Source organism: Heptranchias perlo, chromosome 36 (assembly GCF_035084215.1).
Source record: "Heptranchias perlo isolate sHepPer1 chromosome 36, sHepPer1.hap1, whole genome shotgun sequence".
Lineage (NCBI taxonomy): Eukaryota > Metazoa > Chordata > Chondrichthyes > Hexanchiformes > Hexanchidae > Heptranchias > Heptranchias perlo.
The window spans coordinates 24,063,495-24,207,673 of record NC_090360.1 but is presented as its reverse complement, the minus strand read 5'-3'; the positions used below and the strand labels follow the sequence as shown (position 1 = coordinate 24,207,673).

At 48.0% G+C, this 144,179-nt stretch overlaps 2 protein-coding genes across 5 annotated transcripts; both read right to left on the bottom strand.

Annotated features, from left to right (window-relative positions):
* Positions 1 to 31,679: 31,679 nt before the first annotated feature.
* On the bottom strand, positions 31,680 to 115,099 carry tbrg1 (transforming growth factor beta regulator 1). Of its 3 annotated transcripts, XM_067972768.1 has the most exons (17): positions 114,898 to 115,099; positions 112,056 to 112,222; positions 106,513 to 106,570; positions 101,408 to 101,490; positions 98,457 to 98,493; positions 90,284 to 90,346; positions 86,112 to 86,351; positions 82,533 to 82,603; positions 81,274 to 81,515; positions 62,207 to 62,346; positions 59,937 to 60,083; positions 56,588 to 56,685; positions 56,163 to 56,273; positions 49,372 to 49,514; positions 48,349 to 48,477; positions 35,053 to 35,163; positions 31,680 to 31,969 (listed from the first exon to the last, which is right to left on the bottom strand). In XM_067972768.1, the coding sequence occupies exons 1-17, from the start codon at positions 115,006 to 115,008 to the stop codon at positions 31,830 to 31,832; spliced, it is 2,091 nt and encodes a 696-aa protein (XP_067828869.1). In that variant the 5' UTR covers positions 115,009 to 115,099; the 3' UTR covers positions 31,680 to 31,829. The 3 variants fall into 3 exon arrangements, with proteins under 3 accessions (XP_067828869.1, XP_067828870.1, XP_067828871.1); XM_067972769.1 differs by lacking the exon at positions 112,056 to 112,222 and having other exon boundaries at positions 114,898 to 114,987; XM_067972770.1 differs by lacking the exons at positions 101,408 to 101,490; positions 112,056 to 112,222; positions 114,898 to 115,099 and having other exon boundaries at positions 106,513 to 106,554.
* A 14,594-nt stretch (positions 115,100 to 129,693) lies between these two features.
* LOC137303994 (leucine-rich repeat-containing protein 20-like) lies at positions 129,694 to 140,497 on the bottom strand. Of its 2 annotated transcripts, XM_067972384.1 has the most exons (4): positions 140,352 to 140,497; positions 138,294 to 138,461; positions 131,705 to 131,757; positions 129,694 to 131,484 (listed from the first exon to the last, which is right to left on the bottom strand). In XM_067972384.1, exons 1-4 carry the CDS (start codon positions 140,449 to 140,451, stop codon positions 131,437 to 131,439), a joined length of 369 nt encoding a protein of 122 aa, XP_067828485.1. In that variant the 5' UTR covers positions 140,452 to 140,497; the 3' UTR covers positions 129,694 to 131,436. The 2 variants fall into 2 exon arrangements, with proteins under 2 accessions (XP_067828485.1, XP_067828484.1); XM_067972383.1 differs by lacking the exon at positions 131,705 to 131,757.
* Positions 140,498 to 144,179: the final 3,682 nt, after the last annotated feature.

Sequence of the window (144,179 nt, the reverse complement as noted above, 5' to 3'; positions counted from 1 at the left end):
CTAAAGGCATTGTGTCTTAATGCGTGGAGCATTCTCAATAAGGTAGATGAATTAACAGCGCAGATAGATATTAACGGTTATGATATAGTTGCGATTACGGAGACATGGTTGCAGGGTGACCAAGGATGGGAACTGAACATCCAGGGGTATTCAATATTTAGGAAGGACAGGCAAAAAGGGAAAGGAGGTGGGGCAGCGTTGTTAGTAAAGGAGGAAATCAATGCAATAGTGAAGAAGGATATTGGCTCGGGAAATCACAATGTGGAATCTGTATGGGTGGAGCTAAGAGACACCAAGGGGCAGAAAACGTTGGTGAGGTTTATCTATAGGTGCCCAAACAGTAGTGGAGATGTAGGGGAGGGCATTAAACAGAAAATTAGAGACGCATGCAAGAAGGGTACAACTATAATCATGGGTGACTTTAATCTACATATAGATTGGTCAAACCTAATGAGCAATAATACTGTGGGGAGGAATTCCTGGAGTGTGCACGTGATGGATTTCTAGACCAATACATTGAGGAACCAACTAGAGAACAGGCGATCCTAAACTGGGTATTGTGCAATGAGAAAGGATTAATTAACAATCTTGTTGTGCGGGATCCCTTAGGGAAGAGCGACCATAACATGATAGAATTCCTCATTAAGATGGAGAGTGAAGTAGTTGAATCTGAAACTAGGATCCTGAATCTAAATAAAGGAAATTACGAAAGCATGAGGTGCGAGTTGGCTATGATAGATTGGGGAACTTTACTAAAAGGGATGAACTTTACTAATAGGCAATGGCTAATATTTAAAGAATGTTTGCAGGAATTATAACAATTATTCATTCCTGTCTGGCATAAAAATAAAACAGGAAAGGTGGCTCAACCGTGGCTTACAAAAGAAATTAGGGACAGTATTAGATCCAAAGAGGAGACATATAAAATTGCCAGAAAAAGCTGTAAGCCTGAGGATTGGGAAGAGTTCAGAATTCAGCAAAGGAGGACAAAGAGATTGATTAAGAGGGGAAAAATAGAGTATGAGAGTAAACTAGCAGGGAACACAAAAACTGACTGTAAAAGCTTCTATAAATATGTCAAGAGAAAAAGATTAGTGAAGACAAATGTAGGTCCCTTACAGTCAGAAATGGGGGAAATTATAATGGGGAACAAAGAAATGGCAGAACAATTAAACACATACTTTGGTTCTGTCTTCACAAAGGAGGACACAAATAACCTCCCAGAAATGTTAGGGAACCAAGGGTCTAGTGAGAGGGAGGAACTGAAGGAAACCAATATTAGTAAAAAAAAATAGTGCTAGGGAAATTAATGGGACTAAAGGCTGACAAATCCCCAGGGCCTGATAATCTACATCCCAGAGTACTAAAGGAAGTGGCTCTGGAAATAGTGGATGCATTGGTGATCATCTTCCAAAATTCTATAGACTCTGGAACAGTTCCTACAGATTGGAGGGTGGCAAATGTATCCCCACTATTTAAAAAAGGAGGGAGAGAAAAAATAGGGACTTACAGACCAGTTAGCCTAACATCAGTAGTGGGGAAAATGCTAGAGTCTATTATAAAGGATGTGATAACAGAACACTTGGAGGGCATTAACGGGATTGGACAAAGTCAGCATGGGTTTATGAAAGGGAAATCATGCTTAACAAATCTACTGGAGTTTTTTGAGGATGTAACTAGTAGAATAGATCAGGGAGAACCAGTGGATGTGGTGTACTTGGATTTTCAGAATGCTTTTGGTAAGGTCCCACACAAGAGGTTAATGTGCCAAATTAAAGCACATGGGATTGGTGGTAATATACTGGCATGGACTGAGAATTGGTTGACAGACAGGAAACAGAGAGTAGGAATAAACGGGTCTTTTTCCAGGTGGCAGGCGGTGACTAGTGGGGTACCACAGGGATCAGTGCTTGGGCCCCAGCTATTCACAATATATATCAATGATTTGGATGAGGGAACTAAATGTAACATTTCCAAGTTTGCAGACAACACAAAGCTGGGGTGGAATGTGAGCTGTGAGGAGGATGCAAAGAGGCTCCAATGTGATTTAGACAAGTTGGGTGAGTGGGCAAGAACATGGTAGATGCAGTATAACGTGGATAAATGTGAGGTTATCCACTTTGGTTGTAAAAACAGAAAGGCAGATTATTATCTGAATGGTGATAGATTGGGAAAAGGGGAGGTGCAACGAGACCTGGGTGTCCTTGTACACCAGTTGCTGAAAGCGAGCATTCAGGTGCAGCAAGCAGTTTGGAAGGCGAATGGTATGTTGGCCTTCATTGCAAGAGGATTTGAGTACAGGAGCAGGGATGTCTTACTGCAGTTGTACAGGGCCTTGATGAGACCACATCTGGAGTATTGTGTGCAGTTTTGGTCTCCTTATCTGAGGAAGGATGTCAAAAGATATGGGGAAAAAGCGGGAATGGGGTACTGAGTTAGACGATCAGCCATGATCATTTTGAATGGCGAAGCAGGCCTGAAGAGCCGAATGGCCTACTCTTGCTCCTATTTTCTATGTTTCTATGTTTCACACTTGTCCAAATGACTTTAATTTTGTCCCGAATTATCATTTCTAAAAGTTTCCCCACCACTGAGGTTAAACTGACTGGCCTGTAGTTACTGGGTTTATCCTTACACCCTTTTTTGAATAAGGATGTAACATTTGCAATTCTCCAGTCCTCTGGCACCACCCCTATATCTAAGGATGTTTGGAAGATTATGGCCAGGGCCTCCACAATTTCCACCCTTACTTCCCTCAGCAACCTAGGATGCATCCCATCTGGACCGGGTGACTTATTTACTTTCGGTACAGCTAGCCTTTCTCTTTATCAATTTTTATCCAGTATTTCAACTAACTCCTCTTTTACTGAGACTCTGGCAGCATCTTCTTCCTTGGTAAAGACAGATGCAAATTACTCATTTAGTACCTCAGCCGTCCCCTCTGCCTCCATGTGTGGATCTCCTTTTTGGTCCCTAATCGGTCCCACCACTCCTCTTACTACCCGTTTACTATTTATATTCCTATAGAAGACTTTTGGATTCCCTTTTATTTTAGCCGCAAGTCTATTCTCATACTCTCTCTTTGCCCCTCTTATTTTCTTTTTTCACTTCTCCTCTGTACTTTCTATATTCAGCCTGGTTCTCACTGGGTATTATCGACCTGACATCTGTCATACGTCCCCTTTTTTCTGTTTCATCTTACTCTCTATCTCTTTCGTCATCCAGGGAGCTCTGGCTTTAGTTGCCCTACCTCTCCCCCTCGTGGGAATGTACCCAGACTGTACCCGAACCATCTCCTCCCTATTGTGCGATTACAGTTTTGTCTGCCAATCTTTGATTCCAATTTACCCGAGCCAGATCCGTTCTCAACCCACTGAAATTGGCCCTCTCCAATTTTTACTCTCTATTGCTCCTTGTCCTTTTCCATAACTAATCGAAACCTTATGATATTATGATCACTGTTCCCTAAATGTTCCTCCACTGACACTTGCTCCACTTGACCCACCTCATTCCTAGGAACTCATTGGGCTGGAAACATACTGATCAAGAAAGTTCTCCTGAACACACTTCAGAAATTCCTCCCCCTCTTTGCCCTTTACACTATTACTATCCCAGTTTATCTTAGGATAGTTGAAGTCCCCCATTATCACTACTCATAGAATCATAGAATCATAGAAAGTTATGACACAGAAGGAGGCCATTCGGCCCATTGTGTCCGTCCCAGTCAAAAAAGAGCCATCCAGCTTAATCCCACTTTCCAGCACTTGGTCCGTAGCCCTGTAGGTTACGGCACTTCAAGTGCACATCCAAATACTTTTTAAATGAGTTGAGGGTTTCTGCCTCTACCACCCTTTCAGGCAGTGAGTTCCAGACCCCACCACCCTCTGGGTGAAAAAAATTCTCCTCAGCTCCCCTCTAATCCTTCTACCAATTACTTTAAATCTATGCCCCCTGGTCACTGACCCCACTGTTAAGGGAAATAGGTCCTTCCTATCCACTCTATCTGGGCCCCTCATAATTTTATACACCTCAATTAAATCTCCCATCAGCCTCCTTTGTTCCAAAGAAAACAACCCCAGCCTATCCAATCTTTCCTCATAGCTAAAATTCTCCAGCCCTGGCAACATCTTCGTAAATCTCCTCTGTACCCTCTCTAGTGCAATCACATCTTTCCTGTAATGTGGTGACCAGAACTGTACGCAGTACTCAAGCTGTGGCCTAACTAGTGTTTTATACAGTTCCAGCATAACCTCCCTGCTCTTATATTCTATGCCTCAGCTAATAAAGGAAAGTATCCCATATGCCTTTTTAACCACCTTATCTACCTGTCCTGCTACCTTCAAGGATCTGTGGACATGCACTCCAAGGTCCCTCTGTTCCTCTACACCTCTCAGTATCCTCCCATTTATTGTGTATTCTCTTGCCTTGTTTGCCCTCCCCAAATGCATTACCTCACACTTCTCTGGATTGAATTCCATTTGCCACTTTTCTGCTCACCTGACCAGTCCATTGAAATCTTCCTGCAGTCTACAGCTTTCCTCCTCACTCTCAACCACACTGCTAATTTTTTGTATCATCTACAAACTTCTTGATCAAGTCCCCCACATTCAAGTCCAAATCATTAATATATACCACAAAAAGCAAGGGACCCAGTACTGAGCCCTGCGGAACCCCACTGGAAACAGCCTTCCAGTCACAAAAACACCCGTCGCCCATTACCCTTTGCTTCCTGCCACTGAACCAATTTTAGATCCAACTTGCCACTCTTCCTTGGATCACATGGGCTTTTACTTTTTTGACCAGTCTGCATGTGGGACCTCGTCAAAAGCCTTGCTAAAATCCATCAAATGCGTTACCCTCATCGACCCTCCTTGTTACCTCCTTGAAAAATTCAATCAAGTTAGTCAGACACGACCTTCCCTTAATAAATCCATTCTGACCACCCTTGTTTAACCCATGCCTTTCTAAATGACGATTTATCTCGTCCCTCAGAATTGATTCCAATAATTTGCCCACCACCGAGGTTAGACTGACTGGCCTCTAATTACTCGGTGAATCTCTTTCTTCCTTTCTAAACAACAGTACAATTTTAGCAGTCCTCCAATCCTCCAGCACCACGCCTGTAGCCAGGGAGGATTGGAAAATGATGGTCAGAGCCTCCGCTATTTCCTCCCTTGCTTCTCTTAACAGCCTGGGATACATTTCATCCGGGCCTGGCGATTTATCTACTTTCAAAGATGCTAAACCCCTTAATACTTCCTCTCTCACTATGTTTATTCCAACCAATATTTCACACTCCTCCTCCTTAACTACAATCTCTGCATCGTCCCCCTCTTTTGTGAAGACAGACACAAAGTATTCATTAAGAACCATCCCCACATCTTCCGCCTCCACACACAGGTTACCTTTTTGGTTTCTAATAGGCCCTACTCTTTCCTTAGTTATCCTCTTGCTCTTAATGTATTTATAAAACATCTTTGGGTTTTCCTTGATTTTACTTGCCAATATTTTTTCATGCCCCCTCTTTGCTTTCCGAATTTCCTTTTTAATTTCACCCCTGCACTTTCTATACCCCTCTCGGCTTTCTGCAGTATTGAGCTCTCGTATCTGACATAAGCTTCTCTTTTTTGCCTTATCTTTCTCTTTATGCTCCTTGACATCCAGGGGGCTCTAGATTTGGCAGCCCCACCCTTTTTCTTTGTGGGAACATGTTTACTCTGAACCCCTTGAATCTCCCCCTTGAATGCCTCCCACTGCTCTGACACTGATTTACCTTCAAGTCGCTGTTTCCAGTCCACTTTTGCTAAATCACTTCTTAGCTTAGTAAAATTGGCCTTTCCCCAATTGAGAACTTTAACTCCTGTTGTATCTTTGTCCTTTTCCATAACTATGCTAAATCTAACTGAATTATGATCACTACCACCAAAATGCTCTCTCACTGATACTCCTTCCACCTGCCCAGCTTCATTCCCTAAAACTAAATCCAGAACCACCTCTCCTCTTGTTGGGCTTGCTATGTACTGGCTAAAAAAGTTCTCCTGAGTGCAATTTAAGAATTCTGTGCCTTCTATAGTTTTTGCATTGATTGTATCCCAGTTAATATTCGGGAAGTTGAAATCCCCGACTATTACTGGTCTACTGTTTTTGCACTTCTCAGAAATTTGCCTACATATTTGCTCTTCTATCTCCCTCTGACTGGGGATCTATAGTACACTCCCAGCAGTGTGATTGCCTGCCTTATCTTCCTATTTCTGTATTCACTAGTGTGTGGCACTACGGGTAATTCAGACACACAAGCAAAAAATTTCTATTGTGGGTTCTGTGTTTGGCTGCATTGGAGTGAGAGTTTTCAGTGACAGGACTGGGGTGATGACACTAAAATTTGGCAGCCCTGCCGTAGAGATCCTGGGGTTTACAATCACTGGGGAGATGGTCCTGGGGTTTACAGTCACTGGGGAGATGGTCCTGGGGTTTACAATCACTGGGGAGATGGTCCTGGGGTTTACAGTCACTGGGGAGATGGTCCTGGGGTTTACAGTCACTGGGGAGATGGTCCTGGGGTTTACGATCACTGGGGAGATGGTCCTGGGGTTTACAGTCACTGGGGAGATGGTCCTGGGGTTTACAATCACTGGGGAGATGGCCCTGGGGTTTACAATCACTGGGGAGATGGTCCTGGGGTTTACAGTCACTGGGGAGATGGTCCTGGGGTTTACAATCACTGGTGAGATGGTCCTGGGGTTTACAGTCACTGGGGAGATGGTCCTGGGGTTTACAATCTCTGGGGAGATGGTCCTGGGGTTTACAGTCACTGGGGAGATGGTCCTGGGGTTTACAGTCACTGGGGAGATGGTCCTGGGGTTTACAATCACTGGGGAGATGGTCCTGGGGTTTACAGTCACTGGGGAGATGGTCCTGGGGTTTACAGTCACTGGGGAGATGGTCCTGGGGTTTACAGTCACTGGGGAGATGGTCCTGGGGTTTACAGTCACTGGGGAGATGGTCCTGGGGTTTACAATCACTGGGGAGATGGTCCTGGGGTTTACAGTCACTGGGGAGATGGTCCTGGGCTTTACAGTCACTGGGGAGATGGTCCTGGGCTTTACAGTCACTGGGGAGATGGTCCTGGGGTTTACAATCACTGGGGAGATGGTCCTGGGGTTTATAATCACTGGGGAGATTCTAAAACGTATTCTTTGTTGGTTATCCTGAGTGTTGTATGAAATTTGCCCTAGCTATCAGGGCAATTGAAAGCATTATCAAAAGGAAGACAGAACTTACATTCATATACCACGTTTCACAACCTCAGAACATCCAAGCACGGCACAGTATATGAGTAATGTGAGACATGACATATGGTAAGTGTAACATGCTTGGGGGGAACAGGTGACTATGGTCCACAAAGCTCTCCACCACTTGGGGTTTTCCTCACCTCATGACCTGTTGTTGACTGATTAATAAAGATTGATTGCTATGATCAGTCAACAACTGCTTTATCGTTGTATCATACGATGATAGAAGGTGAGCTAGATGGACCTTGATCTTTTGTCGTCTAGCAATTCCTATGTTTCCATGTTCCAAAAGTGCTTCACAGTAAGTTACCTTTGAGCTGAAGTCAATGTTGTTTTTGTGCAAATCAAGGTCCCATAAACAAAAACTGAGAAAAATGACCAAGTAATTTGTTTTTGGTTGTGTTGACATGAGGAGTGAGGACATGAGAAGAATGCCCAGCTCTTCTTCTACTGGTGCCATGCAGATGGACCTTGGTTTAACATCTCATCTGAAAGACGTAGGAAGTGAAGGCTCAGAGAGTGATCGACAAAATGGAAGCCAAAAATATCTAGAAACTTCCATTCAATGAATGTATAGGTGATGTCTGAAGTAAGTCAGTACCCATTATCCAGGAAGAAGCAATGATGCCTTCATTAGGCGACAGTCAACGGTGCCTGCATTATTTGAAGGCTCACATAGAGTGGGCAGATGGCTATCTGGAGACCAGGGCCATCCTCCTTAACCATGGGTAATGATTCCACTGGGAAACCTCTGAATGTGGCACACCTTCATGACCAAACTAGACATAAAGCTGAGGAAGCCTGGGAATAAGATCAAGGCTTCCATTGAGGGAGAACGGGTGGTGAGAGGTATGGAGACAGATCCTCAGCACTAACACCTCCAGGAAGATGCACGGAGATCAAACATCACCCGCACTGTAGACTCCACCCCCTCCTCACCAGGCAACCGTGGGAGGGACTGTGGCCAGAAGGGTCCCCTCTACACATCTTCCAATTAGGCTCCCACAATCAGTCATTCTTGACAGGTATCTGGGAGACCACCAGAATCAGTAGGTTAGTTATTGCGCCGGTGAGTTATGGGTTATTAGGTTAGTTATTGTGTTGGCAGTGAGATGTGATGGTTGTAATACAATAAACTCTTTAAATCTCCCTTTGACCGGGAAACCTTTGGGTAAACAGCTGTTTGTTTGGCAGAGGCAGCAGGGGCTGGATTCCTCTCTCTCGTTGTCAGGTCTGCAATGGGGCGAAGGGTAGGGGGTTTGGGAGAGCCTCACGATTGGGGGAGGGGTTAAAGCCCGGGGCAGCGGTGGCCTGGACTTTCCTTTTTAACTCCTGCCCTCCACCCTATCACAGACCTCTCTCCATTTTGTTCTTCACCCCACCCCCACCACCCCTCCCCTTTTCCCTGTACTTGCTTAAAAGTTGTTCATCTTTATCAAGACCTGGACAACATCCAGGCTTGGGCTGATAAGTGGCAAGTAACATTCGCACCAGACAAGTGCCAGGCAATGACCATCTCCAACAAGAGAGAGTCTAACCACCTCCCCTTGACATTCAATGGCATTATCATCGCTGAATCCCCCACCATCAACATCCAGGGGGTCACCATTGACCAGAAACTTAACTGGACCAGCCATATAAATATTGTGGCAACAAGAGCAGGTCAGAGGCTGGGTATTCTGCGGCGAGTGACTCACCTCCTGACTCCCCAAAGCATTTCCACCATCTACAAGGCACAAGTCAGGAGTGTGATGGAATACTCTCCACTTGCCTGGATGAGTGCAGCTCCAACAACACTCAAGAAGCTCAACACCATCCAGGACAAAGCAGCCCGCTTGATTGGCACCCCATCCACCACCCTAAACATTCACTCCCTTCACCACCGGCGCACCGTGGCTGCAGTGTGTACCATCCACAGGATGCACTGCAGCAACTCGCCAAGGCTTCTTCGACAGCACCTCCCAAACCCGCGACCTCTACCACCTAGAAGGACAAGACCAGCAGACACATGGGAACAACACCACCTGCACGTTCCCCTCCAAGTCACACACCATCCCGACTTGGAAATATATCGCCGTTCCTTCATCGTCACTGGTTCAAAATCCTGGAACTCCCTACCTAACAGCACTGTGGGAGAACCGTCACCACACGGACTGCAGCGGTTCAAGAAGGCGGCTCACCACCACCTTCTCAAGGGCAATTAGGGATGGGCAATAAATGCCGGCCTCGCCAGCGATGCCCACATCCCATGAACGAATAACAAAAAACATCTGCCAGTTCTGACGGCCTGAAACGTTAACTCTGTTTCTCTCTCCACAGATGTTGCCTGACCAGCTGAGAGTTTCCAGCAATTTTTGTCTTCATTTCCGATTTCCAGCCTCCGCAGTATTTTGTGTTTTGTACTAGATTTGGTGGGAGATTCGGAATAAAAGTCTTGAATTTAAACATCCAGTGCCAAGGATATTTGGTAAAGATGGATCTGTCCTTCTTTACCAAATGAGTTCAATCATTTCTTCATTTTTTTATTTCTTGAGGCTCACTCTGAAAATTGACGGGACAGACCACCTATTTGTATTTAAGATGAGGAATTGGTTTTGAAAGAAATAATAATTTGTGTTATCTTTACACATTGGAGAGGGTGCAGAGAAGATTTACTAGAATGGTACCAGGGATGAGGGACTTCAGTTATGTGGAGAGACTGGAGAAGCTGGGATTGTTCTCCTTAGAACAGAGAAGGTTAAGGGGAGATTTAATAGAGGTGTTCAAAATCATGAAGGGTTTTGATAGAGTAGATAGGGAGAAACTGTTTCCAATAGCAGAAGGGGCGGTTGCCAGAGGACACAGATTTAAGATAATTGGTAAAAAAGCCCGAGGGAGATAAGGAGGTCTTTTTAACGCAGTGAGTTGGAACGATCTGGAGTGCGCTGCCTGAAAGGGAGGTGGAAACGGTTTCAATAATAACTTTCAAAAGGGAAAATTTGCAGGGCTAGGGGGAACGAGCAGGGGAGTGGGACGAATTGGAGAGCTCTTTCAGGCACGATGGGCTGAATCGCCTCCTTCACTGCCCTTTGATTCTAATATTCTATAACACATTGCACTAGATTTTCCCCAGTGATGGATTTACCGCTGAAATAGCAATGCAATTAGTCTTCGACCGGTCGTTGTAACTCCACTAAGAATCGGCCCGATTTCATTCAGTGCTCCATCGTTACAGGAGTCCCGGGGCAATGAGTGCCCTCAAGAGACAGTCCGCCTCTGGGGCTGGGGAGGGAAATCCAGCTCCTGCTGCAGCAGCTGAAAGGGCCGAGGCAGCCACTTTATGTCGGTAAGCACGTGGTTCACTGCAGAGTCTGAGGCCAGTGCTTCTTCAGGGCTCCCAGTGCACAGATTTAAAAAGCCGGCAGTTAAGCTGCTACTGTTTGTGATCCAGCGAAGGAGGCCCTTTGGGGGAAGGGGATGGCTTTCGTGGTGAGAGCCAACTCCAGTAAACCTCACACAGCTATTCAATGCCAGGAGAATTCACTGATCTCTCCAGTACAGGAGGCAGTCACACCCTGTCACTGTGACTGGGAGAGCCAGGAACCCCAGCTCCAGCATAACACTGTCCCTCAGTTCCACTCTGTGTAACACTGTCCCTCAGTTCCACTCTGTGTAACACTGCCCCTCAATTCCACTCTGTGTAACACTGCCCCTCAGTTCCACTCTGTGTAACACTGCCCCTCAGTTCCACTCTGTGTAACACTGCCCCTCAGTTCCACTCTGTGTAACACTGCCCCTCAGTTACACTCTGTGTAACACTGCCCCTCAGTTACACTCTGTGTAACACTGCCCCTCAGTTCCACTCTGTGTAACACTGGGATAGTCAACATGGCTTTGTCAAGGGAAGATCATGTTTGACTAATTTGATTGAATTTTTTGAGGGGGTGACTAGGCGTGTGGATGAGGGTAACGCAGTGGATGTGGTATACATGGATTTCAGTAAGGCCTTCGATAAAGTCCCGCACAGGAGACTGGTCAAGAAGGTACGAGCCCATGGAATCCAGGGTGCCTTGGCACTTTGGATACAAAACTGGCTTAGTGGCAGAAGGCAGAGGGTGATGGTCGAAGGTTGTTTTTGTGACTGGAAGCCTGTGGCCAGTGGGGTACCACAGGGATCGGTGCTGGGTCCCTTGCTGTTTGTGGTCTACATTAATGACTTGGATATGAATGTAAAAGGTATGATCAGTAAGTTCGCTGATGATACAAAAATTGGTAGGGTGGTAAATAGCGAGGAGGATAGCCTCAGTCTGCAGGACGATATAGATGGGTTGGTCAGATGGGCGGAACAGTGGTAAATGGAATTTAACCCGGAAAAGTGTGAGGTGATGCACTTTGGAGGGACTAACAAGGCAAGGGAATACACAATGAATGGGAGGACCCTAGGCAAGACAGAGGGTCAGAGGGATCTTGGTGTGCAAGTTCACAGATCCCTGAAGGCGGCGGAACAGGTAGATAAGGTGGTAAAGAAGGCATATGGGATATTTGCCTTTATTAGCCGAGGCATAGAATATAAGAGCAAGGAGGTTATGATGGAGCTGTATAAAACACTGGTTAGGCCACAGCTGGAGTACTGTGTGCAGTTCTGGTCGCCGCACTACAGGAAGGATGTGATCGCTTTGGAGAGGGTGCAGAGGAGATTCACCAGGATGTTACCAGGGCTGGAGCGCTTCAGCTATGAAGAGAGACTGGGAAGATTGGGTTTGTTTTCCTTGGAGCAGAGGAGGCTGAGGGGGGACATGATTGAGGTGTACAAAATTATGAGGGGCACAGATAGGATGGATACTAAGGAGCTTTTTCCCTTCGTTGAGGGTTCTATAACAAGGGGACATAGATTCAAGGTAAAAGGCGGGAGGTTTAGAGGGGATTTGAGAAAGAACTTTTTCACCCAGAGGGTGGTTGGAGTCTGGAACTCACTGCCTGAAAGGGTTGTGGAGGCAGGAACCCTCACAACATTCAAGAAGCATTTGGATGAGCACTTGAAATGCCATAGCATACAAGGCTACGGACCAAATGCTGGAATATGGGATTAGAGTAGACAGGGCTTGATGGCCGGCGCGGACACGATGGGCCGAAGGGCCTCTATCCGTGCTGTATAACTCTATGACTCTATGACTGTCCCTCAGTTCCACTCTGTGTAACACTGTCCCTCAGTTCCACTCTGTGTAACACTGTCCCTCAGTTCCATTCTGTGTAACACTGTCCCTCAGTTCCACTCTGTGTAACACTGCCCCTCAGTTCCACTCTGTGTAACACTTCCCCTCAGTTCCACTCGGTGTAACACTGTCCCTCAGTTCCATTCTGTGCAACACTGCCCCTCAGTTCCACTCGGTGTAACACTGCCCCTCAGTTCCACTCTGTGTAACACTGCCCCTCAGTTCCATTCTGTGTAACACTGACCCTCAGTTCCATTCTGTGTAACACTGTCCCTCAGTTCCATTCTGTGTAACACTGCCCCTCAGTTCCATTCTGTGTAACACTGACCCTCAGTTCCATTCTGTGTAACACTGTCCCTCAGTTCCATTCTGTGTAACACTGACCCTCAGTTCCATTCTGTGTAACACTGTCCCTCAGTTCCATTCTGTGTAACACTGTCCCTCAGTTCCATTCTGTGTAACACTGCCCCTCAGTTCCACTCTGTGTAACACTGTCCCTCAGTTCCATTCTGTGTAACACTGTCCCTCAGTTCCATTCTGTGTAACACTGTCCCTCAGTTCCACTCTGCGTAACAATGCCCCTCAGTTCCACTCTGTGTAACACTGTCCCTCAGTTCCACTCTGCGTAACAATGCCCCTCAGTTCCATTCTGTGTAACACTGCCCCTCAGTTCCATTCTGTGTAACACTGCCCCTCAGTTCCATTCTGTGTAACACTGCCCCTCAGTTCCACTCGGTGTAACACTGTCCCTCAGTTCCACTCGGTGTAACACTGACCCTCAGTTCCATTCTGTGTAACACTGCCCCTCAGTTCCACTCTGTGTAACACTGTCCCTCAGTTCCATTCTGTGTAACACTGTCCCTCAGTTCCACTCTGTGTAACACTGCCCCTCAGTTCCATTCTGTGTAACACTGCCCCTCAGTTCCATTCTGTGTAACACTGTCCCTCAGTTCCATTCTGTGTAACACTGTCCCTCAGTTCCATTCTGTGTAACACTGCCCCTCAGTTCCATTCTGTGTAACACTGTCCCTCAGTTCCATTCTGTGTAACACTGCCCCTCAGTTCCATTCTGTGTAACACTGCCCCTCAGTTCCATTCTGTGTAACACTGCCCCTCAGTTCCATTCTGTGTAACACTGCCCCTCAGTTCCATTCTGTGTAACACTGCCCCTCAGTTCCATTCTGTGTAACACTGTCCCTCAGTTCCATTCTGTGTAACACTGCCCCTCAGTTCCACTCGGTGTAACACTGTCCCTCAGTTCCATTCTGTGTAACACTGACCCTCAGTTCCATTCTGTGTAACACTGCCCCTCAGTTCCACTCGGTGTAACACTGCCCCTCAGTTCCATTCTGTGTAACACTGTCCCTCAGTTCCACTCTGTGTAACACTGTCCCTCAGTTCCATTCTGTGTAACACTGCCCCTCAGTTCCATTCTGTGTAACACTGCCCCTCAGTTCCATTCTGTGTAACACTGACCCTCAGTTCCATTCTGTGTAACACTGTCCCTCAGTTCCACTCTGTATAACACTGTCCCTCAGTTCCACTCTGTGTAACACTGTCCCTCAGTTCCATTCTGTGTAACACTGTCCCTCAGTTCCACTCTGTGTAACACTGTCCCTCAGTTCCACTCTGTGTAACACTGTCCCTCAGTTCCACTCTGTGTAACACTGTCCCTCAGTTCCATTCTGTGTAACACTGCCCCTCAGTTCCATTCTGTGTAACACTGTCCCTCAGTTACACTCGGTGTAACACTGCCCCTCAGTTCCATTCTGTGTAACACTGACCCTCAGTTCCACTCTGTGTAACACTGTCCCTCAGTTCCACTCTGTGTAACACTGTCCCTCAGTTCCATTCTGTGTAACACTGTCCCTCAGTTCCACTCTGTGTAACACTGTCCCTCAGTTCCATTCTGTGTAACACTGCCCCTCAGTTCCACTCTGTGTAACACTGTCCCTCAGTTCCATTCTGTGTAACACTGCCCCTCAGTTCCATTCTGTGTAACACTGACCCTCAGTTCCACTCTGTGTAACACTGCCCCTCAGTTCCATTCTGTGTAACACTGACCCTCAGTTCCACTCTGTGTAACACTGTCCCTCAGTTCCACTCTGTGTAACACTGTCCCTCAGTTCCACTCTGTGTAACACTGTCCCTCAGTTCCATTCTGTGTAACACTGTCCCTCAGTTCCACTCTGTGTAACACTGTCCCTCAGTTCCACTCTGTGTAACACTGACCCTCAGCTCCACTCTCTGAAGGACACCCACTGTCACATTTTGCATTTCCCACTCCAACCGTCTGTTCGCCTCTCTGATTGAGCTGACCAATTAGTGGTGAATCAGGGCCAGTTTTGTGTTGTGGAACTGACCCTAGACTGCCAAACTCACTTTGCTTTGCACCCTTCTGACTGGCACACAGTCTGGGCTGGATTGGAACCAAGGACTAGAGTTGAAAGGCTCACCCATCACTCTCACCCTCGCTGACTTACATTGGCTCCCAGTCCTTCAATGCTTCAAAATTTAAAATTCTCATCCTTGTGTTTAAAATCCCTCCATGACCTTGTCCCTTGCTGTCTCAGTGACCTCCTCCAGCCCGACATCCCACCTCCCAATTCTCTGTCCCTCTAACCCCTTGTGCATTCCCCCCTTGCTTTGCACTACCATTGGCTGCCTTCAGCGGTCTGGGCCGCACACTCCCACCCTCACCCCTTGGACCTCTCCTCCTTTAAGATCCTCCTTAAAATCTAACTCTTTGACCAAGCTTTTGGTCAGCCATCTTAATCTCTCCCTAGGGTGAAAAATTCTCCTGAACTCACTGCCTTTCACCCAGTCCCCAACTGACCAATTCTACAATAAACCATTTCGAACCGTGCTTTGAATTGTACAAACCAGTTTATTAATGATGTTACTTGTTCTTCTCAGTTGTTGTTTACTCACCTCACTCACAGATTAAATGACCCCCCTCACAAAAATGGAGAAAATGACTCAGTGCTGATTTTCTTATCTGTGTTTCTGTGAACTCTTCCTTTACGCAACTTCATTTTTATCACCAAACAATATCTTTCTCACAGAAAAGTTATCTTTCACCTAATCAATGAAGGGAACAATAGATACCCTCAGAGATAAACAGAAAACTGCAGGGACTGCAAATGTGAAAAAAATACAGAGAAAGATGCCGAGCAGATCATTAATGCCGAGCTCTGTAACCGCAGTTTCCACTTCAAGTCTTATCCATCCAACTCATGCTAAGTTGTCGAGGCTGATATTGCAACATAGTGCCAATCGGAATTGGCTAATGTGACCAGACTCCAGCTCGGAGGTCCGTGTGCCCTCAATGGGCACAGACAGCCTGCACGGGAGGCGTGTGCTGACCTCATTAAGGGCACGGAAATGACTGGATGGCCCAAAATGTGGTCGCAGCAGCTAAACAGCATGCGGCCCACACAGAATGGGCACTGCAAGATAGGCTGTACTCACCCATGTTGGGTCTTGTTTTTGTAAAGGGGAGTAAGTTTCATAATCATGGCGAGTGTGTTAACCAAATGGTTTGATGGCTCGTTTGATGAATTATATTTTTTGCTTTCAATACTTTGCTTTCAGGCCTTCTTAGAGATCCCATTCCTCACCTGTGGGTGTTGCCAAGGCAACGTGATTGTTCAGGTCCTGCCAGGATCTGTGGCCATCCTGTGGGCCATTCTTCTCTAGGTTCTGGAGGAGGAAGAGGAGCATCAATGGCAGCATGGAAGATGGGTGTGATTGTACCTCTACCCATGTATCAAGAGCATCAAACCTGGACACATGCAGGGAGATCTGAATGCAGACACTCTGATTCCCCAAGGAGCCCATGACTGAGCCTAGCTATCTGCTGCAGCCAGTGCCAAGATAGGGGCTGCTCTGTCACTGACTGTCAAGTAACCACAGCCTTGAACCTTTTACGCCATTGTGTCCTTCCCAATAACAACAGGAGATTATCTGTCAAATCTCCTAATGCCATGGAGCCCTGGATCACGAATCCTTTGAGACGCCCATGGACACGACCTGAGGAAAGATACAATGAGACACATGCAGCTACCAGGGTTTCTGACACATCACAGCATGTAACCAACTCTGGAAATACTATTGGTTTGATATCCTATTTAGATCCCATTCACTCTTTGTGTGAAGATGGGCTTCCTGTGAGCTTGGACTTGCCTTTTACCAGTATGTACCTGCGTCTCCTTGTCCTGCAGTTGTAGCAGATCTTGAAATAGTGACTCAGGATTAACCTTTTCAATTCCACTCATTATCTTGTATGACTCTGTAACATTCCGTCTCATTCGCCTCCTTTCACAGCTGAACAGCCTGAGTTTTTCTAACTTTCCCTTATGGCAATCAGCCTTGGGTCCAGCTCTTGGATATTTCCCGAGCCACGGTGACCAGAACTTGAACTCAGTATTCAAGGTGCAGCCTGACCAGAGCGTAGGCAACTTTATTTAACATTGAACAGGTAAAGGAACAGTACTCGCTGCAGACAGGATATTTACAGCAATTACAAACTTTACTAAATCTCCTCAAAATGACAAAACAACAAAGACCTCAACATAAAGCTGATCCTTGAGGCACAGAAACTCACTCCTGATGTGGTGAGACACTGATCTGCTGACTTCAGACTGGTTGCCAACTTGGAAAAAGTCTGCCAGGGATAAACCATTCAAAATCTATTCAAAGCAACATAGCAAAGGAAAATAATGTGAATTTCTCCCAAGTGCATGTTATGGAGGATATCAATTACAAGTTTGAAGTGTATACTCTAGTGTATAAGTTTGACTTATAGGGAGAGGTTAGATAGACTGGGACTTTTTTCCCTGGAGAGTAGGAGGTTTAGGGGTGATCTTATACAAGTCTATAAAATAATGAGGGGCATAGATAAGGTAGATAGTCAAAATCTTTTCCCAAAGGTAGGGGAGTCTATAACGAGGGGACATAGATTTAAGGTGAGAGGGGAGAGATACAAAAGGGTCCAGAGGGGCAATTTTTTCACTCAAAGGGTGGTGAGTGTCTGGAACGAGCTGCCAGAGGCAGTAGTAGAGGCGGGTACAATTTTGTCTTTTAAAAAGCATTTGGACAGTTACATGGGTAAGATGGGTATAGAGGGATATGGGCCAAGTGCAGGCAATTGGGACTAGCTTAGTGGTATAAACTGGGCGACATGGACATGTTGGGCCGAAGGGCCTGTTTCCATGTTGTAAACTTCTATGATTCTATATCATGTGGTGAATATCCCTTAGTGTTTATCTCATAAAATATACTCAATAGTGTATATCTAGTAATGTATACCCTGTAGTGTACACCCTGCAGCATATATCCTGTGGTGCATATATCATGTAATGTATACTATGTAGTGTATACCCAGTAGTCTACATATCCTGTAGTGTATATCTTATAGTATATAATCTGTAGTGCATATCCTGTATTGTATACCCTTTAACATATATCCTGTACTGTATACTCTGTGGTATATACCCAGTAGTGTCTATCCTAGTGTGCATCCTGCAGTGTATACCATGTGGTGTATACCCTAAAATGTATACTCTATCCTCTAGTTTATACCCTGTAGTGTATAGCTCCCACCAAGTAGAGGCAGTGTATACCCTGTAGTATATAGCCCACCCCCTCCATCCCCAATGGAGGCAGTGTATACCCTGTGGTGTAAGCCCACCTCCAATGGAGGCAGTGTATACCCTGTGGTGTATATCGTGTAGTGTATGCCGTGTAGTGTATACTGTGTAATGTATACCCTGTAGTGTGTACCCCCAGTGGAGGCAGTGTATACCCTGTAGTGTATACCCTGTAGTGTAGTGCATACCGTGTAGTCTATACCCACCCCCAGTGGAGGCAGTGTCACTCTGCTTTGCTTGGGTTGGACCATGGTCCTGGATTTACGCTGCAATTACTTCACGTCAGAGCAAAGCAGACCTGCCTCAGATCGACAGCCTGAGAGGCTAATATGAAACTACGGAGGGTGAAGAAGGTCCACGAGTCTTTTTCTCCACAACAAACACATCCCCACCCTCACCACGAACTCCTAGTGCAAGGGGCTTCTGCCAATCTTCAGCTTTAAGATTGAGATCATTCACACAGCTGCCTCGTTCCCCTCCCCCCACCTCCCACCTTGTACCTGACCAACTCTGTGACCTCCTCTAGCCTCACATCCCTCCCTTCCCCACATCCCCACAGAGGCAGAGTCTTCACAAGCCTTGGCCCTACTCCCCACAACTCCTTGTCCGACTCCCTCCCCTTTCTACCTCCCCCCTGACCTTTACAGGCCTCCTTCAATCACCTCCCAATCCCTTCCACTGAGACTCAAAGTCTGTTCTTTTCTTCCTCCTTGAACCACCTTGGGACGTGTCTCTCCAGGTTAAAGGGGTTCCACCTGAAATATTAACTTGCTTTCATACCTTTTGATGATGGATTGGCTGTGTACTTGTGGTGTCCTCTGCTTTCGATGTGGTCGTGTTTCTGATCTGCCGGCGGAGGTAGCAGTCTGTGAAGAGTGAGTGTTGATGCTCCGGACAAGGGTGACATCCGATGGTGAGATACCTCTTACCTTCAGGGGATGAGCTCTCCAGAACAACCCATTGCCCCTGGCGTAAAATATCTGCCACGATTGCACTTCTTTGTCAATTTGGCACTTGGAGTTCGTTATTTCATCGATGAGGATGTGGGAATCACAAACAATGAAACCCAGCAAAAAAAATCCTGCTCCTGGTCCAGTCACCCCTGTGGGAAGGGCATCTGTCCAGATGTTATAAGGATTAGGCCCCACTGTGATGGTCAAAGACTCTGCTGTCCCTCACTGTCCAAGTGGAAACATTCGTTTATTCGGATGAAGTTGCAGATGGATGCCCTTGGCGATATCATTCACAGGCACAGGGCTAGCTCCACATAGTATCACAGCAGATACACCACAGGAGGAGGCCAATCGGCCCATCCTGCCTGTGCCGGCTCTTTGAAAGATTAGTCCCACTCCCCTGCTCTTTCCCCATTGCCCTGTAAATTTTTTCCCTTCAAGTATTTATCCAATTCCTTTCTGAAAGTTACTATTGAATCTGCTTCCACCGCCCTTTCAGGCAGCGCATTCCAGATCAGAACAACTCGCTGCGTAAAAAAATATTTCCTCATGTCACCTTTTGCCAATCACCTTAAATCTGTGTCCTCTGGTTACCGACCCTTCTGCCAATGGGAACAATTTCTCCTTATTTACTCTATCAAAACCGTTCATGATTTTGAACACCTCTATCAAATCTCCCCTTAACCTTCTCTGCTCTAAGGAGAACAACCCCAGCTTCTCCAGTCTCCACATAACTGAAGTCCCTCATCCCTGGCACCATTCTAGTAAATCTCCTCTGCACCCTCTCTAAGGCCTTGACGTCCTTCCTAAAGTGTGGTGCCCAGAATTGAACACAATACTCCAGCTGAGGCCTAACCAGTGTTTTATAAAAGTTTAGCATAACTTCCTTGTTTTTGTACTCTATGCCTCTATTTATAAAGCCCAGGATCCCATATGCTTTTTTAACAGCCTTCTCAACTTGTCCTGCCACCTTCAAAGATCTGTGTCTGTGCACCCCCAGGTCTCTCTGTTCCTGAACCCCCTTTAAAATTGTACCATTTTGTTTATATTGCCTCTCATTCAAAAAGAGCAGTGGTCCTAATACTGACCCCTGGGGAACACCACTGTATACTTCCCTCCAGTCTGAAAAACAACCATTCACCACTACTCTCTGCTTTCTGTCCCTTAGCAAATTTTGTATCCATGCTGTCACTGTCCCTTTAATCCCATCGGCTTTAATTTTGCTAACAGGTCTATTATGTGGCACTTTATCAAATGCCTTTTGAAAGTCCATACACAACATCAACCACACTACCCTCATCAACCCTCTCCGTTACCTCATCAAAGAACTCAATCAAGTTCGTCAAACACAATTTTCCTTTAACAAATCCGTGTTGACTTTCATTTATTAGCCCATACTTTTCCAAGTATGCTGGTGACACTAAACTCTTGCCTCTTTGCCACTTCCCTCAACCCCACCTCCTCCAGCCCTGCAATCCTTATACATTGTCACTTCTAGAATCAACATTTTCAATGTCCTCCTCCTTTCATAAACTACAACTTGTCCAAAATGTTGTGATGTATCGAGTGCCGCACTGAGTCTTATACAACCATTGCCCCCTCCTCACTGACCCCCTCCAGTTCCCCATCCCTTAACATATCCTACTCGAAAACCCCGACATGGCCTTGCCCCCTCCCTCCCACAAACCCCCAACCGTTGCAAGTTCTTACAGCCCCTTAAGCCCTCCCGAATGCTCCATCCCACCGATTCTGGTCCTCTATTCTCCGACCCCACCCCGACCGCCCTTCATCCCACCATCACTGGATAGAACCTCTGGCTGCATCGGTACTGATTTCTGGAACTCTCTCCCCAGACTTCTTTGTCTTTCCACCTCACTCTACCATCAAACATCTTTTCAAAACTCATCGTTTCACCAAGTTTTTGGCCTTATGTCCTAATCTCTCTCTTTCCGGTTCAGCATCCATTCCTGAAGCCCATCTACCAAGCACCTTGTGACATTGTACAAATTCCTGTTGCTGGTCAGCTCAGCACCTCCTCCCACAAATTGAAACTTTTTTTTAAACCTCAAAGAGGAGTGTGCCTGTCTAGTGCCTTTATTTTCTTTTAGACTCATTGGAAAAGACGATTTTGGAACGTACAGCCATGTGCAGATGACTCAGTGCCCTCTTTCCAAAGTGTCCTCCAACAGACCAGAGGCGGCGAACAGTCGAAACCAGAGAGAGCAGCACACGGAGACAGGGCTCTCCCAAAACCCAAGAAAACTAAAAAAACTCCTTCAACCTGTTTCAGGCTATTCAGCAACACACTCAGGAGCACAGCTCTAAGCGGAGGGGTGTTACGTGTGGTCCATGTTGTTAGGAGGTATCACAGGGCCGAGTGACAGTGATTAATGTCACTGCATTGGTAATTTGATGTGTGAGATAAAGGCTGATTGGAAATGTTTTCAGCAATTTGGGGAAGGTAGAAGTTAGGACGAAACATGGTTCATCGATACACTCATCTCAAGAGCTTCAGATTTCTCCACCCATCCATAATTTAGGGAGAGATCTCAACCGGAGGACAGGTGAGTGACACCTTGTGTAAGATAGACACTGAATCCCATACAATATGCAAATCATATTGTACCCAAAATTCCAACATGTAGTCCATATCCATCAGAGCGTAAGATAAATCCTCACCCTGCCCTCTTGTTCTAACGCATTAAAGGTTGGATTGGGAAAGTGCAGGAAAAGTGCTAGTTCTTTCAGAGATTGAGCAGGTGTGGCCTCCTCCTGAGCTGGTAACAGTTCCTGGCCTTGAAGCCCCTGGAGGTCTGCACTGGTGGACTGTAACTCCTGCCTGCCCTAGCCCTAGGACAAAGATCTTGACTCAGATCCCAGGGGCAGGGTCTTTTGTACGGCCTGGATTTGTGACCCCAGGTCCACTGCTGCAAAACCCCCCCACCTCGAGGCCCAACTGGAGCAAAGGAAAATAGAAACTTAGAGTCTGCAGATCCATTGGAGCCTCCAGACTCTGGGATCGATTACCACAGTCTAAGTAAGGCCAGAGGAAATAGTTTCTCTCTTTCTACCCTATAGAATCCTTTATCATTTTAAACACCTCGGTTAGATCTCCCCTCAATCTTCTAAACTCAAGGGAATACAAGCCTAGTCTATGTAACCTGTCCTCATAATTTAACCCTTTTAGCCCCAGTATCATTCTGGTGAATCAGCACTGCACCCCCTCCAAGGCCAATATATCCTTCCTGAGGTGCTGTGCCCAGAACTGAATGCACTACGCCTGATGGGGCCATAAGAACATAAGAAATAGGAGCAGGAGTAGGCCATACGGCCCCTCGAGCCTGCTCCACCATACAATCAGATCATGGCTGATCTTCAACCTCAACTCCACTTTCCCGCCCGATCCCCATATCCCTTGATTCCCCTAGAGTCCAAAAATCTATCGATCTCAGTCTTGAATATACTCAACGACTGGGCATCCACAGCCCTCTGGGGGAGAGAATTCCAAAGATTTACCACCCTCTGAGTGAAGAAATTCCTCCTCATCTCAGTCCTAAATGGCCGACCCCTTATCCTGAGACTATGCCCCCTAGTTCTAAACTCTCCAGCCAGGGGAAACAGCCTCACATTCTTCTAAACTCCAGAGAATATAATATAGGCCCATTCTTCTTAATCTCTCCTCAACCTTCTTATCCCAGGAATCAATCTAGTGAACCTTCGTTGCACCGCCTCTAAGGCAAGTATATGCTTCCTTAGGTAAATAGACCAAAACTGTACACAGTACTCCAGGTGTGGCCTCATCAATGCCCTGTACAATTGTAGTAAGACTTCCCTACTCTTGTACTCCAACCCCCTTGCAACAAAGGCCAACATACCATTTGCCTTCCTAATTACTTGCTATACCTACATGTTAACTTTCTGTGCTTTGTGTACAAGGACACCCAAATCTCTCTGAACACCAACATTTAATAGTTTCTCACCATTTAAAAAATATTCTGTTTTTCTATTCTTCCTACCAAAGTGAATAACCTCTCATTTCCTCACATTATACTCCAACTGCCACCTTCTTGCCCACTCACTTAATCAGTCTATATCCCTTTGCAGACTCTTTGTGTCCTCCTCACAGCTTACTTTCCCACCTAGCTTTGTATCGGCAGCAAACTTGGATACATTACTGACCATGGCTCTATACAACTACAGCATAACTTCTTCCTCTTTGTATTCCAGCCTCCTTAAGATAAAGGCCAACATTCCATTAGCCTTTTCGATTCATTTTTACATCACCTTTTAGTGATTTGTGTACATGAGCACCTAATCCCTTTGTCCTCCACAGCTCCTGGTCTCTCACCATGAAGAAAATATTCCAATTTGTCTTTCTTTGATCAAAGGTGGATGACCTCACACTTCCTCACATTGTATTCCATCTGCCACAGTTTTGCTCACTCACTTAATCGCTCAATGTCCCTTTGCAACTTTCTGCTCCCATCCACACTATTTATTGTTCCTCCTCGATACAGAGAAACTATTTCCTCTGATGGGGGAATCCAGAACAAGGTAAAAGGCGGGAGGTTTAGAGGGGATTTGAGAAAGAACTTTTTCACCCAGAGGGTGGTTGGAGTCTGGAACTCACTGCCTGAAAGGGTTGTGGAGGCAGGAACCCTCACAACATTCAAGAAGCATTTGGATGAGCACTTGAAATGCCATAGCATACAAGGCTACGGACCAAATGCTGGAATATGGGATTAGATTAGACAGGGCTTGATGGCCGGCGCGGACACGATGGGCCGAAGGGCCTCTATCTGTGCTGTATAACTCTATGACTCTATGATCTTAAAATTAGAGCCAGGCCATTGAGGAGTGAAATCAGGAAGTACTTTTTCACACAACAGGTAGTGGAAATCTGGAACTCTCTCCCCCAGAGGCTGTGGATGCTGGGGGTCAATTGGAGCTTTCAAGACTGAGATCGATAGATTTTTGTTAGGTGAGGGTATCAAAGGATATGGAGCAAAGGCAGGAAAATGGAATTGAGGTACAGATCAGCCATGAAATAATAGAATGGCAGAACAGGCTAGAGGGGCCAAGTGGCCTCCTCCTGTTCCTATATGGGCTGTACTGGATGTGAAGGAAAATTCTTAAGGATGCGGGTTCACAGAGCCAGTGAACTGAGGCACCTCAGCTCATGTTAAACACCTCTGTGTATTTGGAACCTCTGTTAACATCCCTATCTTCCTCTCCCCAGAGTCCTGTTGCTGATTGGTGTGACTGACTGCACTGACCGAGGATGGTGGGATTGCTCAGGCTTACTGCGTTTGGCTATCATTCTCTGAATAATACAGAAAACACGGTGCAGCCATTCCCACAGGTGCCTTTTGCAAACCTACCAGAAATTTGCAGATCTCAGCATCATGTTTATGCAACAACGAGGATTTGCTGTTGTGAATGGACCATTGCACTTCACACAATATTTTTGGGAGAGTTTGTTGAATTCAAACAAATCCTATTGGGGAGATAGTTTGGTTAATGTAGATATTAATGTATTTATAGCATTTTGGGACTTTTACCCGTTTGGCCTGTAAGGGATTTGGTTTATTTATATTACGATATTGCTATAAAGTTAGATTTAGGGCTAACTCCCAGGGTACAACATTTTTTGACTTAATATTTGAAGCCAGCAGACATGGGACGGGGAATGGATATGTTAATAGCCTTCCCGAAGTGAGAAGGAACAACCACTAGACACTTTTGCATGTTACCGCAGAGTAAACCATAGAGGTCGATTAGCTCAAATCGTTATATCAGGGAGAAAGCATCAACGTAGACAGGCTCCTTTATCTCCAGTCACTGCTTGTGGAAGACCCACTGTGGGTTCATTAATACAGAAAAGGTTTTGGATCGCACGTAGACCCTGGCAAGAGGGAGATCTCTTTCTCTAGGCAGATGGAAACACGGTTGAAGCCAGCATATGAGCAGGTACAGCCACGACCACAGGAGGACATGATCAGTTAGATTAGGAGTGCCAGGCAATGACCGTCTCCAACAAGAGAGAGTCTAACCACCTCCCCTTGACATTCAACGGCATTACCATCACCGAATCCCCCATCATGAACATCCTGGGGGTCACCATTGACCAGAAACTTAACTGGACCAGCCATATAAATACTGTGGCTACAAGAGCAGGTCAGAGGCTGGGTATTCTGCGGCGAGTGACTCACCTCCTGACTCCCCAAAGCATTTCCACCATCTACAAGGCACAAGTCAGGAGTGTGATGGAATACTCTCCACTTGCCTGGATGAGTGCAGCTCCAACAACACTCAAGAAGCTCAATACCATCCAGGACAAAGCAGCCCGTTTGACTGGCACCCCATCCACCACCCTAAACATTCACTCCCTTCACCACCGGCGCACCGTGGCTGCAGTGTGTACCATCCACAGGATGCACTGCAGCAACTCGCCAAGGCTTCTTCGACAGCACCTCCCAAACCCGCGACCTCTACCACCTAGAAGGACAAGGGCAGCAGGCACATGGGAACAACACCAACTGCACGTTCCCCTCCAAGTCTCACACCATCCCGACTTGGAAATATATCGCCGTTCCTTCATCGTCGGTGGGTCAAAATCCTGGAACTCCCTTCCTAACAGCACTGTGGGAGAACCTTCACCACACGGACTGCAGCGGTTCAAGAAGGCGGCTCACCACCACCTTCTCAAGGGCAATTAGGGATGGGCAATAAATGCCGGCCTCGCCAGCGACGCCCACATCCCATGAACGAATAAAAAAAAAGGAACAGCTAGCTTGAAAGTGCCAAACTCACATATCATTAATTTTAAGATACGAAGTGTCAGGAAATAGATGACTCCTGCTGCGAAAACTGTTCTCTATTCAAGTATTTCATGCAAAATTAACCAGCTGGTTGGTTTACAATTGTGGCTTGTCTCACTAAGAGTACTTTTCAGTCTGCCTTTTGTAAAGAGAGGAAAATTCAAGTACACATAACAAGGGGTGCGTGTTACTCACCCCCCCGTCCACTATTAAATACTGGGCAATAAAATGTGAAATCTGCTTATAGAAGCGGCCAGTGATACTGAACCAGAGAGAATATCCAGAGCAGGACCCCTGAGATTTAGAACATTATTACAAGGGGCAGTGCTAGAAACAAACTATAAAAACACGGCTAAGCTGTGTGAAATTTCACCTTGTACACTAACACTACTTGATCTCTGGGATGGGGTAGAGGTTTTGTGGGATAATTAAACTGGACAACTTCCATTTCTTTCATATGCTTGTCCTGAATAGGGCAGCCAAGTGTGATCACGTCTGACAGCAGTCAATGTCCTGGACCTGAACCCATGGATATATTAACAAAATGTTAGAAAGACTTCCATTTATATAGCGCCTTTCACGACCTAAGGACATCCCAAAGTACTTTTTGAAGTGTAGTCACTGTTGTAATGTAGGAAACACGGCAGCTGATTTGAGCACAGCAAGATCCCACAAACAACGATGAGTTAATGACCAGATAATCTGCTTATGATGTTGATTGAGGGATAAATATCGGCTAGGACACTGGGGAAAACTCCACTGCTCTTCTTCGAATAGTGCCGTGGGATCTTTTACATCCTCCTGAGAGGGCAGACACGGCCTCGGCTTAAAGTCTCATCCGAAAGTCGGCACCTCCAACAGTGCAGCGCTCCCCCAGTACTGCATCGGAGTGTCAGCCTAGGTTTGTGCTCAAGTCTCTGGAGTGGGACTTGAACCTACAACCTCCTGATTCAGAGGTGAGAGTGCTACCAGTGAACTGACAATCGACTGCTGAATCTAATCCATTCCAGTAAAGGGGATGGAGACTCTGCCTTAAACAAGAGGTCCAACACGATGAGCAAAGGATCTTTAACTATGAAAAAATAACTGGTGCAACGGCCAATATAAATGCCATGTAATAAAAACACATTTTTGACTTTTTCAGTCACCATGGATCAGTGGCCCTAATTATAAATGGGCACAATTGTGGAATCCATTCCCAAACACCACAGAATCATAGAATGGTTACAGCACAGAAGGAGGCCATTTGGTCCATCGAGCCCGTGTCAGCTCTTTGTAAGAACAATCCAGTTAGTCCCACTCCCCTGCTCTTTCCCTGTAGTCCTGCAAATTTTTTTCCTACAAGTATTTATCCAATTCCTTTTTGAAAGTCATGATTGAATCTGCCTCCACCACCCTTTCAGACAGTCCACTCGCTGCGTAAAATAGTTTTTCCTCACATCGCCTTTGGTTCTTTTGCCAATCACCTTAAATCTGTGTCCTCTGGTTCTCAACCCTTCCGCCAATGGGAACAATTTCTCTTTCTTTACTTTATCTAAACCCTTCATGATTTTGAACACCTCTATTAAATCTCCTCTTAACCGTCTCTGCTCGAAGAACAACCCCAGTTTCTCCAGTCTATCCACGTGACTGAAGTTCCTCATCCCTGGAACTATTCTAGTAAATCTTTTCTGCACCCTCTCTAAGGCCTTCACATCCTTCCTAAAGTGCGGTGCCCAAAATTGGACACAATACTCCAGTTGTGGCCGACCCAGTGTTTTATAAAGGTTCAACATAACTTCCTTGCTCTTGTACTCTACGCCTCTATTTATAAAGCCCAGGATCCCGTGTGCATTTTTAAACGCTGTCTCAACCTGCCCTGCCACCGTTAAAGATTTGTGCACATATATCCCCAGAGCTCTCTGTTCCCGCACCCACTTTAGAATTGTACCATTTAGTTTATATTGCCTCTCCTCATTCTTCCTGTCAAAATGTATCACTTCGCACTTCACTGTGTTAAATTTCATCTGCCATGTGTCTGCCCATTCCACCAGCCTGTCGATGTCCTCTTGAAGTCAATCACTATCCTCCTCACTGTTCAATACACTTCTATGTTTTGTGTCATCTGCAAATTTTGAAATTGTGCCATGTACACCCAAGTCCAAGTCATTAATATCTATCAAGAAAAGCAGTGATCCCAGCACCGACCCCTGGGGAACACCACTGTACACCTCCCTCCAGTCTGAAAAACAACCGTTCACTGCTACTCTCTGTTTCCTGTCACTTAGCCAATTCTGCCCCCTTTTATTCCATGGGCCTCAACTTTGCTGACAAGCCTATTATGTGGCACTTTATCAAACACCTACTGAAAGTCCATATATACATCAACTACACTGCCCTCATCAACCCTCTCTGTTACCCCATCAAAAAACTCTATAAATTTAGTTAAACACGATGTGCCTTCAGCAAATCCGTGCTGGCTTTCCTTTATTAATCCACACTTTTCCAAGTGACTATTAATTTTGTCCCAGATTATCGTTTCTAAAAGTTTCCCCACCACTGAGGTTAAAATGACTGGCCAGTAGTTGCTGGGTTTGTCCTTACACCCTTTTTTGAACAAGGGTGTGACATGTGCAATTCTCCAGTCCTCTGGCACCACCCCCGTATCTACGGATGTTTGGAAGATTATGGCCAGCACCTCCGCAATTTCCACCCTTACTTCCCTCAGCAACCTAGGATGCATCCCATCTGGACCGGGTGATTTATCTACTTTAAGTACAGCCAGCCTTTCTAGTACCTCCTCTTTATCAATTTTTAGCCCATCCAGTTTCTCAACTACTTCCTCTTTTACTGTGACTTTGGCAGCATCTTCTTCCTTAGTAAAGACAGAGGCAAATTACTCATTTAGTACCTCAGCCATCCCCTCTGCCTCCATGTGTAGATCTCCTTTGTGGTCCCTAATCCGCCTCACCCCTCCTCTTATCAAACCTCCTCTTACTATAGAAGACTTTTGGATTCCCTTTTATGTTAGTCGTCAGTCTATTCTCATACTCTCTCTTTGCCCCTCTTATTTCCTTTTTCACTTCTCCTCTGTACTTTCTATATTCAGCCTGGTTCTCACTGGGTATTATCAACCTGACATCTGTCATACGCCGCCTTTTTCTGCTTCATCTTACTCTCTATCTCTTTCGTCATCCGGGGAGCTCTGGCTTTAGTTGCCCTACCTCTCCCCCTCGTGTGAATGTACCCAGACTGTACCCGAACCATTTCTTCTTTAGAGGCTGTCCATTGTTCGATTACAGTTTTATCTGCCAATCTTTGATTCCAATTTACCCGGGCCAGATCCGTTCTTAATGCACTGAAATTGGCCCTCCTCCAATTAAATATTTTTACTCTAGATTGCTCCTTGTCCTTTCCATAACTAATCTAGACCTTATGATACTATGATCACTGTTTCCTAAATGTTCCCCCACTGACACTTGCTCTCGTTAATCCCTCCCTGTAATTGAAATGAATTTATTTTATTGAGTTACCAAAGGTCACCTGTGCGTGTCAGCAGCAGTTTGATGCAGTTGGTGTTGGACTGCTGGTCGGTGAAGTGTTCGTCGCACCCTCATGCTCTTGCAATATCATTTTAGTGCATGCGCTTCAGCTAACAACATTTTCAGTCAGCTCTAATGCATATAGAGCGGAGGTTGTGGTGTGTGCTGAGTAAGCAATCATTGCCCAGGCAACGGTTCGAGTCCAGAAACTGGCCCTTGGATTGAGGGAAGAGTGAGGTAAACACAAGAGACTTAACAAAAATGGAAGCACATGGAATTGGAGGTAACCTATTGACATGGGAAGAAAATGGTTAGGAGATAGGAGACAGAGAGTAGGGATAATGGGAATGTACTCAAATTGGCAGGATGTGACTAGTAGAGTCCCCCAGGGATCTGTACTGGAGCCTCAGCTTTTCACTATATTTATAAATGACTAGAATGAAGGAATAGAGAGCTGTGTATCTAAGTTTGCTGATGACACTAAGTTAGGAGGCACAGTAAATAGTGTAGATGGGAGCAGAAAGTTGCAAAGGGACATTGAAAGATTCAGTGAGTGGGTAAAACTGGGGCAGATGGAGTTCAATGTGGGGAAGTGTGAGGTCATCCACTTTGGACCTAAGAAAGATCAGAGTATTTTCTAAATGGTGAGAAGCTCGGAACTGTGGAGGAGGAGAGAGATTTAGGGGTCCAAGTACAGAAATCACTAAAAGCTAGTGGACAGGTACAAAAAATAATTTAAAAAGGCTAATGGAATGTTGGCCTTTATCGCAAGTGGGCTGAAATACAAAGGGGTGGAAGTTATGTTACAGTTATATAAAGCTCTGGTCAGACCACATCTGGAGACTGTGTTCAGTTCTGGGCACCGCACCTCAGGAAGGATATATTGGCCTTGGAGGGGGTGCAGTGCAGATTCACCAGAATGATACCAGGGCTAAAAGGGTTAAATTACGAGGACAGGTTGAATAGACTAGGCTTGTTTTCCCTCGAGTATAGAAGATTAAGGGGTGATCTAATTGAGGTGTTTAAGATGATTAAAGGATTTGATAGGGTAGATAGAGAGAAACTATTTCCTCTGGTGGGGGGAGTCCAGAACAAGGGGGCATAACCTTAAAATTAGAGCTCGGCCGTTCAGGGGCGATGTCAGGAAGCACTTCTTCACACAAAGGGGAGTGGAAATCTGGAACTCTCTCCCCCAAAAAGCTGCTGAGGCTGGGGGTCAATTGAAAAATTCAAGGCTAAGATTGATATTAAGGGTTACGGAACCAAGGCGGGGAGAAGGAGTTAAGATACAGATCGACCATGATCTAACTGAACGGTGGAACAGGCTCGAGGGGCTGAATGGCCTACTCTTGTTCCTATGTAAAGAATCGGCTATCCAGCGACTCCTGCTGGCAGGTGCACATATGTGGTCGTTGGGTGAGAAGAGGATCATGCTGTGATGCCCTCCAAAGTCAAAGAGCCTCATTCAACATTCACTGCCTAAGCTCACAGATGGAGACTGGGTACTTGAGTGAGATACTGTCACCTTTAACCTGCCTCCCAGCAAGAGTTAGCATGTTGGGGGGGGGGGGGGCGGGGGGCAGAGGAGGAAATTAGCAGAAAAAAACCTGAAGCTTCACTGGGGGCAACACCCTCCCCCACCGACTGAACCTTCCAACCCCAGGGCACAAGTCTGCAATCCACACAGAGCGTCCAGACAAACTCCCAAACCTTAGTCCTGATGGGATTTAACCAGATATAGAAACATGGGAGGGGAGGAAGCGACCCGAGGCGGGTACGCGAGCGACGGAACCGGTCCAGGTACCTCCCCCCCCCTCCCCTCCCCCCCCTCCCCCTCCCCCCCCCCTCCCTCCCCTCCCTCCCCCTCCCCCTCCCCTCCCTCCCCCCCCCCTCCCTCCCCCCCCCTCCCTCCCCCCCCCTCCCTCCCCCCCCTCCCCTCCCCTCCCCTCCCTCCCCTCCCCCCCTCCCCCTCCCCCTCCCCTCCCTCCCCCTCCCCCCCCTCCCCCTCCCCTCCCCTCCCCCTCCCCCCCTCCCCCTCCCCGACCACCTCCCCAACCCCCGCCCCCCCCAGCACACTGAATCCCATCTCCTGGAAGAATTGGAAACACTGATATGCCGAATCGCACACACTGTGTGGTGGGAGATCGGTGCAGGTCCTGCAGTGCTGGAGACCTCGAGCGGAGGCAGAGTGATGAACAAATTAGAAGCAGCTCATCAGGTGTTGATAAATAAAATTATTAGCACTGAGGGTTTGATAATCTGTAAAACTTTATCAATTCAAATCTGTCCGTGTGTGGAACATCAATGTCACATCTCAGTGGAGGCAGCTCCACATTCACAATGAAGACCAGCTCCCTCCCTTCACCCGGCGGGGTCCGAGACCCTCAGACCCAAGCGTCTCATTCAGGCAGTTTGGGGGAGCTAAACGATGCAGGCGGGGTCACATGCTGTTGTGGTGAGGTAATCCGTTGCTGTGGGGATGATATCTGTGGTAACACAGGCTGCTGGGATGAGAGGCTCTTATTTAACTCCAGTGAAGCTGCAACAAGATTACAGGATCGTCAAGGGAGGAATCACAGAAAGTTCCAGCACAGAAAAACGCCATTCCATCAAACAAGGTTCTTGCCAGTGCATTTCTCCATGACCATCTCGTCTAATCCCAGCCTCCTGTTCACTCTCCGTACCCTTTAACATCCCTTGTTTTCAACAACTATCTTGCTCCACTTCATCAACTACCTCCCCGCCCCGCTCCGTCACCCGCCCCTCCCCGCCCCGCTCCGTCGCCCGCCCCTCCCCGCCCCGCTCCGTCGCCCGCCCCTCCCCGCCCCGCTCCGTCGCCCGCCCCTCCCCGCCCCGCTCCGTCGCCCGCCCCTCCCCGCCCCGCTCCGTCGCCCGCCCCTCCCCGCCCCGCTCCGTCGCCCGCCCCTCCCCGCCCCGCTCCGTCGCCCGCCCCTCCCCGACCCGCTCCGTCGCCCGCCCCTCCCCGCCCCGCTCCGTCGCCCGCCCCTCCCCGACCCGCTCCGTCGCCCGCCCCTCCCCGACCCGCTCCGTCGCCCGCCCCTCCCCGCCCCGCTCCGTCGCCCGCCCCTCCCCGCCCCGCTCCGTCGCCCGCCCCTCCCCGCCCCGCTCCGTCGCCCGCCCCTCCCCGCCCCGCTCCGTCGCCCGCCCCTCCCCGCCCCGCTCCGTCGCCCGCCCCTCCCCGACCCGCTCCGTCGCCCGCCCCTCCCCGCCCCGCTCCGTCGCCCGCCCCTCCCCGACCCGCTCCGTCGCCCGCCCCTCCCCGACCCGCTCCGTCGCCCGCCCCTCCCCGCCCCGCTCCGTCGCCCGCCCCTCCCCGCCCCGCTCCGTCGCCCGCCCCTCCCCGCCCCGCTCCGTCGCCCGCCCCTCCCCGACCCGCTCCGTCGCCCGCCCCTCCCCGCCCCGCTCCGTCGCCCGCCCCTCCCCGACCCGCTCCGTCGCCCGCCCCTCCCCGCCCCGCTCCGTCGCCCGCCCCTCCCCGCCCCGCTCCGTCGCCCGCCCCTCCCCGCCCCGCTCCGTCGCCCGCCCCTCCCCGACCCGCTCCGTCGCCCGCCCCTCCCCGACCCGCTCCGTCGCCCGCCCCTCCCCGCCCCGCTCCGTCGCCCGCCCCTCCCCGCCCCGCTCCGTCGCCCGCCCCTCCCCGCCCCGCTCCGTCGCCCGCCCCTCCCCGACCCGCTCCGTCGCCCGCCCCTCCCCGACCCGCTCCGTCGCCCGCCCCTCCCCGCCCCGCTCCGTCGCCCGCCCCTCCCCGCCCCGCTCCGTCGCCCGCCCCTCCCCGACCCGCTCCGTCGCCCGCCCCTCCCCGACCCGCTCCGTCGCCCGCCCCTCCCCGACCCGCTCCGTCGCCCGCCCCTCCCCGCCCCGCTCCGTCGCCCGCCCCTCCCCGCCCCGCTCCGTCGCCCGCCCCTCCCCGCCCCGCTCCGTCGCCCGCCCCTCCCCGCCCCGCTCCGTCGCCCGCCCCTCCCCGCCCCGCTCCGTCGCCCGCCCCTCCCCGCCCCGCTCCGTCGCCCGCCCCTCCCCGCCCCGCTCCGTCGCCCGCCCCTCCCCGACCCGCTCCGTCGCCCGCCCCTCCCCGCCCCGCTCCGTCGCCCGCCCCTCCCCGACCCGCTCCGTCGCCCGCCCCTCCCCGCCCCGCTCCGTCGCCCGCCCCTCCCCGCCCCGCTCCGTCGCCCGCCCCTCCCCGCCCCGCTCCGTCGCCCGCCCCTCCCCGACCCGCTCCGTCGCCCGCCCCTCCCCGACCCGCTCCGTCGCCCGCCCCTCCCCGCCCCGCTCCGTCGCCCGCCCCTCCCCGCCCCGCTCCGTCGCCCGCCCCTCCCCGCCCCGCTCCGTCGCCCGCCCCTCCCCGACCCGCTCCGTCGCCCGCCCCTCCCCGACCCGCTCCGTCGCCCGCCCCTCCCCGCCCCGCTCCGTCGCCCGCCCCTCCCCGCCCCGCTCCGTCGCCCGCCCCTCCCCGACCCGCTCCGTCGCCCGCCCCTCCCCGACCCGCTCCGTCGCCCGCCCCTCCCCGCCCCGCTCCGTCGCCCGCCCCTCCCCGCCCCGCTCCGTCGCCCGCCCCTCCCCGCCCCGCTCCGTCGCCCGCCCCTCCCCGCCCCGCTCCGTCGCCCGCCCCTCCCCGCCCCGCTCCGTCACCCGCCCCTCCCCGACCCGCCCCGTCACCCGCCCCTCCCCGCCCCTCCCCGTCGCCCGCCCCTCCCCGACCCGCTCCGTCGCCCGCCCCTCCCCGCCCCGCTCCGTCGCCCGCCCCTCCCCGACCCGCTCCGTCGCCCGCCCCTCCCCGACCCGCTCCGTCACCCGCCCCTCCCCGCCCCGCTCCGTCGCCCGCCCCTCCCCGCCCCGCTCCGTCGCCCGCCCCTCCCCGCCCCGCTCCGTCGCCCGCCCCTCCCCGACCCGCTCCGTCGCCCGCCCCTCCCCGACCCGCTCCGTCACCCGCCCCTCCCCGCCCCGCTCCGTCACCCGCCCCTCCCCGCCCCGCTCCGTCGCCCGCCCCTCCCCGACCCGCTCCGTCGCCCGCCCCTCCCCGACCCGCTCCGTCGCCCGCCCCTCCCCGACCCGCTCCGTCACCCGCCCCTCCCCGCCCCGCTCCGTCGCCCGCCCCTCCCCGCCCCGCTCCGTCGCCCGCCCCTCCCCGCCCCGCTCCGTCGCCCGCCCCTCCCCGCCCCGCTCCGTCACCCGCCCCTCCCCGACCCGCCCCGTCACCCGCCCCTCCCCGCCCCTCTCCGTCGCCCGCCCCTCCCCGACCCGCTCCGTCGCCCGCCCCTCCCCGACCCGCTCCGTCGCCCGCCCCTCCCCGACCCGCTCCGTCGCCCGCCCCTCCCCGACCCGCTCCGTCGCCCGCCCCTCCCCGACCCGCTCTGTCACCTGCCCCCACCCCATCACCCGCCCCACTTCGACCCGCTCCATCACCCACCCCACTCTGACCCACTCCATCACCCGCCCCACTCCATCACCTGCCCACTGCAACCTGCCCCACCCCATCCCGCTCCACTCTACTTACCACACCTGCCCACTGCCTCTCACACCTGCCCACTCCAATGCCAGCTGCACCCACCTACTTCATCTCCAAAGGTGAAAAGAAAATGTAAATTTAAAGTAGTTTACAAGTACCTCGCACCAAAGCCCCCGATGAGGTGCTTGAAGAGAGCAAGGAGTGAAGGCTACTTGGAGTACGTGAGGGTGAAGACTGCAGTCTTGGTGCAAACTGAAGACTTGTACTGCCTGATAGGACAAATTACAGGAAATATGGGTAACAAAGACATATATGGGTAACAAAGACATATTGTAAACAGAACTGACCAACCAAAGAACATGGAGAAAAAGCAGACAAACTGCCATTGTAAAACAGATGTAAGGAGTCTTACAACACCAGGTTATAACCTGCTTGGACTATAACCTGGTGTTGTAAGACTCTTTACATTTGTCCACCCCAGTCCATCACCGGCATCTCCACATCATTGTAAAACAGGTCAGTTTGTAAAATCCAGTTCCATTTACTGGATTTGTTTTTCTCTCCCTTTTCGTTCCTCCTCTGATGAAGGCTGTGACCTGTGCTGAGGTAAATTTCCCCAGGCACTGTTAGCTCTCAGATACCTCTCCCAAGGACGCATTTGGAAGCTGTAGGAAAATGCTTTTGTCAATCACCATTATAGGGTTAATTTCCCTGCAAATACTTTGCTGAAATGTCCTGACCTTGGTTGAACCTCACTCTGATTAGAAGCAGATAAGAATCCTTCACATCAGAAGGTGCGAAGAGTAAAGGCAGCTGTTGTTACAAAGCTTAAAGCCTTCTGATTGACAGTGAAACAATAAAGGAGGAGCTGCAGTCAGACCTTGTCATCTGTCGATGAAGTTTGTCTCGACGTCCAAAAGTGGAGGACCTTAGAGGGAGATGCGAAAGTCCAGATTTGATGTAGAGCGAGTGACTGGTCAGATTGCCTCAAGTTTCAGTGAACAGTACTTAAAGGTAAAGGCTTTTCAGACGTTCCAACAAAATTAGGAGGAACCAGAACAAGTCCGGAGTAAACTGTGCTACAGGACAATGCTCTTTTTATTCATACCAGTCCACAATTCTTTTCTTATTTTGGTTTTATAAATTTTTGTTCTCATTTAACTTTGTTTTATTTTACATTTTGCCTCACTTAGATTTTGCTATCTGGATTAAAACTTGTTTTACTTTTTCTTTTAAGAAAAGCAACTCATTTCACTAGTTTTTAAAATTGCAGTTTTAGTTTGTATTGGTTTAAAATTGCTTAATTTTTATTTTGACTAATTTCAACTATTTGTTTGTCTGATTTTTCTTGTACACACATCAACAACAGCTTGCATTTATATAGCGCCTTTAACGTAGTAAAGCGTCCCAAGGCGCTTCACAGGAGAGTAATAAGACAAAATTTGAAACCGAGCCACATAAGGAGATATTAGGACAGGTGACCAAAAGCTTGGTCAAAGAGGTAGGTTTTAAGGAGCGTTTTAAAAGAGGAGAGAGAGGTAGAGAGGGTGGAGAGGTTTAGGGAGGGATTCCAGAGATCAGGGCCTAGGCAGCTGAAGGCACGGCCGCCAATGGTGGAGCGAAAGAAGTGGGAATTGAGCAAGAGGCCAGAATTGGAGGAGCGCAGAGATCTTGGAGGGTTGTAGGGCTGGAGGAGGTTACAGAGATAGGGAGGGTCGAGGCCATGGAGGGATTTGAACACAAGGATGAAAATGTTTAAATCGAGGCGTTCCTGGACCGGGAGCCAATGTGGGTCAGCGAGTGCAGGGGGGATGGGAGAACGGGACTTGGTGTAAGTTAGGATACGGGCAGCAGAGTTTTGGATGAGCTCAAGTTTATGGAGGGTGGAAGATTGGAATAGTGGAGTCTGGACGTGACAAAGGCATGGGTGAGGGTTTCAGCAGCAGATGAGGTGAGGCAGAGGCAGAGACAGACGATGTTACGGAGGTGGAAGTAGGGAGTATTGGTGATGGAGCGGATATGTGGTCGGAAGCTCATCTTTTTTTTTATTCGTTCATGGGATGTGGGCGTCGCTGGCGAGGCCGGCATTTATTGCCCATCCCTAATTGCCCTTGAGAAGGTGGTGGTGAGCCGCCTTCTTGAACCGCTGCAGTCCGTGTGGTGAAGGTTCTCCCACAGTGCTGTTAGGAAGGGAGTTCCAGGATTTTGACCCACCGACGATGAAGGAACGGCGATATATTTCCAAGTCGGGATGGTGAGTGACTTAATATCTCTGTGCGGATATTACACAGTGTGCTGAGAGTTCGGTAAGTGTGGGAGTTTGGTGAAGTGGGGGAAGGAGGTGCTGCTTTGCCTTGCTTTTCCAAACTTTTCCTGCAGAGCGGTAGTGGACCTGAGAGTAGAAGACTGAGATTGTGGAATAAAAGCAGCAGCAGACCTGCACCAAGAGACAACTACTGTGCGACATCACAGGGACTTAACTCCTGGACCTAAGATAAATAAGAAGCAAAAAGTAATCCAAGTGGGACGTCACCAAGGAAGAGGTAAGTGATTGGCTGGTGAGTATTTTCCTGCTGAATTTGTCTAAGGTTAGAGTTTGTGGATTCTCTGGTCTCTGTTGTGTAGTGGGGGACTGCTGTTCAGCAAGGGCCCTTGAGTATACCTTTTTAATTGAAGTGAAATTGGTGGGATTCATTTAATTTGAATTAATTAGTTAAAGGGTAAGTCATGTCAGGACAGCCCAGCCCCGTGTTATGCTCTTCCTGCTCTATGTGGGAAATCAGGGACCCTTCCGGTGTCCCGGACGACCATGTGTGCGGGAAATGCATCCAGCTGCAGCTACTGACAAACCGCATTGCGGCACTGGAGCTGCGGATGGATTCATTAAGGAGCATTCGCGATGCTGAGAACGTCGTGGATAGCACGTTTAGTGAGATGGTCACACCGCAGGTAAAGGTTGTACAGGCAGGAAGTAATTGGGTGACCACCAGGCAGAGTAAGAAGAGCAGGCAGGCAGTGCAGGGGTCCCCTGTGGCCGTCCCCCTCTCAAACAAATATACCGCTTTGGATATTGTTGAGGGGGATGACTTATCAGGGGAAGGCAGCAGCAGCCAACTTCCTGGCACCAGGGGTAGCTCTGCTGCACAGGCTGGGAGGAAAAAGAGTGGAAGAGCTATAGTGGTAGGGGATTCTATCGTAAGGGGAACAGACAGGCGTTTCTGTGGCCGTAAACGTGACTCCAGGATGGTTTGTTGCCTCCCTGGTGCCAGGGTCATGGATGTCACTGAGCAGCTACAGGGCATTCTCAAGGGGGAGGGTGAGCAGGCGGAGGTCGTGGTCCACATTGGGACCAATGACATAGGTAGGAAGGGAGATGAGGTCCTGCATCAAGAATTTAGGGAGCTAGGTAGCAGATTAAAGAGCAGGACCTCAAAGGTTGTAATCTCTGGATTACTCCCAGTGCCACGGGCTAGTGAGTATAGAAATAGGAGGATAGAACAGATGAATGCGTGGCTAAAGAGTTGGTGCAGGAGGGAGGGTTTCAGTTTCCTGGATCACTGGCCTGCTTCTGGGGAAGGTGGGACTTGTACAAGTCGGACGGGTTGCACCTGAACCAGAGCGGGACAAATATCCTTGCGGGGAGGTTTGCTAGCACTGTTGGGGGGGGTTTAAACTAACTTGGCAGGGGGGTGGGATACAGAGTGGAGCTACAATAGGGGGTGATGTGCAGCCAAATATAGAGAAAAAAACAAGTCAGCTTGGAAGACAGGGCAAATATGTGAGGGCAAGGCTGGATGGCATCTATTTTAATGCAAGGAGTCTTGCGAATAAGGTGGATGAACTGAAGGTGTTGATAAACACATGGGAGTATGATATTGTTGCTGTCACAGAGACATGGTTGAGGGAGGGGCAAGACTGGCAGCTCAATATTCCGGGGTACAGAATCTTCACACGAGACAGAGGGGGAGGTATAAGAGGAGGGGGGGTCGCAATATTAATTAAAGAATCAATTACTGCCATGAGGAGAGATGATATATTAGCAGGTTCCTCTAATGAGGCCATATGGGTGGAGCTTAAAAACAAAACGGGGGCAAGCACTTTGATGGGAGTGTACTATAGGCCCTCAAACAGTCAGGGGCAGATAGAGGAACAGATATGTAGGCAAATCTCAGAAAATTGTGCAAATAATAGGGTAATAATAGTGGGGGATTTCAACTTCCCCAATATTAACTGGGATACTCAGAGTGTAAAAGGCTTAGAGGGTACAAAATTCTTAACGTGCATCCAGGAGAGCTTTTTGAGCCAGCATGTAGAAAGTCCTACAAGAGAGGGGGCGGTACTGGACCTAATTCTAGGGAATGTGGCCGGCCAAGTGGAAGAAGTGCTAGTAGGTGAGCACTTTGGTGAGAGTGACCATAATTCAGTGAGATTTAAGGTGGTCATGGAAAAGGACAGGGAGGGGCCGGAAATAAAGGTTCTAAATTGGGGGAAGGCCGATTTTAATAGGATAAGGCAGGATCTGGCCAAAATGGACTGGGATCAGCTGCTTGTAGGAAAATCCGCATCGGAGCAATGGGAGTCTTTCAGAAGGGAGATTGAGACCATACAATGGCAACATGTTCCCGTAAAGGTCAAGGGTGGTTCCAAGAACTCCAGGGAACCTTGGATGTCAGGGGATATACAAGAATGGATTAGGAAAAAAAGGAGGGCTTTTGGCAGATACAAAAGGCTAAAGACGGAGGAAGCCCTAGAGGAGTACAAAAAGTGCAGGGGGATACTTAAAAAAGAAATTAGGAGATCAAGGAGGGGCCATGAAATAACACTGGCGAGCAAAATAAAGGAAAATCCTAAGATGTTTTATAAGTATATTAAGGGTAAGAGGATAACTAGGGAAAAAATAGGGCCCATTAGGGACAAAAATGGCAATCTGTGTGTGGAGCCGGCAGATGTAGGAGGGGTTCTAAATGAATTTTTTGCATCTGTTTTCACGATGGAGAAGGACGATGTAGACATAGAAATACGGCAGGGGGACTGTGATATACTCGAACATATTAACATCGAGCGGGAGGAGGTATTGGCGGTTTTAGCAGGCCTAAAAATGGATAAATCCCCAGGCCCGGACGAAATGTATCCCAGGCGACTGTGTGAGGCAAAGGAGGAGATTGCGGGGGCTCTAACACATATATTCAGAACCTCTCTGGCCACAGGGGATGTGCCAGAGGACTGGAGAACCGCTAATGTAGTACCATTATTTAAGAAGGGGAGTAGGGAAAAACCGGGGAACTACAGGCCAGTGAGCCTAACATCAGTGGTAGGAAAATTATTGGAAAAAATTCTGAAGGACAAAATTAGTCTCCACTTGGAGAAGCAAGGATTAATCAGGGATAGTCAACATGGCTTTGTCAAGGGAAGATCATGTCTGACTAATTTGATTGAATTTTTTGAGGGGGTGACTAGGCGTGTGGATGAGGGTAACGCAGTGGATGTGGTATACATGGATTTCAGTAAGGCCTTCGATAAAGTCCCCCACAGGAGACTGGTCAAGAAGGTACGAGCCCATGGAATCCAGGGTGCCTTGGCACTTTGGATACAAAACTGGCTTAGTGGCAGAAGGCAGAGGGTGATGGTCGAAGGTTGTTTTTGTGACTGGAAGCCTGTGGCCAGTGGGGTACCACAGGGATCGGTGCTGGGTCCCTTGCTGTTTGTGGTCTGCATTAACGACTTGGATATGAATGTAAAAGGTATGATCAGTAAGTTCGCTGATGATACAAAAATTGGTAGGGTGGTAAATAGCGAGGAGGATAGCCTCAGTCTGCAGGACGATATAGATGGGTTGGTCAGATGGGCGGAACAGTGGCAAATGGAATTTAACCCGGAAAAGTGCGAGGTGATGCACTTTGGAGGGACTAACAAGGCAAGGGAATACACAATGAATGGGAGGACCCTAGGCAAGACAGAGGGTCAGAGGGATCTTGGTGTGCAAGTTCACAGATCCCTGAAGGCGGCGGAACAGGTTGATAAGGTGGTAAAGAAGGCATATGGGATACTTGCCTTTATTAGCCGAGGCATAGAATATAAGAGCAAGGAGGTTATGATGGAGCTGTATAAAACACTGGTTAGGCCACAGCTGGAGTACTGTGTGCAGTTCTGGTCGCCACACTACAGGAAGGATGTGATCGCTTTGGAGAGGGTGCAGAGGAGATTCACCAGGATGTTACCAGGGCTGGAGCGCTTCAGCTATGAAGAGAGACTGGGAAGATTGGGTTTGTTTTCCTTGGAGCAGAGGAGGCTGAGGGGGGACATGATTGAGGTGTACAAAATTATGAGGGGCACAGATAGGATGGATACTAAGGAGCTTTTTCCCTTCGTTGAGGGTTCTATAACAAGGGGACATAGATTCAAGGTAAAAGGCGGGAGGTTTAGAGGGGATTTGAGAAAGAACTTTTTCACCCAGAGGGTGGTTGGAGTCTGGAACTCACTGCCTGAAAGGGTTGTGGAGGCAGGAACCCTCACAACATTCAAGAAGCATTTGGATGAGCACTTGAAATGCCATAGCATACAAGGCTACGGACCAAATGCTGGAATATGGGATTAGAGTAGACAGGGCTGATGGCCGGCGCGGACACGATGGGCCGAAGGGCCTCTATCCGTGCTGTATAACTCTATGACTCTATAACGTGCAGGTGGTGTTGTTCCCATGTGCCTGCTGCCCTTGTCCTTCTAGGTGGTAGAGATCGCGGGTTTGGGAGGTGCTGTCGAAGAAGCCTTGGCGAGTTGCCAATCTCAGGGTCAGAAAAGGGCGCCGAGGTTGCAAACAGCCTGGTTCGGCCTGAGACAGTGACCAGGGAGAGGGATGGAGTTGGTGGCTAGGGAATGGAGTTTTTGGGTAGGACCGAAGACAATGGCTTCGGTCTTCTCAATATTTAATTAGAGGAAATTTCAGCTTATCGAGTACTGGGGGTCGGACGAGCAAGTATGACAATGAATGGACAGGGTCGCGAGAGATGATGGTGAGGTAGAGTTGGGTATCATCAGCGTACATATGGAATCTGACTTTGTGTTTTCGGATGATGTCACCAAGGGGCAGCATGTAGATGAGAAATAGGAGGGGTCCAAGGATAGATCCTGGGGGGACCCAGGGGGGCAACACATTCAAGGACTTTGATCTGTATAAAACACTAGTTAGGCCACAGCTTGAGTAATGCGTACAGTTCTGGTCACCACATTACAGGAAGGATGTAATTGCACTAGAGAGGGTACAGAGGAGATTTACGAGGATGTTGCCAGGACTGGAGAATTTTAGCTATGATAACAGATTGGATAAACAGTACAATTTTAAAGAGGGTGCAGGAACAGAGAGTCCTGGGGTATATGTACACAAATCTTTGAAGGTGGCAGGACAAATTGAGGAGGCTGTTAAAAAAGCATATGGGTTCCTGGGCTATATAAATAGAGGCATAGAGTACAAAAACAAGGAAGTTATGGTAAACCTTTATAAATAACTAATTAGGCCTCAGCTAGAGTTTTGAGTTCAAGAAACTGTTTCCAGTGGCAGGAGGGTCGGTAACCAGAGGACACAGATTCAAGAGAATTGGCAAAAATTCCTTTGATCTGGAAGCAGATTCAATAACTTTCAAACAGGAATTGGATAAATACTTGAAAAGGAAAAATCTGCAGGCCTATGGGGAAAGAGCAGGGGAATGAGACTAATTGGATAGCTCTTTCAAAGAGCTGGCACAGGCAGGATGGGCCAAATGGCTGTAAAATTCTATGATTCTATGAGTTCATTCAGGACTAATCCAAAATGAAAGGCATCAGAGACAGGAACTGACAGAAATTCTGAAACAAGATACTTTCACACTTTAAAGAAACTCCAGAAAGGAACTCACACAAGCTGAGTATCGGATTAGTTCAGAAATAAAGTATTTTTTTCTCTGAACCTGGGGTGGGGAAGATAGAAAAATGCAATCTCCAGCTTCACAAACATACAGCTGTTGTGAGAGCACAGATTGTTAAATACATATCTGAGTTAGATCAGAGAGCAGGTCAGAGGCTGGGTATTCTGCGGCGAGTGACTCACCTCCTGACTCCCCAAAGCATTTCCACCATCTACAAGGCACAAGTCAGGAGTGTGATGGAATACTCTCCACTTGCCTGGATGAGTGCAGCTCCAACAACACTCAAGAAGCTCGACACCATCCAGGACAAAGCAGCCCGCTTGATTGGCACCCCATCCACCATCCTAAACATTCACTCCCTTCACCACCGGCGCACTGTGGCTGCAGTGTGTACCATCCACAGGATGCACTGCAGCAACTCGCCAAGGCTTCTTCGACAGCACCTCCCAAACCCGCGACCTCTACCACCTAGAAGGACAAGAGCAGCAGGTACATGGGAACAACACCACCTGCACGTTCCCCTCCAAGTCACACACCATCCCGACTTGGAAATATATCGCCGTTCCTTCATCATCGCTGGGTCAAAATCCTGGAACTCCCTTCCTAACAGCACTGTGGGAGAACCGTCACCACACGGACTGCAGCGGTTCAAGAAGGCGGCTCACCACCACCTTCTCAAGGGCAATTAGGGATGGGCAATAAATGCCGGCCTCGCCAGCGACGCCCACATCCCATGAACGAATAAAAAAAAAGTTGTGAATGCTGTTCTCAAGAAGTGTATGAAGTAGGTGGTTATCTGCTGAAGCACAGAGTGGATTGTGAACAGAGTGGGAACTTGAGAAATTGGTGAGAGTGGGAATTCGGTGTAGAGCGGGAAAGGAGGTGATAAATTTTTTAAAAATGAAAAGAAAAACCAAAACAGAATAAAAAGTAATTATCGATAAATAAATGGATCATTTAGTGGAGAGAAGCAGTGCTGAGCACCAGGGGACTCTCCTCTTTCCCCATTCACAGTGAACAGAGAGGAGGAGCTCTGAGAGACCCGGAGTAAAAGGGTCGGTTAATCGGGGTAGGTGAACAGTAAGTAAATTAATAATAATCGAGTATCTAAAGGGAGTTTCGGAATAAAAGGTTTCTGAATATAATGGACGGGCAGCTGAGACCCACTGCCTGCAATTCCTGCGCCATGTGGGAACTTTAGGATGCTCCATGTGTCCTGGAGAGCCACATGTGCAGGAAATGCCTCCAGTTGCTCGAGCTCAAGCTGAGGGTTTCTGAGTTTGAGGGGCGGCTGGAGTCACAGCAGAGCATAAGAGAGGCTGAAGGTTTCCTGGATCGTACGTTCCAGGAGGTGCTCACCCCGCAGCCACAGAGAGTTCAGGATAGCAAGTGGGCGGCCATCCCAAAGGGCGGGAAGAGGCAGGCAGTGCAGGAATCCTCTGGGTGTGTGGCACTCTCAAACTCAGCATTGAATACCAGTGAGGGTGACGACACCTCGAAGGAGTGCAGTCCTGAGCATGGCATCATGGGGCAAAGGACTGCACAGGGGGGCACAGTGAAGTGTAGAAATGCAGTAGACACAGGGGGTTCGATAGTCAGCGGGGCAGACCGGCGTTTCTGTGACCGTCGACGTGAGTCCCGCCTGGTGTGTTGCCTCCATGAAGCCAGGGTAAAGGACACCGTGGAGAGGGTGCAGAATATTCTACAGTGGGGGAGGGGAACAGCCAGAAGCTGTGATCCACGTGGGTACCAACGACATAGGAAAGAAAAGGGTTGAGGTCTTGCAGTCAGAATTTCAGGAGCTACGGAGGAAGTTAAAAAGCAGGACCTCAAAGGTAGTAATCTCTGGATTACTCCCAGTGCCTCACGCGCTACTGAGTATAAGAATAGGAAGACAAGGCTGTTAATGCGTAGCTAGAGACATGGCGCAAGGGGGAGGGCTTCAGATTCCTGGGGCGTTGGGACCAGTTCTGGGGCAGGACGGATCTGTTCAGGACGGACAGGTTGCACCTCAACAGAGCTGGGACCAATGTCCACACGGGGAAGTTCACTAGTGCTGTGGGGGAGGGTTTAAACTAATTTGGCAGGGGGGTGGGCACCAGGATGTAGCATTAGAGAGGAGAAACAAGGTGCACAAAGGACTGAGAGAGACAGATAGCATAAGAGTAAGAAATAGTCTGATCCCACCTAATACTGTACTAAGAGAGAATACGAGAAGGTCTAAGATTTGTTTACAGTGCATGTGTATAAACGGATGAAGCATGGTAAATAAGGTTGGTGAGCTGCAGACGCAAATAGCCACATGGGAATATGATGTCATGGCGATAACAGAAACGTGGACCAAAAAAGGGTACTAAATATTCTTGGACAAAAGGTGTTCAGGAACAATAGGGAAAGGAAAAAAAGGAGGGAGGGTGGCAGTATTGATTAAAGAGGTTATTGCAGTGCTGGAGAGAGAAGATGTCCTTGAGAGGTCAAGGACAGAATCTATTTGTTTAGAGTTAAGAAACAATAGAGCTGCCACCAACTAGTGGGAAGGATACAGAGGAGCAAATTTGCAGGAAAATTACAGAGAGGTGCAAGAACCAGAGAGCAGTGATAATGGGGGACTTCAACTATCCTAATATACACTGGGATAGTAATAGTGTAAAGGGGCAAAGAGGGGGAGGAATTTTTTGAAGTGTGCTCAGGAGAACTTTCTTGGTCAGTACGTTTCCGGCCCAATGAGGATCTGGTTCTGGGGAATGAGGTGGGTCAAGTGGAGCAAGTGTCAGTGGGGGAACATTTAGGGAACAGTGATCATAATATCATACGGTTTAAATTAGTTATGGAAAAGGACAAGGAGCAATCTACAGTAAAAATACTCAATTGGAGAACTACTTTCAGTTGGTTGAGAATGGATCTGGCCCGGGTAAATTGGAATCAAAGATTGGCAGGGAAAACTGTAATCGAACAATGGACGGCCTTTAAAGAGAAGATGGTTCGGGTACAGTCTGGGTACATTCCCACGAGGGGGAATACTAGGGCAACTAAAGCCAGAGCTCCCTGGATGACGAAAGAGATAGAGAGTAAGATGAAGCAGAAAAAGGGGGCGTATGACAGATGTCAGGTCGATAATACAAGTGAGAACCAGGCTGAATGTAGAAAGTACAGAGGGGAAGTGAAAAAGGAAATAAGAGGGACAAAGAGAGGGTATGAGAATAGACTAGCAACTAACATAAAAGGGAATCCAAAAGTCTTCTATAGGCATATAAATAGTAAACGGGTAGTAAGAGGAGGGGTGGGACTGATTAGGGACCAAAAAGGAGATCTATGCATGGAGGCAGAGGGCATGGCTGAGGTACTAAATGAGTATTTTACATCAGTCCTTACATCAGGAAGAAGATGCTGCCAAAGTAACATTAAAAGAAGAAGTAGTTGAGATACTGGATAGGCTAAAAATTGATAAAGAAAGTTTTTTTTTATTCGTTCATGGGATGTGGGTGTCACTGGCAATGCCAGCATTTATTGCCCATCCCTAATTGCCCTTGAGAAGGTGGTGGTGAGCCGCCTTCTTGAACCACTGCAGTCCATGTGGTGAAGGTTCTCCCACAGTGTGGTTAGGAAGGGAGTTCCAGGATTTTGACCCAGCGACGATGAAGGAACGGCGATATATTTCCAAGTCGGGATGGTGTGTAACTTGGAGGGGAACGTGCAGGTGGTGTTGTTCCCATGTACCTGCTGCCCTTGTTCTTCTAGGTGGTAGAGGTCGCAGGTTTGGGAGGTGCTGTCGAAGAAGCCTTGGCGAGTTGCTGCAGTGCATCCTGTGGATGGTACACACTGCAGCCACAGTGTGCCATTGGTGAAGGGAGTGAATGTTTAGGGTGGTGGATGGGGTGCCAATCAAGCGGGCTGCTTTGTCCTGGATGGTGTCGAGCTTCTTGAGTGTTGTTGGAGCTGCACTCATCCAGGCAAGTGGAGAGTATTCCATCACACTCCTGACTTGTGCCTTGTAGATGGTGGAAAGGCTTTGGGGAGTCACAAGGTGAGTCACTAGAAAGGCTAGCTGTACTTAAAGTAGATAAGTCACCCGGTCCGGATGGGATGCATCCTAGGATTCTGAGGGAAATAAGGGTGAAAATTGCAGAGGTACCAGCAATAATCTTCCAATCATCCTTAGATATGGGGGTGGTGCCAGAGGACTGGAGAATTGCAAATGTTACACCCTTGTTCAAAAAAAGGTGTAAGGATAAACCCGGCAACTACAGGCCAGTCAGTTTAACCTCGGTGGTGGGGAAACTTTGAGAAAGTAATCCGAGACAAAATTAATAATCACTTGGACAAGTGTGGATTGATTAGGGAAAGCCAGCACAGATTCGTTAAAGGCAATTCGTGTTTAACTAACTTGTTTTGAGTTTTTTGATGAGGTAACAGAGAGGGTTGATGAGGGCAATGCAGCTGATGTGGTGTATATGGAGTTTCAAGAAGCGTTTGATGAAGTGCCACATAATAGGCTTGTCAGCAAAATTGAAGCCCATGGAATAAAGGGGGCAGTGGCAGCATCGATACAGAATTGGCTAAGTGACAGGAAACAGAGAGCAGTGGTGAACGGTTGTTTTTCAGACTGGAGGGAGGTGTACAGTGGTGTTCCCCAGGGGTCGGTACTGGGACCACTGCTTTTTTTGATCTATATTAATGACTTGGACTTGGGTGTACAGGGCCCAATTTCAAAATCTGCAGATGACAGAAAACTTGGAAGGGTAGTGAACATAGAGACCTGGGGGTATATATACACAAATCTTTGAAGATGGCAGGACAGGTTGAGAAAGCAGTTGAATAAGCATACAGGATCCTGGGCTTTATAAATAGAGGCATTGAATACAAAAACAAGGAAGTTATGTTGAACTTTTATAAAACACTGGTTCGGCCACAACTGGAGTATTGTGTCCAATTCTGGGCACCGCACTTTAGGATGTGAAGGCCTTAGAGAGGGTGCAGAAAAGATTTACTAGAATGGTGCCAGTGATGAGGGATTTCAGTTACATGGATAGACTGGAAAAACTGGGGTTGTTCTCCTTCGAGCAGAGAAGGTTAAGAGAAGATTTGATAGAGGTATTCAAAATCATGAAGGGTTTAGATAAAGTAAATAAAGAGAAACTGTTCCCATTGGCAGAAGGGTCGAGAACCAGAGGACACAGATTTAAGGTGATTGGCAAAAGAACCAAAGGCGATATAAGGAAATTTTTTTTACGCAGCGAGTAGTTATGATCTGGAATGAGCTGCCTGAAAGGGTGGTGGAAGCAGATTCAATCGTGGCTTTCAAAAATGAATTGGATAAATACTTGAAGGGAAAAAATTCTGCAGGGCTACAGGGAAAGAGCGAGGGAATGGGACTAACTGGATTGCTCTTACAAAGAGCTGGCACAGGTTCGATGGGCCGAATGGCTGTGCTGTAACCATTCTATGAGTCTAGGTTTCAGAAAGATTCTACTGTATAGTGTCGGAAACCCTGGAATATTAACACACCTTAAGTTGCATTCTCACTAAATAAAAAAGCAGAAACTGACTTTCACCAACCTGTGCAGTGCAGCCCAACGGCAGCAAAGTTTTCAGTTTGCTGGACACCTGCAGAGGCCAATGCAGGCAGACTGGCCGTGGAGCCTGACTGAATCACGGTCCCACTCTTCTGATCTGAAGACTGTTGCTCTGGTGGCAGAAGACATCATTTTGAGAAATTCTAAAATCATATCAGTACGATACACACGGCAGCACGAACATCAAGACAATGTCTGTTAAAAGGGAGCACCCAGCTCTTCCACTCCCATGTGGTGAGTAGCACTAAGCCATACAGACCAGGAGGCAGAAATAAACACAGAAAATGCTGGAAATACTCAGCAGGTCAGGCAGTGTCTGTGGAGAAAGAAACAGAGTTAATGTTTCAGGTCGATGACCTTTCGTGCAAAGTCTGAGTTAGTTCACCCCTCGGGCTATGGAGGGGACGCCTCAGCGAGGTTTCTGCTGCCAGCTGTAATCCAGAGACTCCTGATGGAAAGTGCTTGCGTCATTGGGTCAGGATAGGATCAGGCTCAATGTGATGCCCTCCATGGTTCAATAGCCCACCTAAAGTTACTGCCTAGTATTACCACTTGGGCAGGGTTCCTGAGGGTTTTGGACACTTGTGCAACTGTCACTGCCTTTGGGAGAAGAGGGCAGCAAATTATTAAAAAATTGTGTCAAGTACATTTCCTTTAAGATGTGACTGGGTCAAAGAACCTCGATTTGTTACTTTAACCATGGTGATGAGCCAGTCACAAGAAAGGAAAAGCTCCAATCAGTAAGTGCCACAAAATTGCAATCAAACCACCATTTCGTTCCTCATTCAGGTCAATAAAAAGTTAAAGTAACATTTCTAATAAATGAAAAAAAGATCACTAAACTTAACCATTAACTTACTCTCTAAAAGAAAGGGGATAGAGTTGCCAAAACAAAGGGAGATTTTAACAAATACCCCAAAAATATTTCTCGATAAAACCATTTTTCACAAGTTACTGCACCAATTGCAATGGTTGTTGAGTGGATAAATTGGAAGGTGTTGATTACCTGATGTGGGACGATTACTCAGCCTCTCCTCAGAGACCCGCTGTCTCAGGGCTTCGAAGTTCATGGAAGCATCGTCTTCTGGCAGCCCGTGTGGCACCTGCCCATCTCCTGGCCGGCACACCTCAAACCTTACCCAGCGATAGCTGCAAATAAAGGGCACATCTCAGCATATCACAGGTGCTCACAACTTCACAACACTTTCAAAACGAGCTTAGACATGGGAGATCACGGTCTGCAATCATTGTGAGATTCAGGACTGAGAGCACAGTCTGCAATCATTGTGAGGTTCAGGACTGAGAGTACAGTCTGCAATCACTGTGAGATTCAGGACTGAGAGTACAGTCTGCAATCATTGTGAGGTTCGGGACTGAGAGCATAGTCTGCAATCATTGTGAGATTCAGGACTGAGAGCACAGTCTGCAATCACTGTGAGGTTCAGGACTGAGAGCACAGTCTGCAATCATTGTGAGATTCAGGACTGAGAGCACAGTCTGCAATCATTGTGAGGTTCGAGACTGAGAGCACAGTCTGCAATCATTGTGAGATTCAGGACTGAGAGTACAGTCTGCAATCATTGTGAGATTCAGGACTGAGAGTACAGTCTGCAATCATTGTGAGATTCAGGACTGAGAGCACAGTCTGCAATCACTGTGAGATTCAGGACTGAGAGTACAGTCTGCAATCATTGTGAGGTTCGGGACTGAGAGTACAGTCTGCAATCATTGTGAGATTCAGGACTGAGAGCACAGTCTGCAATCATTGTGAGGGTCAAGACTGAGAGTACAGTCTGCAATCATTGTGAGGGTCAAGACTGAGAGTACAGTCTGCAATCATTGTGAGATTCAGGACTGAGTGTACAGTCTGCAATCATTGTTAGATTCAGGACTGAGAGTACAGTCTGCAATCACTGTGAGGTTCAGGACTGAGAGTACAGTCTGCAATCATTGTGAGATTCAGGACTGAGAGTACAGTCTGCAATCACTGTGAGGTTCAGGACTGAGAGTACAGTCTGCAATCACTGAGGTTCAGGACTGAGAGTACAGTCTGCAATCATTGTGAGATTCGGGACTGAGAGTACAGTCTGCAATCATTGTGAGATTCAGGACTGAGAGCACAGTCTGCAATCATTGTGAGATTCAGGACTGAGAGTACAGTCTGCAATCACTGTGAGGTTCAGGACTGAGAGCACAGTCTGCAATCATTGTGAGATTCAGGACTGAGAGCACAGTCTGCAATCATTGTGAGATTCAGGACTGAGAGCACAGTCTGCAATCACTGTGAGATTCAGGACTGAGAGTACAGTCTGCAATCATTGTGAGATTCAGGACTGAGAGCACAGTCTGCAATAATTGTGAGATTCAGGACTGAGAGTACAGTCTGCAATCATTGTGAGATTTAGGACTGAGAGCACAGTCTGCAATCACTGTGAGGTTCAGGACTGAGAGTACAGTCTGCAATCACTGTGAGGTTCAGGACTGAGAGTACAGTCTGCAATCATTGTGAGATTCGGGACCGAGTGTACAGTCTGCAATCATTGTGAGATTCGGGACTGAGAGTACAGTCTGCAATCATTGTGAGGGTCAAGACTGAGAGTACAGTCTGCAATCATTGTGAGATTCGGGACTGAGTGTACAGTCTGCAATCATTGTGAGATTCAGGACTGAGAGCACAGTCTGCAATCACTGTGAGGTTCAGGACTGAGAGTACAGTCTGCAATCACTGTGAGGTTCAGGACTGAGAGTACAGTCTGCAATCATTGTGAGGTTCAGGACTGAGAGTACAGTCTGCAATCATTGTGAGATTCGGGACTGAGAGTACAGTCTGCAATCACTGTGAGGTTCAGGACTGAGAGTACAGTCTGCAATCATTGTGAGGTTCAGGACTGAGAGTACAGTCTGCAATCATTGTGAGATTCGGGACTGAGAGTACAGTCTGCATCACTGTGAGGTTCAGGACTGAGAGCACAGTCTGCAATCACTGTGAGGTTCAGGACTGAGAGCACAGTCTGCAATCATTGTGAGGTTCAGGACTGAGAGTACAGTCTGCAATCATTGTGAGGTTCAGGACTGAGAGTACAGTCTGCAATCATTGTGAGATTCGGGACTGAGAGCACAGTCTGCAATCACTGAGGTTCAGGACTGAGAGCACAGTCTGCAATCACTGTGAGGGTCGAGACTGAGAGTACAGTCTGCAATCATTGTGAGGGTCGAGACTGAGAGTACAGTCTGCAATCATTGTGAGGTTCAGGACTGAGAGTACAGTCTGCAATCACTGAGATTCGGGACTGAGAGTACAGTCTGCAATCATTGTGAGGTTCAGGACTGAGAGCACAGTCTGCAATCACTGTGAGGTTCGGGACTGAGAGCACAGTCTGCAATCATTGTGAGGTTCAGGACTGAGAGTACAGTCTGCAATCACTGAGATTCGGGACTGAGAGTACAGTCTGCAATCATTGTGAGGTTCAGGACTGAGAGCACAGTCTGCAATCACTGTGAGGTTCAGGACTGAGTACAGTCTGCAATCACTGTGAGGTTCAGGACTGAGAGCACAGTCTGCAATCACTGTGAGGTTCAGGACTGAGTACAGTCTGCAATCACTGTGAGGTTCAGGACTGAGAGCACAGTCTGCAATCACTGTGAGGTTCAGGACTGAGAGCACAGTCTGCAATCACTGTGAGGTTCGGGAATGACAGCCCAATATGTGAAAAAACATCAAGAATGAAAGGCAGTGATGTGACTTATCATAACTGCAGTTTTAATCTCCATGTGCAGTATCTAATCACACAACCTGTATAGTTCTGCTGGTCCAGCTCTCTGTTCTTGTTTAACCCGAGCTGTAATACAGCACCTTCCTGCACGATGGATAATTTTGTACTCATTGAGGTGAAGGATATCTGTGCTGGGGGGGTGGGACACTTTGCCACTCCTGACACCAGTGTCAGTAACCAAAACTCCTGGGTTTGTTATAGCATGGGTTAGATGCAGAGTTAAGCTCCCCCTACACAATCCCAACAAACATGTCTTAACCCCACTCTCAGAAGAGCACCCAACTGCAACTGCTGTCAGATCAGGGCAATCTTTGCCTTTCCCTCAGTCACCATCTCACGGTCTCTCTGAGCGAGATCGACAATTTAATTACAACTTGTACAGAATTAGGAACAGTTTGCACTGTGTGACCATGCCCACTAGGGTCAGGGTCCAGACTGTTCAAAACCTGCTTCACATGGGACTGGAATGAGTCGGCTTGTTTCAATTTGTAACACGCTCAATTCTGGGTCGGATGTTTGTGGATTAGAGCTCCTAATATAGACTGACACGCTAGTGCAGGGAGTGAGGGGGTGCTGCACTGTCAGAGGTGCCCTAGTTCAGATGAGACGTTAAAACGAGGCCCCGTTCTCCCTTAACCAGCACCAAAAACCAGTGTGGTCACATATCTCACTGACTGTGGGATGAAACTGCCACATGATGATACCATTTTTCCCCACATAACAACAGTCCTCGCACGTCAAAGCAACTCATTTTGTGAAATGCTTTGAGAAGTTCAATGGGATGTTGCATCATTACACAGGTCTGAGCTGGCGTTCGATCTTAGTTTGCCAGTTGTCTCCCCTCTTCCTCCGAAGGCGCTAGCTCACACAAGAGGAGTTTCAGCCACACTGGAAGCCCATTCTTCACGCTTGAAGGAAAACTGAATGTCAGCAGACTATCTGAAACTGGATATGGCGACTCCCACAGGGTCCAAGAGAGACAGGAATGGCACCACTGGCTGCTTTTTGCACTGCAGTGCCTGAACAACAGTCTTGCAGAGATCACTAATTTAGCACAGACCAGGGACTGAACCTGGCTCCTTTTGGTTTCTGTGCGTTTATTTTTTCCTCTCCTCCGGTATTTCACTCGAGGGTATTATCGTCGATTGGACCTTGATATGAGTGTGAGTGTGAGCAGGAAATCTGCCAGCAGGAACATCTCCACTGAACCTGATGTCCAAACACACAGTGTCAGCCAGGGTCACTGGATAGCAATTGGGAGCAAGAACCACGGACAAGACTCCCCTCCCGAGCCCAGAGGCACTGAAGTCAACTGAGATCCCCCCACTGCCACCCCAGTTGCAATTTACCAACTCAATCTCGACCGGGCACTGAGCCTGTGACATTCCTGGTCTGTGTGAGGAAAGCTCGCCCAGCTGAGTTATAACTGAGTACACCACGAGGCGGCACCTTTACCAACTAAACCAGCTTTCATTTTTATTAAAACTCTAAGAGTGATTCCAGAGTGCAGGGCAAGTGCCACTCTACAGGATTCACACTATATCGTGGGAACAAGCAGCTTACTTTCCATTCATGGGTTTCATCTCAAATAAGCAACAGCAAGTGTTTGTAGCCTTACCACGTCTTGCCTCAGTGGTAGCACTCTCGTTTCTGAGTCAGGGTTCAAGCACCAGAATCTAGGCTGATACTCCCAGTGCAGTACTGAGGGAGCGCTGCACTGTCGGAGGGTCAGTACTGAGGGAGCGCTGCACTGTCGGAGGGTCAGTACTGAGGGAGCGCTGCACTGTTGGAGGGTCAGTACTGAGGGAGCGCTGCACTGTCGGAGGGTCAGTACTGAGGGAGCGCTGCACTGTCGGAGGGTCAGTACTGAGGGAGCGCTGCACTGTCGGAGGGTCAGTACTGAGGGAGCGCTGCACTGTCGGAGGGTCAGTACTGAGGGAGCGCTGCACTGTCGGAGGGTCAGTACTGAGGGAGTGCTGCACTGTCGGAGGGTCAGTACAGAGGGAGCGCTGCACTGTCGGAGGGTCAGTACTGAGGGAGTGCTGCACTGACGGAGGGTCAGTACTGAGGGAGCGCTGCACTGTCGGAGGGACAGTACCAAGGGAGTGCTGCACTGTCGGAGGGACAGTACCGAGGGAGTGCTGCACTGACGGAGGGTCAGTACCGAGGGAGTGCTGCACTGACGGAGGGTCAGTACTGAGGGTGTGCTGCACTGTCGGAGGGACAGTACTGAGGGAGCGCTGCACTGTCGGAGGGACAGTACTGAGGGAGCGCTGCACTGTCGGAGGGACAGTACTGAGGGAGCGCTGCACTGTCGGAGGGACAGTACTGAGGGAGCGCTGCACTGTCGGAGGGACAGTACTGAGGGAGCGCTGCACTGTCGGAGGGACAGTACTGAGGGAGGGCTGCACTGTCGGAGAGGCAGTAACGAGGGAGCGCCGCACTGTCGGAGGGGCAGTAACGAGGGAGCGCCGCACTGTCGGAGGGGCAGTAACGAGGGAGCGCCGCACTGTCGGAGGGGCAGTAACGAGGGAGCGCCGCACTGTTGGAAGTGCCATTTTTTGGAGGAGATGTTGAACCGAGGCCCTGTCTGCCCTCAAATGGACATAAAAAATCAAACGGTACTATTTCAAAGAGCAGGGGGGTTCGACCAGTGTCCCTACCAATATTTATCCCTCAGCCAACAACTAAAACAGATTATCTGGTCACTTGTTTCATTGCTGTTTGTGGGACCTTGCTGTGCAGAAATTGGCTGCCGCGTTTCCTATGTGACTGTGACGATGGTAAACTCTCCCTCCTCATCCTTCTCCACCTGTCTGCAACCTTTGACACGATTGACCACACCATCCTCCTCCAACACCTCTCCTCCGTTGTCCAGCTGGGTGGGACTGCCCTCGCCTGGTTCCATTCTGATCTATCCAGTGTCGTAGCCAGAGAATCTCCTGCAATGGCTTCTCTTCCCACTTCCGCATCATTACCTCTGGAGTCCCCCGAGGATCTATCCTTCGCCCCCTCCTATTTCTCATCTACATGCTGCCCCTCGGTGACATCGTCTGAAAACATGTCACATTCCACATGTCCACTGATGACACCCAGCTCTACCTCACCACCATCTCCCTCGACCCCTCCACTGTCTCTCATTTGTCACATTGCTTGTCCGACATCCAGTATTGGATCAGCAGAAATTTCCTCCAACTAAATATTGGGAAGACCGAAGCCATTGTCCTCAGTCCCCGCCACAAACTCCGTTCCCTAGCAACCGACTCCATCCGTCTCCCTGGCCACTGTCTGAGGCTGAACCAGACCGTTCACAACCTCGGCGTCCTATTTGACCCTGAGGTGAGCTTCCGACCCCATATCCGCTCCATCACCAAGACCGCCTACTTCCCCCTCTGTAACATCGCCTGTCTCCGCCCCTGCCTCAGCTCATCTGCTACTGAAACCCTCACCCATGCCTTTGTCACCTCTAGACTCGACTATTCCAATGCTCCCCTGCCCGGCCTCCCACCTTGCACCCTCCGTATACTTGAGCTCATCCAAAGCTCCGCTGCCCGTATCCTAACTCGCACCAAGTCCCGTTCACCCATCACCCCTGGGCCTGCTCACCCCTGGCAACGCCTCGATTTTAAAATTATCATTCATGTGTTAAAAGCCCTTTATGGCCTCGCCCCTCCCTAATTCTATAACCTCCTCCAACCCTACAAGCCTCCGAGATCTCTGTGCGCCTCCAATTCTGGCCTCTTGCTCATCCCCGATTTTCATCGCTCCACCATTGGCGGCCGTGCCTTCAGCTGCCTGGGCCCTAAGCTCTGGAATTCCCTCCCTAAACCTCTCCGCCTCTCTCTCCTCCTTTAAGATGCTCCTTAAAACCTACCTCTTTGACCAAGCTTTCAGTCACCTGTCCTAATATCACCGTATCTGACTTGGTGTTAGTTTGAAAACACTCCTGTGAAACACCTTGGGAAGGTTTACTATGTTAAAGGTGCTAAATAAATACAAGTTGCTGTTGTTTTTGTGACCTTACCACACACACTTTCTGGCACCAGGGCAGCTCTGGATCAGGTTCTGAATGGTGGGATGAGAGAAGCCAAAGAAATCTGCCCCAGAGGGCACCACATTCAGGAATGGTTTTCCTCTGAGTGGAAAGAAAAGCAGAAACACAATTAAAAATAAATCGCACCTCTACAGTTACTCACACTACACAGGTAATGAGTCAAGTGCAGTGTACCTTTATTTAAAGGTACATGGTCCTATCAGACAGCGTGCTTGGTTTCTCAGATGACCCTTCACATACTATGTAGTTCAGTAACCCCAATATAGAGGGACACTGGGCCCAATCATAGGTCGAGCTGCCGCTGACCTTCCTGACCCCTGCAGCTCAGAGCCAACGCCCTATGGCACATTTACCACCTGTACCACCCATAACCAGGAAGAGTAACCCACACTCACCGTGCCATAGCGATAGCTTTCAACAGGTTGGCGTGACAGGCTGACGCAGAGGATGCAACGAGGGCATTCTGAGGGTCAACTTCAGGAGCAATCTCGAACTGTTGAACACAAACATTCAGTCACTAGCTTTCCTCCTGCCATACTGATCATTCTCACTGTATTTCCAATGTACACTAAGCTAGCGGGCGCTCCCTGTCTCACTGTCCGTGGCTACCTTCACTGGGCGTCCCAGTGCAGGACCAACAAGTGAAACCTGAAACACAGCGTACCATACCGTGTAACACACAGCGTGCGATACCGTGTAACACACAGCGTGCGATACCGTGTAACACACAGCGTGCGATACCGTGTAACACACAGCGTGCGATACCGTGTAACACACAGCGTGCGATATTGTAGTTAAGCTCATAACACTGCTCAAGGATAAAAACTCTCTGTCTGAAAGTGTCTCTGCTTCTTTCACACATTCCAGTTCTATTTGGTGTTGTTCCTTTACTGATGTACTCAATATCTATCTCGAACTTCTTTTAACGCAGATTACAAGCTGACAGAGCTCACTTCTCAGCCTCAATGATGTGGAGATGCCGGTGATGGACTGGGGTTGACAATTGTAAACAATTTTACAACACCAAGTTATAGTCCAACAAATTTATTTTAAATTCCACAAGCTTTCGGAGGCTTCCTCCTTCGTCAGGTGAACGTGCACCTGACGAAGGAGGAAGCCTCCGAAAGCTTGTGGAATTTAAAATAAATTTGTTGGACTATAACTTGGTGTTGTAAAATTGTTTACAATTGTCAGCCTCAAACAGTTGAAGGAGCAGATCCTTACTCCTTACTTTACAAAATAATTGCTCAGATAAACGCAGGAGTAGACCCGCCAGCAGGAGCGCAGGGACTCACACTCACACCCACTCCCAGCAGATGCGTACAGACTCACACTCACACCCACCCCCAGCAGGTGCGCAGGGACTCACACTCACAGCCACTCCCAGCAGATGCGTACAGACTCACACTCACACCCACTCCCAGCAGGTGCGCAGGGACTCACACTCACACCCACTCCCAGCAGATGCGTACAGACTCACACTCACATCCACTCCCAGCAGGTGCATACAGACTCACACTCACACCCACTCCCAGCAGGAGCGCAGGGACTCACACTCACACCCACTCCCAGCAGATGCGTACAGACTCACACTCACACCCACTCCCAGCAGGAGCGCAGGGACTCAAACTCACACCCACTCCCAGCAGGAGCGCAGGGACTCACACTCACACCCACTCCCAGCAGAAGCGCAGGGACTCACACTCACACCCACTCCCAGCAGGTGCGTACGGACTCACACTCACACCCACTCCCAGCAGGTGCACAGGGACTCACACTCACACCCACTCCCAGCAGATGCGTACAGACTCACACTCACACCCACTCCCAGCAGGAGCGCAGGGACTCACACTCACACCCACTCCCAGCAGGAGCGCAGGGACTCACACTCACACCCACTCCCAGCAGATGCGTACAGACTCGCACTCACACCCACTCCCAGCAGATGCGTACGGACTCACACTCACACCCACTCCCAGCAGGAGCGCAGGGACTCACACTCACACCCACTCCCAGCAGGTGCACAGGGACTCACACTCACACCCACTCCCAGCAGGAGCGCAGGGACTCACACTCACACCCACTCCCAGCAGGAGCGCAGGGACTCACACTCACACCCACTCCCAGCAGGAGCGCAGGGACTCACACTCACACCCACTCCCAGCAGCACTCGCTCCCCCATCAGCTTAATCCCAGCAATGCTGAACTCCCCCTCCAGTCGGGAGCTACATTCTTGTAGGTTCCAGTCATCCTGTGATCTCAGTGAGCTTTAGTGCTGTGGGTCCATGTCCCCGAGGAACTGGATTGTGACTATCCAAACTCATTTCATTTAGGGCCCTCACAGTTAATGGGCAGGGGACATGTATTTCCCTTCAGCCCAGGTCTCAGCGTTGTGAGGACAGTGTCGAATTAGAGTGTCAGCCGCTCAACTGTTCCAATACTGTGACCAAAAATGTTTTTATCCTCAGTCCATAGTGAGAGGCAAGGGAAGGGAAGGGAGCGGGGTTCGCGGTAAGGGAAGGGAGTGGGGCCCGCGGTAAGGGAAGGGAGTGGGGCCCGCGGTAAGGGAAGGGAGCGGGGCCCGCGGTAAGGGAAGGGAGCGGGGCCCGCGGTAAGGGAAGGGAGTGGGGCCCGCGGCAAGGGAAGGGAGCGGGGCCCGCGGTAAGGGAAGGGAGCGGGGCCCGCGGTAAGGGAAGGGAGCGGGGCCCGCGGCAAGGGAAGGGAGCGGGGCCCGCGGCAAGGGAAGGGAGCGGGGCCCGCGGCAAGGGAAGGGAGCGGGGCCCGCGGCAAGGGAAGGGAGCGGGGCCCGCGGCAAGGGAAGGGAGCGGGGCCCGCGGTAAGGGAAGGGAGTGGGGCCCGCGGCAAGGGAAGGGAGCGGGGCCCGCGGCAAGGGAAGGGAGCGGGGCCCTCGGCAAGGGAAGGGAGCGGGGCCCGCGGCAAGGGAAGGGAGTGGGGCCCGCGGTAAGGGAAGGGAGCGGGGCCCTCGGCAAGGGAAGGGAGCGGGGCCCGCGGCAAGGGAAGGGAGCGGGGCCCTCGGCAAGGGAAGGGAGCGGGGCCCGCGGCAAGGGCTGCTATTGAGTTTGAGGAAGCTGTGACTCATCTGACAAGAACCTGACAGCACGGAGAAGACGAGGGGTCCCGAGAAGCGGGGGAGCTAGAGCTGGTTACCATCAGTATACACATGAAAGCTGGCTCCAAGTTATTATAGTGCACTCGTACCACCATTACAGGGCACGAGCACCATTACAGGGCATGCGCATCATTACAGGGCACGCGACTCACCATTATAGGACACTCGTACCACCATTACGGGGCACTCTCACCATCACCACCGTCACGGGGCACTCGCAACACCATTACAGGACACTCTCATCACCATTACATGGCACGGACAACATTACAGGGCACTCTCATCACCGTTACAAGGCACTCTCATCACCGTTACAGGGCACTCTCATTACCGTTACAGGGCACTCTCATCACCGTTACAGGGCACTCTCATCACCGTTACAGGGCACTCTCATCACCGTTACAGGGCACTCTCATCACCGTTACAGGGCACTCTCATCACCGTTACAGGGCACTCTCATCACCGTTACAGGGCACTCTCATCACCGTTACAGGGCACTCGTACCAACAAAATGCAGATTCAAAATTATAGGAAATATTTCACAAAAATGTAATTTGTATCATTGCAAAGCAATACAAATTTTGAAGAATTGTATGTTACGTATTTTGAAATACCTGTGGTCCAGTTCCACTGTCTTTGATCTGACAGGTGTACAGACACTTGTGGTCAGGGTTCTTCATACTGGCATAGACTCGGGTGCTGCAAAACCCCACGGGATAGATCGCAGTCTCGTCACAAAAACCTGAGCGATCCGTGATTATCTAATATCCAAAAGATCAGAGTTTAGAGTGTAATCAATAGGGACCAGCGCAGACATAAACGGGCCCCGATCGGACAGCTGGCAGCTGATAACCCGTGCCACCGGTTCACCCAGGTGAGGACGACCATTTGGTCGCGTGGCTGGCATTCCATCACCCGAGCAAAGTCAGCTTCTACTGCCGCACTGTGGAACTCCCCGCTGTGCAGCGTGTAAAATACTTCTTAGTGAATTGCAAATTTGAAGCTTGGGGCCCAGGCGTGTGTTTAAACAAAACCAGCAGATTTCCTCCCCTACCCCCATTTCTCCTGCAGGCACTCACTTTTAGCAGTTCCACAGATACCATCAGCTCTCGTGCTCCCTTCGCATGTGAGAGCCAGGAAAACGTGAGAGCAACGTGCGAGCTAGGTGTCAGCCATGACTCAATAGGTAGCACACTGGTCTCGGAGTTAGAAGGTTGTGGGCTCGAGCCCCACTCGAGAGTCTTGAGCTCATAATCCAAGCTGGCGCTGACTGAGGTGCCGTCTTTTGGATGAGACTTTAAACGGAGGCCCCCGTCTGCCCTCCCTAAAAGATCCCATGGCACTTTTTCGAAGAAGAACAGGGGAATTCTCCCCAGTGTCCTGGCCAATATTTATCCCTCAACCAACATCACTAACACAGATTATTTGGTCATTATCGCATTGCTGTTTGTGGGATCTTGCTGTGTGCAAATTGGCTGTGGCGTTTCCTACAGTGACTACACTTCAAAATTGGCTGTAAAGTGCTTTGAGGGTGTTCTGAGGTTGTGATAGGCACTGTATAAATGCAAGTTCTTTCTTTCCTTCTGTGTTATTCAAGCACAGAGAGAGGGCATCACAGCCGATTCCAACCCCCACACCAGACATCCATATATGGCCATTTATCAGCAGCGGAGGAGGGGAGTTGCTGGATAGCAATCGAGAGAAGGAACCCAGGCTGACTTTTGTCCCCTCCATGGTCCAGGGATGCTAAGGCCAATTGGCTAATGCTAACCCTGGCTACATCAGCTAACGCAGCATAGATTAGAGTTTAGCCCCGGGAGCTCTCAGGACTGAACGTCTCAGCTTCTTAGTGCATATCAGGGGTTCCCCAATACCCACCATCGTAGGTAATCTATCCCCTTCCTCTTTCTTGAGTCTTCATGTGCCATCTAACATCTGCTCACAAATTCATGGATGGCGTGCGCCCATCTCCCTGCTAAAGCTGCTCCACTACTGGGCATTAGGCAGTGCATCAGAATAGTTTACAGTGGCGAGGGGGGTGCCTTTACTCCTCCTTCCTGCTCAGTATTTCCCTGTAACAGCATGTGACTGATGGCAGGTCCAAATCCACATCCCACTACTCAGTGACACGGTGTGTTGAGGCTCTAATGTACATGCAGGACAATGCTGGCTGACTCATGCAGGTATAACCATGAGTTAGAAGCTGTTTATTGCACTACCCACTCCAAACACAAACAATTTGGACAGGGCTGAAAAATAATCTACCTTTTTTTTGATGGAGTTTTGTGCTCATGAGGGATGTTAGTGCAGGCAAATGGAACACTTTCCCATTTCAGGTACCCAGTGTCCCATCAAACACTCCCAGGGCAGATACAACACTAGTTAGATATAAATTAAAGCTTCCACTACACTGTCCGATCAAATATTCCCAGGAAAGGTACAACACGGGTTAGATACAGAGTAAAGCTCCCTCTACACTGTCCCATGAAACATTCCCAGGGCAGGTACAGCACGGGTTAGATACAGAGTAAAGCTCCCTCTATACTGTCCCATCAAACACTCCCAGGGCAGGTACAGCACGGGTTAGATACAGAGTAAAACTCCCTCTACACTGTCCCATCAAACACTCCCAGGGCAGGTACAGCACGGGTTAGATACAGAGTAAAGCTCCCTCTACACTGTCCCATCAAACACTCCCAGAGCAGGTACAGCACGAGTTAGATACATTGTGAGGTTTTACTATTCCTCATACTCGTGACTTGGCCTCTCAAATTGTAGCTGTCAATTTAGTGCCAAATACAATCATCTTTTAATTTGCCACTGTGCAATCCTACGGTGGTGGTCTTCTCTCTTGGATTCAAGTACAACAAATAAAAATGCAAACCTCTCCTAAACTGTAAATAGTCAGTCCTCCGAGCACAATTGGAAAAATGGGTCTCCCGCAGGGGTCCAGAGGGATGGGCTGGACCAGCTTCCGCGTGCTCCTGTCCCCAGCTCGCTTCTTCTTTGATCCTTTTTTCAGACCTAGAATTAATTGCACGTTAGCGCTCTACCAAACTACACACATCAAACACAAAGTGTGAATACTTTTCCTTTGGTATTCAGAACATACTTTCAAGTCATCAAAGAAAGAAAGCTGGTCCATGTTCATTTTATTATTCAGAGAAATCAATGTATAGGTCCAGCTTGTGAAATCACCGAGCAGTGTTATTGCAGCGATACAGCTGGATGGCACATTGGGATTGTTGGTACATGCGGGGAGCCACACTCTGGTCAAGATAGACTGGCAATGTCCCTCAGGTGTGGCTAGATCCAAAAGACCTTAAGCCAGATAGAAAGGGGTCTCACACAGTTGGGTAGTTGTGTGTATGGATGCTTTGGGGGTCCAGTCAAACTGGAGATAGCCTCTGTTGGCCTGCGGCGACATTCCATGTTGGGGGAAAAGGGGATGGCCGGCTGTGCCAGCTTCCAGGAAAGGGTTCGATTGCCCAGTGCCTCCAGCCGGAGAACTTACATTCCAACTGGTATGTGCTCCACAGATGCTTCATCCACGTTTGTTGTGGGGACGGGAAGACTGCACCAGGAGGCATCTTCTTTTGTCTGGCAGTTACAGATGCGATAGTTTACACGTTGCCATGGAGGCTCATTCCCCAATGGGTAGGCCCAAAAGGCCTGCAGGAATCGATGAACTGGTCACAGAGAGCCAGCATGGATTGTAAAGAGTACATCACATATAACAAACTTAGTTGAATTTTTGAGGTCACAAATGTGGTAGATAAGGCAGTGTCTATGGATGTTATTTATATAGACTTCCAGAAGGCATTTAATAATGTTCAACATAACAGACTGTTAACAAAAACGAGAGCGCATGGAATTGGAGGCAATCTATTGACGTGGGTTGGGAATTGGATAGGAGGCAGGAGACAGAGAGCAGCGATCACGGGAATATACTCCAATTGGCAGGATGCGACTAGTGGAGTCCCCCAGGGATCTGTACTGGGGCCTCAGCTTTTCACTATATTTATAAATGACTTGGATGAAGGAATAGAGAGCTGTGTATCTAAGTTTGCTGATGACACTAAGTTAGGAGGCACAGTAAATAGTGTAGGTGGGAGCAGAAAGTTGCAAAGGGACATTGAAATGGGCAAAACTGTGGCAGATGGAGTTCAATGTGGGGAAGTGTGAGGTCATCCACTTTGGACCTAAGAAAGACTGTGGTGGAGGAGAGAGATTTAGGGGTCCAAGTACAGAAATCACTTAAAACTAGTCGACAGGTACAAAAAATAATTAAAAAGGCGAATGGAATGTTGGCCTTTCTCTCAAGGGGGCTGGAATACAAAGGGATGGAAGTTATGATACAGTTATATAAAGCTCTGGTTAGACCCCCATCTGGAGTATTGCGCTCATTTACCAGACTGATTCCTGGGATGGCAGGACTGACGTATGAGGAGAGATTGGGTCGACTAGGCCTATATTCACTAGAGTTTAGAAGAATGAGAGGTGATCTTATCGAAAAATATAAAATTCTAACAGGACTAGACAGGCTAGATGCAGGGAGGATGTTCCCGACGGCTGGGGGGTCCAAAACCAGGGGTCAGTGTCTCAGGATATGGGGTATGCCATTTAGAACTGAGATGAGGAGAAATTTCTTCACTCAGAGGGTGGTGAACCTGTGGAATTCTCTACCACAGAAGGCAGTGGAGGCCAAGTCATTAGATGTATTCAAGAAGGAGATAGATATATTTCTTAACGCTAAAGGGATCAACGGATATGGGGAAAAAGCGGGAACAGGATACTGAGTTAGACGATCAGCCATGATCATTTTGAATGGTGGAGCAGGCCCGAAGGGCCGAATGGCCTACTCTTGCTCCTATTTTCTATGTTTCTATTTCACGGCACCGCACCTCAGGAAGGATATACTGGCCTTGGAAGGGATGCAATGCAGATTCACCAAAATGATACCGAAGCTAAAAGGGTTAAATTAATTGAAGTATTTGAAATAATTGAAGGAATTGATAGGGTATATAAAGAGAAACTATTTCCTCTGGTGGGGGAGTCCAGAACAAGGGGGCATAACCTTAAAATTAGAGCTCGGCCGTTCAGGGGTGATGTCAGGAAGCACTTCTTCACACAAAGGGGAGTGGAAATCTAGAACTCTCTCCCAAAAAGTTGTGGAGGCTGGGGGTCAATTGAAAATTTCAAAACTGAGATCGATAGAGTCTTGTTAGGCAAGGGTATTAAGAGTTACGGAACCAAGGCGGGTAGATGGAGTTAAGATACAGATCAGCCATGATCTAATTGAATGGTGGAACAGGCTCGAGGGGCTGAATGGCCTCCTGTTCCTATGTTCCTAACGGACGTAAACTCACAAGCTGTGGATGAGTGCCTTCACGATATAAGGTCCCAGAGGGTGATTCTCTGGGCCAGGTGCTATCCTGGCCCTTGCATTTTCACCACTGGTCGCAGTATTGATAAGTCAACTTCCAAACCTGTCCCCATTCCTCCTCCTTTATCTGGCTGCCTCTCACTCCAAGGCCCCCATCAGATTTACGGTGTTATTTTTCGATGTGGGGCAAACATGGAGCGCAGGGTGGAGCTGTATTTGTAGCTTCAAGAGGTCATATCATGTTGGAGTTGTTACAGTGTGGTCTGGTCCTGGAGCAAGTGTTTAATTTGAAAGGTAAAGGATTGGTCATGTTGGGGAAGCCAGCCAGCTGTTGGAAGGAGGTCAAGACACTGGCCTAGCCTGGTGCCAGATTCCGAATCTACCCATCGCGAATGCATGTGGGAGAAGTGCCTCATTACGGCCTCATTACAGCAAAGATCAATAGACCCTGTGGTATTTTCAGAGAGACGTTCCAGGCTGATAATGTCGCTGTTATTATGGGGTGCTCCTGGACCTCAGTTGGCCTTTTCAGCTGGACTACGAAGGTTTGGAGGCTCTTGTCTCCATGTTCAGCCATGGGTTGGATTTCAGGCCATAATTCTCCAGAGTTGGGCTGCCCAGTAGTAATAGCTGAGATAGGGGAAGCCAGAACCGCCTTCATGTGCGAGAAGCGGGGAGTGTTTGAGGCATATTTTGTAGAATCATACAGCGCAGAAGACATTCAGCCCATCGTGCCTGTGCTGGCTCTTTGAAAAAGCTACCCAATTAGTCCCACTCCCCTGCTCTTTCCCCGTAGCCTTGCGTTTTTTTCCCCCTTTAAGTAATTATCCAATTCCTTTTTGAAAGTTATTATTGAATCTGCTTCCACCACCCTTTCAGGCAGCGCATCTCGGATCATAACAACTTGCTGTGTTAAAAAAAAATTCTCATCTCCCTTGTGGATCTTTTGCCAATGATCTTAAATTTGTGTCTTCTGGTTGCCGACCCTCCTACCAGTGGAAACAGTTTCTCCCTATCGAACCTTGGTGAACTGAGAGGATATACTTATCAGGAAAGGATGAATAGGCTGGGGCTCTTTTCTCTAGAAAGGAGAAGGCTGAGGGGTGACCTGACAGAGGTTTTAAGATTACGAAAGGGTTTGTTTGAGTAGATGTAAAGAAAATGTTTCCACTTGTGAGGGAGACTGGAACAAGAGGTCATCGCTAATAAATTCAATAGGGAATTCAGGAGAAACTTCTTTACCCGAAGAGTGGTGAGAATGTGGAACTCGCTACCACAAGCAGTAATTGAGGTGATTAGCATAGATGCATTTAAGGGGGGGTTAGATAAGCACGTGAGGGAGAAAGGAATAAAAGGATATGTTGATAGGGTGAGATGAAGAGGGGTGTGAGGAGGCTCATGTGGAGCATAAATGCCGGCGTAGGCCAGGCGGGCCGAATGGCCTGTTTCTGTGCTATAGACTCTGTAACTATGTAATTCTATTTACTCTATCAAAACCCCTCATGATTTTTTAACACCTCTATTAAATCTCCCTTAACCTTCTCTGCTGTAAGGAGAGTCCCTTATTGCTGGTACCATTCTAGTAAATCTCCTCTGCACCCTCTCTAAGGCCTTCACATTCTTTCCTAAAGTGCAGTGCCCAGAATTGGACACAATACTCCAGCTGGGGCCTAATCAGTGTTTTATAAAGGTTTAGTATAACTTCCTTGCTTTTGTACTCTATACCTATATTAATAAAGCCCATGATCCCGTATGCTTTTTTAACAGCCTTATCAACTTGTCCTGCCACCTTCAAAGATTTGTGTAGAAGGAAATACTTGCCTTAGAGGGGGTGCAACGAAGGTTCACCAGATTAATTCCTGGGATGAGAGGATTGTCCTATGAGGAGAGATTGGGTAGAATGGGCCTATACTCTCTAGAGTTTACAAGAATAACAGGTGATCTCATTGAAACATACAAGATTATGAGGGGGCTTAACAGGGTAGATGCTGAGAGGTTGTTTCCCCTGGCTGGAGAGTTTAGAACTAGGGGGCATAGTCGCAGGATAAGGGGTCGGCCATTTAAGACTAAGATGAGGAGGAATTTCTTCACCAATTATCTTAAATTTGCCGACCCTCCTGCCAGTGGAAACAGTTTCTCCCTATCGAACCTTGGTGAACTGAGAGGATATACTTGGTGGTGAATCTTTAGAATTCTCGACCCCAGAGGGCTGTGGATGCTCAGTCATTGAGTACATTCAAGGCTGAGATAGATGGATTTTTGGACTCTAGGGGAATCAAGGGATATGGGGATCGGGCAGGAAAGGGGAGTTGAGGTTGAAGATCAGCCATGATCTGATTGAATGGCGGAGCAGGCTCGAGGGGCCATGGGGCCAAAATACATCACTTCACACCTCTCTGCATTAAATTTCATCTGCCCATTTCACCAGTCTGTCTTTGTATTCCTGAAGTTTGCTGCTATCCTCCTCACTGTTTACTACATTTCCAAGTTTTGCGTCATCTGCAAACTTTGAAATGATGCCCTGTATACCCAAATCCAGGTCATTAATATATATCAAAAAGAGCAGTGGTCATAATACCGACCACTGGGGAACACCACTGTATACTTCCCTCCAGTCTGAAAAACAACTGTTCATCACTACTCTCTGCTTTCTGTCCCTTAGCCAATTTCGTATTCCACACTGCTACTGTCCCTTTAATCTCATGGGCTTCAATTCAAATACCTTTTGAAAGTCTATGTACACACCATCAACTGCACTACCTTCAGCAACACTCTCTGTTACTTTGTCAAAGAACTCAATCAAGATGTCAGACACGATTTGCCTTCAACAAATCTGTGCTGGCTGTCATTTATTAACCCATGTTTTTCCAAGTGACAATTAATTTCATCCCTGATTACTGTCTCAAAGTTTCCCCACCATTGACGTTAGGCTGACTGGCCTGTAATGGCTGGTTTTATCCCTCTCCCCTTTTTCGAACAGGGGTGTAACATTTGTAACCCTTCAGTTCTCTGGCACCACTCCCATATCGAAGGAGGATTGGAAAATTGTGGCCAGAGCCTCCGTAATTTCCACCCTTATTTCCCTCAGTAACCTGGGATGCATCCCATCCGGACCGGGTGACTTTTCTACTTTGAGTGCTGCCAAACTTTTAAGTACCTCCTCTTTATTTTTAATCTATCCAATTTCTCTAACCCCTCCCCCTTAACTGTGACAATGGCAGCATCCTCTTCTTTTGTGAAGACAGATGTGAAGTACTCATTTATACCTCAGCCATACCCTCTGCCTCCACAAGAAGATCTTTCTCATTCTGAATTGGCCCCACCCTTCCTTTGACTATCCTCTTCCTTTCTGTATATTTGTAAAAGACTTTAGTGTTCCCTTTTATGTTTCCCGCTAATCATCTTTTTGCCCCTCTTATTTCCTTTTTCAGTTCTTCCCTGTACTTTCTGTATTCAGCTTGATTCTCTACTGTATTATGAATCTAACATTTATCATTACAGTTCTGACAATGGGTCTTCAACCTGATGCTGCCTGACTTGCTGAGTATTTCCAGCATTTCCTGTTTTTATTGATCATAAACCTCCTTTTTCTGTTTCATTTTAATCTCTATTACTTTAGCCATCCAGGGAGCTCTTTTTTTGGATGCCCGTCCTTTCCCCCTCGTGGGAATATGTCTAGTCTGTACCCGAACTATCTCCTCTTCGAAGGCCTCCCATTTACTGTATTACCTGCCAATCTTTGTTCCCAATCCACCTAGGCCAGATCCCTTTTCAGCTCACTGAAATTAGCCCTCTTCCAAATGAGTAGTTTGTTTGTTGCTTGTCCTTTTCCACAACTACTCTAAACCTAATGATGTTTGTGGTGCAAGAACCCTGAGATCCACCCCGAAGTCTCAGAACTGTTGAGCGAGACCCAGACGACACATCGTTGGGTCTTTTTTGCCCTTCTTACTCTGGATGTTTCAGTTTTCATAGTTTAGCCTTCACTCACTGAGAGGGTCTTCACTAGCTCAGAGAGCTGGATAACCTTTGTTAGTGCGCCCAGGATAACAAACAAAAACCCTTTCTTTAGATTTCTTTAGCTACGGGATCTACCCTGTGCCTACAGGATTCTTCACGTGTTCTCCAAGAAGTGGCAGAATATCATCACACCAGACCTGGTTTTTGGCTTTAATTGCCAATTGAATTTATTGAACAATAGGTGAACAAATAAATAAATAACAGCGATATATAATGCATATATTTAGTGTAGATGTTAAACCATGCTAATTCCTCAAAAGGAAAATAATAAATGGTTTACAATCTATATATTAAACTGTATATTTTATAAATTAAACTTTTGTATACAGTTATTCTTTTTCTCTTCAATTCTTACCAACTGCGGGAGTTTATTGTCCTAACCTGAGCTTTGCAAAAGTTCTAGACCAATTCTATGATTCGAACAGCCCAAGCTAATTCAATAACCCCCAAAACTGTTGTTGTGGATGTTAATAACTGTCAGCTGAATTCAAAAGGAGCTGCCAATCAACTGCACAAGTTACACAGCCAGTGTTTGAAAATCTAAGCACTGCTCAGTATTTCCCTGTAACAGCATGTGACTGATGGCAGGTCCAAATCCACATCCCATTACTCAGTGACACGGTGTGTTGAGGCTCTAATGTACATGCAGGACAATGCCGGCTGACTCATGCAGGTATAACCATGAGTTAGAAGCTGTTTATTGCACTACCCACTCCAAACACAAACAATTTGGACAGGGCTGCAAAATAAACATAAATATAGATACCTTTCTACCCTTTTTTTTGGATGGGGTTTTGTGCTCATTAAGATGAGGGTTGTTAGTGCAGGCAAATAGAACACTTCCCCATTTCAGGCACCCAGTGTCAGCATTAAACACTCCCACGGCAGGTACAGCACGGGTTAGATACAGAGTAAAGCTCCCTCTACACTGTCCCATCAAATACTCCCAGGGCAGGTACAGCACGGGTTAGATACAGAGTAAAGCTCCCTCTACACTGTCCCATCAAACACTCCCAGTCAGGTACAGCACGGGTTAGATACAGAGTATAGCTCCCTCTACACTGTCCCATCAAACACTCCCAGGGCAGGTACAGCACGGGTTAGATACAGAGTAAAGCTCCCTCTACACTGTCCCATCAAACACTCCCAGGGCAGGTACAGCACGGGTTAGATACAGAGTAAAGCTCCCTCTACACTGTCCCATCAAACACTCCCAGGGCAGGTACAGCACGGGTTAGATACAGAGTAAAGCTCTCTCTACACTGTCCCATCAAACACTCCCAGGGCAGGTACAGCACGGGTTAGATACAGAGTAAAGCTCTCTCTACACTGTCCCATCAAACACTCCCAGGGCAGGTACAGCACGGGTTAGATACAGAGTAAAGCTCTCTCTACACTGTCCCATCAAACACTCCCAGTCAGGTACAGCACGGGTTAGATACAGAGTAAAGCTCCCTCTACACTGTCCCATCAAACACTCCCAGGGCAGGTACAGCACGGGTTAGATACAGAGTAAAGCTCCCTCTACACTGTCCCATCAAACACTCCCAGGGCAGGTACAGCACGGGTTAGATACAGAGTAAAGCTCCCTCTACACTGTCCCATCAAACACTCCCAGGGCAGGTACAGCACGGGTTAGATACAGAGTAAAGCTCCCTCTACATTGTCCCATCAAACACTCCCAGTCAGGTACAGCACGGGTTAGATACAGAGTAAAGCTCCCTCTACACTGTCCCATCAAATACTCCCAGGGCAGGTACAGCACGGGTTAGATACAGAGTAAAGCTCCCTCTACACTGTCCCATCAAACACTCCCAGTCAGGTACAGCACGGGTTAGATACAGAGTATAGCTCCCTCTACACTGTCCCATCAAACACTCCCAGGGCAGGTACAGCACGGGTTAGATACAGAGTAAAGCTCCCTCTACACTGTCCCATCAAACACTCCCAGGGCAGGTACAGCACGGGTTAGATACAGAGTAAAGCTCCCTCTACACTGTCCCATCAAACACTCCCAGGGCAGGTACAGCACGGGTTAGATACAGAGTAAAGCTCTCTCTACACTGTCCCATCAAACACTCCCAGGGCAGGTACAGCACGGGTTAGATACAGAGTAAAGCTCTCTCTACACTGTCCCATCAAACACTCCCAGGGCAGGTACAGCACGGGTTAGATACAGAGTAAAGCTCTCTCTACACTGTCCCATCAAACACTCCCAGTCAGGTACAGCACGGGTTAGATACAGAGTATAGCTCCCTCTACACTGTCCCATCAAACACTCCCAGGGCAGGTACAGCACGGGTTAGATACAGAGTAAAGCTCCCTCTACACTGTCCCATCAAACACTCCCAGGGCAGGTACAGCACGGGTTAGATACAGAGTAAAGCTCCCTCTACACTGTCCCATCAAACACTCCCAGGGCAGGTACAGCACGGGTTAGATACAGAGTAAAGCTCCCTCTACATTGTCCCATCAAACACTCCCAGTCAGGTACAGCACGGGTTAGATACAGAGTAAAGCTCCCTCTACACTGTCCCATCAAACACTCCCAGTCAGGTACAGGGTTAGATACAGAGTAAATTACACAGTTATTTGTGTTTGAGCTATGTGGCTTGGCTCCCCCCTCAAGCTATCTGCTTGGAGACCAAACCTACTCGGAGCCCTTGCAAAATTATACTGAGTTAAATCAGGACATGGATCTGGATTGGAACTCCTTATATATTGTGACTCATTTAAATTAATAACTACCAAGCTACAAGATAACAAAAATGCTTAATGTTTGCCAACACCTGACTGGGAGCATCTGAAACAAGTAGTGGAGCAGGGGGTCCATTCACTTTCGTTGTACCAGGAGGGAAATGGGCAGTTTGTTCCAGGAAAGCTATTAGCAAACACCATATGACAACAAACTCTCAACAGAATTCAGAGGGTAAGCTAACCTCAGGACTCAGTGAGATCAACAAGGAGTCTGCAGACTCTATGCCTCACTGTACATCACAGTGGCCCAGCCCACCCTCCAGATAACGTCCAGCAAAGGTCAAACTTTGATCTCCCAGGAAGAGACGCAGACACTGGACGGCCAGATCTCAGCCAAGCAGCAATACAGATCTCCAGTCCAGTCCAGGAAAGGTCTGCATCGGATGGTTGACCAGTTCTACCAGCTCTTCTCTTGAGCTGACATCCTTCCTGCTGAAACTCTTCCACCATGTGGACAGGCATCCTCCCTGATACTTTTAATTATCACACTAATTCACCAAAGAGGAAAAGACCCTTAGCCCAGCTCTACACCAAGTACAAAATACAGGCCAATGTCTTCCCGCCAGATTGGACACTGGCACCTTGGTCCAGGCCACACTGACCACATGCTTTTAGCCATTCCAGAGACACCACCAGGCATGTACTCAATATGGTGCATCACTTCAACAACATTCCCTCGCCCACATAGTTCTCTCCCTGACAGAGGGCAAGTCTTACTTCATCGAATGGCCTTTGGCAATACTGCATTCTCCAACTCTCAAGGTAGGGGACAAGGATGCTCCAATCAGCCCTCCTCTTCGCCCTCATAATATAGTTCCTGGCAGTAAGCTGATACCAAGCACTGGTATCCATGGAGTAAAGGCTGCAGGAGCTGGACACAATGTCACTGTATACTGGTGACATCCACCTCCCACCTCACTCCCTAACATTTTTCAAACAAAATCAGGAGTTTGGCCACTGTTGGCATACAAGCTTAACGACTGCAAAATCAAGGGCATGTTCCTCACTCAGGGCACCCCCGCAGATATTCGCAAGTCATGCTCCTCTTTGGGTGATCAGTGGCTCATTTCAAATATCTAAGGGCAACCGTAACTCCCAAACTATCTAACCTCCAGAAAATAAACTCTTTCCTCACCCCACCAATGTGTACGCTGACCTCGGCAGACAGAACAATCTGCCTAGTGAGGTGCAGCCTATGTGGAATCATAGAATTATAGAAATTTACGGCACAGAAGGAGGCCATTCAGCCCATCGTGCCTGTGTCAGCAATAAAGAGCTATCAAGCCGAATCCCACTTTCCTGCTCTTGGTCCGTAGCCCTGTAGGTTACAGCACTTCAAGTGCACATCCAAGTACTTTTTAAATGTGATGAGGGTTTCTGCCTCTACCACCCTTTCAGGCAGTGAGTTCCAGACCCCCACCATCCTCTGGGTGAAAAAAATTCTCCTCAATTCCCCACTAATCCTTCTACCAATCACTTTAAATCTATGCCTCCTAGTTTTTGACCTCTCTGCTAAGGGAAATAGGTCCTCCCTATCCATTCTACCAAGGCCCCGCATGATTTTATACACCTAAATTAAATCTCCCCTCAGCCTCCTTTGTTCCAAAGAAAACAACCCCAGCCTATCCAATCTTTCCTCATAGCTAAAATTCTCCAATCCTGGCAACATCTTCGTAAATCTCCTCTATACCCTCTCTAGTGCAATTACATCTTTCCTGTAATGTGGTGACCAGAACTATACGCAGTACTCAAGCTGTGGCCTAACTAGTGTTTTATACAGTTCTAGCATAACCTCCCTGCTCTAATATTCTATGTCTCGGCTAATAAAGGAAAGCGTTCCATATACCTTCTTAACCACCTTATCCACCTGTCCTGCTACCTTCAGGGATCTGTGGACATGCACTCCAAGGTCCCTCTCTTCTCTACACCGCTCCGTATCCTCCCATTTATTGTGTACTCCTTTGCCTTGTTTGCCCTCCCCAAATGTATTACCTCACACTTCTCCAGATCGAACTCCATTTGCCATTTTTCTGCCTACCTGACCAGTCCATTGATATCTTCCTGCAGTCTACAGCTTTCCTCCTCACTATCAACCACACGGCCAATTTTTGTATCATCTGCAAACTTTTTTAATCATGCCCCCTACATTGATATATACCATAAAAAGCAAGGGACCTAGTACTGTGCAACCCCACTGGAAACAGCCTTCCAGTCAAAAAAACACCCGTCAACCACTGCCCTTTGCTTCCTGCCACTGAGTCAATTTTGGATCCAACTTGCCACTTTCCCTTGGATCCCATGGGCTTTTACTTTTCTGACCAGTCTGCCATGTGGGACCTTGTCAAAAACCTTGTTAAAATCCATGTAGACTATATCAAACGCACTACCCTCATCAACCCTGCTTGTTACCTCCTCAAAAAATTCAATCTAGTCAGACCCTTGACAAAAGCATGCTGTCTGTCCTTGATTAATCCGTGCCTTTCCAATAACGATTAATACTGTTGCTCAGAATTTTTTCCAATAATTTGCCCACCACCGAGGTTAGGCTGACTGGCCTGTAATTACTCCCTTTCTCTCTTTTTAAACAAAGGTACAACATTAGCAGTCCTCCAGTACCACGCCTGTAGCCAGGGAGGATTGAAAAATGATGGTCAGAGTCTCCACTATTTCCTCCCTTGCTTCCCTTAACAGCCTGGGATACATTGCACCCGGACCTGGTGATTTATCTACTTTCAAAGATGCTAAACCCCTTAATACTTCCTACCTCACTATGTTTAACCCATTCAATATGTCACACTCCTCCTCCTTAACTACAATCTCTGCATTGTCTCCTTTTTTTGTGAAGACAGATGCAAAGTATTCATTAAGAACCATACCCACATCTCCCGCCTCGACACACAGGTTACCTTTTTGGTCTCTAATAGGCCCTACTCTTTCCTTAGTTATCCCCTTGCTCTTCATGTATTTATAAAACATCTTTGGGTTTTCCTTGATTTTACTTGCCAGTATTTTTTCATGCCCTCTCTTTGCTTTCCGAATTTCCTTTCTAATTTCACCCCTGCACTTTCTATACCCCTCTCGGCTTTCTGCAGTATTGAGCTCTCGATGTCTGACATAAGCTTCTCTTTTTTGCCTTATCTTACCCTCTATGCTCCTTGACATCCAGGGGCTCTAGATTTGGGAGTCCCATCCTTTTCCTTTGTGGGAACATGTTTACTCTGAACCCTCACTATCTCCCCCTTGAATGCCTCCCACTGCCCTGACACTGATTTACCTTCAAGTAGCTGTTTCCAGATTGTGGAATAATATTTTGCTCTGATATATCAGAGGAGCTATTCCACTCCCACTGACAGCGGGTTTGTTAGTTCACCCCCGGCCTGTCTCGGGGCTTGCTCAATGCTCTCTGATTGATGTCTTTTGTATTAGGGTTTTAACTTTGCCCCTGGTCTCTCTGGGTTGGCAGCACTCTGTGAAAAACAGGGACATCATTCCGGAGAGCCGAGGGCAGGGCGCCGCGCGGCCCGAGAGCCGAGGGCAGGGCGCCGCGCGGCCCGAGAGCCGAGGGCAGGGCGCCGCGCGGCCCGAGAGCCGAGGGCAGGGCGCCGCGCGGCCCGAGAGCCGAGGGCAGGGCGCCGCGCGGCCCGAGAGCCGAGGGCAGGGCGCCGCGCGGCCCGAGAGCCGAGGGCAGGGCGCCGCGCGGCCCGAGAGCCGAGGGCAGGGCGCCGCGCGGCCCGAGAGCCGAGGGCAGGGCGCCGCGCGGCCCGAGAGCCGAGGGCAGGGCGCCGCGCGGCCCGAGAGCCGAGGGCAGGGCGCCGCGCGGCCCGAGAGCCGAGGGCAGGGCGCCGCGCGGCCCGAGAGCCGAGGGCAGGGCGCCGCGCGGCCCGAGAGCCGAGGGCAGGGCGCCGCGCGGCCCGAGAGCCGAGGGCAGGGCGACACGCGGCCATAGTGGTTATGTTACTGGGCGAGTAATCCAGAGGCCTGGACTAAAATCCAGAGTCATGAGTTCAAATCCTGCCACGGCAGCTGGCGAATTTAAATTCAATTAATTAATTAAATTCAATTAATTAAATAAAAATCTGGAATTAAAATACTAGTATCAGTAATGGTGGCCATGAAACTACCGGATTGTCATAAAAACCCATCTGGTTCACTAATGTCCCTTAGGGAAGGAAACCTGCCGTCCTTACCCGGTCTGGCCGATATGTGACTCCAGACCCACAGCAATGTGGTTGATTCTTAATTGCCCTCTGAAATGGCCGAGCAAGCCACTCAGTTGTAAAATCTCGCTACGAAAAGTCATAATAAGAATAAAACCGGACGAACCACCCGGCATCGGACCACTAGGCACCGGACACGACAACGGCAAAACACCAAGCCCAGTCGACCCTGCAAGGTCCTCCTTACTAACATCTGGGGACTTGTGCCAAAATTGGGAGAGCTGTCCCACAGGCTAGTCAAGCAACAGCCTGACATAGCCATACTCACAGAATCATACCTTTCAGCCAACGTCCCAGACTCTTCCATCACCATCCCTGGGTATGTCCTGTCCCACCGGCAGGACAGACCCACCAGAGGTGGCGGTACAGTGATATACAGTCAGGAGGGAGTGGCCCTGGGAGTCCTCAACATTGACTCTGGACCCCATGAAATCTCATGGCATCAGGTCAAACATGGGCAAGGAAACCTCCTGCTGATTACCACCTACCGTCCTCCCTCAGCTGATGAATCAGTCCTCCTCCATGTTGAACACCACTTGGAGGAAGCACTGAGGGTAGCAAGGGCACAAAATGTACTCTGGGTGGGGGACTTCAATGTCCATCACCAAGAGTGGCTCGGTAGCACCAGTACAGACCGAGCTGGCAGAGTCCTGAAGGACATAGCTGCTAGACTGAGCCTGCGGCAGGTGGTGAGCGAACCAACACGAGGGAAAAACTTACTTGACCTCGTCCTCACCAATCTACCTGTCGCAAATGCATCTGTCCATGACAGTATTGGTAGGAGTGACCACCGCACAGTCCTCGTGGAGATGAAGTCCCATCTTCGCACTGAGGACACCATCCAACGTGTTGTGTGGCACTACCACCGTGCTAAATGGGATAGATTCAGAACAGATCTAGCAGCTCAAAACTGGGCATCCATGAGGCGCTGTGGGTCATCAGCAGCAGCAGAATTGTATTCCAGCACAATCTGTAACCTCATGGCCCGGCATATTCCTCACTCTACCATTACCAACAAGCCAGGGGATCAACCCTGGTTCAATGAGGAGTGTAGAAGAGCATGCCAGGAGCAGCACCAGGCGTACCTAAAAATGAGGTGCCAACCTGGCGAAGCTACAACTCAGGACTACATGCACGCTAAACAGCGGAAGCAACATGCTATAGACAGAGCTAAGCGATTCCACAACCAACGGATCAGATCAAAGCTCTGCAGTCCTGCCACATCCAGTCGTGAATGGTGGTGGACAATTAAACAACTAACGGGAGGAGGAGGCTCTGCAAACATCCCCATTCTCAATGATGGCGGAGTCCAGCACGTGAGTGCAAAAGACAAGGCTGAAGCGTTTGCAACCATCTTCAGCCAGAAATGCCGAGTGGATGATCCATCTCAGCCTCCTCCCGATATCCCCACCATCACGGAAGCCAGTCTTCGGCCAATTCGATTCACTCCACGTGATATCAAGAAACGGCTGAGTGCACTGGATACAGCAAAGGCTATGGGCCCCGACAACATCCCAGCTGTAGTGCTGAAGACTTGTGCTCCAGAACTAGCTGCGCCTCTAGCCAAGCTGTTCCAGTACAGCTACAACGCTGGCATCTACCCGACAGTGTGGAAAATTGCCCAGGTATGTCCTGTCCACAAAAAGCAGGACAAATCCAATCCGGCCAATTACCGCCCCATCAGTCTACTCTCAATCATCAGCAAAGTGATGGAAGGTGTTGTCGACAGTGCTATCAAGCGGCACTTACTCACCAATAACCTGCTCACCGATGCTCAGTTTGGGTTCCGCCAGGACCACTCGGCTCCAGACCTCATTACAGCCTTGCTCCAAACATGGACAAAAGAGCTGAATTCCAGAGGTGAGGTGAGAGTGACTGCCCTTGACATCAAGGCAGCATTTGATCGAGTGTGGCACCAAGGAGCCCGAGTAAAATTGAAGTCAATGGGAATCAGGGGGAAAACTCTCCAGTGGCTGGAGTCATACCTAGCACAAAGGAAGATGGTAGTGGTTGTTGGAGGCCAATCATCTCAGCCCCAGGGCATTGCTGCAGGAGTTCCTCAGGGCAGTGTCCTAGGCCCAACCATCTTCAGCTGCTTCATCAATGACCTTCCCTCCATCATAAGGTCAGAAATGGGGATGTTCGCTGATGACTGCACAGTGTTCAGTTCCATTCGCAACCCCTCAGATAATGAAGCAGTCCGAGCCTGCATGCAGCAAGACCTGGACAACATCCAGGCTTGGGCTCATAAGTGGCAAGTAACATTCGCGCCAGATAAGTGCCAGGCAATGACCATCTCCAACAAGAGAGAGTCTAACCACCTCCCCTTGACATTCAACGGCATTACCATCGTCGAATCCCCCACCATCAACATCCTGGGGGTCACCATTGACCAGAAACTTAACTGGACCAGCCATATAAATACTGTGGCTACGAGAGCAGGTCAGAGGCTGGGTATTCTGCGGCGAGTGACTCACCTCCTGACTCCCCAAAGCCTTTCCACCATCTACAAGGCACAAGTCAGGAGTGTGATGGAATACTCTCCACTTGCCTGGATGAGTGCAGCTCCAACAACACTCAAGAAGCTCGACACCATCCAAGATAAAGCAGCCCGCTTGATTGGCACCCCATCCACCACCCTAAACATTCACTCCCTTCACCACCGACGCACTGTGGCTGCAGTGTACACCATCCACAGGATGCACTGCAGCAACTCGCCAAGGCTTCTTCGACAGCACCTCCCAAACCCGCGACCTCTACCACCTAGAAGGACAAGAGCAGCAGGCGCATGGGAACAACACCACCTGCACGTTCCCCTCCAAGTCACACACCATCCCGACTTGGAAATATATCGCCGTTCCTTCATTGTCGCAGGGTCAAAATCCTGGAACTCCCTTCCTAACAGCACTGTGGGAGAACCGTCACCACACGGACTGCAGCGGTTCAAGAAGGCGGCTCACCACCACCTTCTCGAGGGCAATTAGGGATGGGCAATAAATGCCGGCCTTGCCAGCGACGCCCACATCCCGTGAACGAATAAAAAAAAACACGGCCCGAGAACCGAGGACAGGGCGACACACGGCCCGAGAATCGAGGACAGGGCGACACACGGCCCGAGAACCGAGGACAGGGCGACACACGGCCTAGTGGTTTCCCAGATAGCACTGCTGCATATCAGTTCCCAGGTTTTTGACTATACAGTCTGCAGGGAGGATAAGGACTGTGAGTCACCGAGGAGTTGGGGTTTAGGCGCCAGTGTTGATGGTGCACTGGTAGATTAATAAAGGTGAAGTGGAGGGCGATTTGTGCATGGTCAGAGATGGCAGCTCGACTCAAGACAGCTACGACTGCTTCAGGAGAAGACATTATGTTTCATTGGGTTTGAGTTGAAGATGTATGCTTCTTTGTGGGGGATACATTGACCAGTTCCACACTCAGATAGTTCGGGCTGCTTGCCCTGGACAGCCTGTACCTGCAGGCAGTTTGTCGAGCTGCGGGTGGAGAGGGAAGTTTCGATCACCGCCCACAATCACTGTGCCTTCTACATGGGTTGCAAGTAAGAGGAATATCTATATTTGGGGCATAGGCACCGAGTACTGTGATTAATCTTCACACTATTTGACATTTTACCAGGATGGATCAATTATCTTTGCCTGGGATGGTCGATGTCAGGATTCTCTCCTCTTTAAGTGGACGAGTGAGCCCCTTGATATCCAGGGGGTTAATCTTGAGTTCGGCCGTGGTGGAGATTGGATTGGTGTATTCTTGCTTGGGGGCATGGTTACATTCAGTACCGTGATGTGCCATTTAGTTGCCCTTGGCTAGGGTGCTGTGGGTTGCACAAGTACTTCCTCAAATAGAAGGTAAATCTCCTCTAAACTAGGCCGTCTAGGAAACCGACAAGGTGGGAAATACCCTTCCTAAACGCCAAGTGGTGCCCCAACGGTGACGCACCCCCTCCCCTTTCTTCTTTCTCGAATGCCTGCTCCTGACCTCGAGAACGATCCTTAAGTCTCCCAGCCTCGGCTGTAAGCTCAGGAAAGAGACACTATTGCTCTCATGCTCACTATGGGGGACTTGCTTCACCGTGACAGCACCAGAAAGTATCTTTCATTATTAATTTTAAAAAATCAAAATATTGAAGCTTGCCCAATGACTTACTGTGTGCAAATACACTGCCCACTGCAATACTGAGCCATTCAGACCAAGGAGGTCGCAAATACTGTGGTGTGTAAGCTGAACTCAGATAGTACAGCATCTGGGGTGCTACAAGTATTCTTGTCACCCATGGAAGAAGAAAGATCTTTTAGGGTTCGTGATCCTGATTATTATCCAGTGACTCTTGCTGGAAAGTGTGCGAGTCAAGAGAGGACTTGCTGTGATGCCCCACAAGATAAAGTTGCCTGTTAACACCCACTGTCCAGCCTCATGTATAAAGAATGGCAACCTGGACAAGTCCTTAGAGCAGAGAAGGTTAAGGGGAGATTTAATAGAGGTGTTCAAAATCATGAATAAGGAGAAACTGTTTCCAGTGGCAGAAGGGTCGGTAAGCAGAGGACACAGATTTAAGGCGATTGGCAAAAGAGCCAGAGGCAACATGAGGAAACATTTTTTTATGCAGCGAGTTGTTCTGATCTGGAATGCGCTGCCTGAAAGGGCGGTGGAAGCAGATTCAATAGTAACTTTCAAAAGGGAATTGGATAAATACTTGAAGGGAAAAAATTTACAGGGCAATGGGGAAAGGGAAGGGGGAGTGGGACTAATTGGATAGCTCTTTCAAAGATCCTGCACAGGCACGATGGGCAGAATGGCCTCCTCCTGTGCTGTACCTACTATGATACTATGAAGTACCAGAGGGCTGGTAACATCCATGGAATAGCAGCAGTCAGCACATTCAGAATAGGAGGGAAAAAGCATTCATTTGGATAAGTCAAATGATAGGATTTCTGAACAGGTCTGCAGCATCCCTTTCAAAATAGTTTACAACAGAATCTTGATTATCGACTATAATAGGACCTGCCCCTTGGCAGAGAATGAAGACTGGCAGGATAACAGAGGTTCTACCGGAACAATTCGCTGCTCCTTATGGTCTTTCCAAATCTATTATTGAGTTGTTCTCTAGCTGACAAACGATTTAAAACCTCCTCTCACTGATCCTCCTGCCCTTCTCCTCCACAATCTCAGCCTTCTAAATCCCTTTTACACCAACTGTGCACCTCCCACCTCAAGTCTTGACCATGCTGCCCTGCCCCACCGATCCTGCACCTTAGACAGTATTCACCCCATGTCCGTTCCACCTCTAACATTAGCAGGGTGTGCAGATCAGTGCCAGGACAGGCGAAACAATAGTTTTAGTGAAGGGGCTAAAAGAATCTGCACTCCATGCTCAATGAGATTAAATGATCTGTGCTGATGCCCGATGCTCTGACGGAAGTTAGCAATTAGACAGTCAGCAGCGGTTACATCACAGACATGCTCTGCTTTCTGACACCAACTCGTGATTGCACCATTGTGCATCAAACAAGTACACTGGTCACTCCCGCAGTGCATACAGGATACCCAAACGCTTACCATCATCTTTGCCATTATCTTTTCCTTTGTCTCTCTTGTCTTTCTTTGACTTTTTCCCCACTGCCTCCTCTCCAACTGAAGTACTGGTAACCGGTGTGGTGGGAAGGCTCAAGACTCCTGGTACCTGGCTGGTTCCTCCAGGGACACTGTACACGGGAGGTGCAAGCACAGTGCTGGTACTTCCTGCAAGCTCAGTCCCATCAGTTAAGCTCTGGTGCTGCAATAGCCTCTTTAATAGGAACCTATGGTGCATTTAAAGAGAGAGGGACAAGATCAGGACTGGAAAAAATCCTTTCAATGCACCAGCAATTAAACCAAATTAGATTTTATGAAATAAAGGGGGAAAAAAATGGAAAATTACAAATTCTGCTAATTGCAAAAATATAATTTTTTTCAGCAAAATCCTTTGAGAGGTTTTCAGCTTCCAACATGGATATTTTCTTTGGTGAATTAATAAGCAAATTTTTTTTAAAATTCTAAATGCTTTAATAAAACAATTTTACAGTACAAAAGTCAATGCACTTTAACATTTAAGACAAAAGCATCCACAAAGGTTGTAACTCAATGTAAGTTTCCAACTATTTTTGGTTCAGTACTGAGTGTAACAATTTTAGACCCTAATTTGGATAAAATGGCAACCAAAACCCAAGGCTCTTCAATATCCGTAACATGGTACTGCAGTTATACAGAAGTGCGCTTAAACGCAGCACCGTTGTACGCGGCCCACTTGTACGAGAGCGCAGTGGTACGCAGCCCACTTGTACGAGAGCGCAGTGGTACGCAGCCCACTTGTACGAGAGCGCAGTGGTACGCAGCCCACTTGTACGAGAGCGCAGTGGTACGCAGCCCACTTGTACGAGAGCGCAGTGGTACGCAGCCCACTTATAAAAGAGAGCAGCACAGTTATACAAGAAATCAGTGTTGATGTTGATTTGTGTTTATGTCACACTTGACAGGCTTGGGTTTAGGGGTTTGGAATATCTGTTCGCAGTCCAGCCTTCACTGGTGGATTTACAAGCCCACAGCTTTGCGGGGCAGTAGGAGACTGGCTCTGGAGTGTCGAGGACAGCAGCACGTAAGCTGGTTCAATTCTATTAATGGCTTTCCTAAAAATGAACCACAACACAGGAGCAGCACAGCAGCAAGTGGTTCCAAATGGGTACAAACACCTTACAGCATCTGGAAGCTGAACAGTCTACAGAATGGATAACCAGGGAGCTCAAACACTGAAAGCATAAACATATGAAAATATTCCTTACCGTCTTTCCTCTTTGGTTCGGACGAATTTCTGTTCTATGTAAGCAATTTCATCACAGAGAGCTGCATTCTCCTGAAATATACAGTTATTATATCCCATAAGCAGGCAGATAAAGAACGGTCACCTTATTCCTTGCTTAACTCAGAAATGTGTTCTCCGTGCATCCCTCTCTACTCCCTCCCAGCAGAATGTATATGATATATATTCTACAACATACTCTACCTGAAGCAGCAGCTAAAGTTCTTGGTAGAATCTCGGTAACTGCCACGTTGTTGGGCTTTTCCAGTATATATTTTCTCAGGTTCAGTGACACCCGTCACTCCTGTAAGCAGACCTCGTGTCCCCTATGATCTAGAGTGCACCTTTTCTGCCCAATAGCTTGGTAAATGATAGCAAAACCCAAGAATCATAACTCCGGCTCCTGGAACGTGACAAGTACAGCTACATGATTCTCCTCTTTCCACAAGCGGACTCAATGGTCTTTCAAGACCAAGGCTTGGGCCTGATCCATTAAATGGTTTCATTTACACAAGAGAGATAAATGAGCAGTACAACAGAGTGAAATGTACATTATTCTTTCCTATATATAACGTAGTAAAGTCACCACTCATGTTCGTTTTATATACAACAACTTGCATGTATTTAGCACCTCTAATGTAGTAAAACATCCCAAGGCGCTTCACAGGAGCGTAATCAGACAAAAATACGGATATTAAATACAGTCTTCTGTAGAAAATTCCTCTAGTTCAGCAATCGTGCTGGCTGGCCTGTCCAACAGTTAAAGAACTCCAAATCAAACCCTGACCGTAAACTGAACCTTGAACTACCCTCTAATCATGAATTGCCTGTGAAAAAGTGACCTTTTCCCCTTCTCAAAGATCTCAAACGCAACTGTCATCAAACCCACTACCCTTGAAAACGTTCAGGAAAGGAACAGGTCGGTGGGTTGTGAAATGCAAACAAATGAATTAAATGCATTAAGAGAACACAAGCAAAACAAAGGAGAACAAACCGTCTTCAAATATATCAGAAGCAGGTAAAGGTCCTTTGATCTGTGCTAAGGTGGCTTGGGACCATCCAAACACAATCACTACTTCCAATAGACCAAAGTGACATCTCACAGCCTGCCTGTCAGTAACCACAGTGTCAAATACTGTGTCAAACTGGGTACACTGAATAGAACACCTTAAGCAGCAAGGTATCAAAACGTGCTTGTCAGGACCAATGCATTTCGAAAGACCCTTTTAGCATTCTACATTGTGTGTAAATTACCTCCATCTTGCAGAGAATAACTAGCCATGACCAATCTTATCCCCGTGACCCACTTTGATTCTAACCATACAAAATACATTCTATCCTCCTCCCACTCCAGACAGAAGCAATATGATTTTTGGCCACAACATAGTCTACATAAAACAGCACCAAGTGTTGGACAAAATTTCACTATTTGAGTAATTTTAACAAAAATCTCACCTTTACTTCACACCCAGCTGCACTGTGAACAAAACCCTGTGTCACCCATTGCAAACCTCAGTATTCCAGCTATGAAACTCCCCTCCTCTATTCAATTATATACTGAATGTTCTCTGTATGTACCAAAGACACCAAATACCACCCCTCCCTTTCGCTGTAGGTACCAGGCACCAAATACCACCCCTTCCTCCCCCAGCAAATACTCGCACATGTACCAGGCACCAAATACCACCCCTTCCTCCCCCAGCGAATACTCGCTCATGTACCAGGCACCAAATACCACCCCTTCCTCCCCCAGTGAATACTCGCTCATGTACCAGGCACCAAATACCACCCCTTCCTCCCCCAGTGAATACTCGCTCATGTACCAGGCACCAAATACCACCCCTTCCTCGTCCAGCGAATACTCGCTGTACGTACCAGACACCAAATACCACCCCTCCCTCCCTCAGCGAATATTTGCTCATGTACCAGACACCAAATACCACCCCTCCCTCCCCCAGTGAATACTCGCTCATGTACCAGGCACCAAATACCACCCCTTCCTCGTCCAGCGAATACTCGCTGTACGTACCAGGCACCAAATACCACCCCTTCCTCCCCCAGCGAATACTCGCTCATGTACCAGACACCAAATACCACCCCTCCCTCCCCCAGCGAATACTCGCTCATGTACCAGGCACCAAATACCACCCCTTCCTCCCTCAGCGAATACTCGCTCATGTACCAGGCACCAAATACCACCCCTTCCTCCCTCAGCGAATACTCGCTCATGTACCAGACACCAAATACCACCCCTTCCTCCCCCAGCAAATACTCGCTCATGTACCAGACACCAAATACCACCCCTCCCTCCCCCAGTGAATACTCGCTCATGTACCAGGCACCAAATACCACCCCTCCCTCCCCCAGTGAATACTCGCTCATGTACCAGGCACCAAATACCACCCCTTCCTCCCCCAGCAAATACTCGCTCATGTACCAGGCACCAAATACCACCCCTTCCTCCCCCAGCAAATACTCGCTCATGTACCAGACACCAAATACCACCCCTCCCTCCCCCAGCGAATACTCGCTCATGTACCAGACACCAAATACTACCCCTTCCTCTCCCAGTGAATACTCGCTGTGTATACCAGGCACCAAATACTACCCCTCCCTCCCCCAACGAATACTAGCTTTATGTACCGGGCACCAAATACCACCCTTCCTCTCCCAGCGAATACTCACTGTATGTACCGGGCACCAAATACTAACCCCCCTCTCCCAGCGAGGGGGCCAGCCTGGGCGCACCCGGGGCCAGCCTGGGCGCACCCGGGGCCAGCCTGGGCGCACCCGGGGCCAGCCTGGGCGCACCCGGGGCCAGCCTGGGCGCACCCGGGGCCAGCCTGGGCGCACCCGGGGCCAGCCTGGGCGCACCCGGGGCCAGCCTGGGCGCACCCGGGGCCAGCCTGGGCGCACCCGGGGCCAGCCTGGGCGCACCCGGGGCCAGCCTGGGCGCACCCGGGGCCAGCCTGGGCGCACCCGGGGCCAGCCTGGGCGCACCCGGGGCCAGCCTGGGCGCACCCGGGGCCAGCCTGGGCGCACCCGGGGCCAGCCTGGGCGCACCCGGGGCCAGCCTGGGCGCACCCGGGGCCAGCCTGGGCGCACCCGGGGCCAGCCTGGGCGCACCCGGGGCCAGCCTGGGCGCACCCGGGGCCAGCCTGGGCGCACCCGGGGCCAGCCTGGGCGCACCCGGGGCCAGCCTGGGCGCACCCGGGGCCAGCCTGGGCTCACCCGGGGCCAGCCTGGGCTCACCCGGGGCCAGCCTGGGCTCACCACGGGCTCGCCATGTTACTATATAACTGGTCTGAACCTGAAATGTGAATGCTTTTAACATTTTGCCCGTGTGTTTAGGCTTTTTTTTTTGAACTGATACTATTTTAATGGGAGAGAGACTTTTCTCCCTCCTGAAGTTACTGATTCTCGCTGGGTTTCATGGGCGGCAGCAGCAGCAGTGACCCTCTCCAACCTCATCCAAGTGGTGAGTCTACGGACTAACAAAAACCGCACACTCCTGACAGACAGCAATACAGCGGTGCTGTTCAAAGCGATTGCCACCACTCACAAAAATCAGAGCTTTTATAGTCTTCCGCAGCCTGAGGTACTTAATCCTATACTTCTCGTTCAGGGTCTTCTTCAGAACCTTCTTCAGTTTGGGTTTTGACTCCTGGAATATGGAGGGGGAAGGGAAGTTGGAGAGATGGTCCATTAACTGGGGATTAGGATATTCAGGTGGGTGAGTCACCGGCACGAGGAAAGGCTGTGCCGGGTAGGTCTGGAGAAGCTGCTGTCGTTCTTTCTCCGTCTGAAAGGCAAAATGTGCTGATTTTAGAAAAAATCGTTTTTCTCATACCTCATTACATCTTCCCAGTCACTGTGAGCAGCCAGGTTTACTGTGATAACGCTCCAGTGAAGCACCTTGGGGCGTTCTGCTATGTTAAAGGCGCTATATAAATGCAAGTTGTTGTTGTTGTAAGTGTACATTGGTTTGTAGGTTAATATTTTTCACGGGGTTAATCAGTGACAATTACAGTAAACTATCTTTGAAAGTGATATCTGTCTAATTTTTCTTCCCTCTTACTTCTCCTCTCCAAAGGCCGGCTCCTCAGCTACTGCCGACCTTCTAACCAAGCACCTGTTCTTTGCGTGTATGTCAACAGGCTATTTAACAGTGGAGTGCGTCACACCTGAGACTCATACTGTCCTCACCCAATGTCCCTGCAGGTGCATTTTCCAGCAGTGGTGACCGGATTGTGATTCGGGGGGGGGGGGGGGGGGGGGGGGAGGGGGGGATTTGGCTGATTCTTCCTCCTCAGTACAGCTAGGTGGGCGGGCAGGTGGGGGGGGGGGTGTTGTGAGTACTGGGAAGATGGGAGAGAAACAGGTCTGAGAACAATCAAGGAGGACTCAGGAGATTGGGGATCTAGGAGCAGTGGTGGGGTGCTGGGAGGTTAGGAGGTACTGGGAGGTCTAAACTGTGGGACATGGAAGAAAAGGAGTGGGCTGGAATATGGAAGTACTGAGATACGTGTAGCGGGGGAACTGGGTTGTGGGAATCCTCAGGAACGGTGTCATGGGGGCTTGGGTTCACTGGCGGGCACACCTAATTCCGCTGGAGTCTGGAGCAAAATGTTCTGTATTTATATTTCTAAGCCTGCGTTCGCTCATTTGAGTCCATCTTTGACAATAAATATCTGAAAATTATCTAATTCAGCACTTATAGAATCATACAAAGATACAGCACATCGTGCCTGTGCCGACTCTTTGAAAGAGCTATCCAATTAGTCCCACTCCCCTGCTCTTTCCCCATTGCCCTGCAAATTTTTCTCCTTCGAGTATTTATCCAATTCCCTTTTGAAAGTTACTATTGAATCTGCTTCCACCGCCCTTTCAGGCAGTGCATTCCAGATCATAACAACTCGCCACGTAAAACATTCTCTTCATTTCCCCTCTGCTTCTTTTGCCGATCACCTTAAATCTGTGTCCTCTGGTTACCGACCCTTCTGCCACTGGAAACAGTTTCTCCTTATTTACTCTATCAAAACCCTTCATGATTTTGAACACCTCTATCAAATCTCCCCTTAACCTTCTCTGTTCTAAGGAGAACAGCCCCAGTTTCTCTAGTCTCAATTTTTTTCAGACTCACTGCCATCAGAAAACTCTCATCCTCTTGCACCCTTCTAGTTTAAGATATTGTTACGAGTGAATCTTGAAAATAGTCTCTCTTGGTCCCCTTCCACATCTAGCTTTCTAAAAGAAAAGACTTGAATTTATATAGTGCTTTTCACAACCTCAGGACGTTTGAAGTGTAGTTACTGTTGTAATGTAGGAAACACGGCAGCCAATTTGAGCACAGCAAGATCCCACAAATAGCAGACCAGATAATCTGTTTTAGTGCTGTTGGTTGAGGGATAAATATTGGCCAGGACACCGGGGAGAACTCCCCTGCTCTACTTCGAAATAGTGCTTTGAGATCTTTTACGTCCACCTGGGAGGGCAGACAGGGCCTCGGTTTAACGTCTCATCCGAAAGACGGCACCTCCGACAGTGCAGCACTCCCTCAGTACTGCACTGGAGTGTCAGCCAGTGCTCAAGTCTCTGGAGTCCATTTGAATCTACAATCTACTGACTCAGAAGTTCGAGTGTTACCCACTGAGAACAGCTGACACCACCTTCCTCCTTCACTCACTCTCTTGCTCCCCTCAATCAATTCATATTTTCTCTTCAGAAGCAAAATACTCCGGCTGCTGGAAATCTGAAATAAAAACAGGAATTGCTGGAAATACTCAGCAAGTCAGGCAGCATCTGTGGAGAAGGAACCAGAGTTAACGTTTCAGGCCGATGTCTGACGAAGGGTCTTCGACTTGAAACGTTAACTGTGTTTCTTTCTCCACACATGCTGCCTGATTTGCTGAGCATTTCCAGCATTTTCTGTTTTTATTTCTCATTTTCTCTTCTTTGCACTACTCCCTCAGATTCCGGTCTCTTTCGATTTTCTCCACCCCTCCCTTGATCTCCTCCTTTACGCCTGGCCTGGGAGCACTCTGGGAGGGCAGGCGAAGGAGCTCGAGGAGTAGGCCTGAGAAAACTTTTTCCAGGGATTTACATCACTGTACAGGCAACACTAGGAGTAACAGAGGGAGAGAAGGAGAGATCGTGGGTCATGGACGACATCGTGGGGGAGGGAGATCGGGGGGGGTTGTGGGGGGGGGGGGGGGGAAGAGTGATCGAATGAAGGGTCGGAGGCTGGGGTCTACCATTGCGGGGCGGGGCGGGGCGGGGGGGGGGGGGTGGTCGGCCAATTGTGGGGGTCCAATCGCGTCAAGTGAGCTTGTTGGGCCTGGTTGAAGCACTCCTGCTCCTCAGGGCCCACAAGCAGTGCAATAAAGGCCCTCACCTCTTGGATCCAGCCCTTCCTGCCTGCTTTCACCCAAAGTGATGGAAAACCCATACAGATGACCTTAAATTCGTCACAGCTTTCGAAACCTCAAAGAAATTAAGTACCTCAATTATCTCAATGAGGTACACTGTCCCTTTAACAATCCGCCCACCGGCTTTAAATGGGGATGAGATTTCGGGTTTCTGATGCGCTGCATCCAAATGTGCCTGGGTTTAACCCGGAAGTGGGCACGTTGGAGTCGGGTTGCTGTCCCACTCCTATTTTTTTTTACAGCCCACCCGCCTCCAACCCACCCATTCTTTGGGTTAAAATGACCCCCTAGGTAACTACACACCTGTCAGTCTCACGTCAGTTACTAGAATCTGTCATCAGGGGCAGAGTGACTGAGCATTTGGACCAATTTGAGCTGATCAGAGAAAGTCAGCATGAATTTGTGACGGGTAAATCATGTCTGATTAATTTAGTTGAATTTTTTGAGGTCAAGGGGAGTGTCTATAGATGTTATTTACACATTGTGACACCACTATTCCCAGCCAGAATGGAGATGATGGGGGAATTACCCCGTCAATCATGCTTGGAGAGTGACTGGGATTGATTTTAAGGACGATTTCTGTTTGTTGCCGTTCGTAGGGACTCTTTTTAAATAGACTTTGTAAATAAACTTTGCTTACTTTGCTGTTTGCTTTAAAATTCTGTTTGGCTGTAAGTCCCACCCTAACTCCAACTCACTGGCTAACAGTGGTGTCAATAGCCATGCTGTATTTATGTACTCTTTCAGAAGGCATTGGATAAGGTTCCGCACAAGAGATTATTAGCAAAAACGAGATCACATGGAATTGGAGGCAACCTTTTGCCATATGCAGGGAATTGGTTAGGAGGCAGGAGGCAGTGAGTAGGGATAACGGGTATATACTCTGACTGACGGAATGTGAGCAGGGTGTAGTCCAGGGATCTTACTGGGGCCTCAGCCTTTCACCATATTTATCAATGTCTTGGATGAAGGAATAGAGAGTTGTATCCAAGTTTGCAGATGACACTAAGTTGGGAGCCACAGTTTGTAGTGTAGATGGGAGCAGGAAGTTGCAAAGGCACATAGACAGATTAAATGAGTGGGCAGAACTGTGGCAGATGGAGTTCAACATGAATAATGAAACGTTGACTCAGTTTCTCTCTCCACAGGTGCTGCCTGACCTGCTGAGTGTTTCCAGCATTCTCTGCTTTTTGTTTCAGATTTCCAGCATCAGCAGCTTAAAAATACCCAGGAGAGGAGGGGAAAGGGGAAGAAAATGGTAAAAACAAGCTGCAGCAATTAAAATATCCCTGAGGTTCATATTTACCAATAGAGCAAAGACCCCGTTCCTGTTCTCAAGTCTCTTGAATCGCCTGCTCCCTTTCTGAGTCTGTAAAACAGCAACACACGGACACTCAGCTGTGTCACATCTAACACAACAGCAACTTACCCCGAACGCAACAGCTCTTAGATCACGACTGTAACCCCATATCAAATTCATTTAATTTTAACTTGGTGAGATGTTTAGCATTTGCAAGGAACAGAAAATGTTATAAAATTGTGAAAAATCAAATCATATTAGCGTTTGAAAAAATATCATCCATTTCTATGTCTGGTGCTCTGGAATAAGCTTGAGTTGTCTTCCCAAACTAGGAAAAATCCACGTTTTTAAAGCCATCAATGCAGCAGATGTGGAAGAAATCTTTCTCAAGATTTTAGGAGTAATTGTTTCACATTTCAGAATTGTTCATTTATGGAACTGGTTAATGTGAACTTGGCTAACATAAAGAGCAAATTAACACATTTCTGATTGAACAGGGAGAAGGAGGTTACTGCTAGTACAGGAGGAAAGTGAAAAATCTGAGCAGATCCTAATCATGGACCTGATCAGCTGGATCAGATAAACGGCCTTATTCCTACAGAAGCCAGACTCACAGCCGAAACATCTCACTGTCAAAGGACACTCGGACTCTGTGATATCTGCTGTTCACAAGTAAACAGTGAGTAAGAGATTATGTTACATTGTTTAATCATGGCAATTTACGTATCAGTATACCAGGCTTTGTTCACCTGTAGGTGTTATTCCGTATTGCTAGGAGCGGTGTTGCCAATGGTGGAATGCTCCTGCGTTGAACAGAATTCTGAATTTTACAAAGTTTGGTTTTCACTTGGATGGTTTGCTTCCTCGCAGATGAAACAATATCTGTTGTGTCATTAAGAACAGCCAGTTGTCAATGCTGAAACACCTCTTCCCGTCTCAGTTAAACATTACATGAGCGCTATGTTACATCCCCCACACACAGCGGAAACAGTATTCCCACTGTCCTTATGCCCCGCACCATCCAAAAAACAGCCTTCACAATGGGTCATAAAGAAGTGAGTGCCGCAGGAATGCACTGTTCTTGTGTCTCTCTCCCACATCTGACTGTTGATGCTGCTTTCTGTAAATGAAAGCTAGGCTTCCCAAACAGGTGCTTGGATACAGCAATTCCAAACAGCAAAAGAACGTTTGCAAAAGCCACAAGCAGCACACATCATTACTGATGGAAGCAGCAACCTTACTAAGGAATATTGTTTTGTAGGAGTTAAGTTCCAACTAATTGTTCAAGTGAATATAGCTGGATTCACGCCAATATACTGTACAGCAATTGGTAGGACACCACACAGTTTTTGCTCCTCAAAATACAGCCCAGGGGCCACATGGCCTCATCACAGCTGCTGCTCTACGTCTCACTGAGTCACAGTTCTCAGCTCGCTAACTCTAGGCTGTCGCTAAGATTCAGGAGATGGCACAGAGGAAAAAAATAAATGTTTAAGGAAGAGAAATTGTCTCAATGAGCTGGTCAGTGAGTCGCTGAGTCACAGGGGGCAAGACCCAGGTTCCATCTCTGGTCTACATCAAGTCAGTGGATCTGAGCTATGGGCAGTACAATTGGGGAGGGGTAACGGACAAGGACTCTTGGTCCTATTTTCTATTCAGGGACCCTTGCTGGACCGATGTGTGAATAACAGGTGAAGAGAGATATCTCTTGGCTGTGATGATGAGTAGCTGAAGACTTATAATCAAGGCCCAGGAGAGAATAGGGCAGAAAGTTGGAGAGAGAAAGAAAGATTGGAGTCGCTTTATGGTAAATCTGAGACTTGTGCCTCACTGCTTGGGATCGTGGCCCTCAACAATTGGTAAGAGCCTGAGTTACAGCGACAATATAGGTGCTGATATGCAAACGTACCCTTCTTAACTTAAGCTGCAATATACCCAATAGTCAATCACCATTATTGTAAGAAAGAACTAAAGGACACAGAGGTCCAATTTTTTTGTTACAGTGGTGGATTTGGAAATTTCTGAAGAGGAATATGAGCACAGAAAGCACAAGATTATTCTTTGGAGAGCTGGGGACATGCTCCCCAGGTAATTTTGAAGTTTGGTATTTTTGTTGTGCATTTTCTGCCTTTGAAGCCAAAGATAATTTATTCAGGAAAGGTTACAGATTAAATTAGTTGTTACAAGTGAATCACAACCTCTGTACCATCAGGAGGTAATGAACAGTGAGAGTAAGAGAGTATCAGGCCCACAGAAATGCCTGTACCATAGCTGAATGGTGTAATAATGTAAACAACAATAGGCCTTAGGCTTAATCATAAAATACCACATGCATCAGACTGATGTAAACATTGTGACAATGTGTATTTCCACAACATCATCCACAAAGACATCGAATTGTCTCCTGACCCTGTTTAAATGTCTGTTTCAATGTCCTTCCCTGGGAACTTATTCTACGACTTTATTCTTTTCTTTTTCTTTGGGACAAGAAGTTCCTCTGACTTCCCCTCTTACTCTTAACTCCCCAATTTTACTCGAACCTTTTTCCATCAGGGAATAATTGGCCTGGAACAATTTTACTGACTCCCTTCACAATCTTGAAAGGTTTAGTTTGGTCACCGAGAAGTTTCCAGAATGAGTAAGTACAAGCCCAATTTCCTTAGTCTTTCCTCTTCACTTCAATTCATAAGAACATAAAAAATAGGAGCAGCAGTAGGCCAATCGGCCCCTCGAGCCTGCTCCGCCATTCAATAAGATCATGGCTGATCTGATCCTAACCTCAAATCTAAATTCATGTCCAATTTCCTGCCCGCTCCCCGTAACCCCTAATTCCCTTTACTTCTAGGAAACTGTCTATTTCTGTTTTAAATTTATTTAATGATGTAGCTTCCACAGCTTCCTGGGGCAGCAAATTCTACAGACCTACTACCCTCTGAGTGAAGAAGTTTCTCCTCATCTCAGTTTTGAAAGAGCAGCCCCTTATTCTAAGATTATGCCCCCTAGTTCTAGTTTCACCCATCTTGGGAACATCCTTACCGCATCCACCCGATCAAGCCCCTTCACAATCTTCTCAACTCCAATGAGTAGAGTCCCAATCTACTCAACCTCTCCTCATATGTCCGCCCCCATCCCCGGGATTAACCGAGTGAACCTTCTTTGTATGCCTCGAGAGCAAGTATGTATTTTCTTAAGTATGCAGTATTCCAGGTGCGGTCTCACCAATACCTTATATAACTGCAGCAATACCTCCCTGTTTTTATATTCTATCCCCCTAGCAATAAAAGCCAACATTCCGTTGGCCTTCTTGATCACCTGCTGCACCTGCAAACTAACTTTTTGATTTTCTTGCACTAGGACCCCCAGATCCCTTTGTACTGCAGTACTTTCCAGTTTCTCGCCATTAAGATAATAACTTGCTCTCCGATTTTTCCTGCCAAAGTGCATGACCTCACATTTCCAATATTGTATTGCATCTGCCAAATCTCCGCCCACTCACCCAGCCTGTCTATATCCCCTTGTAGGTTTTTTATGTCCTCCTCACTCTCTACTTTCCCTCCCATCTTTGTATCATCTGCAAACTTTGATATGTTACACTCGGTCCCCTCCTCCAAATCGTTAATATAGATTGTAAAGAGTTGGGGACCCAGCACCGACCCCTGCGGAACACCACTGGCTACTGGTTGCCAGTCCGAGAATGAACCATTTATCCCAACTCTCTGCTTCCTGTTAGATAACCAATCCTCCACCCATGCCAGAATATTACCCCCAATCCAGTGATTCTTTATCTTGAGCAATAATCTTTTATGTGGCACCTTGTCGAATGCCTTCTGGAAGTCCAAATACACTACGTCCACTGGTTCCCCTTTATCCACCCTGTACGTTATGTCCTCAAAGAACTCAAGCAAATTTGTCAGACATGACTTCCCCTTCATAAAGCCATGCTGACTTGGTCCTATTAAATTATGCTTATCCAAATGTTCCGCTACTGTCTCCTTAATAATAGACTCCAAAAATTTTACCCACCACAGATGTTAGGCTAACTGGTCTATAATTTCCAGCCTTCTGCCTACTACCCATTTAAATAAGGGTGTTACATTAGCAGTTTTCCAATCTGCCGGGACCTTTGCCGAGTCGAGAGAATTTTGGAAAATTATTACCAAAGCATCCACAATCCCTACTGCCACTTCCCTCAAGACCCTCGGATGGAAGCCATCAGGTCCAGGGGATTTATCCACCTTGAGTCCCATTAATTTACTGAGTACCAATTCCTTAGTGATTTTAATCGTATTTAGCTCCTCCCCCCCCAGAGCCCCCTGTTTGTCCAGTGTTGGGATATTCTTAGTGTCCTCTACCGTAAAGACTGAAACAAAATATTTGCTCAGCATTTTTACCATCTCCATGTTTCCCACCATTAATTTCCCGGTCTCATCCTCTAAGGGACCTACGTTTGCCTTTTTTTAAATATAACTACAGAAACTCTTGCTATCTTTTTATATTTTTTGCTAATTTATTTTCATAATCTATCTTCCCTTTCTTAATCAATCCTTTAGTTACTTTTTGCTGTCTTTTGAAGGCTTCCCAATCTTCTATCCTCCCACTAAGTTTGGCTACCTTCTATGTCCTTGTTTTTAGTCGGATACTATCCTTAATTTCTTTACTTAGCCACGGATGGCTGTCATTTCTTTTACACCCTTTTTTCCTCAGTGGAATATTTTTTTTTGAAAGTTGTAAAATAACTCCTTAAACGAACACCACTGCTCATGTACCGTCTTACCCTTTAATCTATTTTCCCAGTCCACTTTAATCAATTCCGCTCTCATACCATCATAGTCTCCTTTATTCAAGCTCAGTACGCTTGTTTGAGAACTAACCTTCTCACCCTCTAATTGGATATGCAATGTAACCATGTTATGGTCACTCATTCCGAGGGGATCCTTAACTAGGACATTATTAATTAATCCTGGCTCATTACACAAGACCAGGTCCAAGGTTGCTTGCCCCCTTGTAGGATCAGTTACATACTGCTCAAGAAATCCATCCCCAATACACTCAAAAAACTCTTCCTCAAGGCTGCCCTGCCCAATTTGATTTGTCCAGTTAATATGATAGTTAAAATCCCACATAATTATAGCTGTTCCCTTATTACATGCACCGACTATTTCCTGATTAATACTTCTTCCAGCAGAGTTGCAACTATTAGGAGGCCTATATACTACGCCCACTAGTGTTTTTTGCCCCTTATTATTCCTTATCTCCACCCAAACTGTTTCATTATCCTGATCCTTTGTCCCAATATCATTTCTCAGTATTACAGTGATTCCTTCCTTTATTAACATAGCCACCCCACCTCCCCTTCCTTCCTGCCTGTCCTTCCTGATTGTTAAATACCCTGGCATATTTAATTCCCAGTCGTTGTCACCCTGCAGCCATGTTTCTGTAATGGCCACAAGATCATACCCATACGTAGTTATTTGTGCCATTAACTCGTCCATTTTGTTAAGAATGCTACGTGCATTCAAATAAAGAACTTTCAAATATGTTTTGTGACACTTAGTTCCTGCTTTTTCCTTTTTTAACACTTTACCTTTTACTCCATACCTTCTGTCCCTTCCTGACACGCTTTCCTCTGTCTCCCTGCTCAGGTTCCCAAACCCCTGCCACAGCTTTGATGCTGGGTTAATCACCTTACGCCTTCTAGTTTTTATTTTATCTGTCGTGCCTAAAGTACACTTTCTTTCCGCTGCTCTACGCTTTTCCCTTTCACTTGTTCTTGAACAACTGTTTGTACTATTTGTATTGTAGATTTCCCCTGGGTCTTCCCCTCTCTTGCTGCTTTCAACTTTATTCCCTTCTGACTCCCCGCTCAGGTTCCCATCCCCCTGCCACTCTAGTTTAAACCTTCCCCAACAGCACTAGCAAACACCCCCGCGAGGACATTGGTCCCGGTCCTGCTCGGGTGTAACCCGTCTCGCTTGTACAGGTCCCACCTTCCCCAGAACCGGTCCCAATGTCCCAGGAATCTAAATCCCTCCTTCCTGCACCATCCCTGCAGCCACGCATTCATCCTGTCTATTCTCCTGTTCCTATACTCACTAGCACGTGGCACCGGTAGTAATCCTGAGATCATTACCTTTGAAGTCCTGCTTTTTAATTTATCTCCTAACTCCTTAAATTCACCTTGCAGGACCTCATCCCTTTTTTTACCTATGTCGTTGGTACCGATATGGACCACGACTACTGGCTGTTCACCCTCCCCCTCCAGAATGTCCTGCAGCCGCTCCGTGACATCCTTGACCCTAGCACCAGGAAGGCAACATACCATCCTGGAGTCACGTTTGCGGCCGCAGAAACGCCTATCTGTTCCCCTTACAATTGAATCCCCTATCACTATAGCCCTGCCACTCTTCCTCCCCTCCTGTGCAGCAGAGCCACCAGTGGTGCCCCGAACCTGGCTCTTGCTGCTTTCCCCGATAAGCCATCTCCCCCAACAGTATCTAAAGCAGAATATCTGTTTGAGAGGGAGATGGCCCCAGGGGACTCCTGCTCTACCTGCCTAGTCCATTTACTCTGCCTGGCGGTCACCCATTTCCTTTCTGCCTGCGTAATCTTTACCTGCGGTGTGAACACCTCACTGAACGTGCTATCCACGATAGTCTCAGCATCGCGGATGCTCCACAGTGAGTCCACCCGCAGCTCCAGCTCCGAAAGACGGTTAACCAGTAGCTGCAGCTGGACACACTTCCTGCACACATGGTCGCCAGGGACACTGGTAGTGTCCATGACTTCCCACATAGTGCAGGAGGAGCATATCACGGGTGCGAGCTGTGCTGCCATGACTTGCCTTAGACTCTCAGACTCTCCTCCCGCTGTAGGTCTCTCCTTTTATACTGTGCTCACCTCTCGGACTCTCCTGCCTCACCTGCGATGTCGCACAGTAGTTGTCTCTTGTTGCAGGTCTGCTGCTGCTTTTATTCCCCAATTGCTGCTTTTATTCCCCAATACTCGGAACTATCTTCGTGGCTCACCTCTGCCTTCTCTCAAGGGAATATCATCATTTCTACGGTCAGGACAGAAACCGCCACATGGATCTGACTTTATCTGGCTGTGGTTGTGCCACATAAGAACATAAGAAATAGGAGCAGGAAAAGGCCATATGGCCCCTCGAGCCTGCTCTGCCATTCAATAAGATCATGGCTGATCTTCAACCTCAACTCCACTTTCCCCCACCGATCCCCATACCCCTTGATTCCCCTAGAGTCCAAAAATCTATCGATCACAGCCTTGAATATACTCAACAACCTCAGCCCTCTGAGTAGAGAATTCCAAAGATTCACAACCCTCTGAGTGAAGAAATTCCTCCTCATCTCAGTCTTAAATGGCCGACCCCTTATCCTGAGACTACGCCCCCTAGTTCTAGACTCTCCAGCCAGGGGAAACAACCTCTCAGCATCTACCCTGTCAAGCCCCCTCAGAATCTTGTATGTTTCATTGAGATCACCTCTCATTCTTCTAAACTCCAGAGAGCGTAGGCCCATTCTACTCAACCTCTCCTCAAAGGACAACCATCTCATCCCAGGAATCAATCTAGTGAACCTTCGTTGCACCACCTCTAAGGCAAGTATATCCTCCCTTAGATAAGGAGACCAAGATTGTACACATTACTCCAGGTGAGGTCGCACCAAAGCCCTGTACAATTGTAATAAGACTTCCTTACTCTTGCATTCCAACCCCCTTGCAATAAAGGTCAACATGCCATTTGCTTTCCTTATTGCTTGCTGTACGTGCATGCTAACTTTTTGATTCTTGTACGAGGACACCCAACATTTAATAGTTTTTCACCATTTAAAAAAGATTGTAAATAGCCGAGGCCCAAGCACTGATCCTTGCAGCACCCCACTAGTTACAGCCTGCCAACCTGAAAATGACTCTTTTATCCCAAGTTTCTGTTTTCTGTCCGTTAATCAATCCTCTATCCATGCTAATATGTTACCCCCATGAGCCCTTATTTTGTGGCACCTTATCGAATGCCTTTTGAAAAGTTTAACTACTCCGAACAGCACCAATCAGCAAGGGGAATGGAAAGCTATCAGGGTTGGAGCAGGCAGCAGGTTCCCACTCCCTCCAAATCACCCAGGAAATCATTGATTGAAATAGAAAATGAATAGAAAGGAATGCTTACCTCTCGATACAGAACTGCTTCCAGGCTAGATTTGGAGCTATAGGGAAAGAGAGAAAAAGACAATCAGTGAATGACATAAGACAGTTTGACACTTGCTCTGGAACAGATCCTTCACATTTGGGCCTCAGGACATCCCAAAGAGCTTGACAGCCAACAAAGTACTTTTGAAGTGTAATTTCTGTTGTAATGTAGGAAACGCGGCAGCCATTTTCCACGCAGCAAGATCCCATAAACAGCAATAAAACAGTTTTAGTAATGTTGCTTTATGGATTAATGCTAGCCAGGACACCGGGGAGAACTCCCTTGCTCTTCTTTGAATAGTGCCATGGGATCTTTTATCTGAGACGACAGACTGGGCCTCGGTTTAACGTCTTCTCTGAAAGAAGGCACCTCCAACAGTGCAGCACTCCCTCGGGATTGCATTGAAGTGCCAACCTAGAATATGTGCTCAAGTTCTGGCGTGGGGCTTGAACACATGTCCTCTGCCTCAGAGGCAACAATGCTCCCACTGATCTAGTATTTAAGGGTAGGAGTGTTATAGGATGTTACTGGGTTGATGCATTTATTAAAGCCAAGCATGGAGAATGGGATTTATATATACAGTCGCCACCAACTGCACTGTCCCCACTTAACCCGGACAGCCCACTATATCGGGCTAATGGGTCTGACCATAGGCGTCAATGACAAAGGTACCGCTTAAACCGGCCGACTATTTCAGGCAGTTCAAGCAGTTGTTCGCTCTGCGATTACCTGTTAGACATTAATTGTGTACTGAGAAGCAGTTTCCCTATCCAATAAAGTATTAGGAACCAAGATGGAAGAGTCTTATGAAATGAGAGATTACTGGGAATATGACACCTTCCATCCGCCCCCATCACATTCTAACCGCCTCTTAAACAGTCCAGGACTTTCATCTCAGCAAAGCTGACAGGTTCATCACTGTTTAAATTGTTTTGCAGAGAAGCTAGGGTAAGCAATTGCTTGTCAGTGATATTTACTCTTATTCTATGGGGGTATTAGGGAGTCCGATGGATTTACCACCCACCGCATATAGCGGGCAAATCGCGTTAGTGCGAATGGGCCCGCTACAAATGGTGTGGACTGTACTGAAATTGGGGCGATTTATTAAATGAAGGACAACAGTGAGAATACACTGAACTAGCATTTATTTATTTACTATTGGCACCAGTCATTTATGAATTTGAAGACTGGGGCAATTTATTACTAACAGGGCAGAAGTGGGAATATAGTTTATAGGACTCTTTTATTTTGAAAGATTATTTCCACAGAGAAAACATTATCTCAGGAAAAACACTAGAAGCAGACATTTTTTCACACAAGGGGTTATTAGAGCATAAAATGGGGTTATCAGGGCATGAACTACTTTACCACAAGTGGCTACTGAAACTGACTTGATCACAGTGTTTAACAGGGAATTAGATACATGTGAAAAACATATTATTGGGCACTGGGAAAGAGCAGGAAATTAGACTGAAGAGGAATGCTCCGGTGGGGCAGCGAGCTCCGGCGCTCCGGTGGGGCAGCGAGCTCCGGCGCTCCGGTGGGGCAGCGAGCTCCGGCGCTCCGGTGGGGCAGCGAGCGCCGGCGCTCCGGTGGGGCAGCGAGCGCCGGCGCTCCGGTGGGGCAGCGAGCGCCGGCGCTCCGGTGGGGCAGCGAGCGCCGGCGCTCCGGTGGGGCTGCGAGCTCCGGCGCTCCGGTGGGGCAGTGAGTGCCGGCGCTCCGGTGGGGCTGCACGCGCCGGCGCTCCGGTGGGGCTGCACGCGCCGGCGCTCCGGTGGGGCAGTGAGTGCCGGCGCTCCGGTGGGGCTGCGAGCGCCGGCGCTCCGGTGGGGCAGTGAGTGCCGGCGCTCCGGTGGGGCTGCGAGCTCCGGCGCTCCGGTGGGGCTGCGCGCGCCGGCGCTCCGGTGGGGCAGTGAGTGCCGGCGCTCCGGTGGGGCTGCGAGCTCCGGCGCTCCGGTGGGGCAGCGAGCTCCGGCGCTCCGGTGGGGCAGTGAGTGCCGGCGCTCCGGTGGGGCTGCGAGCTCCGGCACTCCGGTGGGGCAGTGAGTGCCGGCACTCCGGTGGGGCTGCGCGCGCCGGCGCTCCGGTGGGGCTGCGAGCTCTAACAGGGGTACACTGAGCTGAATGGGCTGCTTTAGTATCTAAATTTCAACGATCTTATAATTTTCCACCAGAGGAAGCTCTGCCAGTGCTCTCACACACACCCCCGACCATTCACACCCCCCCACCTACGGACCCCCATTCACTCACACCCCACTCGCATGCCCCCAACTCACGGGCCCCCCATTCACACCCTGCACCCAAACACTATCTGAATTAGTGCATAACACACCACAAGACAATCTGAAAAACTTCATGCACTGCTACACAACACTTAATACCAATAAATGAATTTGTGCCCATTCATGAGTAGTTCAATCCGGTAGGATTGCCCCGTCATAAGTCTCCTTTCTACCAATTTTTTCCCCTTCTTCGCTCTTGTTCTGCTGATGTTGGGACTGTGGCACACTGTCGGAGCAGAGTACAGGCAGCTTTATTCTGCCATGTCACACCTGACGTGCCGACAGCACCACAAGTGCCAGCAGCTCTCCGGTCCTTTGCCCAACTGGCCATTTGTGACCCTAGATTGAGCATCAATAGACTATTCAACTATGGAGGCAGTCCAATCCTGATCCTCACCAACATCTAAACACGTGCATTTTACATCAGGAAAGAAGGCCGAGAATCCTGCTTGACTTTTCCACCATAGCCCAGGTGCACTGAGGCCATTTGTATTACTCCAACTACCCCCATGGCAGAGCTCAGCTAATAGTACTGACCAGGGATCAACCCTGGGACCTTCAGGCCTTCTGTTCAAGTACGGAATGTGTGACACTGCAGCCAGCCCAGGTTTGCCTACTGTGAAGGTTCTATACTAAGTGCCACCTTACTTTGACTGCACCAGTCCTCGGTCCAATATCCTCTGCTTGATTTCCTTGATGTGCAGAGGCCTCCCGGCCTCTTCCAGAACAATCTGTAACAAAACATGTGAACACTTTTCAGCAGCTCTGAAAGCGAGTGAAATTTACAGCTAGGGTTAGAATAAAATCTGATTGAGAAAGTTCTTTGGGGAATTTGGTGTTAATAGACGGTGAGGGTCGGCGTTGGGAATGGAACACTTTCCATTTCAGGCACTCTGCATCCGTATCAAGCACTGATACTTAGTGAATAAGACATAGCTCCAATATCTGCAGAATAAAGCTCCCAGTGTGATCTTTTTCCATTCGCTATACCAGTCACCCTGTGACACCTCTGAGTGAGATTGCCAATTAGCAACAGTGCTGTGCTGCAGCACGTTCCCACTGAGAACTGGACTGAGATTTTGAGATTCTGCCTAACTCATTTTACACAGAAACCCTACGGCCAGCACTGATTTTCATTAGTCTGGGCTGAATCTGCAACATGATGCAGTGACATTTTTGTACTTATCACCAAATTAAACAAATCAATTTGATCACTTTGTGCTGTACAGTGAGCTGAATATAAAATATTATGTTTAGGTTAATCAAAACAAGAGCGCAATGTTGCTCACAATGAGTAGGAGTACAAGGTTAGAGCAACGTACCCGATCAGATGCCCCGTGACATTGCTGACGGGCGGTCTGGTGAATGGGAGTGCGGTCGTGATGCTTAGTGTGGTCCCATCTCAAGCCTGGGAGTGGAACAGAGTGTGACAGTGGAGGCAAAATCCCCTTAAACAGTTGGATGTTGTGAGGGCGGGGTGGTGAGGATGTGGGCATCGCTGGCATTTATTGCCCATCCCTGGCATTTATTGCCCATCCCTGGTTGCCCTGAGGTGGTGGTGGGCGTTCTTAAACCAATGCAGTCCGCGTGTGAAGGTGCTCCCAGTGCTGTTAAGTAGTTAATTCCAGGATTTTGACCCAGCGTCGATGAAGGAATGGCGATATATGTCCAAGTCAGGATGGTGTGAGACTTGGTGGAGAACGTGCAGGTGATGGTGTTCCCATAACATTGCTGCTCTTGCTCTTCTTGGTGGTGGAGGTCGCAGGGAAGGGAGTTGCTGCAGTGCATCCCATAGATCATACACACTACAGCCACAGTGGTGGTGGAGGGAGTGAATACTAACTCCAGTATTAGGGGCACCAATCAAACAAACTCATCTGTCCTGGATGGTGTGAAACTTCTTGAGTTTTTTGCTGCTGCGCCAATCCAGGCGAGTGGAGTATCCATCACACTCCTGACTTGAGCCTTGTAGATGGTGGAATTGTTTGCAGGGGCAGGAGAGTGAGCCACTGGTTGCAGAATACCCAGCCTCTGCCTTGTTCTTGTAGTCACAGTATTGATATGGCTGATCCAGTTCACCTTTAGTCAATGATGACCCTCAGGATGCTGATAGTGCAGGACTTGACAATGGCGCCACTGAAGGTCAAGGGGAGGTGGCTGGGCTTTCTCTTGTTCAAAACGGTCATTATCTGGCACTTATGTGGCACAAATGTTACCAGCCATTTATCCCAAGACTGGATGTGATCTAGGTCCTGCTGTAGGCGGGCATGGGCTGGCTTCAATATCAGAGGAGCTGTGAATGGACCTGAACACTGTGGGATGGTCATATGGAGGAAAGGTCAGTAATGCAGGACTGAAAATGGGTGGACTGAGGATGCTTCCCTGGGGAATTCATGCAATAAGTCCTGGAGCTGTGACGATTGGCCTCAGATAACCATGCCTCCGAATGCTGCCTTGTTGTCGAGGGCAGCTACTCTCATCTCTCCTCTGATATTCAGCTCTTGCGTCCATGTCTGGATCAAGGCTGTGATGAGGTTTGGAGCCGCATAGTTCTGGCGGAACCTGAATTGAACGTCAGTGAGCAGGTTATTGATGAGTAGGTATTGCTTGATGTATTATCGATGACTCCATCCATCACTTTACTGATGATAGGGAGGAGGTTGATAGAGCAGTGATTGGCCAGTTTAGATTTGTCCTGTTCTTTGTGGATAGGACATACCTCCACATAATCTTCTACATTGTGGGGTAGACCGAGTGTCATATCTGAACAGGAACAGCTTGGCTAGGGGAGAGGCTAGCTCTGGTTCATCAGTCTTCAGCACTGTCTGGGCACCAGAGCTGGCCCCTACCCTGGCCAAGCTGTTCCTGCAGCTGTTTTGCTCAGTAGAACTTACTCTCAAATTTGCTTGTGTTGGCCACTCTAACTGTTTACCTTGCACTCATTTTCCTCTCTCTCTATAGATGGATCTCACACAGTTCTCACTGTGGTATTTGTGTCTCTATTTGTCTCGGACTCTTTCTCTCACTCTGTAAAACTCTCATTCTGTCTCCACTCTTGTGTACCCTGCAATGTTTCTGTGCGACTCTAACACACGTTTCTTTATTGAGGTACTCAATTTCTATTTTTAGCTTTTTTTAAAACCCCAGAGACTAAGATCATAAAAAATAGGAGCAGGAGTAGGCCATTTGGCCCCTCGAGCCTGCTCTGCCATTCAATAAGATCATGTCTGATCCTCGATTTCAACTCCACTTTCCCGCCCAATCCCTTGATTCCCTCAGTATCCAAAAATCTATCAATCTCAATCGTGAATATACTCAACGACTGAGCATCTACAGCCCCCTGGGGTAGAGAATTCCAAAGATTCACAACCCTCTGAGTGAAGAAATTTTTCCTCATCTCAGTCCTAAATGGCCGACCCCTTATCCTGAGACTACGCCCCCTAGTTCTAGACTCTACAACCAGGGGAAACAACCTCTCAGCATCTACCCTGTCAAGCACACTCAGAATTTTATACATTTCAATGAGATCACTTCTCATTCTTCTAAACTCCAGAGAATATAGGCCCATTCTACTCAATCTCTCCTCATAGGACAATCCTCTCATCCCAGGAATCAATCTCATGAACCTTCGTTGAACTGCCTCTAAAGCAAGATTAGGTAAGGAGACCAAAACTGTACACAGTACTCAAGGTGTGGTCTCACCACAACCCTATATAATTGCAGCAAGACCTCCTTACTCTTATACTCCAACCCCCTTGCAATAAAGGCTAACATCCCATTTGCCTTCCTAATTGCTTGTTGTACCTGCATGTTAACTTTCTGTGATTCGTGTACAAGGTCACATGAATCCCTCTGAACACCAACATTTCTTAGTCTCTCACCTTTTGAAAAATATTCTGCTTTTCTATTCTTCCTACCAAAATGGATAATTTCACATTTCCCCACATTATACTCCATCTACCACCTTCTCGCCCACTCACTTAACCTGTCTATATCCCTTTGCAGTCTCTTTGCGTCCTCCTCACAGCTTACTTTCCCACCTAGCTTTGTATCGTTAGCAAATTTGTAGACATTACACTCAGTCCCCTCATCTAAGTCATTAATATATATTGTAAACAGCTGAGGACCAAGCACCAATCCTCGCAGCACCCCACTAGTTATAACCGGCCAACCCAAAAATGACCCGTTTATTCCTACTCTCTATTTTCTGTCCGTTAACCAATCCTAAATCCATTCTATTATATTACCCTCAACCCCATGAGCCCTAATCTTGTGTAACATCCTCTGGTGTGGCACCTTATCAAATGCCTTTTGAAAATCCAAATATACTACATCCACTGGTTCCCCCTTATCTACCCTCCACCAAGATGGTAACTAACCCATGACTGGTCAGAGGTGGATATCGGAATTAGGCAGAGAGACACTGCTGGAATAGGTGCAAGTTTGACCAAAGGTGGAGGGCTGGGTACTTGGACTGGGGGGTGGGGGGGAAAGGAAACTGGTGCTGGGAAGAAGTCAGGTGTGGGGCTTGGGAGCACATGGTGGGGCTTAAGGATGAGGCTTATGACCATTTGGTGGGAATAGATGGCTGGAGTGTGGGTACTCAGATAGAACCCTCAGACTTCGTTGAGGGTTCTATAACAAGGGGACATAGATTCAAGGTAAAAGGCGGGAGGTTTAGAGGGGATTTGAGAAAGAACTTTTTCACCCAGAGGGTGGTTGGAGTCTGGAACTCACTGCCTGAAAGGGTTGTGGAGGCAGGAACCCTCACAACATTCAAGAAGCATTTGGATGAGCACTTGAAATGCCATAGCATACAAGGCTACGGACCAAATGCTGGAATATGGGATTAGAGTAGACAGGGCTTGATGGCCGGCGTGGACACGATGGGCCGAAGGGCCTCTATCCGTGCTGTATAACTCTATGAGCAGAAGAAAGAGTCTGGGAGTACAGAGGGGCCTGGATATGGGAGCTAGTCTGGGAGAATCCCATGGCCAAGGTCCATAACATTCAGCAAGAGGGAGGAGACTGTAGGGTTGGATCTCTGAATAGTGAGAGTGTTAGGAGGTTCTTGGAGAAGAGTAGAGTCTGAGAGCATTTGGGTTCTGTGGTTTATGAGGGTCTGTTTTGGTGCTGGGAACTCTTCAAGGGAGCAGCAACCAATGCGTTTCAAACGAATATGGGCCGTGCTGGCCGCCACACACAAGGTCATGGAGATGTAGGGCGGGCAGGTATGCAACGACTGATGAATATGAGGACACAGCCCTGGAGAGGCCACGATGGAGCATCGCCCTGCCTGCTGGCATCTCTCACTTTCAAAACAAGCGTCTGTGCAAGTGAGGAGAAAGCAGGAAAGCCCCACAATGGCCGCAGCGACGGAGCCTCTAACCAGCCCGTGCGTCACCGTGACCAGCGCCTCTAACCAGCCCGTGCGTCACCGTGACCAGCGCCTCTAACCAGCCCGTGCGTCACCGTGACCAGAGCCTCTAACCAGCCAGTGCGTCACCGTGACCAGCGCCTCTAACCAGCCCGTGCGTCACCGTGACCAGCGCCTCTAACCAGCCCGTGCGTCACCGTGACCAGCGCCTCTAACCAGCCCGTGCGTCACCATGACCAGTACCAAATAGCGATGGTTCCCACAATGGTCTCATCGGCCAACAGCGATACGAGAAACGTCTGGTGATCCAATCGTTCGCGACATGAAGGACAATATACCAGACAGGTTCGTACGTTGCATGAAGAACAGTGAATACCTGCGCAGCATCCAACCAGGTCATGTTTGGCTTGTCACTCACATCCGCTGTTGGTTCACTAGTAGGGAGAAATAAAAAACAGGAGACGGTGGTTAGATGATGCCAAGCTTCTGGTTCATTTCCTTCCCTAGCCCATGGATACTGAGGCCAACAGTAGCTCCCCTTCCGTTCCCCTGCCTGAGATCAGCTAATTCAGCACCAACCAGGCTGCGAACCTGGGACCTGTATGACTCAGCATCCAAAGAGTATGTGACAGGCTTTAATATAACCCCAGGAAAACATTCATAAACCACTCGAGATTTGTTATCATGATTTAGGAAATCATCTGAAACGCTCTTAGAGCCTTGCAGGAGTCCACCCCAAGATTTATTATTCAATAAAGAATACATACAGGTTCACTTTGATGGCATTTTCGGTGTCACTGGCCCTTCCTATTAACTTTCACGTCCCACTTCTCTTCCTGTACTGCTAACTTCAAAACACCACCAATTCTCGGAATTCCAATCACATTAGTCATAGAATTTACAGGAGGCAATCCTCTGCCTCAGCATGCCAGTGCCAGTGCCAGTGCCAGAGCCAGAGCCAGAGCCAGAGCCAGAGCAAACTCTTCAGGTAGAGCTGTCCACTCTCATGCCATTTCTCTGTTCTCACCCTATGTCCTTTTGTATTCTTCACACACCTATGACAGGGAGGGCGAGGACGCTCCAGTGCAGTAGTGAAGGAGTGCTGCACTGTCGGAGGCGCCATCTTTCGGCTGAGACGTTAAAGGGAAGCCCCGTCTGGCCTCTCAGGTAGATGTAAAAGATCCCATGCCACTACTTCGAAGAAGAGCAGAGGAGTTCTCACGGTGTCCTGACCAATATTTATCTCTCAACCAACATCACTAAAACGGATCATCTGGTCATTATCACATTGCTGTTTGTGGGACCTTGCTGCTGCGTTTCCTACATTACAACAGTTCAAAAGTAATTAATTGGCTGTAAAGCACTTTGGGATGTCCTGAGGTTGTGAAAGGGGCTATATAAATGCAAGTTCTTTCCTTTTCATTTTATAAAAACCAAAAAACTGTTTCTCTAGTCTACACTTTTGGACAGAGAGTAAAGGGACAAGGGAACAGAAGGACGTACATAGGCAGTCACTGGGCAGTGACAGTGGGTGTTGCAAGGGGAGGAGTTGAAGAAACCGAGAGAGGGAGTGCCAATGTGTAGACAGGGAAGAGGAACCGGGAGAGGGGAAGCAGCACCAGAGACAGGGAGTGGGCTGCGACATGGCGTCAATTCAGAAAAAGGACAAAAAGGGATGTACTGACTTCAACCCTAAGGGTGGGACAAACACAACCACATGAGGGGGAAGAAGCCAGAGAGTTAGAGAAGATGCGGTCAGGGCCTCTCTATCCACCTCAGGCTTGAAACTTCAATAGGCCCAGCATCACTGCTGGACAAGTATGAGGTGGCCATTGACATAGGGGAACTTAATATTCCATGTTTAGGAGAGACAGAGACAAAAAAAGGATGGGGTTTAAAGGTTAATACAAGATTATATCCCCGCGCTAGAGCTTAAGGATTGAGCAGAATCTTTGTGGATAGAGTTAAGGAAAAGGAAAGGAACTGGTACAATTCTTAGTGTGTACATTGAAGAGTGGAGATGAGATTGAGATCTGAGATCCCAAGGTAGACTGGAATAAAGGTACCACATGTGGTCAAAGTGGGGAACGCTTTTAAGCATGCAACAGGACTGCTTCCTAGATCAGTCTGTTTTTAGCCCAACAAGGAGAAGTATTGCTTGATTTAATTCAGGGAAATGAAATGAGGCAAATAACTGATGTGAGAGTAGGAAAGCAATTGGGAAATTGCGACCACAACACAGTTAGGTTCAAAGTAAGAACAGAAAAGGACGATGAAGAGTCCAAGCTAAGTGGGCTGGACTGGAAAAAGGCAAAAGTTGAAACGAGAAGAGATTTGGCTCAAATTAACAGGGCAGAAAATTTAGCAATAAGTCGATAGATCAGCACTAGGAAATATTCAATATAAGATGGAGAGATTAAAACTAAACTGAAACTTAAAATGGAGGCAAATGATAAAATTAAGGCTAACAGTAGTAAAGATAATCAGGGGGACTATAGAAAGTGTCGTGGGAATGTGAAAAGGGAGATTACAAGGGCTAAAATAATATAATATAAAATAAGATAATATAAAAGAAAATACTGAGGGCTTTTAAAAGCAAATAAAAAGTAAATGAATAGTTAGAGAGAGAGTAGAAACACTCGGGGATGAATGAGGGAGTATAATTTGGGGAGAATTAAAGTACAGTGGAGATATGAAATAAAAATATTTTGCATCGGTTTTTATAAATAAGAATGTAGGTGTGCTAGAGGAGGATATGGAACATTTGTAAGCGATAAGTGTAGAAAAGGAATTGGTTCTGAAAAAAATGAGCAGAACTGAAGGTGGATCAGTCACCAGACCTCGATGGCTGCACTCTGGGCTGCTGAAAGTTGTCAGAGGAGATAGCTTTTCAATCCTCCTTAAATATACAAATTGCTTTGTTGGACTGGAGAGTGGCTGATGTAACACCGGGGATCTGTAGACCAGTTAATCTAACATCAGCTGTGGGCAAACTAGTGGAATCCATAATTTGAGGTAAAATTGATGAGCATTTACAGATTCATGAGATAATCGAGGGCAGCCAACAAGGATTTGTTAAAGGCAAGTTGTGTTTGACAAATTTGATGTTTGAAGAAGTGACTGACTGTACAGATAAAGGGAATGCAGTGGATGTCGTGTATATGGATTTTTGATACTGTGTCTCACAAGAGGCTGGCTAGTGAAATTCAGGCATATGGTATAAAGAGGGAACGTAGCAACATGGATAGAGAGTTGGCTGACAGACAGAAAACAGAGTTAGAGTAAATGGGTGTTGTTCAGATTGGAGATGGGTTGGAAGTGGTGTGCCCCAGGGGCCAGTGCTGGGTCCATTTTTGTTCTCAATATAATCACAAAGTCAGAGGCTTAACAAATGACAAAGACTTCAGCAAGACACAGACAGTTTAGCAGATTGGGCAGACATGTTACAGATCCAATTTAATGTCAGTAAATGAAGAGACACCGAGGGATTCAAATACATAATTCCCTGAAAGTGCGAGGGCAGGTGGATAAAGCCGTAAAAAAGGCCAAGAGCATTTTGGGTTTTATAAATAGAGGCACAGACTACAAGAGTAAAGAAGTAATGATTAATTTGTACAAAACACTGGTTAGAGTACTGGTGCAGTTTTGCATGCCAATTATAGAATGAACATTAAAGCCATAGAGAGTGTACAGCGTAGATTCACCAGGGTGATGCCAGGGATGGGAAACTATAGTTATGAGGTCAGATGTGAGATACTGGGACGATTTCCACTGGAGCAGAGAGGCCAAGAGGAGATTTAATAGAGATTTTATGAAATCATGAAAGATTTTGATAGTGTGAATAGGGAAAGGCTATTTCCTCTGGTTAGGGATGAAGGGTCATCAATTTAAAATTGTCACAGAGTGAGGAGAGGGGTTAGGATAAATTTCTTTACACAGAGGGTTGTTGGACCATGGAATGCACTGCCACTGGGAGTGGCTGAGGGAGAGGGACCACTGCATCTTTTAAGGGAAAATTGGATAAATATTTGAAGCAGCAGAAGATACAGGGCTGTGGGACAGTGGGATTAGTTCTAGCCAAAGAGCCGGCACAGACACGATGGGCTGAATGGCCTCCATCTGTTCTGTAAACCTCTCCTTTTTATGAAGTACTGCTATGAACTGCTCAGGCAGCCAGCATCGTGAGTAGAGGAGTGATTTCTTTCTTGACACTAAACAAAACCAAGATATTATTTATCGAGAATGTGTTTCTTTTTCAGTCACTCTCCTCGTTACTTTGATTGAAAATTCATTTCTAAAAAATCTCTCTCTTCGAAACCATTCTTGAGGCATAAGGACTTAACCGAGAAAATGATTAACTTTTGAGTGTTTACTGCAATCATATTTTTTTGTTTATGGAAATTTATGTTTATCAAAGAGTGTATAATTCAACAATCTTCACTAATAATTCACTGAAGGGTAAATATTCCTCTGTCGACGCAAGCTGAGATCACATGTCCAGAAAATACACACCTCAACTGTCATTTTCCATCAATTGCCCGCCAAGTTTTCCCGTAACTGCTTTATGCTGTGAGGCAGGAACATAAAGACTGGGCCAGGTGAGGACAGGGTAAGCGTTGGGAAGGATCAGAGCGCTAAAAGGCTGGGGCTGACAAACAGGAACATTGGGTTGGAGTGGGGGGAACCTGATGGTCCAAGAGAGGTACGGGGCAGTTGGAGTCAAACTCCCGAGTCCCCCTCCTCCAAAAGGCTGCTAGACTCTGCTCCCCAATACTGCCAGATTCCAGCAAACCCCATGTGCTCAAAATCACCTCTCCCCCTTACTGGAGCCAAGAACACCTCCCCTTTCTAAACTTTATTCCCCGCTCTCAAATCACAGGACCCCCTCAGTGCTTAAAGACCCTACGAGACTGCATTCCCTGATCTGAAGACTCCCCTCCCCAATTTTGCTGGATCCCAGGACCCCTCTCCCAGTAATCCCTGAACCTCATTCACCAGTGTTCCCGGACTCCTGCTGCCAGACCTTGCAATCCCACCTGCTCTCAGATCCCGGGCGCATCCCACAGGGAATACGACATGACACAGTTTCAACATTTTCCAGCGGAACCTGTCCTGAAACCCCCTAAAAATACACAAGTGCCAGATGTGTGTGGCGGTGCCAGATGTGGAAGGATTAGGCTCAATTCTAAACATGCTGCCTGAAGGCCTGACTAGACTGACCCCTCGGTCAATCAGACGGGGCTGATTGTTATAGGCAACTTTTATAATAAGAAAATTAATTAAAACTTTTTCCTCACAATAATAAATTATTTGCTGCTACTGGGTGAAAGAAATAAAAATATTAATTTCCCAAATAGAGAATATTTTTCAATAAAACTCAGCAAATTCCCCTATTAAATGAAAAAAAATGCAAAGTCCATGTTCATTGCATCAAATAAGTGTTAAAAAAAATCTACAATTTCTGAGGAGGCTGCAAGTCTCTAGATCTCTAGAGACTGAATTTTGTGCCTTCAATACTTGCCTTTGGGTTTTGAAATAGTTATTTTTAACCCTTAATACTAGAGGATTGTTGGTGCCAGCAGGGTTAGTTTCCCCAGGAGCACAAAGAAAATTGGGGGACATTTTAAATGAAAGAGTTCGCAGGACGTCCCAAAGAGCTTTACAGCCAGTGTAGTCCCTGTTATAATGTAGATAAATACATAGCAAGATCCCACAAACAGCAATGAGATAAATGAGCAGATAATCTGGTTTAGCGGTGCTGATTGAGGGGTAAATGTTGACCAGGACATCGAGGGAGAGAACAAAGGCTGCCTGAGAAGCATGAGTAATCGCAGAAAGACCCCCCCTTTAAATAAGCAAAGTAAGATAAGACACTCTTCCCCGTTAATGAAACATGAAAGTACTCACTGCAAAACTTACGTTTCCAGCGCTTCACTGGTCCCGGATAAGATCGTCACGTTATCGAGGGCCGGAAAAAGAGAATAATTCCCCTGTCCATCGTGGTCCATTTCAGATTCAAAATTGGAGAGAGAATTCATGGTGTCGATGGGAGATAAAGACGTCTCTGGAGAATGACTGCTTGTGGACTATTCAGGGCAAAAACACACACACACAGCCCCAATTAATTAAAAAATGGACTCTTTCATATTTAAACACTCACTAAAAGACTTAATATTCCTGTCAATGTCTGACACTTGGGGCAGTATTATCACCCAGTGGATGGAATCCATCTAATCATTAACCAGCAAAAAAAGTCAGCTTGGGTACAAACCAGGACTTTTGTGTTAAAACTATTGAGATGCAAGAGTTTCACTCTGGGATTTCAGTGCTGTGTAATGATAGGCATGTGGAATTTCTATGCTATGCCCACTTGAACTGTGAATGGGAATGGTACTGTAGTGAGGTTTGGGTACTGGACTTTGTGAGTTCAAATCCCTCCACGGCAAGTTCTAAAACTGAATTCAAGAAATCTGGTCATTTGCGGGCTGAGATCAGAAAAGAGACGACCATGAAAGTTGTCCGATGGCAGTTAGTGTCCTTAATGGCAGGACATGTGCCAGCTCTACCCAGTCTGGCCCCAGTGTAACTCCAGGCCAACACCACGTGGTTCATTCCTAATGTCCTCTGGCCCAGCAGGCCACATAGATTGGGCGATTCGTGTAGCCTTACTCAGTATCATCCGCATCCCAAGAACAGATTCGAAAAACACCCAGTTGTACAATTTGATTTTGTCTTTCCGAACTTATCTGGAGAGTTTTGAGTTGTGTAAACGAGGGAAGGAGTGACCAAGCCTTTTGCCCCCCATGATCCGCTCAGGTACATACGTTGGGACGGGGATGGCACACACAGAGTTTACATAAATCCGCACATATCTCAGCCTGCGTACACCAACAGATCCTGGTGCTGATTGAGGACTTATCCACCAATGAAGCAACAGGGCGAAGAAAGCACCAGTCTCACAAAATTAAAACAGCTCAAACCAGATTTTGCCCTGAATAGTCCACAAGCAGCATGTAGAAGCAGAGATACTAAGTCTGGGCTTCGAGGGCGGGTTTGGACTCCCGGCACTAGGGTGACGTGTTGGTTGTTACAAGTCTCAAGCTGGCTCACCTCCAGTGTGTTTGATGGCAACGTGCTAAGTATGGTGCTGGAGGGGCCGGGAATACACTGCATTCCCCAGGGGGATGCTAAGCGAGTGAGGGCCGTGTGACTCTGTCCCGCGGTGAGTGAGGGCCGTGTGACTCTGTCCCGCGGCGAGTGAGGGCCGTGTGACTCTGTCCCGCGGCGAGAGGGGCCGTGTGACTCTGTCCCGCGGCGAGTGAGGGCCGTGTGACTCTGTCCCGCGGCGAGTGAGGGCCGTGTGACTCTGTCCCGCAGCGAGTGAGGGCCGTGTGACTCTGTCCCGCAGCGAGTGAGGGCCGTGTGACTCTGTCCCGCAGCGAGTGAGGGGCCGTGTGACTCTGTCCCGCAGCGAGTGAGGGCCGTGTGACTCTGTCCCGCAGCGAGTGAGGGCCGTGTGACTCTGTCCCGCAGCGAGTGAGGGGCCGTGTGACTCTGTCCCGCAGCGAGTGAGGGGCCGTATGACTCTGTCCCGCAGCGAGTGAGGGCCGTGTGACTCTGTCCCGCAGCGAGTGAGGGCCGTGTGACTCTGTCCCGCAGCGAGTGAGGGCCGTGTGACTCTGTCCCGCAGCGAGTGAGGGCCGTGTGACTCTGTCCCGCAGCGAGTGAGGGCCGTGTGACTCTGTCCCGCAGCGAGTGAGGGGCCGTGTGACTCTGTCCTACTTTTATTAAGGACATCGTAACGGGGCACTTAGAAAATCCAAATATGATTAGGCAGAGTCAACACAATTTTATGAAAAGGAAATCATGTTTGACAAATCTATTAGAGCATTTTGAGGATGTAACCAGCAGGGTAGATCAAGGGGAACCGGTGGATGTCGTACATTTGGATTTTCAAAAGACATTCAACAGAGAGTAGGGATTAACGGGTCATTTTCAGGTTGGCAGGCTGTAACTAGTGGGGTGCCACAAGGATCAGTGCTGGGGCCTCAGCTATTTACAATCTATATTAATAATTTAGATGAAGGGACCGAGTGAAATGTATCTAAGTTTGCTGATACAAAGCTAGGTGGGAAAGTAATCTGTGAGGAGGACACAGAGTCTGCAAAGGGATGTAGCCAGGTTAAGTTAATGTGGGGAAATGTGAAATTATCTGTATCACTGATGCCGTGGGCCATGTGGGGAGTTTACGTGACTCCAGCACATCCCATCCCATCCCGGGGCAGCACTGGCACCGGTATTGTGTTATGCGGGCGTTGGGAAGGCCGGAATTTATTGCCCTTTAATAAGGGCCAAACCGAGCCAGATGTTGTGGTGTGGGGAGAGCGGCCAAGGCAGGCCCGCTCCAGGGGGGTGAGCGGCCCAGGGGCCCCCGGGGAATGCAGCGTATCCCTGGCCCCTCCAGCACCACACACCCCCAGGCCCGCCGCCTCACCACGACCCGCAACGATTGGCCAATTCCTGGAGCTTTCATCAGGTGACCTTCTGCCTCGTACCGCCCCACCCAGTCAAATAGCTGGTTCCCTGCAGCAGTGCCTGGGAGATTCATCTTCAATTCCTGGAGACTTCAGGGCAGGCCGGGAGAGTTGGCAACCCCCTCCCCAACTGTATTCCCAACCCGTGTCCGGGAGAGGCGAGCCGCTGCCGGGCAGAGAGTGCAGGAAAGCCCGGTGAAAGCGCTGGGCCCCGCGGGGACACTCACCACGGGCAGCAGGATGGCGGGTTTGTGTCCGTGTCGGAGCTGCTCCTTCCCGTGGATCATCGGCGACTTATGGAGAATCTCCCCTTCCGTCTCCAGACTGTGAGACTCCATAACTCAGCGGGCCCGCGGCAGCGGCCGGATCTCAGGCCTTCCCGGGGCCGGTCGGCGGCGCTCGGGCCGCTTCGGGAACACTCGGGAATTTCCGGAGACACTCGGGAGTTTCCGGCGGCGCTCGGGCCGTTTCCGGGGATACTCGGGGCTGGTCGGGGCTCCTGTGGTTTTAATCCTTAAAGGAGCCCCGATCACCGCCGCGTCTATTTCCACCACTGTAGTGGAATTAAAGTAATTCATTATTACTACCTACAGGAAGTGGGAGGACAATTAAGGCCACTGGCCAACCAATCCCTGCCATCCCAGCCCACACCATCCGGTGAAGCCCCAGTACCAACTTGTACCGAGGTCTCCCTGGATAAAGAGGAAGAGTCCTCCTCGGGCACCAGCCGACTCTGAGGTGTCCGTGCCTACCGGTGCCTGAATCAGGCTGGTTTCCCCCAGCACCGCCAGTTTCTATTGGTGGGTCCTTCACCAGAGGCATCTGTTGTGCCCTCCGGTGACACCAACCCAGCCCCGGGACATTGGTCTCCAGTTGGCGCCAGCTCATTTGGGGGCTCCACCCTCGGAGGACTCAACCCCGCTCAGGGTCACCTATGCTGCGGGTGATCACAGGGCAGTCACAGGTCTTTGTTCACTGTTTGTAGATCTGAGTCTTCCCCTCCCACCACTGTGGAGCCACCTTCAGCCGCTCCCTAAATTCCTGAGGGGCATCCGGGTTCTAAGGGCTCTCACTCCCAGGGAGGTTATGTGTTCCTCAGCGGCACTTTCCCCAAGTGGCAGGGGCTCATGTCTCGAGGGTTTAACTCAATCAACGCTTCTATTCATGAGCCCGTTGCTGGTACAGCCGTCCTCATCCCTGTTCCCAGGGGCTAACTATCAACCTTCCCTGTCGGTTCAGCCCAAGGAAGCTGCCTGGAGGCTTCCCGCCTCCAGAAGCCCAGTTGGGAGCCTGAGTCAGACCACGACCTCCAGTCGCTGAGGATTATTCATGTCTTCAACACAAGGGTGACCCAGAGTCTGAAACTGTCGGTTCTGGAAGTCCCTGCACCCAGGGGATTGAGTCTTTACTTGGGGACTTGCAAAGGCCTCGGGCATTGACCGTTGCTGCTCTCGTCTGACCAATCTCCAGGGCAGAGTGGGTAGACTTGATCAGCTCCCTCCGGTTACGGCCAAGGTAGACAGTGTCCATAGTGCCTCCGCCACCCTGCTTCACACCTTGCAGTTCACTGATCCAGCTGGCGAACTGCAGTCGTTAAAGCATCAGAAGGAAGGTCACTGCCCAGGAAACTAGTCCTTTTCCACCCACCACAATCCAAATGGTGGGACATGTCGGTCTTGTGGACCTGCCTGCAGGGTTTGGTGCATATCCTGTGTTCCCTGCCACCAAATCCACTGGGCCGGCTTTACTTACCAGCAGGCAAATGTCTCACAGGTGAGTTGATCCCTGCCACAGAGTGAGGACCACCTTCAGAGGGCATCCACTGCAGCAGCAGGCTGTGTGGGTGCCCTCAATGTAGGAGTAGGGTCTATCGTCCAGTGGATCTTGTATCGCCAATTACCTTTGCTGTGCACCTTGGGGATTTCTTCCGGAACTGGAGCAGCAATGGAGATGCTGAGGGCTTCTGTGGTGAGCAAGTGGAGGAGCTGCTGCAGGGCTACAAGTATCTCCAGCAGAACCTTCAGGCACTCCCGGATTGGCACCCATGGGGGGAGGGGACACTGTCTCACTTTGTAGCTTAGCCCACATCCCATCTACAGTCCCCTTCAAGGACAGCAGCCTTTTCAAGGCTTTAGCCGGACCGCAATGTCCTTTGTACCAGACCAGCCCTTCATTCCAGATTAGGACCTGGAACGCAGGGAGCTCACAACAAGTCACCTTCGAGACCCTGTCCAGCTCCACGTCCCCAAGCAGTGATCCTGCCTTGACGGCCCACCACAGATCTGGATGGTGGGCCATTTCCAGTCCTTCCATGTGGAAGTGGATCACTCTGGACACTTGGGTCCAGGAGACCAGGAGTAGTGAGAATCCTTGGCGTTAGCAGCTTGAGCCTCCATGTTTTTCACAACGTGGTTTGGTTTGACCATCAGAGAAACCATCTACTAGTGGGCATACTGACAGGTGACATCATGATCTACCATTCACACTGAGAGTGAGCGAGTGATAATCATCCAGAAGTCTCAACTGTTGGGGATATTTCTCCAGTTGAGCCTTGCTCCACCAGTAATGTTTCCACAGGTCTCCTTTGTCACAGCATCTGAACTAGAGCTGGTGGTCCTGGGAGCACAGTGTTCTCCAGGGGTTGGTGCTACAGCCATCAGGGTCTTCAGCTAATGCTCTGACATATGGGTGGAGGTCAAATTCACGGTGAATGGGCTTCTAGGCCAGTGGACATGGATGGGTTCACTTGGCATTTCAACAGGCTCGAGGTGTGAATGGTTAAATAGGACATTATCCATTTTTAGACTCGTACAGGGTAAGTCAGTGTGTCTCCAGAAAGACAATATGACAGTAGTCGGTTTGTCTAGAAACAGGGTGGGACTCCCTCCTGGGTCCTTCCGTCAAGATGACACGTTGACACATTGGTGCTTGAACGACGGGGTGACACTCTTGATGCCACATTTGGCCAGCGTGGACAACACTACAGTCGGCACACTCAGCTGCTCTGTAGTCCACCCTGACCAGTGGGTGATCCACGCTGAGGTAGTCCATAATATCTTCAGGGCTGAGGGGGTGACCAGATCGATCGACTTGCTTGTATCATCGGACAATCACCAATCTGCTCGAGGACCTCAGACAGTCAAGGTAGAGGCTGGGACAGTCTTTCATTCTTTTGGTTCTAGATTCTGTTGCTCAGGGTTGCCTGATCTCCAGGGTGCTACAGAAAATTGCAGCAGATGGTGGTTCTAGTTAACCCTTTACTGGCCTCACAAACGTGCTTCTCAGAACCCCGGGTTTGAATGCTGCCAGTCTGACTGGAGCCCACTGAAGAAAGCCAAGTTATTTGGAGATTAAAGACGTCTCTACTTTTTTAGGGAATCTTTATGCTTCATTCTGACATCCTCCACACACTGCTGGACACTGTCCAACAGGTACTCAGGGTGAGAAGGGTGGACCCTGCAAGGGAACAGAATCTGGCTTCCAGGACAAATAGGTCAAAGTGAGTGTGATTCATGGGCGCTCGATCCAAACAGTGAGCTGAAGTGTCAGGATCAGGATCAGGATCAGGATCAGGATCAGGATCCGGCCAGCTGCTGATTGATGGCCTGGCTGTTGAGATAGAATGCCTATCAGATTAAGGTACACCAGCAATGTGGCATTCATGGTCACGTAAGTCTCCGTTCCCCTACAAGTACCTCCATCCTCCTTGTCCTCAGTGCTACTTGGTCAGTCCCCAGCAGTGTGTGAAGAATGCCTGAATGGCCACCAGCTCCTTTGTAAGCTGACCCTTTGTAAACTGCTCCCTTGTAAGGTCCTCTTCATTCTCCAAGTAACTCGGCGTTTTCCACCCACCCGGTTGTCTCTTGGGTCTTGTGGGGAGTGTTTGGTTTGTGTCTTTTCCTCGTTCTGAGTTGCCTTTAGGGTGACAACAAACTGAGTTCTGGATTGTGCTAAAAGTGAACACTGCACGGGAGCTGGGGAGGGAGGGGAAACATGTGGGCATGTTCTCCAAAGTTAGGACATCTAAAATGGAGCTCATGCCTTAAGAGATTTCCCCAGGAAATTATGCCGATGCTTCCTGATAATTATGTCCATATTCCCCCCATTCGGCCCATCAATGTTCAGGAGCTGGTGTTTCATCCAATCAATGCTGGCTCAGTAACTGAATTCCAATCCACTGAGCACAGTACGGCCGAAAGGGATGGGATCAGATCCCGGTGAATGAAAGGAATGGGATCAGATCCCGATGAATGGGATCAGATCCCAGTGAATGAAAGGAATGGGATCAGATCCCGGTGAATGAAAGGAATGGGATCAGATCCCAGTGAATGAAAGGAATGGGACCAGATCCCGGTGAATGAAAGGAATGGGATCAGATCCCGATGAATGGGATCAGATCCCGGTGAATGAAAGGAATGGGATCAGATCCCGGTGAATGAAAGGAATGGGACCAGATCCCGGTGAATGAAAGGAATGGGATCAGATCCCGGTGAATGAAAGGAATGGGATCAGATCCCGGTGAATGAAAGGAATGGGATCAGATCCCGGTGAATGAAAGGAATGGGATCAGATCCCGGTGAATGAAAGGAATGGGATCAGATCCCGGTGAATGAAAGGAATGGGATCAGATCCCGGTGAATTAAAGGGCATTACAGTTGGCACTTCAAAAAAAATACTGGGGACAGTTTTTGTTCATGGACAAGCCACAGACCGGTTCCAATCATCGCCGAATGTTCGGGGAGTTTCTCCTGGAATAGTGAGCAGTTTTGGCAGAGGAGAGCAGGACCCGATGGTACTTTATGTGGTTCAGCCAGATCTGGCGATGAATGGCTAAACCAGTGGTCCGTCATAAATGTTCAAGTCTGCGTCCCTTGGACTTAAGGGAGCGGAGATGAGCTCCATACAAGGGGGAATGACCCGGGTGAGAGAGAGTAATGGTTTTAATGGGGACAAGGGCATCAAAGGTGGAGGTGAGGGTGTGATTGAGCAGATCGGTAGCTGCAGAAATATTGTGGTGAATGGAGGGTCAAAGGCTAGACAGTTGGGAATTTGTAATGACTTGGGAGAGAGTTTTTTCCAGGGAACACAGAAGGAAGTTGTTTTTTTTTATTCGTTCATGGGATGTGGGTGTCACTGGCGAGGCCGGCATTTATTGCCCATCCCTAATTGCCCTTGAGAAGGTGGTGGTGAGCCGCCTTCTTGAACCGCTGCAGTCCGTGTGGTGAAGGTTCTCCCACAGTGCTGTTAGGGAGTTCCAGGATTTTGACCCAGTGACGATGAAGGAATGTCGATAAATTTCCAAGTCGGGATGGTGTGTGACTTGGAGGGGAACGTCCAGGTGGTGTTGTTCCCATGTGCCTGCTGCTCTTGTCCTTTTAGGTGGTAGAGGTCGCGGGTTTGGGAGGTGCTGTCGAAGAAGCCTTGGCGAGTTGCTGCAGTGCATCCTGTGGATGGTACACACTGCAGCCACAGTGCGCCGGTGGTAAAGGGAGTGAATGTTTAGGGTGGTGGATGGGGTGCCAATCAAGTGGGCTGCTTTGTCCTGGATGGTGTCGAGCTTCTTGAGTGTTGTTGGAACTGCACTCATCCAAGCAAGTGGAGAGTATTCCATCACACTCCTGACTTGTGCCTTGTAGATGGTGGAAAGGCTTTGGGGAGTCAGGAGGTGAGTCACTCGCCACAGAATACCCAGCCTCTGACCTGCTCTCGTAGCCACAGTATTTATATGGCTGGTCCAGTTAAGTTTCTGGTCAATGCTGACCCCCAGGATGTTGATTGTGGGGGATTCGGCGATGGTAATGCCGTTGAATGTCAAGGGGAGGTGGTTAGACTCTCTCTTGTTGGAGATGGTCATTGCCTGGCACTTGTCTGGCACGAATGTTACTTGCCACTTATGAGCCCAAGCCTGGATGTTGTCCAGGTCTTGCTGCATGTGGGCTCGGACTGCTTTATTATTTGAGGGGTTGTGAATGGAACTGAACACTGTGCAATCATCAGCAAACATCCCCATTTCTGACCTTATGATGGAGGGAAGGTCATTGATGAAGCAGCTGAAGATGGTTGGGCCTAGGACACTGCCCTGAGGAACTCCTGCAGCAATGCCCTGGGGCTGAGATGATTGGCCTCCAAAAACCACTACCAGAGTAAGGGTTAAGGGTAACTACTCAGACTGGCAAAAGGTGGGAAGTGGTGTTCCACAGGGATCAGTGCTGGGACCACTGTTGTTCACAATTTACATTAATGATTTGGATTCGGGAATCAGAAGTACAATTTCAAAATTTGCTGACAACACTATAGGTATTGGGGGGTGTAGTTAATTAAAAGGAAGAATGGGTCAAAATACAAGGACATTAATAAACTTACAGAATGGGCGTGTAATTGACGAATTAATTTCATTATAGATAAGTGTGAGGTGGTGCATTTTGATGGGAAGAATAAGGAGGCCACATACTGCTTGGATAATAAGAGTCTAAATGGGCTAGAGGAGCAGAGGGATCTCGGGGTACAGATACACAAATCACTAAAAGTAGCGATGCTCATTAATGAGGCCATAAAGAAATCAAATTAAACACTCGTGTTCATTTCTAGACGGATAGAATTGAAAAGCAAAGAAGTTCTGTTAAGCTTATGGAGAACCTTAGACTGCACTTGGAGTACTGTGCACAGTTCTGGTCTCCATATTATAAAAAGGATATAGAGGCACTGGAGAAGGTGCAAAAAAGATTCACAAGGGTGATACCAGAACTGAGAGGTTATAACTATCAGGAAATACCAAACAGGCTGGGGGTCTTTTCTCTAGATAAGAGAAGGCCTGATAGAGGCCTTTAAGTTAATGATTGCGTTTTATGGAATAGACATAGAGAAAATGTTTCCACTTGTGGGGGAGTCCGAAACTAGAGGTCATCAATATAAGATAGTCACTAATAAATCCAATCGGGAATTCAGGAGAAACTTCTTTACCCAGAGAGTGGTGAGAATGCGGAAGGCGCTACCACAAGGTGTAGTTGAGGCAAATAGCATAGATGCATTTAAGAGGAAGCTGGAGAAACACAAGAGGGAGAAAGGAATAGATGAGTTTGCTGATAGGGTTAGATGAAGAGAGGTGGGAGGAGGCTCGTGCGGGACATAAATGCTGGCATAGACCAGTTGGGCCGAATGGCCTCTTTTCTATGCTGTAGTTTCGATGTAACTTGTTGGGGGTGAGGGGTAGGTAGGGGCAAGTTTATGGCAATGATTGGGGGAGCAGTAAAGAAGCGAAGGGTTATCATTGCTCTCTGGGTGACCCTGGAGTAGTAGGTCCTAACCTCAAATCTAAATAGACAGTTTCTTAGAAGTAAAGGGAATTAGGGGTTACGGGGAGCGGGCAGGAAATTGGACATGATTTTAGATTTGAGGTTAGGACCAGATCAGCCATGATCTTATTGAATGGCGGAGCAGGCTCGAGGGGCCGATTGGCCTACTCCTGCTCCTATTTCTTATGTTCTTATTTAGAAAATACTCTGATCTTTCTTAGGTCCAAAGTGGATGACCTCACACTTCCCCACATTGAACTCCATCTGCCACAGTTTTGCCCACTCACTGAATCTTTCAATGTCCCTTTGCAACTTTCTGCTCCCATCTACACTATTTACTGTGCCTCCTAACTTAGTGTCATCAGCAAACTTAGATACACAGCTCTCTATTCCTTCATCCATTATTAAGGAAGTAATAACAGGGCACTTAGAAAATCATAAAATGATCATGCAGCGTCAACATGGTTTTATGAAAAGGAAATTGTATTTGACAAATCTATTAGAGTTTTTGCGGGTGTAACCGGCAGGGTAGATAAAGGAGAACCAGTAGATGTAGTATATTTGGATTTTCAAAAAGCATTCGATAAGGTGCCACACAAAAGGTTGTTACACAAGATTAGAGCTCATGGGGTTGGGGGCAATATATTAGCACGGATTGAGGATTGGTTAACAGACAGATAACAGAGAGTAGGGATAAACGGGTCATTTTCAGGTTGGCAGGGTGTAACTAATGGGATGCTGCAAAGATCAGTGCTTGGGCCTTAGCTATTTACTATCTATATCAATGAAGGGACAGAGTGTAATGTATCCAAATTTGCTGATGATACAAGGCTAGGTGGGAAAGTAAGCTGTGAGGAGGACACAAAGAGACTGCAAAGGGATATAGACAGATTAAGTGAGTGGGCAAGAAGGTGGCAGATGGAGTATAATGTGGGGAAATGTGAGGTTAGTCACTTTGGTAGGAAGAATAGAAAAACAGAATATTTTTTAAAAGGTGAGAGATTAAGAAATGTTGGTGTTCAAAAGGATTTGGGTGTCCTTGTTCATGAATCACAGAAAGTTAACATGCAGGTACAGCAAGCAATTAGGAAGACAAATGGTATGTAAGCCTTTATTGTGAGGGGGTTGGAGTATAAGAGTAAGGAGGTCTTGCTGCAATTATACAGGGATCTGGTGAGACCACACCTGGAGTACTGTGTACAGTTTTGGTCTCCTTATCTAAGGAAGGATATACTTGCCTCGGAGAGGGTGCAGTGAAGGTTCACTAGATTGATTCCTGGGATGAGAGGGTTGTCCTGTGAGGAGAGAATTTAGTAGAATGGGCCCATATCCTCTGGAGTTTAGAAGAATGAGAGGTCATCTCATTGAAACGTATAAAATTCGTAGATGCTGAGAGGCTGTTTTCCCTGGCTGGAAAGTCTAGAACTAGGGGTCATAGTCTCATGACAAGGGGTCGGCCATTTAGGACCGAGATGAAGAAAAATTTCTTCACTCAGAGGGTTGTGAATCTTTGGAATTCTCTAACCCAGGAGGCTCAGTCGTTGAGTATATACAGTCAGGAGGGAGTGGCCCTGGGAGTCCTCAACATTGACTCTGGACCCCATGAAAACTCATGGCATCAGGTCAAACATGGGCAAGGAAACCTCCTGCTGATTACCACCGACTGCCCTTCCTCAGCTGATGAATCAGTCCTCCTCCATGTTGAGCACCACTTGGATGAAGCACTGAGGGTAGCAAGGGCACAGAATGTACTCTGGGTGGGGGACTACAATGTTCTCCCACCCATAGTGGCTCGGTAGCACCACTACTGACCGAGCTGGCCGAGTCCTGAAGGACATGGCTGCCAGACTGGGCCTGTGGCAAGTGGTGAGCGAACCAACACGAGGGAAAAACTTACTTGACCTCGTCCTCACCAATCTACCAGTCGCAGATGCATCTGTCCATGACAGTATTGATAGGAGTGACCACCGCACAGTCCTTGTGGAGACAAAGTCCTGTCTTCACACTGAGGACACCATCCAACGTGTTGTGTGGCACTACCACCGTGCTAAATGGGATAGATTCAGAACAGATTTAGCAGCTCAAAACTGGGAATCCATGAGGTGCTGTGGGCCATCATCAGCAGCAGAATTGTATTCCAGCACAATCTGTAACCTCATGGCCTGGCATATTCCTCACTCCACCATTACCAACAAGCCAGGGGATCAACCCTGGTTCAATGAGGAGTGCAGAAGAGCATGCCAGGAGCAGCACCAGGCTAAAAATGAGGTGCCAACCTGGTGCAGCTACGACACAGGACTACATGCATGTTAAACAGCGGAAGCAACATGAGAGAGCTAAGCGATTCTACAACCAATCGATCAGATCAAAGCTCTGCAGTCCTGCAACATCCAGTCGTGAATGGTGGCAGACAATTAAACAACTAACGGGAGGTGGAGGCTTTGTAAACATCCCCATCCTCAATGATGGCAGAGTCCAGCACGTGAGTGCAAAAGACAAGGCTGAAGCTTTTGCAACCATTATCAGCCAGAAATGCCGAGTGGATGATCCATCTCGGCCTCCTCCCGATATCCCCACCATCACGGAAGCCAGTCTTCGGCCAATTCGATTTGCACCACATGATACCAAGAAACGGCTGAGTGCACTGGATACAGCAAAGGCTATGGGCCCCGACAACATCCCAGCTGTAGTGTTGAAGACTTGTGCTCCAGAACTAGCTGCCCCTCTAGCCAAGCTGTTCCAGTACAGCTACAACACTGGCATCTACCCGACAATGTGGAAAATTGCCCAGGTATGTCCTGTCCACAAAAAGCAGGACAAATCCAATCCAGCCAATTACGGCCCCATCAGTCTACTCTCAATCATCAGTAAAGTGATGGAAGGTGTCGTCGACAGTGCTATCAAGCGACACTTACTCACCAGTAACCTGCTCACCGATGCTCAGTTTGGGTTCCGCCAGGACCACTTGGCTCCAGACCTCATTACAGCCTTGGTCCAAACATGGACAAAAGAGCTGAATTCCAGAGGTGAGGTGAGAGTGACTGCCTTTGACGTCAAGGCAGCATTTGACCGAGTGTGGCACCAAGAAGCCCTAGTAAAATAGAAGTCAATGGGAATCAGGGGGAAAACTCTCCAGTGGCTGGAGTCGTACCTGGCACAAAGAAAGATGGTAGTGGTTGTTGGAGGCCAATCATCTCAGCCCCAGGACATTGCTGCAGGAGTTCCTCAGGGCAGTGTCCCAGGCCCAACCATCTTCAGCTGCTTCATCAATGACCTTCCCTCCATTATAAGGTCAGAAATGGAGATGTTCGCTGATGACTGCACAGTGTTCAGTTCCATTCGCAACCCCTCAGCTAATGAAGCAGTCCGTGCCCGCATGCAGCAAGACCTGGACAACATCCAGGCTTGGGCTGATAAGTGGCAAGTAACATTCGCGCCAGACAAATGCCAGGCAATGACCATCTCCAACAAGAGTGAGTCTAACCACCTCCCCTTGACATTCAACGGCATTACCATCGCCGAATTCCCCACCATCAACATCCTGGGGGTCACCATTGACCAGAAACTTAACTGGACCAGCCATATAAATACTGTGGCTACAAGAGCAGGTCAGAGGCTGAGTATTCTGCGGCGTGTGACTCACCTCCTGACTCCCCAAAGCCTTTCCACCATCTACAAGGCACAAGTCAGGAGTGTGATGGAACACTCTCCACTTGCCTGGATGAGTGCAGCTCCAACAACGCTCAAGAAGCTCGACATCATCCAGGACAAAGCAGCCCACTTGATTGGCACCCCATCCACCACCCTAAACATTCAACCCCTTCACCACCGGCGCCCTGTGGCTGCAGTGTGTACCATCTACAGGATGCACTGCAGCAACTCGCCAAGGCTTCTTCGACAGCACCTCCCAAACCCACGACCTCTACCACCTAGAAAGACAAGGGCAGCAGGCACATGGGAATAACACCAACTGCACGTTCCCCTCCAAGTCACGCACCATCCCGACTTGGAAATATATCGCCGTTCCTTCATCGTTGCTGGGTCAAAATCCTGGAACTCCCTTCCTAACAGCACTGTGGGAGAACCTTCACCACACGGACTGCAGTGGTTCAAGAAGGCGGCTCACCACCACCTTCTCAAGGGCAATTAGGGATGGGCAATAAATGCCGGCCTCGCCAGCGACGCCCACATCCCATGAATGTATTTTAAAAAAAGTTAATCCAATAATTTCAGTCATTTGGGCTGGAAATGGATGAAAGCTACTTGTTCACATGTTCAAATTAACCGAGCTTCATTGTCTGGTTTTGCTTTATTGGTGAGGTAACGTCCCCCTTCAGTTTCATAGTTCAAGGTTTATTTTTTAAATCATTGGTACATAATTGATATGTGACACACAGGTGTCCTTTTCAACTCACTCTTCTGGATAATGTAATCACAGAAAAGTAAATTTTTTCAATTGCAATCTGAATTACGATTCTAAACAGAGATTACCAGGCAAAAATTAACCTGTTGTCATGTTAATTCAGTGTATTAATGTGGGACATGACATAGCCTAGTATAGTCACTAGTCTACCTAGAACTGATTTGGTTGTTATTACAGGGTGAATAGCCATAGCAGTGTGGGAAATATAACCAGTGTATCTAATTAGGTACATTTGCCTGACATTTTTAGACTTGCGTTGGTTCAGATTCCTCGACTGCCACTTCGGTAATCCTGTGTCAATCAATGTTCAGTATTTGTTTTTGAATCCAAAGTCTATTCGAATTGCTAACTAAAATATTTTAAAAGATTTAAGAAGTCATGTCTACACTGAGTTTCTCCATTGAGGCTATGAGCTCGCACTCATTCCTCTTTATCTACAGTTTTCTTTCCCCTCAGTGTGCTCTTAAATAGCAAGATCGGCCAACCCTGGTACTTTTAAGTCAACAGACACAGCCGAACACACTACCGGGGAATGGCGCTCATCTGCTGCAAAGTTCCCAGGTAGAAAGCTAAAGTTTTCTTGCTTTATCAGTTAAAGGTAGGGCTTTAAAAGTAGTCATTTTTTAAAAAATACTAGCAGCACAGAATAGTTGTAGTTCGGACCAGTCCTTTAACATCCTTTTCTATTTCAATGCTGAGGTGCTTAAAATGAGCACAAATGGCTTAATTCTGCCCAGCCAATTTTGTGGCCTTACTCTGTAACAACGGCACAACAAACATTTAAATGTGAGACTGAAATCTTGATGGGAAGATCCAAGGTCTGGTGATCGATCCACAGAAAGCAGCAGGAAACCTTTATCATGCTTGCCTTGTATAATTAACCAATCTAAACCCTGTTAATTATGGTGAGGCAGCTGTAGTTTCTCATGGCAAGTTCCTGATCTCATACATACCAAAGAAAGGGCAGGTACTTCCTCACTCCAATGGAAGGTCAGAGCATAAATCACAATGGACCATCACAATGGACCATCACTTGTGCAGTTGCATCTACAGTAGCATTAGAGATGATGGAGCAGCTAACCTGCTCTCCGCTGATGTAAAGGAAATTCAACGTGAGTTTGAAAACAAGCATACTGGTCCAGGATGAGTACCTGGGGCAGATTTACTATGTCTTCTGCTATACGTTGGAATAGTCACTGCACATACCATTTTTAGGTTATAATTTTCTCCACAGAATTTTGGTTCTTAAACTTTTTACATCAAAATAGTTATGAGTGGGTATCTTAGCTAGGAAATCTGAAGGTAATGGTCAGAGTTGACGTTGTTCTCCAAGGAAGGAAAGTTTGGAGGGCAAACTGACCCACGCCATTTTTGTGCACCTCCGAGTGGCTGCTTCAAGAATACAATGGGAGATGCCCGGGTGCAGGCATCTCCTCTCAGATGGTGAATGATGTGGAGGTGAAAATTAGTTCGAAAACATGTGTTAGAAACAATGACTTTGTTGCTGTTGTATTTTGATGGTTTGACTTGCTGAATCCAGACAATTCCTTACTGTAATGGTAGATAAAATATAGCTGATTTTAGCAGGAGATACCAGTCAAATAGCTCCTATCTGCTATCAAAAAAGAGCATAATTGAATTCGGTGTTGTTAGTGTTTTGATTACTATATCACAATAGGAATTTTACTTTAAAATTTGGGGCTAAAATTCCACAGAAAACCTTTAAGGGAAAGTGGAGCCATATGATGTGCCCACTGCGCAGAATGCATTGCAAAATGTCAACTCATGCTTGGCTTCCCATTGCTGGAAGTACTCAGTGAAGACAGGATTGGGATAAGCGGTGATGTCCCATGGAGGGACATATTGCTAACACTCAATGTCAAGGGTGACCCATGAGAATTGGCCACTTCTGCAAGGCACCAGAGGATGACTAGCACCAGTGTAACTGCAATATCTTTCTTGTGGGGGGGGGGGCGGGGGGAGAAAGATGTGTATACTGGCTGTGTATACTGTCACCAACAAAATCTGCTAGAGTTGGGAAAGCACGATTACCGAGTGTTTTAGCCAGAAATATTTTATTTTTCGTGACCTACTGGTTGTAATTTCCATTCCAATCTAAGCTGAGTCTGCTGTTTGTTTTCGATTGGTATTAACCCTGGGCTGATGGCAGCATTCAAAGGACATCATTACCCAGGACCAGGAAATCCTTTCTGTAAGTTCTTGTATGTACAGAAATCTATTGGATGTTCTCAAATTGTTTTGATGTATGTTAGGGTGAAACGCATGATGAATGAAACATGTTTTCACTGAGTCTGGAGTTTCAGAAGGTGCTAAATGGAATATCTAGGTTTCTATCTCATCAAAACATATAAAATTCTACCAGGACTAGACAGACTAGATGCAGGGAGGATGTTCCCGATGGCTGGGGAGTCCAGCACCAGGGGTCACAGTCTCAGGATACGGGGTATGCTATTCAGAACCGAGATGAGGAGAAATTTCTTCACTCAGAGGGTGGTGAACCTGTGGAATTCTCTACCACAGAAGGCAGTGGAGGCCAAGTCATTAGATGTATTCAAGAAGGAGATAGATATATTTCTTAATGCTAAAGGGATCAAGGGATATGGGGAAAAGCGGGAACAGGGTACTGAGTTAGACGATCAGCCATGATCATTTTGAATGGCGGAGCAGGCCCGAAGGGCCGAATGGCCTACTCTTGCTCCTATTTTCTATGTTTCTAAGTTTTTTAATATGTAGTTTATATTGTTATGGCTCTTTTGTTTTTTTACTTGTCCCATTACCACTCTTCTTGCCTTGTACCATCATCCCTTTTATCATTTAATCGCTCCTGCCCTCCATCCTATCAGAACACCTTCCCTTTTTGTTCTTTCCCCCCCCCCCCCCGCCGGCCTCTCTCCCCGCCCCGGCCTCTCCACCCCCCCCCCCCCCCCCGGCCTCTCTCCCCGCCCCGGCCTCTCCACCCCCCCCCCCCCCCCGGCCTCTCTCCCCGCCCCGGCCTCTCCACCCCCCCCCACCCCGGCCTCTCTCTCCCCCCTCACCCCCGGCCTCTCTCCCCCTCTCCCCCTCTCCCCCACCCCCCCCCTCTCCCCCACCCCCCCCCCTCTCCCCCGCCCCCCGGCCTCTCTCCCCCTCTCCCCCCCCCCCCCCCTCTCCCCCCCCCCCCCCCCCGCCGCCTCTGAACTTGCTTAAAAACTGTTAAATCTTCAACTTTTTTCATTTCTGACGAAAGATTATCGACCTGAAATATTAACTCTGTTTCTTTCTACACAGATGCTGCCTGACTTGCTGAGTATTTCCGGCATTTTCTGTTTTTATTTGTAGTAATCGCTGCTTTGCTCTGATGGAGTAAACTTAGTGGACACAATGGCGATGGCAAGCTAGGTCCCTCAGAGGCATGAATTGCCAACATACAGAAACTCCCATATCAGCGTTAAGTCTTCGAACAGGAGAGGGAGCTCTGTTCACGTCCTTTGCCATTCAGAAACGCAGATGTTTCCCTTTTATTCTCTGTGGATTTTTCCCCAATTCTAAACCTTCCCCTTCGGTTAGAGTGTAACATATCAGCGGGTTACACCGCGTACCATACCAGCGGGTTACACTGCGTACCGTATCAGTGGGTTACACTGTGTACCGTATCAGTGGGTTACACTGTTAGCCCCAGCACTCCTACAATAAGGAGAGGACAATAGCCGGGATTCTCTCTCCGGACCCAGTGATTACTGCTGGAGAGTGCCCAAAAACAAGGAAATTCTGGTAACCCTTTAAAAATCATTGGTTAGGCTTCAGCCAGAGAATTGCGTTCAATTCTGGGCACCACACTTTAGGAAGGAAGTCAAAGCTTTGGAGATTTACTGGAATTATACCAGGGATGAGGGACTTCAGTTATGTGGAGAGACTGGAGAAGCTGGGGTTAACCTCCTCTGCTCTAAGGAGAACAAGGGGAGATTTAATTGAGGTGTTCAAAATTATATCGGGTTTTGATGAGTAAATAGGGAGTAAAGGTTTCCGCTGGCAGGAGGGTCAGTAACCAGAGGACACAGATTTAAGATATTTGGCAATAGAACCAAGGGGGAGATGAGGAGAATTTTTTTATGCAGCGAGTTGTTCTGATCTGGAATGCACTGCCTGAAAGGGCGGTGGAAGCAGATTCAATAGTAACATTTAAAAGGGAATTGGATAAATACTTGAAAAGGAGAAATTTTTAGGGCAATGGGGAAAGAGCAGGGAGTGGGACTAATTGGGTAGCTCTTTCAAAGAGCCAGCACAGAGATGATGGGCCAAATGGCCTCCTCCTGTGCTGTTTCATTCTCTGATTCTATGTGGACATCGGGCGAGGACTGGATTTGGTTAGGTTGTGATGCCTCCAGCAATTGAATAGTCCGACAACACTTCCAGCCAAGGATCTCACATGCCTGAGGAACCAAACACCAAACAGAGTGAGACCCTACAGCAGAGGATGCGAGAGAGTAGGAAAAGCCAAAAATGTTCTGTAGCTCTCAATGGACTCTTCGGAGTCAACTAGCTGGTTTACCCAAGAGAAAGCAAGTTCCTTTCTGCTTTTTAATCTAGTTACTTCATAACTCGGAATAATTTATTATCCAATTACTTTATAATCTCGTTATTTATAAATCTAAATAGTTTATAATCTAATTGCTTTGTCGCAAAAAAAAACCTAAGATGCCACAATAAATAGAAGACTCAGGAAGTGTTCAGCGTGACAACCACTCAATTCACGCAAATTTGTCTGAAATATCCAGTCTTAAAACATGAGTTGCCGGATTGGCTCAGCTGTATCTCTTCACACCAAGGCCTTTGGGAAAATGCCAAATTTGGCCACACGCAATCTGAATTTTAGGAAAGTCCAGTTTATCGTGAAGAGGGAGAAGGTCCCCAAACAAGTGGCATTGTTCACTCCAAACAAGCTCCGAAGTCTAATCCATGTTAACTATTTATTCAGCCGGTCAGTAATTCAAATTTTAATTTGGTCTGACCGTCTGTCAGGGGTTCTCTGCTCAGAGGGTTGGATTTCATATTCAGCGACTTGAAGGAGGGCATAGAGGTGAGGGTCTCAACAGGTATTTCTGAAAAACAGAAAGAGAACATCCAATCCTTAGCTTGCAATAAACACACAATGGCCTGTGTATACTATAGGCCACCAATTAGTGGGACAGAGATAGAGGAGCAAATTTGCAGGCAAATTGCAGAAAGTTGCAAGAACATTAGAGCGGTGATAATGGGGAAAAACAAGTGTAAAGGACAAAGAGGGGGAGGAATTCCTGAAATGTGTAAAAGAGAACTTACTTGATCAGTATGTTTCCAGCCCAATGAAGCAGGAAGCAGTGCTGGATCTAGTTCTGAGGAATGAAGTAGAGCAAGTGGAGTATGTTTCAGTGGGGGAGCATTTAGGAAACAGTGATCACAATATTAGGTTTAGAGTAGTTATCGAAAAGGACAAGGAACAATCAAATGTGAAAATACTCAACTGGAGGAAGGCAAATTTCAATGAGTAGAAAAGGGATCTGGCCCTGGTGGATTGGAATCGAAGATCGGCGGTAAAACAGAAAATGAGCAAACTGCCTTAAAGAGGAGATAGTTCCGGTATAGAGTAGACACATTCCCACGAGGGGGAAATGAAGGGCATCCAAAACTAGAGCTCCCTGATGACTAAAGATATAGAGATTAAAATGAAGAACCAAGCTGAATACAAAAAGTACAGAGTAGAACTGAAAAAGGAAATAAGAAGGGCAAAGAGAGAGTATGAGAATAGATTAGCGACTAAAATAATAGGGAACCTAAAAGTCTTTTATAAACATAAATAGTAAAAGGGTAGTCAAAGGAAGGATGGGGCCGATTAGGGACCACAAAGGAAATCTTGTGGAGGCAGAGGGCATGGCTGAGGTATTAAATGAATACTCTGCATGTGTCTTCACTAGATAAGAGGATGCTGCCAATGTCACAGTAAAGGAGGAGGTAGTAATGATATTGGATAGGACAAAAATAGATAAAGAGGAGGTACTTAAAAGGTTAGCAACACTCAAAGTAGAAAAGCACCCAGTCCGGATGAGATGCATCCCAGGTTGCTCAGGGAAGTAAGGATCGAAATTGCAGAGGCCACAATCTTCCAATCCTCTTTAGATATGGGGATGGTGCCAGAGGACTGGAGGATTACAAATGTTACACCCCTGTTCAAAAAAGGGGAGAGGGAGAAACCCGGCAATTACAGGCCAGTCAGCCTAATGTCGGTGGTGGGGAAACTTTGAGACAATAACCCGGGACAAAATTAATTGGCACTTGAAAAAATATGAGTTAATAAATGAAAGCCAGCACGGATTTGTTAAAGGCAAATCATGTTTGACTAACCTGATTGAGTTCTTTGATGCAGTAATGGAGAGGGTTGATGAGGGTAGTGCAGTAGATGTTGTGTATATGGGATACTTTCCTTTATTAGCTGAGGCACAGAATATAGGAGCAGGGAGGTTATGCTAGAACTGTATAAAACATTGGTTAGGCTACAGCTTGAGTACTGCGTATAGTTCTGGTCACCACATTACAGAAAAGATGTGACTGCACTAAAGAGGGTATAGAGGGGATTTACGAGGATGTTGCCAGGACTGGAGAATTTTAGCTACGGGAAAGGAGGCTGGGGTTGTTTTCTTTGGAACAAAGGAAGTTGAGGGGAGATTTAATTGTGGTGTATAAAATTATGATGGGACTAGATAGAATGGATAGGGAGGACCTATTTCCCTTAGCAGAGGGGTCAGTGACCAGGGTGCATAGATTGGTAGGATTAGAGGGGAGCTGAGGAGAATTTTTTTCACCCAGAGGGTGGTGGGGGTCTGGAACTCACTGCCTGAAAGAGGCAGAAACTCTCAACTCATTTTAAAAAGTACTTGGATGTGCACCTGAAGTGCTGTAACCAACAGGGCTATGGACCAAGTGCTGGAAAGTGGGATTAACCTGGATAGTCCTTTTTCGGCCGGCATGGACACGATGGGTCGAATGGCCTCCTTCTGTGCCGTAACTTTCTATGATTCTATGACATGGACTTCCAAAAGGCAGTTGAGAAAGTGCCACATAATGGACTTGTTAGCAAAATTGAAGTCTATGGGATTAAAGGGACAGTGGCAGCGTGGATATAAAATTGACTAAGGGACAGAAAGCAGAGAGTAGTGGTGAACGGTTGTTTTTCACACTGGAGGGAAGTATACAGTGGTGTCCACCAGGGGTCGGTGTTGGGACCACTAATCTTTTTGATATATATTAATGACCTGGACTTGGGTATACAGGGTGTAATTTGAAAGTTTGCAGATGGCAAGAAACTCGGAAATGTATTAAACAGTGAGGAGGATAGAAACAGACTCCAGGAGGACACAGACTGAATGATGAAATGGGCAGACACATGGTAAATTAAATTTAACACAGAGAAGTGTGAAGTGATACATTTTGGTAGGAAGAATGAGGAGAAGCAATATAAACTAAATGGTACAATTTTAAAAAGGGTGCAGGAACGGAGAGACCTGGGGGTGTATGTGCACAAGTCTTTGAAGGTGGCAGAACAGGTTGAGAAAATGGTTAAAAAAGCATATGAGGACCTTGGCTTTATAAACAGATTGTAAACAATTTTACAACACCAAGTTATAGTCCAGCAATTTTATTTTAAATTCACAAGCTTTCGGAGATTTTCTCCTTCCAGAGGCATAGAGTACAATGGCAAGGAAGTTATGCTGAACCTTTATAAAGCACTGGTTAGGCCCCAGCGGGAGTTTTGTAGCTAATTCTGGGCACCGCACTTCAGGAAAGATGTCAAGGCCTTCGAGAGGGTGCAGAAGAGATTTACTAGAATGGTACCAGTGATGTGGGACTTCAGTTATGAGGAGAGACTGGAGAAACTGGGATTGTTCTCCTTAGAACAGAGAAGGTTAAGGGGAGATTTGATAGAGGTGTTCAAAATCATGAACGGTTTTGATAGAATAAATAAGGAGAAACTGTTTCCAGTGGCAGAAGGGTCGGTAACCAGAGGACACAGATTTAAGGTAATTGGCAAAAGAACCAGAGGTGAGATGAGGAGAATTTTATTTTATGCCGTTAGTTGTTATGATCTGGAATGCGCTGCCTGAAAAGGTGAGGTAGCAGATTCAATATTAACTTTCTAAAGGGAATTGGATAAATAATTGACGGGGAAAAATTTGGAGAGCAATGGGGAAAGAGCAGGGAAGTGGGGCTAATTGTAAAGATAAACCCAGCAACTATAGGCCAGGCAGTTTAACCTTGTTGGTGGGGAAGCTTTTAGAAATGATAATCCGGGACAAAATTAACAGTCTCTTGGACAAGTGTGGATTAATAAGGGAAAACCAACACAGATTTGTTAAAGGCAAATAGTGTTTGACTAACTTGATTGAGTTTTTTGATGAGGTAAGAGAGGGTTGATGAGGGCAATGCAGTTGATGTAGTGTATATGGACTTTCGAAAGGCATTTGATAAAGTGCCACATAATAGGCTTGTCAATAGAATTGAAGCCCATGGAATAAAAGGGGCAGTGGCAGCATTGGCTTAGTGGATACAAAATTGGCTAAGTAATAGGAAACAGAGGGCAAGGCTGAACAGTTGTTTTTCAGACTGGCGGGAGGTGTACAATGGTGTTCCCCAGGGGTCAGTGCTGGGACCACTGTTTTTCTTGATATATATTAATGACTTAGACTTGGGTGTACAGGGCACAATTTCAAAATTTGCAGATGACACAAAACTTGGAAGTGTAGTAAACAGTGAGGGGGATAGTGATAGACTTCAAGAGGACAGAGACAGGCTGGTGGAATTGGTGGTCACGTGGCAAATGAAATTTAACGCTGAAAAGTGTGAGGTGATACATTTTGGTAGGAACATACGAACATACGAATTAAGAGCAGGAGCAGGCCATTCGGCCCCTCGAGCCTGCTCTGCCATTTGATAAGATCATGGCTGATCTGATTGTGACCTCAACCCTACTTTCCCATCTACCTACCATAACCTTTGACTCCCTTGTTAATCAGGAATCTATCTAACTCAGCCTTAAAAATATTCAATGACCCTGCCTCCACCGCTCTCTGGGGAAGGGAGTTCCACAGACTCACGACCCTCTGAGAGAAAAAATTTCTCCTCATCTCCGTCTTAAATGGGAGACCCCTTCTTTTTAAAATGTGGCCCCTAGTTCTAGTCTCTTCCACAAGGGGAAACATCCTCTCAGCATCTACACCTTCCAGTCCCCTCAGGGTCTTATATGTTTCAATAAGATCATCTCTCATTCTTCTAAACTCCAGTGTATACAGGCCCAACTTGTCCAACCTTTCCTCATAAGATAACCCCCTCATTCCAGGAATCAGTCAAGTGAACCTTCTCTGAACCGCCTCTAAAGCAATTATGTCCTTTCTTAAATAAGGAGACCATAACTGCACAGAGTATTCTAGATGTGGTCTCACCAATGCCCTGTACAACAGTAGCAAAACATCTCTACTTTTATATTCCACTCCCCTTGCAATAAATGACAACATTCCATCAAAGAACGAGGAGAGGCAATATAAACTAAAGGGTACAACTCTAAAGGGGGTGCAGCGACAGAGAGACCTGGGGATATATGCACACAGGTCGTTGAAGGTGGCAGGACAGGTTGAGAAAGCGGTTAAGAAAGCATACGGGATCCTGGGCTTTATAAACAGAGGCATAGAATACAAAAGCGAGGAGGTTAGGCCACAGCTGGAGTACTGTGTGCAGTTCTGGTCGCCACACTACAGGAAGGATGTGATCGCTTTGGAGAGGGTGCAGAGGAGATTCACCAGGATGTTACCAGGGCTGGAGCGCTTCAGCTATGAAGAGAGACTGGGAAGATTGGGTTTGTTTTCCTTGGAGCAGAGGAGGCTGAGGGGGGACATGATTGAGGTGTACAAAATTATGAGGGGCACAGATAGGATGGATACTAAGGAGCTTTTTCCCTTCGTTGAGGGTTCTATAACAAGGGGACATGGATTCAAGGTAAAAGGCGGGAGGTTTAGAGGGGATTTGAGAAAGAACTTTTTCACCCAGAGGGTGGTTGGAGTCTGGAACTCACTGCCTGAAAGGGTTGTGGAGGCAGGAACCCTCACAACATTCAAGAAGCATTTGGATGAGCACTTGAAATGCCATAGCATACAAGGCTACGGACCAAATGCTGGAATATGGGATTAGAGTAGACAGGGCTGATGGCCGGCGCGGACACGATGGGCCGAAGGGCCTCTATCCGTGCTGTATAACTCTATGACTCTATGTTGAATCTTTATAAAATACTGATTCGGCCACAACTGGGCACCGCACTTTAGGAAAGATGTGAAGGCCTTAGAGAGGGTGCACAAACGATTTACTAGAATGGTTCCAGGGTTGAGGGACTCCATTATGTGGATAGACTGGAGAAGCTGGGATTGTTCTCCTTAGAGCAGAGAAGGTTGAGAGGAGATTTGATAGAGGTGTTCAAAATCATGACGGGTCTAGACAAAGTAAATTGGCGGAAGGGTCGCGAACCAGAGGACATGGATTTAAGGTGACTGGCAAAAGAACCAAAGCGACATGAGGAAAAACTTTTTTACGCAGCGAGTGGTTATGATCTGGAATGCGCTGCCTGAAAGGGTGGTGGAGGCAGATTCAATCGTGGCTTTCAAAAAGGAATTAGATAGGTACCTGAAGGAGAAAAATTTGCAGGGCTACGGGGAAAGAGTGGAGGAGTGGGACTTGCAGAGAGCCGGCGTAGGCTCGATGGGCCAAATGGCCTCCTTCCGTGCCGTAACCATTCTATGATTCTATGAATTGGATAGCTCTTTCAAAGAGCCAGCACAGGGACGATGGGCCGAATGGCCTCCTTCTGTGCTGTACCATTCTACGACCTACAGCACAAAAGTGGCTCTAATTCCTGATTGACATTCCTCTCTCAACACCATCAAAACATTCACTGGTTATTCACTCAGTTGCTGTTTGAGATAGTGCTGCGCAAAACCTGGCTGCCACATTTTCCTAACACAACTTCATAGTAATTCAATGTGAAGCACAACAGGATGTTTTTGAGACATTACTACTCACTGCGTAAAAAAGTGTTTCCTCATGATGCCTTTGGTGTTTGATGAGATGGTGTAGAGGGGACTTTACGCTGTATCTAACCCGTGCTGTACCTGCCCTTGGGGTATTTGATTCAGATGGTGGTTTCTCTTTGCCCTTCTTATTCAGAGGGGCAAAGAGAAAAGATCATCTGAACAGTTCTCGCCTGCACTTTCTGTAGGGAGCTCTATCTTTGGATGCCCTTCCTTCCCCCCTCATAGGAACATGTCTGCTCTGTACCCAAACTATCTCCTCCTCGAAGGCCTCCCATTGCTTATTTACTGTTTTACCCGTCAATCTTTGTTTCCGATCCACCAGGGCAAGATCCCTTTTTAACTCACTGAAATTTGCCCTCCTCCAGTTGAGTATCTTCACCTTTGATTGTTCCTCATCCTTTTCCATAATTACTCTAAACCTAATGATATTGTGATCACTGTTTCCCAAATGCTCCCCCACTGAAACATGTTCCACCTGCCCCACTTCATTCCCCAGAACTAGACCCAGGACTGCTTCCTTCCTGGTTGGGCTGGAAGAATATTGATCAAGAATGTTCTCCTGTACACATTTGAGGAGCTGATCCTCCTCCTTGCTTTTTACACGGTTTTTCCCCAGTCTATATTAGGATAATGGATGAAGAGAAAGAGAGGGGGGAATAAAGGTCCAGTGACCACCTCAGAATATTAATCATGGTTGTGGGAGCTGGCAGTGTCTAGGAGAGGCAGTGCTGCCACTGCCAGTCAATCCAGGGTCTACCACCCATTGTGCTTATATCACCACCGGACTGACCTAAAATACTCACCGATAATCTCATTCGCCTCCAGATTAATCCTTTCCAGTGTCGTCAGTTCAGTTAGTTCGTGTGGGAAGACAGAGAACTTATTCCTCGCTAGGTTAATGGTTGTCAAGTGCGACAAAGTCTTGACTGCGTCAGGGAGTTGTTTCAGGTAATTGCCTGCAAGGTTTAATTCTGAGGAGAGAGTTGTTGAAATACATTAACTTATAAAAGCATTCCTCTGTAAAGACAAACATTGATTATAATCAATACCTTCCCTTACGATGGAAGCTCCTCGTGAGAAAAACGAAGCCTTTTTATCTACCGTGATATCAGCTTCACTCTATGTCACGGTCCATGTAGGGTTAAACCCAGGTTTCACTCACAGAACAGGGCCCAGTTTGTAACACAACAAACCCATATTGGAGGCTAGAAATTCCACACGGCAGGACAGGGCTTCCACCCGTCCTTTGGCCCATATCCCAGAGTTCGGGAGAGATCAAGGGCCAATTATAGCATTGCTGGGATTCTGCCCTCTCGGGTGGATGTAAAAGATCCCATGGCACTATTTCAAAGAAGAGCTGGAGAGTTCTCCCTTCTGTCCTGGCCAGTATTAATCCCTCAACCAACATCACTAAAACAGATTATCTGATCATTTATCACATTGCTGTTTGTGGGACCTTGCTGTACACAAATTAGCTGCTGTGTTTAGTACATTACCACACTGACTACACTTCAAAAATACTTCATTGGCTGTGAAGGACGTCCTGAGGTCATGAAAGGCGCTATATAAATGCAAGTTCTTTCTTTTGTCTTTCTCACCAGGAGTCAAAATATAGCAAGAACGGTTTTCTGTTCGATCCCTAGGCGCACTGCTTTTACCAGGATACTGGAAAGGCAAAGGCGCACTGTGCCTCTGGGACTGATCTCAGTCGTTGGACCCAAAAAAACACTGGAGTTAAAACCCAAAAACGTAACTCCTGTTCAACCCAATTTTTCCAAACATCACTGCAATTCAAGCAATATATCAAAGAGGGAGCCTTGCCATTGGGATCCATTTTAAACGTCAACCAGTTAAAACGAAGACACAGATCTCCCAATGGTTTAATGGGGAAACATACCCCCAAGTGAGGTACTGGAACACACACTAGCAGAGTCTGCGATTCAATCTGTACTGAGTTAACTGATCTCAAAGCAGTAATTGGAGCATTAGAATTGGCCTCAGTGCCTGAGGTGGCAGCCTGTCATTGGTCACACTCCTAATTGCTGTCCAATTATCCTGTGCTGTGAGTGTGAATTTTGGTGGAGGGCAGGATCAAGCTCGACATGTGAGGAGACATAGTCAAGTATTTTGTTGTACCTCACTGTCTAGGCTCTCACATGAAGACTGACCCTTTAGGTTAGATACCGAGGGACCGTTGTTGGGACTAGGCCGTCGCCAACTTCATTATACTTTTTAAAAATTCATTCTCGGGACATGGGCATTGCTGGTAAGGCCGGCATTTATTGCCCCTCTCTAGTTGCCCTGAGAAGATGGTGATACAACATGGTATGTTCAGAGGGCCGTTAACTACATTGGCGTAGGACTGGAGTCACATATAGGTCCAGACCGGGTAAGGACGGCAGGTTTCCTTCCCTAAAGGATATTAGTGAACCAGTTGGGTTTTAACGACAATTCAACAGCTTCATGGCCAGTTTTACTCACGGCAGCTTTTTTTTTTAAAAACTAAATTCAAATCCTCAAACTGTCCTGGTATGATTTGTACTCATGTTCCCTGGATTATTAGGCCAGTAACATAACCACCACACTGCCGCAAAATATTTCTTGCAGACAATATTTTACATAACCCCAGTAATTCTGGAATAGCTCAAACTTCAATGATTAGTAACATCCTGATTAAATTATTTGTATGAAGTGTTGTTAAAGTGCTATTTATATCTTAGAAACACCACCTGCGTTTATAAAGACATTGCCTAACGAATGCTGCAGCTGTTGCCAGGACTGGGAGCGTATCATTGGCTGGTGCCAACCGACTGACCCCTGGAGAAACATTTACCACACAGATAACCTGGGGGACCCCTTACCCTGGAGCTGGTTAAAGGTGGTCATAAATTCACTGGTGATGGATTTCAGTTCATTGTTTTCCAGTGAAATGAAGTGAATGTTTGCTGCCACATCCCTCATAACTTTGAAGAGTGCAACTGGAAAACAGGTCAGTTTGCAGTTTGACAAGTCTGGGAAAGTGAAAATAACAAATGAATATTGTCAGAAGGAAAACAAAGCAGAGAATTTTACAGCATAGACAGAGACCATTCAGCCCATCATACCTGTGCCCGCTCTCTGAAAGAGCTCTTCCCTCAGTCCCATTTCCCATTCAGCCCATCATCCCTGTGCTATCCCTCTGAAAGAGCTCTCCCCTCAGTCCCATTTCCCTGCCCTTTCCCTATAGCCTTTTATTTCTTTGCTTTTTTCAAATATTTATCCACTTCCACTGTTATGGATTCTGCTTCCCCGCTGTTTCTGCTCAGTCATTTCATGTCCCAACAACTCTCTGTAAATAAATATTCCTAACCGCTCTCTTCATTCTTTTGGTGAAGATCTTACATTTATTCTCTCTAGTTACTGACGCACCAACCAGTGGAAATAGCTTTTCCCTATTTACCTTATCAAAACCCCTCATCACTTTTAGCAAATCTTTTAATCTCTGTTCTAATAAAGTGTCCTAGTTTCTCTCCTTATAACTAAAGCCTCCTCATTTGGTGAATCTCCTCTGTCCCCTCCCCATGGACTTGACATCTAAAACAGGACACAACACTCGAAATGTGGCCTGATAATGATGGTAATATTTTACCATTACCTCTCCGCCTTTATACTCTATACCCCTATTTATAAACCTAGGAACCCGTGTGCTTGTCCTCCTATTTTTGATTTATGTATCTGTACCCCTTAAGTCTCTCTGCCCTTGTACCTTGTATGCTCTTAGTTTTATCATTTAGTTTATATTTCCTCTCTTTATTCTTCCTCCTGAAATGTATCACCTCACTTTTCTCTGCTTTAAATTTCGTCTGACTTCTCTGCCCAATCAGCTAACCTCCCAGTACTCCTGAACTGACACTTCACAGTCACACTTGCTCTATTTTTCTGTCATCTACATATTTTCACAACGTGTGTTCAATCCCAAGTTTAGATCATTTATGTATTGAGAAGAGCAATAATCCTCCCAATGACCCGGGGGAATATCCCCCAGTCTAAAAAACATCCATTAACCAGCACTCTCTGTTTTCTGTCCTTTAACCAATTTCCTACCTATTCCCTTTAATACTCTATGCCTTGATTTTATCAACACTCGTCCGATTCATAAGGCACCTTATCAAATGCCTTTTGAAAATCCATATACACAACATCCATTGCATTTCCCATATCAATGCACTCCATTACCTTCTCAAACAATTCCATAAATTTTGTCAGACATGACTTGCGTTTTACAAATCCATGTTGGCTGTCCCTAATTAACCCATAACTTTCTAGTTGAGTATTAATTTTACCCTGTATTATGGCCTCGAGAAACTCACCCACTACTGACGTTAGGCTGACTGCTCTACAGTGACCTGGTTTAGCCCTTTCTCCCGTTGAACAGGGTGTTACATTGACAGCCCTCCAGGCACAACTTCCAGATCCAAGGATTTTTGATTTTATTCGTTCATGGGATGTGGGCGTCGCTGGCAAGGCCGGCATTTATTGCCCATCCCTAATTGTCCTCGAGAAGGTGGTGGTGAGCTGCCTTCTTGAACCGCTGCAGTATGTGTGGTGAAGCTTCTCTCACAGAGCTGTTAGGAAGGGAGTTCCAGGATTTTGACCCAATGACGATGAAGGAACGGCGATATATTTCCAAGTCGGGATGGTGTGTGACTTGGAGGGGAACATGCAGGTGGTGTTGTTCCCATGTGTCTGCTGCTCTTGTCCTTCTAGGTGGTAGAGGTCGCGGGTTTGGGAGGTGCTGTTGAAGAAGCCTTGGCGAGTTGCTGCAGTGCATCCTGTGGATGGTACACACTGCAGCCACTGTGCGCCGATAGTGAAGGGAGTGAATGTTTAGGGTGGTGGATGGGGTGCCAATCAAGCGGGCTGCTTTGTCCTGGATGGTGTTGAGCTTCTTGAGTGTTGTTGGAGCTGCACTCATCCAGGCAAGTGGAGAGTATTCCATCACACTCCTGACTTGTGCCTTGTAGATGGTGGAAAGGCTTTGGGGAGTCAGGAGGTGAGTCACTCGCTGCAGAATACCCAGCCTCTGACCTGCTCTTGTAACCACAGTATTTATATGGCTGGTCCAGTTAAGTTTCTGGTCAATGGTGACCCCCAGGAGTTGATGGTGGGGGATTCAGCGATGGTAATGCCGTTGAATGCCAAGGGGAGGTGGTTAGACTCTCTCTTGTTGGAGATGGTCATTGCCTGGCATTTGTCTGGCGTGAATGTTATTTGCCACTTATCAGCCCAAGCCTGGATGTTGTCCAGGTCTTGCTGCATGCGGGCTCGGACTGCTTCATTATTTGAGGGGTTGCGAATGGAACTGAACACTGCGCAATCATTAGCAAACATTCCCATTTCTGACCTTATGATGGAGGGAAGTTCATTGATGAAGCAGCTGAAGATGGTTGGGCCTAGGACACTGCCCTGGGGCTGAGATGATTGGCCTCCAACAACCACTACCATCTTCCTTTGTGCTTGGAGCCACTGGAGAGTTTTCACCCTGATTCCCATTGACTTCAATTTTACTAGGGCTTCTTGGTGCCACACTCGGTCTAATGCTGCCTTGATGTCAAAGGCAGTCACTCTCACCTCACCTCTGGAATTCAGCACTTTTGTCCATGTTTGGACCAAGGCTGTAATGAAGTCTGGAGCCGAGTGGTCCTGGCAGAACCCAAACTGAGCATCGGTGAGCAGGTTATTGGTGAGTAAGTGCCACTTGATAGCACTGTCGACGACACCTTCCATCACTTTGCTGATGATTGAGAGTAGACTGATGGGGCGGTAATTGGCCGGATTGGATTTGTCCTGCTTTTTGTGCACGGGACATACCTGGGCAATTTTCCACATTGTCGGGTGGATGCCAGTGTTGTAGCTGTACTGGAACAGTTTGGCTAGAGGCGCAGCTCGTTCTGGAGCACAAGTCTTCAGCACGACAGCTGGGATGTTGTCAGGGCCCATAGCCTTTGCTGTATCCAGTGCACTCAGCCGTTTCTTGATATCACGTGGAGTGAATTGAATTGGCTGGAGACTGGCTTCTGTGATGGTGGGGATATCGGGAGGAGGCAGAGATGGATCATCCACTCGGCACTTCTGGCTGACGATGGTTGCAAACGCATCAGCCTTGTCTTTTGCACTCATGTGCTGGGCTCCGCCATCATTGAGGATGGGGATGTTTACAGAGCCTCCTCCTCCCGTTAGTTGTTTAATTGTCCACCACCATTCACGACTGGATGTGGCAGGACAGCAGAGCTTTGATCTGAACCGTTGGTTGTGGAATCGCTTAGCTCTGTCTATAGCATGTTGCTTCCGCTGTTTAGCATGCATGTAGTCCTGAGTTGTAGCTTCACCAGGTTGGCACCTCATTTTTCGGTACGCCTGGTGCTGCTCCTGGCATGCTCTTCTACACTCCTCATTGAACCAGGGTTGATCCCCTGGCTTGTTGGTAATGGTAGAGTGAGGAATATGCCGGGCCATGAGGTTATAGATTGTGGTGGAATACAATTCTGCTGCTGCTGATGGCCCACAGCGCCTCATGGATGCCCAGTTTTGAGCTGCTAGATCTGTTCTGAATCTATCCCATTTAGCACGGTGGTAGTGCCACAGAACATGTTGGATGGTGTCCTCAGTGTGAAGACGGGACTTCGTCTCCACGAGGACTGTGCGGTGGT

Bases quoted from the DNA above. Each gene is read 5' to 3' on its own strand.
- tbrg1 (XM_067972768.1), bottom strand. From the start codon at position 115,008: ATGGAGTCTCACAGTCTGGAGACGGAAGGGGAGATTCTCCATAAGTCG. The intron at 86,352-90,283 runs GTAAATATGAAC...TTTGCCTTTCAG, and splicing joins ACGGGGTCTTTGCTCTATTG to ACGGAGAAAGAACGACAGCA. The intron at 82,604-86,111 runs GTGAGTGGTGGC...TGTATATTTCAG, and splicing joins CTATAAAAGCTCTGATTTTT to GAGAATGCAGCTCTCTGTGA.
- LOC137303994 (XM_067972383.1), bottom strand. From the start codon at position 140,451: ATGAGGGATGTGGCAGCAAACATTCACTTCATTTCACTGGAAAACAAT. The intron at 138,462-140,351 runs GTAAGGGGTCCC...CTCTCTCCTCAG, and splicing joins CACCTTTAACCAGCTCCAGG to AATTAAACCTTGCAGGCAAT. The intron at 131,485-138,293 runs GTGAGTATTTTA...TCTGTTTTTCAG, and splicing joins GGAGGCGAATGAGATTATCG to AAATACCTGTTGAGACCCTC.